Source organism: Alosa pseudoharengus, unplaced genomic scaffold (genome assembly GCF_046254945.1).
Source record: "Alosa pseudoharengus isolate Yale_2024_CS ecotype anadromous, Long Island Sound unplaced genomic scaffold, YU_APseudo_1.1 YU_APseudo_1.1_scf_16, whole genome shotgun sequence".
Lineage (NCBI taxonomy): Eukaryota > Metazoa > Chordata > Actinopteri > Clupeiformes > Clupeidae > Alosa > Alosa pseudoharengus.
The window spans coordinates 33,518,733-33,653,238 of NW_027468630.1; the positions used below are offsets into that span (position 1 = coordinate 33,518,733).

The 134,506-nt window shown below is 44.4% G+C and overlaps 4 protein-coding genes across 7 annotated transcripts; 3 read left to right on the forward strand and 1 right to left on the reverse strand.

Annotated features, from left to right (window-relative positions):
• Nucleotides 1-36,634: 36,634 nt before the first annotated feature.
• Nucleotides 36,635-84,225, forward strand: dmxl2 (Dmx-like 2). Of its 4 annotated transcripts, none has more exons than XM_076287809.1 (44): nt 36,635-37,022; nt 43,141-43,266; nt 43,909-43,980; nt 44,441-44,519; nt 45,211-45,355; nt 46,141-46,207; nt 46,452-46,624; nt 46,964-47,141; nt 47,547-47,721; nt 48,490-48,696; nt 50,177-50,439; nt 50,792-51,524; nt 51,704-51,825; nt 51,932-52,039; nt 52,321-52,426; nt 52,592-52,711; nt 53,429-53,659; nt 54,108-55,814; nt 57,939-58,049; nt 58,257-58,426; nt 59,092-59,189; nt 59,321-59,486; nt 61,574-61,838; nt 63,773-64,905; nt 65,219-65,410; nt 65,706-65,782; nt 66,053-66,183; nt 67,465-67,710; nt 72,164-72,357; nt 72,448-72,581; nt 73,552-73,637; nt 73,792-73,993; nt 74,140-74,257; nt 75,565-75,630; nt 76,111-76,197; nt 76,440-76,561; nt 77,693-77,837; nt 78,846-78,906; nt 79,062-79,189; nt 79,491-79,568; nt 79,761-79,852; nt 80,858-80,910; nt 82,073-82,290; nt 82,507-84,225. In XM_076287809.1, the coding sequence occupies exons 1-44, from the start codon at nt 36,936-36,938 to the stop codon at nt 82,714-82,716; spliced, it is 9,282 nt and encodes a 3,093-aa protein (XP_076143924.1). In that variant the 5' UTR covers nt 36,635-36,935; the 3' UTR covers nt 82,717-84,225. The 4 variants fall into 4 exon arrangements, with proteins under 4 accessions (XP_076143924.1, XP_076143925.1, XP_076143926.1 ...); XM_076287810.1 differs by having other exon boundaries at nt 51,932-52,021; XM_076287811.1 differs by lacking the exon at nt 75,565-75,630.
• A 185-nt stretch (nt 84,226-84,410) lies between these two features.
• Nucleotides 84,411-89,113, reverse strand: gldn (gliomedin). The gene is made up of 10 exons (XM_076287813.1): nt 88,621-89,113; nt 87,971-88,022; nt 87,803-87,820; nt 87,593-87,691; nt 86,485-86,586; nt 86,258-86,386; nt 85,892-85,972; nt 85,681-85,806; nt 85,329-85,479; nt 84,411-85,235 (listed from the first exon to the last, which is right to left on the reverse strand). The coding sequence occupies exons 1-10, from the start codon at nt 89,035-89,037 to the stop codon at nt 84,773-84,775; spliced, it is 1,638 nt and encodes a 545-aa protein (XP_076143928.1). The 5' UTR covers nt 89,038-89,113; the 3' UTR covers nt 84,411-84,772.
• A 4,026-nt stretch (nt 89,114-93,139) lies between these two features.
• Nucleotides 93,140-96,103, forward strand: cyp19a1a (cytochrome P450, family 19, subfamily A, polypeptide 1a). The gene is made up of 9 exons (XM_076287814.1): nt 93,140-93,344; nt 93,602-93,752; nt 93,954-94,108; nt 94,262-94,444; nt 94,601-94,715; nt 94,834-94,945; nt 95,134-95,296; nt 95,433-95,674; nt 95,846-96,103. The coding sequence occupies exons 1-9, from the start codon at nt 93,140-93,142 to the stop codon at nt 96,101-96,103; spliced, it is 1,584 nt and encodes a 527-aa protein (XP_076143929.1).
• A 5,630-nt stretch (nt 96,104-101,733) lies between these two features.
• On the forward strand, nt 101,734-120,990 carry tnfaip8l3 (tumor necrosis factor, alpha-induced protein 8-like 3). Its single transcript, XM_076287815.1, has 2 exons — nt 101,734-102,084; nt 119,645-120,990. The coding sequence occupies exons 1-2, from the start codon at nt 102,039-102,041 to the stop codon at nt 120,205-120,207; spliced, it is 609 nt and encodes a 202-aa protein (XP_076143930.1). The 5' UTR covers nt 101,734-102,038; the 3' UTR covers nt 120,208-120,990.
• The last annotated feature ends 13,516 nt before the right edge of the window (nt 120,991-134,506 follow it).

Consider the following 134,506-nt stretch of genomic DNA (forward strand, 5'->3'; position numbering starts at 1 on the left):
ACACACACACATGACCAGAGAAATAGCGAGAGAGAGAAATAAAGACAGGAAAATAAGTGGTGACAGTTGGAACCATTTGTCACTGTGAGAGAAGTTTCTTTTTTTCCATTGCCAAGTGGAAAAATCACTAACCATCTATGGTTTTAGAGTCTGGTCTCCTGGTGACAGAAACAGCTCCACTCAACACCTAAAAATGGGCCCTTCCCTACAGGAAAAGTTTAAAGATATGTTTTTCTCTTTTCTCTTCAAGAGAGTGCTGTTTTAGCTTGCCAGTTTGTAGTCCAAGGAAAGCAGGACGCACTTAGGCCGCTGCTAAGTAAGACTTTGAAGGATATGAAGTGCATTGACAGGGTTTCAGGAGAATGGACAGCAACAGTATCATGCCCTCCTCAGTAATGAATCACTGCAAGCCTGCATTAGGCCTGGTGCAGCGAACCACTCTGTAAAATTAAAAATCAGATTTACTGGTTCTCCATCTGCAACTCCATATGAACTGCTGTTGCTCTGGAAAATGCAGACCCCACCTCCGTCTCTCTCTCTCTCTCACACACTCTCTCTCTCTCCCTCCCTCCTGCAACCTGAGGCTTTTAAAGATGGCAAAGCGTTTCTCCATTAGCCAAGATTCAATTTCACGAGAGTGCGCTGTTCCTTACTCCGCAGCCAGCATGTGATTCATGGTCTCTCCAGCTCGGGCCACTTCACTTCCCATCCGCTGACTCCTTGAGCACAAACTGTTAGCTGTGTTTATGGCGTACCATCCAGAGTTCATCTTCAAGGAGTTATTTCTTTTGAGAGGTGTTTATTTCTGTGTGAGCTTAATGTTTGTGTTTTCCACTGATGGAGAGAGAGAGGTTAAACTCTGAGCTTCATAACAGTCCAGAGACAGCGAATGGCTGCCGGGCTCTCAGGCAGCACCCAATCTCATTTTTAATTGGCCTTAGACAGAATGCTCCCCTAATGTGGATTCTAGTGCTTGTTTGGGCAAAAAATAAAAATAATAATAATAATAATAATAAAAGAAGGAAGGCGTCACAGGCACATAAGGTGCCAGGGGTTCTTTGGGGGAACTGTGGCAGTGCTGGCTGTTTAAAGTCCTTCACGCAACGGGGTCTAATGTGCTATTAGATTTGTGCACCACAGAGAGAAGCGCTCCATTTCACTGCTCACACTGTGGTGTACTCTTACCATGCTCGGAGCTAAGTACTATTCCACACTGCAAAAAAAGAAAAAACGATTCACACCATATGTTCAATTTCATTTGTGACTCAAAAAAGTGTAACTAGCTGTTCTGACATTTTTTGTGTCATTACAGATATAGGAAAAACACCTTTTTGAAACCCTGCTTGATTTCACTGGCCATTCACACAAATCAGTCTGACTAATGGGGAGACTTATTTGACTATTCTCCCAATCCAGCCCCTGTGGTCATTACATGAAAACTGACCCCTCCCAATTGGAACCAGAAGACTCCCATGTTAGTGCTGTATGTTCCCAGATCTCCCTCAAATGAAGGCTCCTTAAAGCAAATCCTGTTCCCACTGGAGCCAGAGTATTATCTAGCATTACCACTATTATATGCCAATTTGATGTTCATGGACATATTTATAACAGCATTCTCCAGCATGCACCTCTCTCATAGCTCACTCTCATGACCTTTAAATGTCCACATGTTTGTATTTATCTGAAGCTATTTGTTTCAGTCTGAAGTGGAGGAGACCAGAGTTTGACCACCTCTAACTGAAGACCCTTAGAGTGAGCACATAACCAAAAACACAATTCTTCATGTTTCCCATGTCATGGACAGTGATGCAAGCGTGACAGTGTCATGCGATTTGGGAGGACTTTGAAAGTGAAAACATTGCAGCTCATGACTGACTGACATGGTGATGGTCGGATGTCAGAGCAGATTTGATGTTGCTGACATGAAGGAGGGGGAGGAGAGGGGGTGATAGACGATGACGATGTGCACAACCTTGGCTTGACCTCTGGGGATCTTGGCTGGCCCGTGGCCTTGGAGACGGCTCAGGTTCGTCATGCCAAAGCAGCAGTGCCACTGATTGGTCGGAGTGTTGTCTCAGAGTCAAGCCAGATGTCAGTGCTTCTCTCTCCAAGCCCAGAGAGGAAGGGGCATGTGGGAGGGAACAGGAAGGAGGCGGAGGTGGTGGAGGTGGTGGTGGTGGTTGAAGGGAGAGGGAGGAAGGCGAGTTCAGCTCCGTTTGGTCCTCGAGTGCTTTCCTATTCCAAATCAATACGTCTTGTTTTGTACTGCACTCCAAGATTAACAAATCATTTAGAGCATCCGAGGAGCAGAGTTGGGATACAGCGCCTTTTTAGAATTCATGTGCCGGGGGTGCACTATGGGTATAAAGATGAATTGCATATGTACACCTTGAGTCCTTTCCAACCAGATGCATTCTGCACACGTTTCACAGTGTAGGGCGGGGCAGGGTGGGGGAAAGAGAGAGAGAGAGGGAGAGAGAGAGAGAGAGAGATGCAAGGGTATGGATTTCACTGAGCAAGTCAAACAGTAGAAGTGATCAATCGCTGCAGGTATTCACTTTAGGGAAATGCACGTCCTCTCTCAGCATCATCCGAGCAGAGATTGATCACAGCCATTTATCTCAACAGGGCAGGCTTCTCCCAGTGGGCATCATATTCAAGGATTAAAGTTCTCCGTCATAGGACGGATTTCCGTCAATTTGATTTTAGAAATGTCATATTTGAGATCGATGCAGATCCGATGAGAAAAAAAATAGGAGGGGGGGGGGGACTGTCACCTTTGCTTTTCCTTTTTTAAGGCAACTACAAATATTAGGTAAATGTTTAAAGACCTAATAGTGTTCTTGAGAACTTTCTGTGTCTCAATCCGTGACCGCTCAAGAAGATACGTCCTATACGGCCTACGTCAGCCATGAGTTTCGCTTTGTATGTTGTAGCTACACACTTGTCTCGGGCGTTTGCTTAAAAAAAAGAACACGTATGGAGGACTATAACGGTCTAAAAGTTGGATTATAGTGACACAATCGAGACAGCTGATGAGGTTGGCCAATCCGTTTAACTTTTTTGGATATGATATTGTGAGCTCTATGTGCGAATTCGGAGGCTTTGTTCTTTCCGTGCATCAATGTAGACACTTACTATCGCGAACTCTTGTCAGGGGAGGTCATTCATTTTGGGTGTCACCTATGACTTGAACAGATAGCCTGCTATGCCACCCGATGTAGGCTACTATTGTTACAGTTTTGAATCAATGCAACTAACATTATGTGTAAAGCGACGCAATATAAACCGTAGCCTATGCAATTTATTATCCCGTCTGTTATGACATACAACAATGTTTTTCACAATTTGCGACGGAAGGTTTTGACTGAGCGTGTCGAGTAAGGGGGTCAGTCGTGTTTGTGACGCACAGACAGCCTTGTAGCCTATTTTGCTTAGGCCTCACTTTTAACGACAATAGGTTGTGAGTGTATGTTGACAAAAAATAACCATACAATTAAAATAGTCAACTTAAAACTTTGCTATAAAATATTATTAATTTATAGCACAAAACCATAACCAGTGGGCCTACCAGAACCTCGCATATTAGCGTCATGATTTGTGTGCGTCTATTTGGCAAGGCCACTAGCTGTCATGGATGCGTTGTTGCTAAAGGAAGGCAGGTGTCAAAAGTTAAAAAATAAATGCAGATGGGCAGCTGATGAAAACGGGGGAGAACTAACAAGCCATGGTGTAAAGAAATTAAAGTGCCAGGAGTTTGCTTTTGCGCGGTTCGCTGCAAGAAAATTGTTTATGGATGCAATAGGAAAACGTTTTAGCACGCCACCAATCAGAAGACCGCCATAAGGTTAACGTTCGTGCACTTCAGGACATCTTCCCTACCTGGTGCAACTAGCCACCACGACAAAGGTAGGCTACGTTTATCTATGGCTGACCGTTTTTACGTTTAGAAAGTAGGCTATGCATGTTCTTTCATAGCGCAACACGACCTGTCCTTAACCATATCGCAACCTCTTGTCAACCTTATACAATCTGTTGCTGAAGACAAAAGCGCCGTCTCCAGATTGTCGTTACAAATGCGCAGACCTCCTGCATGAGCACACACAGTATTGCTGCTCATTGGAAAACTGAGTTGTCTGTAAAACTCAAAATTACCATGTTTTCATTAAATGCGGATGAGGCAACAAATGGAAATATGAACAATATCTAGAATGTTCTGATTTGTTACTTTGATGAGGAAATGGGAAGTCTTGCAAACTTGATTTTATAGATTTTACTTGGTGTTGAATTGCATATTAACAAGAAAAAAATCTCCCCTTTAAACACTTTTGGCCTGAAGTAATTAAATAAGAGTGTGTTAAAGCCTTTCTACAATATTGCTGCAGTAGAAAAGAACAGCAATGGCTAATCAGCAATGGTCAGGGATGGTACTAAAATATATTTTTGTTCATCAGGAAAACTCAATCTCAATCAATTACACTCTCAATTCGCCTTATTCACATGGCGGCCATTGGCGGCTAAAACGAGGCTACAGGGTACACAAACCATAGGATTGTTATGTTCTATGCATTCACCTGTAGGTGGCATTAATTATATAGTAAGTGTACCCTGTAGCCTCGTTTTGGTTTAAACAATGGCCGCTGTGTGAATAAGGCGAATACTCCCTTTACTTTGCTGTTTGCATCTTTTTGTACATTAAAAACCAATAGGTCGCGACCGCAAAAGGGGTGCTATCTCTATAGGTAGATATGAACAATGTATGACTTATGGCCTGAAAAAAGTTCAGTCAAACGATTTTTTTTCACTTTAATCCCTGCATATTAAACATCCCTTTCTCTCCACGCAGGTTTTATTTGGCCCGTTGCCATGGAGGCTAATGACGCACCACCTGACAAGGGTTCACAGTGATTACTGCTGACTTTTAATCATGATGAAATGATGCGCGGCGTGGTAAGGAGATGTTCGGCCATATTCCACTCCATCAAATTCTCCTCTCTGCATTCCTCTCACACTCTCCTCTAAAACCGTAAGTGAGAAAATCTATTCAACCATGCTTTTGTTATGAGAGAGTCATGGGGTAAAATATATGTGCTTAAGGACGTCTCTCCACTTGTTTGTAGCTCAGTTGGAAAATGTATCATTTCACACGACTTTACACTTGTTTCAAATGCGTTGTGTCACATTAAAGGAGTATAGACAAATTTGGGGATTTTGGCAGGGAACTTGGCCTAATTTCTGCTTGAAGAGTTGGAGATTTAGTGAAAAGCCCACTGGCCGTGGTGTAATTGACCTAGCAGGAGAACAAAGCACAGCGCCCAAGGCCTGTAGTTAAAGGGGCTCAGAGAGAGTTAGTGATTAACAGAGAAGAGCTAGCACATGCATCTGAGCCCATCAAGTTTCAGCCCAAATGTGATTAGCCTTCAGTAATACTAATGCTGAGCGACTTGGTGTCACAAGTAGTTCTTGAGGAGGTGACACTATCTCACTCTTGTCACAAAGGCAATTATGAAGTATTTCTGTGATTTCTTAAAGTATTGCAACTGGGATTTAGTGTAATATTACCAGAGGATAAGCATTTTCTAACCTAAAATATGTAATACATCATGGAATTTGCTTGTGCAGTGCATATTGAAAAATAATTGGCCAATATGGGATTTCTGTCTCCATAGAAGGTTGCTGATGTGATGATACATTCAGACTCTAAATGATCAGTTAAATTATAGATTGTACTACAGTCACACATATTAATACCTACACCTGTATACCTGTATACGATCACACAGATAGTACAGCTTCAGTATTTAAAGATATCCAATGCAGTTTTGGGTATTTTGTTTTTTAAGACTCCCCCAGGAGTAGTGGAGTATTTTTATTTTACCTTCCCGTTGTAAATACTTTTCGCGGTTTGAACCCTTCACCCCTGGACACTGTTATGTGCATTTGTTTTGGAGCCAAAAGACTAGCAACAGGTGAATACGGTCTCCAATGAGTCATATCTACTGATCAGGTAATTCTCAGCAAGATATCACCAGGGTGTCGACAGCACCTTTGGGGCGCTGCCAGCTATGCCAGGCATGCGATTCTTCCTATTACAAGTTTGTGTACCATCAAAATGACTTGGAAGCTGTTATATTAAAGGACCAGTATGTTATATTAAGGTGAAAAACTTACATAAGATGCCTTAAGTGTTCTTTTTTGCTAGAGAATATGCAGTGGTACACACAACAGGTTCCACACAAACTCCTTTTTCTTTCTAGCCAAGGGAGCCAAGCTGAGCTGTTATCTTGTTGTGCTGCTCCTCGCACCACACCACCATCAAAGCCTCTGCCAAGACTGAAGATGCGGGCGAGGCATCAGGCAAAGGTTTGAAAGCGCCTGCTCTGAGCTCCACTTCAGACACAGCCGGGCTTGAGGACGACTTAAAGGCTTTGGAGGCCCACACAGAAGGAGCGTCAGAATTGTTCTCGGTGGCATTTGCTGAACCTCACTGTCACCTGAGGAGATGAAAAACTGTGGATAAATGTCAGCTCCGTCCCATCAGAAAGGGAAAGGGCTACATTCTTTGCTCATTTTAATGCCCCCTCGTCCCACCTACCCCAGGTACACCATTACTGGGGACTCCTTCCTTGGAAGTCTTGAAATCTCTTAGTTAATGTCAACGCCTACAGGTTTTATTCTTCGCCGGGCACACGGAGCGTGGGGTCAGCGTGACTCTGCTGTCGGCTCTCATCCATCATCGTGCGGCTCGCCGCCAGTGCACTAGTGGCGTCACCCCTGCCGCCCCGCCACTATTTGCTTAATTAAGCACGGGGAGAAAATCAGACTCAAGGAGCCGCTGCCGCCACCTCTGCCAGGGCATCTCCACTGGGAAGCCCTCGGTGAGCAGCCCAGGTGCTGGATTGTCACGCCCCGACCAACCCCCATCTCCCAACGTCTCTGTTTGATCTCGGCGCTCGTCTCACAAAAGCCAAATTCCTTTTTTTTTTGTCACTTTTTCTGGTAAGAGTGCGGAGAGTATTATAGAACTCATGCTGCTAAATTCAGCGACTCAAATTTGATCCTGCTGAAATGTGCCGCGGCCGCCTCGCCCATTGTGCGTATTCGTCTCTTTCCACGCAGCTTCGTAACGCACAACACTCCACTCTGTCAGGGACTCTGCCTGCAGTGACCCTGACAGTTTGAACACGATGATGAGCCTGGCGAGTGATTGCTTTAATTGGCCATGGTAATTATTGGCTGCTTCAGGCTGGCCGAGTCGGCTGAGGCCGCGCAGTAATGAACAGGATTATGGGAGAGGAGACGGGCTCAGCAGCTGACTTACCAGCTGATGTTTACCAGCTGATGACGGAGGCGCAAGGTTCCACTGTGTCCCAGCTGGAAGACATCACAGCCCGAGCTGTCACAGCCCCCATGCTGTAAACACCATTTGTTTGGGATGGGAGGTGGAAAGGGTGGAAATGCATACATGTGTCAAACACAATACATGAAAGAGGGAGCTGTCAGCTCATCAGCATCATCCCCACCATCCAGAGACACATCTGGACACGCCCCCCCCCCGCCCCATTTTTCTGGCCTTAGACAGGGTAGCACTAAGAGCAGATTGAACCAGTTTCTGAGTGTGCAGAAAGATGGAGAAAATACTCTGCCTGAGTCTCTCCAGAAGCAGATAAGCCACTCCCACGCCATGTTTGTTTATTTGTCTCTTCTGCCAGTTTAATTTGACTAAATGAGCTACACAGGTAAATTCTGGGAGAGAGAATTTGCAGCCGAATGATTGACGCATGGCTTGTTTTTCTGCTGATATGAAAGGCAAATTGCTCTAATGGGATTTCTTCATACAACCTATCTTTCCCATTGTGTGTGTGTGTATGTGTGTGTGTGTGTGTGTGTGTGTGTGTATGTGTGTGTGTGTTGTGTATAATATTGGCATCCTTGTCTTACAGTTGCAAATGTTCTCATTAATTAGCAGGTATTCAGGTCTGCACCTTATCAACGAGAAGGAAGGTATTTGACTGTGAATTTTCCTTGATTTATGTACCATTTAGACATGCAGGGCTTTAAATATGTGTTGCCAACTATTGTCATTCATATAAGACAATACATATGAAGCAATTTGAACAGTACATTTCATAGCTTTCTTAATTCCTAAGACCATGAATCCTTATTAATTGAGAGAGAGCTTGACAGATTGAGAGAAAAGAGAGAGAGAGAGGGCGAGAGACATCCCACGTAAGCTGACAGAAACTAGGCTGTGTTAAGCTTGACAAATGGACTTGACAAATGACAGGCAATAGAAAAGGTCATCCTGACAGTAGTGATAGAGGGGCATTGTACAGTCAGAAAGTCGCACAAAAGCCATTTTCCGTCATTCAACAAAGCACATAATTGCCACTCTGGATTAGGAAGCTATTGGAGCCATTTGTGTTGCACAATGGTAGCATCCTTGCTGTGTTTGGAAAGGCCTGCCTTATGTGTGACACACATGACTGCTGATGCCCTGACTGAGGGAGGCTGGGACCATGTTTTGCTTGATTAGTGCAGAGGGGATGAAGTCTGAAACCCCCCGAACCCGCCACCCCTCCACCACCACCAGGGTAATAAGATCAATTACCATTTCTGCTGGTGTTTTTCCACCACATCTACCTTCCTCGGCCAAACGCCGTCCTGTCTAGAGTATCGATGGCATGTCACTTTCCCTGTGCCCTTTACCTGCTGTGCAACTGTTTCTCATGGACATGGAAAAGAGGGAACGTGAGAGAGAGAGAGAGAGAGAGAGAGAGAGAGAGAGAGAGAGATGAGGATCAATGGCCTCTCTGGTAGACTGGAGCCACACACACACATGTTGTTGCCGAGGGGACGTTGCAGCACATGGCGTCCCTGGTGGGAGCGTGTGACTCCTGTGCCTGCCCTCTGTCAGTCCCCCGACATCCGAGGCAGGAATCACATATTGATCGGCTGGCCAGGCGAGCTCAATCACACCTGGGGAATGATGGAGCGCCGAGACGAAAACCACACCAGTGCATGCCTCATTTGGCCGTGTGGAAGGTTCTTATAAAGACCTACGGAATACTGGAAACAGAAGAACACTGTGTTTACTGAGTAGTCGTTTTGTGTTACAATTCATGAATAGACATCTTTTGCATAGTCTTGATGCCATTTTCCATTTCAGCTACAGACAATATGTCTGTATCCATGCCCAAACCCAAACTGCACATTTCTTCAGCTACATTATAATGCAAACAACCTGTACAAAAACTGTTTTGACAAATTCAATCACTGCAAGTATGATGTCTTTTGATAGCCGTGCTGCGCTTTGAATATGTTAAGACTATATGCTTTTGAAATGTATTTTGTTCACTTTTCGACTATATTTGCCTCAAATGGCAATATTGAGAACAGCAGGAAATTTTATGAAAACTAAATGGACTTACTAAAGGAACATGACACTGTTGCACCAACAGAGAGAGAGATTTCTGTCTGCGAAGCACTTGACACGTTCATCCCTATATCTGAATGTTCCTGCCTGCCCACAATCAAAGTTTATTCATGACACCCGTGCTCTTGTGTTGTGACAGCAGTGATATGCAACTGGTGTGACCTCATTACAGCCACCTGCTGACTTTCCCGCTCTCAGAGGAGAAAGATCATGCCGCATCTCAACCGCCATTATTTGCGGTGTTCTTTGTGTTCATTTGATATGAAAAGCTGTTAATTATTTGGCGAGTGTCATGCGTAATTGCCACGGGATAATTACAAACATGACCTTTATGGGCATTTGAAAAATCATAGTTGTATAATGTTATGACTTTCTGCTTCCCTTAACACAGAATGGTTTTGCCAGGAGAGCAGGCTGTTAAAAGTCAGCCCGGGCGAGTGCGATCGGGATTAATAGAGCCAACATTAATTAAATTTGCCTGTAAATAAATGGAGCACCTTACCCCCTAGCATCTGCCTGTGGCTGTCTTACAATTCATCTCGGGCGCACTGTGTGTCCCATGCTTAATGCCATATCCCTCAACAGTTACGTCACCTGAGAGACCAGATTTATTTTTGTGACTCCTGCTCACTGTTGCCAGGGGTACTCTCAATAGCTTCAGGTCGATTATCTCCACGTTTCCAACAGTCATTTTGATCATAACCGAGGTGGCCTAGAAAGATGTCCTACATAGATGCCGGATGAACTCAGGAGGAAAAACAAGAATGCCAAACAAGCTCCAATAAATGTCATTAAATGTTGGAGGTGCCTTTACTGATGATGGATATCATTACTGCTAACAAAAGGAAAAAAACAACTTCTGGCTTGTTTGACACCTGCTATTTGGTCGCTACTCAACATCTTTGCTGATGCTGTTCTCGACTGACATCATCTCTCACCCTTGCCCCCCCTGCTCCTCCCTGTACCAATCGCAATGCCAGGAAGCTGTGAGGGGAGGCTGGCAGAATCTCAACGGAGTAGCCAAGGTAATGAGGTGTAAAATCCTTTGTCTCAGCCCTGAACACACTCACCCCTCTTTCTACCGCTGCCAATCATTGTAGCTTTCACAGTGTGTCTATGGATGTGTGGGTGGACGTGTTTGTATTATAGGTCTGTGTATGCTCTATATTTTCTATATCTCATAACTTCCAGGCTACCTTTGCAACTTTGGGGAAATATCTTGTCTGAGTTGCACTTCCTCTGGTCTCCAATAATGCCAAGACACCCTCATGGCAATAAAAGGCTGGGCTTGTTCTCATCCATCACAACAAACGGCTGCCCTCCTCTGGCATGGAAGGTTACGGGGTCATTGTCCAGTTTGATGTAACAAATGGCACGGGAAGGGCCGCGCCTCGTCTCCCCCAAGGCCCTTCCACTGAGTGCTGAGTATGGCCAGGAGGAATGGGCAGAAAAATGGACATGTGAAATACATTAAAACTCTCCCTGTCCTCAAAGGGCCGTCACTTTCCACATTAGCATTGCCCGATCCGGAAACAACAGGGGGCCGAGATAAATCTATATCTAATCACACATTACCAGGGACTGCTGTGAGAGAGTGAGATAGATGGAAAGAGAAAAAGGAAAGGAAAGAGAGAGAGAAAGAAAGAGAGAGGTTTCAATGCACCAAGCATGCCATTAATCTTAGGGCAATATTGAAGTGAGGTTATGCTACCTATGAGAAGCATAAAAGCCACAATGCTGCACTGGAACACAGCAATGCTGGAGTGGAGTTGGCACTGAGCAACAGCCGTTTCTTCTGGTCACAAGCACAATTCACAGTCCCAACACAATATCGGAAACACAAAGTCAACACGCTAAATATATACTCCAAGAGTATTGTTTGGAGCCGATCACAAGCCCTACAACCATCATCATCACACACACACACACACACACACACACACATAAATAACACACACATGTAGGAGGAATGATCAAAGTGCCTCTGCTAAACTAAAACTAACATGTTCACCGTTTTTCTCGGCCCGTGAAAGGTCAACCTCCTTAATCTCCTCTGACACTATCATTATAGAGTGCTCCTGCACGGCCCTCATGAATATGGAGACGCATACCTATGTTCCACACTGTTGACATCGCTTGCATGTAAATGCGGCTGGCCAGAATCTATGGCACTCTCTTCGTACCAACCCCTCCTGAAGATTTGAAATACCATCTTTCATCTTCAGAAAATATGCTAACAAGATAAATCGTATCAACACAGTCCAATGTGAGGACATGGTCCATTCAATTTCACACATGTGTGGACACTATAAATATGCGGAGGCTTTTGTTATGCTGTGTTACAGCACAGGCACGAGGGCAGAAGCAGAAATGAAGACGAAGGGGGGAGCGCAACATGGGCTTACCTCAGCAGGGTCTGCTTCTGCTCGCCTCTGCAATGTCAAGGTCACTGTCTCCTCCAGCAGAAGTACTTCAGATAAGGTGCAGATAGGAACCGCTCTACACTCTGCTGTGCCATTAATCTCTATGAAATTGTTCCAGCATTTGATTATGTTGTGATATTTCCAGATAAAGGGTATATATTAAATGATGAAATATGGCTCTATAAAGTTCAGAGCGAACAGCTTTTCGCCGTGTTAGAGCAGGGCGTGAATGAGCTTTACAAGGTTTCTACACACTCCGAAATTACCTAGTCCCAAATTTAATTTAATTTCCTTATTTCTAGTAGTCTACATAACAAAACATTGCATGTGGCTTGACCTGCCACCTCGCTTCTCGTCACACAGCCAAAACATGCCCTCATAGGGTCATGTATCTCCTTCAGAGTAAATACTGTGTGGTGATGAAGTGTGACCCCCTAAAATGGATCCTAGCCAGGCGCCTGTCCTCCTCATCACCACCATCAAAGTTTGATGGCATCTTCTGATGAGCATTTTGTTAGAGAAAGCTGTTGATGAAATTTTAATACACAGGAGCTCGCCGCTGCCACCTCCTTCCTTTCTCCCCCTTTCTCCGTCACCAGGGTCCGCGAGTCATCGGGAGTTTGATTTCGCATTTTAATGAGATGGGACTCGTTGGAATCCTTCCACTCACGCAGCAAATTAACACGGGCTAAAATTAAAACGGTGCCGCGTCAGACTCATTTTAAGAAGATTCCGGACAATAAATAATTGAGTGTGCTGCTACCCATGACATCTGTTATTTATAAGACAAATGACGGCCTTAATTTGATTCTTCATTTGCCGGTTACACGCAAACGTTAGACACGGACCTTGACACTTTGCCCAACGTGAGAAACATGTTCTTCTGTTTTTTTTTCTGTCGGCTACATTCAGCCCTACAGCTGGTGGAGCACTGAGATGTGAATTGTCTCCTCTGTGATGTTTGACTGGTTTCGTCTCCTGATGTGTTAAAAGGGACTGACCTCATGCAAACATTTAAAGGGTTTCAAATGAATATTTCAGATGACCTTTTTTCCATTTTCTGCAAGGCTAGTTTACATTTGCAAACCCCCAACACTGTTGAGGTCTTCTTTTACGGCCCATCTCCCGTTCCACTAACCTATGCTCAGATGGCCAGAATGCTTTTTCCAGATCATTATTATCATGTGCAAGTCTCAGGCTTCCGGCCTGCCTGATTATGATTAGTCAGTGTTCTGGAGGAGGGGTTTGACTCGGAGTGAGAAGACTGTAAACAAGCAGACTCTCAAAACGAAACTGCTCTTCAGACAACGGTATTTAATCTTTGTGTGATTTTTACGAGAAGCAAAACAGAAAAACCTAACCACTGGCAAAGCAAGGAAGGTGAATGCCACCATTAGTCATAAAACAGACATTGAAGCTCAGCGTTGCAATCGATGATGTGGCTTGATGAAGTCTGAAGTTGCACCGCTACTTTGCGTGCGCATTGCTGGCCTGTTGTCTAAGTGATAGGAACCCTATAGAGCCCAGCCCCAAGCCCAGCCTCTCCTCTCTCCACACAGAGCATCTCCTAACCTATTCCAGCTGCTCCCGTTATTGTTGAAGCCCCGGCTGTGTTTTCCTTTTTTCGACTGTTGATTTAAATGTATTTTTAGGGCTCTGCTGGGTCCAGGATTTTTTTATTGACTACGAAGGAAGGAGGGAGGGAGGGGAAGGGGGTGGGGGCGTCCAGGCCACTTAAGAGTTAAGGGGGAGGGGGATTGTAGCAGCAGGAAGTAGGTGGGAAAAAAGAGTTGGTGGGAGTGGAGGCGAGTCTGGGAAAGAGAAACAAAAGGAGAGAGGGAGCGAGAGCACTGCAAGGAAAGAGCTTGGATTTGGAGCTGCCATTTATCAACTGGCTGATCATTCATAAAAGCCTGAGAGTTTGGGGCATTTCATCACTTCTGGGGCCAGGCAGCCTCGGGCTGCAGAGCTCCAGGCTGCAGCGCGTTCATACATCTTGCTCTGCCCGTACCCCAAAAAAAAAACCCAAAAGCCAAAATGAATGAGATGCAAACCTTTCGTGATATAAACAAAACTGACTGTTTTGATGGAAGCTGTGTCATTTGCGCTGACAGAATATGATTTATAAAGTCATCTATCCTCTGAGAAAACACTCTGCTCCCCTTCTCGCCTGTGCTCTCCCTCTCCCCCATCTCTCTCCCGCTCTCTCTCTCCTGCTCCTCTTCACCCCAAGTCTCCCTCTCATCTCGAGCTTGACTGGCTCTGCCGAGGACCACTTCACAAATTACCACAAATTACACGTCGGCCCCCCCAAAAAGTGTTTCATCTCTGTGTAGATACAGCTAGTCATTTGCAACTGCCTTTGATTTCCAAAAGAGAAACACATGATATGCAGAGTGTACAAGAAAACAAATTCTCTCAAGACCTCTGAAGTCTCTAAACAAGCCACATGGTCCAGTTGTGTTTTGCATGGTATTGTGTTTTAGGGGATCAAATGTCTGATTTGTCTATGATTACTTCTCCAGTCAGCAAAGCACTGAATGTGTCATTTCTTTTCAATAAAACAAGTTATAAGTTAACATTCACAGTCATGACTTGCTCATTGCTTGACCTCCTTGCAGTGAAACAGTAACTCTATACACCAAGCTACCGTAGCACAGCTGAACTGAACTTAATAGCTCTTAACATATAACATTATGTCCACACTGAACCCAGTGAACCTATTAATGTCACTGCAAACTAACCCACCTTCCATTTTTAAATTGGCGTCTCCAGAAAAGAGGCCTTGTTTGGGGAAAACTGTTAACTTCTAATTATGGCTTGCATTTTGCCCTGGGGTGAAACTCTATGGCTTCAACTGTAACATTTATGGGAGGCACAGATATGACCTTGACTTACCCTGCCTCTACCTAATGCAACTGGTCCGCTCGCCGTTTCCGAAACCCTCCCTCTAAAAATAGCCAGCAGTCATTTGTTCACATGTTGCACTTACATATAGCACAACCTCATTTATTCTGGGATGGCTAATGCTGTGTTGTAAATTCTATGCAACTCACTTCACGTTGCTGCCAATTTTTTTTTTCCTCGTCTGCGTACGTACAGATGGTTTGAATTAGAGAGGAAAATAAAATAAAACACATTGGCTGAAGGCCTCCTGCGGTGATGGATTCATGTGAAAACCCACTTAGGTTTCTCCCAGCAGAGGTGCACAGAGCCACAGCATGAAGCCTAGAGTGAGTGTCTTCCTTTCTTTTCCTTTATCCCTCGCTCTTTTCTACACCTTTTTTTCTCTGGTTGATCCCAGAGTCACCACTGAACCTGGAGAGCAGTATTTCATGTTGACATTTTGAAGTCTGGGTTCTACCGAGCATTCATACTGTCACTCACTGTGAAACACTCCACTTTGAGCATAAGGAAGTATTGCCAACATTTCATTGACTTAGAGTCCCCTCAGAGTCTTGCTTTTTTCCCTGTTTTTTTTTCTTTTTCTTTACAATCAAGCATGATTACCTTGAAAGCATAATGCTGAGAACCCTTCATTTGGATGAGAAAATGGTGCTTTTTCAGATACTCAGTGCCTGGGACAGGAGAAAGATGATGCCAAAAATGGAGCATTATGATCATTATTATCTCATTACAGCTCTCAGCTGTAATTGGCTCCTCTGTGCTCTTTGGCCTGTAGGGCTGGGGGAAGCTGGGAGCGGCGAGTATCGGCGGGTCGGGGTGAAGACTGGTGGTCAGCTCAGCCGAGGGCCTGTTGGACTCGCACAGCTGCATGAGGCTGAGTTAGGCAGGCTGATGTTTCACCCTCCTGTAGCTCCAGCAAAGTCCATCTGCTAGCTATCAGGACTAATTAAGTTAAGCATATTCTCCTTCCCCCACACCCCCACGGCCTGATTTCCCACGAACACTCCGAGGCCAGACACCCAAACACCATTCTCACGTTAGTGATGATGATGATGGTGATGATGATTATGAAAATGGCTTTGCTACTGATGATTGTGAGAGCAGCATTAATATGTGTGACCTCCAGTCATTTAGAAAAGAAACCGATGCTCTCGAGTTTTCATTTCATACACACCGACCGACCCAAAGTCCAATGATTCATTACAGTGTTTAAATGTTTAATGCAGTTGGGCTGAAGGCTCTCTCTCAACAGGGACCTCTCATTAGTGGTCAGATGTGAGTTAGAGAAGCAGATGCCAGCTGACTTAAAGGGATTACTCCATTTTTGTGACCCTTTCCTCTTTCCTCTTCAGTACTTCAGTTCACAATGCTGCTGTGCTGTGCTGCCTCCTCTCTCTCTCTCTCTCTCTCTCTCTCTCTCTCTCTCTCTCTCTCTCTCTCTCTCCAGTAACACAGAACAAATGTGATGCTGTATTTTAACTCATCTCCTCTTTTGACTCAATGTTATATGCCAGTTAACACCGGACGAGTGTCACTGAGGTGTGTTAGCCATTGTAACTATGCTCTCAGACAAGCAAATGGAAGGGCAAGGTGCGAAGAGCGCTACTGAGGAGAGAGGAACTGATATATAGAGTGCGGGGTGTCATCTGAGCTGTGCCAATGGGCTGTGTCATTGCAAATCAAATGGGCAATCACATGCTCCAGTGGTCGGGGCTACAAATAGTGACTTCAGCCAAGATTTGTTTGATGAAAATAATTTGATGCCTTCAAAAAAGAGCCATTGTCAGAAACTTTGAGAAATATGATGTGAGCAGCCTAAAGTCTGTACTTTATCGTCTCTCGGCATTGCATTTTTGATGCCTCGCCAGATTGTCAGATGGTGGGTGTGGGAGAGATTGAAGGCACAAATAGTCAAGAATGAGAAAACAGAGAAATTAGTTGTTCCAAGTCACTCTCCATCATGGAGAATTCTCAATTAGTGCTAAGGCTGGTAGTCTTAGAATTCTGGAAAGCACTTTGCACTGCTGAATGCAAAACATGGCCTCCACTGATGTGGATATTTTATATTATAGTGTGTTGGGGTGAGACCGTGGATGGCAGACTGTGGCACACTAGAACAGAGTGTTCTGTTGGTTTGTAGTGTATCTGTTCAAGAATAATGTAGCTCATGTATCCCTTTTATGTCTGAAAATAGTGTATATTGTCCATCATTTAGCTGTGTTATGCTGTTTACTGCTAGTGTTAGTGTTAGATTCTACCATTAGTATGTCAGTGTGAATGATGACCTCCCCTTCTGTTGTTCCATTGAGTTACAAATTCTCCTATGGGTTTTCTGTATGCATATTTCAAAATAAAAGGCTTGAAGCCAAAAAAAGAAACCCATTCCTACAATACTGTACTGTATGTAGTGTTTGATTGGCATACCAAGATGACAGCTATCAACATGGACTAAAGAGAGGAAGAAATCCACAGGCGGTGATGTTAATCAATTTCTTAATGCCTTCTAAATCATCACAATATGGATTTCCATTGAATGAAACACCTGAGCACAATTTGGTGATGGACTCCAAATGGAGCAGTGAGTCACTCAGGGTACTAAGAGGAAGCCCAGTCTGGCACTGCCACAGAAGCCACTGCAGGATGGGTTGAGTCTGTTATGGCCTTGAGCAAAACACTTAACCTCAATTGCTTTTAGAAATTTCCAGCACCAACATGCATCAGATTAAGACTGCACGCAGCCTGCATACACACACAATCATCCAGCCCTCACGTGAGTTACACATGCATGTGGGGAGGTTTCTGTGGGGCAAGGCAACTTAACCCAAACACCTACTTAAACAAAATCACTTAGGAGACTCCACCGGGGAAAGTTAAGTTAAGTTCATGTAGGGATGCAGTTCACAGGTAACAGACATCAGACATAGGGAAGGCACCCACTATTTTTCATGAGCCAGGCACACTGTATAAAATATGCAGTTGCAAGATTTAACTCTCTCAGCACTCTGCCTAGACACTGCATTTATGATGCAAATGTAGCACCCTCCGTTTTTGTTGAACTTGTATATCAACACTTCAGGCAATGACTCTTGGCCTTCATTGCCATGCATTGCAACAGTCTTTATTGGTCCTGAATGAACGATTCTCCCATCAATGTTGCTGGACCATTGACAAGATCAATGATCCTTCTGCTGTTAACCTACGGTTAATATTTCATGACGGGGCTTCAGAGAGGCAGAGGCACAGCTCCTGAGCTGCCTCACCTGCTCGTCATGAGAGAGAATAATTTAAATCCTCCTGGAGAAACGCAGAGGAAGGAGAGTGGTATCCTTCGCATTTCTGTGTGAGTTCTGTACAGTGTGGATGTATTGCCTGCTATGCCAAATACCTTGCATCATGATTCATGTGCACAGAGACATTTAACAAAGTGCAAAGATGTGTTGATGAACAATAGTGTATGTGGGATTCTTGTGACTCTTAGCCACACATTTTAAAATCTATATATTTTTTCATTTCCAGAAAATTCAGCCAATGATGATGAAACTTCTGTAACATATTACATTGGTGCAACATTACATTGATGACATAACCTTGCCATGACCATGCAATAGTAATTGTCATATCCACTTATTAGTCATCATGACAGTTGATAGCCAATGTCATGACAACGCTGTTATTATTATCAGTAACCGACCATTCTTTTGATGCTGTCCTATGTTGAAAGTTGCTATGATAGTTATATATGACTCTCATGTGACACTTTTATATTACCGAAGCAAGCACGCTCAACTCCAAAAATAATCAAGTCCCTCTTTGGGTGCAAGTTAGAAAAATACCTTTATATCATCCACTGTGTGGAGTGGAGTGTTATGAGAATTTATGACAAGATATGTAATGCTCCATAGCATGTTTATGACATTGTAATGTCGTAATTTTAATGATGGAGGTTTCAAGGAAAGTGCTATTATTTTTCCAGCATGCGGCATATAGCATTATCTGTCTTTAGCTCTAGTTTCACTGTCAACTATATTAACATTGTATATCTTCAATGTAATATCCATCACGTTCATTTGATTTCCTGTGATATAGTTTGGGATCTCCTCACTTGTAAGCTTGTCTCATGTCCAGTCATAAATAACTGTTTAAACAGCATGTACATTTGCACGGTTTGTCCTGCCCCGTCCTGCCACTGTGGCTAATCCTCAGTGGAGATGTTTCCTCGCAGTGAATGAATGGTAGTCATGGGCCGACATGGTGCAGTCAGTGATTTAGTGACAAGCTGATGCCCACTCAGGGGTCGGCGCTCACCAGCGCTAGCTGAATTGGTCTCTGTGGGGGAGGATTCGTGCCACTCGTGACGGTGAATGAGCCTGTGTGTCGTCTGTTTTCCCCGCGTCTTCCCACGCCGGGGGGGTATCATGCTCCCGAGTTATGCAGGGACACACAACGACAAGGCAGTCCTTTTCAAAGGCAATATGCCCCAGAAAACTTCAGAGCCCAGCCTAATTGCTGCCAGCACCAAAGAGCAAAGTCATTTGTTTAGTAATATGGTAATTAGAGAGGAGATGGTACACACAATCACTGAATTTAATTCAAACGAGCATTTAATTAAGGAAAACACTCAGAGTGTTGAGAGGCTGTTCTGGAGAGCACACAGTAAAGATGTAAAGATGTTAGCTGTTGCTTACATGTTTTATGAAAGCTGTCGTATTTAACAGTGGGGAGGCATACATAATTCTTTGCAGCACATCAAACTCTGTTCCATGTGTGGGATCCAACTATACTGTATGCCTATAGCAACCACCACACATATAATGTATTCCCTCAATTTGAATTTGTCAGACTTCCACAACATGTTAGTGTTAATACTGTATATCTCAAAGACATGTGAGTTCTCACATAATCTTCATCACAGAGTGGCGTCAGTATGAATGAGTATGCACTCAGACTACCATAAAACAAGCCTGGCTCTTTGGAGTAGCCATCGGGATGCAGGTTTGGTAGAGGATTGGTCGCCCATAGACGCGGATGCAAGGCCGAGTGGGGTGACTGCTCTCTGCCTTCGCTACATATGGTGTCGGAAGGATGGCGTGCGGGGAGGCCATCAGGTGTGCCCACTGTGCCCACCGTATGAGGGACCCTCAGGGTAGGTTGAGCCCTCTTTGAGGAACCCCACAGATGGGTGAAGCACTCATGTGCAGTGGGGTGAGAGAGGGACACCTTTGTGCATGGAAGACATGGAAGTGCTTCCCAAAGCAGAGGGCAGTGTGTTACTTCATATTGTATATCTGTTGTTTTTATTTGACTTGTTGCCTTGTTATTGATTTCTTGGTTTGTAAGGTTTTTGCATTTTTTTGGGGTGAATCAACAACTCCTTCATGCGGTGCCTCACAAGCATAGTTTTGAAACATAAATACAACACCACATATAATGGCTTTTTTTAGTATTTATAGTACTCATGTCTGGTTGTAACAGTATTCATTTGTTTAGGTCTGTTATGGATTAAAAGCATGTCTGTACTGCCACATGGGTGGCAGTCTTGGCATTTATATAAGTTATTATTGCAAGTTTCACAGTATAATAATGTATCATTCAGCCTTGGTATTATCCGGCAGCATGATTCATTAAACATGCTGATAGTGCTTTTAAATACATTCTAAATGTATCGTAATATTGTGCACTTACAGTGCATTATAGACTTTGGATTTATACAACCTACTGTATTGTATGGTAAAAACAGACAACTGGGATTAATACACCCTGCTTGATGTTGACAAAGTATAGCAAAATGTCTGTTTTTGCATGGTTGGCTGTTTCTTGTGTTATTTTTCAAGTCATGAGTGACTGCATTGATTTTCATGGAAACTAATGGTTCTTTGTGCCAAATGTCCTTATTATCAGAAATTTACGAGAATCACATTGAAAATGTCAGTTCTGGAGAAATATGGCCTGTCCCATGGTTTGAAAAATGAACTCATAATGGCTGCAAACTCAATTTTCACCTTCATCTGTCTGTTGTTTTGCAGGAAAAGAAACACATTAATGTTGCTTGAGAATGGAAATACAACCTGTTATTCGGATGAAAGATGCATTTGAAAGCAATCTGTACACAGCCCTCTTGGACGTGTCCCTCAGAGCAATTCAAAATGACGAACTCTTCAAATATATATATATATAAAACTTTTTTATTTAAACTTATTATTTTTTATATAAACTTATTTTATTGACTTTTTATGAATTTCATTTAGGCTTTATTGTGTCAGGCCCTTTTTTGAAAAGATCTGTTTGAGAAGTCCAGATAAGGTGTTTTTGTTTGTGTTCTATTCAATGCAAGCACACATACACACAGAGTGGAACATATTAGGTGTGCACCAAGGAAACAATGACCTGCTGCCCTGCCTCCCACTCACTCCCCTGACAACAATGCATTTATACCAGACAAATATAAGCACAAGCACACTCACACACACACACACACACACACACTATACAAACCAAAGTAACACACACACACACACACACACACACAAACACACACACATGCACAGACACACACACACTTGAACAAACAAGGACACACACACACACACTAATCCACAAATACAACAGACTCAGTAAGTCCCCAATGTGCATACACAAATACAACTGAGTGTATCACATAGAAACACACTTGGCAAGGAGCTCCCTCATTTTGTGTTGTTTGGATTTGATTAGATACGAACTTGCACATTAAAAAAAAGAAGATTAAGCACCAAGGGACCACCAGGAGAGAAGCAAGAGGTGGAAGGAGGAATAAGGGGAGGAAGAGAGTAATCTCATGACAAAGGAGTGAGTGATCTCATTGTTTTTATCCATGTTGATTACAATAGATATGATAATGACATTAATTCATGACATGATGTCATCTGATGAAGTAAGAGTAGCGCTAGTATATTGTGTCTCCACACACACACACACACACACACACTATTTCAATTTTATTACTCCTTTGACTGCAGTGACCACAACACCCTTCATGTCCATGAAATGACCTGTTGTGTTTGGAGTGGCCTTTGGTTGTTGTCGTAATGAAACATGCTCACCCAGAGCAGCCGTGAAGACAGGGGCTCAGGGCCAGTGTCCAGTGGGGGAGTGTGTGGGGGGGGCACAAACCACAGCGCTGCATCTTCCCTCACTGGACAGCCCGTTATTTTGATAGATCTGATAGAGCGCGAGGGTTGTGCCATATAGAACCTCGTCAAATGGCCCGAGCAGGACCCCTTTCACGCAGCGCCAGAGCTGTCTGTGGAGATGCCTGTATGACTTTGACTGTGACACACCCCTCTGGAATGAGCCAGGCTGTGCCTATTCCCTCAAACAGGAAGAGTATGGCCACAGTATGGATTAATCACCAGCGAAAGAGATGTCTGGAAATGGATGACTAACTCTCCCAGGACTGACAAAGACAGAGTACCATTAACTAGAAGCAAAGACTGCATATTTGTTCCTCATGCACTTAAAACAGTAATTTAACTGTGCAATGCACTACCTTCATTTCAGAAAGCCTTGTTTTCACCCTCTTCAATGTATTCATCTCTCTTTCTCAACAGTAGGAAAGCAGCACTGCGTCCGAGACGGAAAAGGAAATTGATTGTGCTAAAAATAAAGAGAGAAACGACAGTATCAAGTACAACGGGATTTATTGTTTGTAAACAGACATCATTGACAATCAATATCTATGACTATGAAAAGCAATCCCTTTGCTATTTCAAGACAGTTTGCCGTGATCTAACATTGATTATGTGTCTGATTGCGAGGTCTGTGATTTCCAACTCTCTCTCTTTTCCATGGGAACCAGTGGGAAGATCATTGGGCTGTAATCACTTTAGCTGCAGAGCTGCACTCAACACTAACAGACTCAAACCGTATTTCCCTTGACTGACTGGGTTGATTTTGAAATTCAACTATCTTTCCTCCGTTTCTCTCCTTCATTAGGAATGCCTGCCATGATATCGACATCCACCCTTTGCCCTGTGAGAATGCAGAGGTTCATGAGGGGCGTGTGTTGGGCTGAGGTTGAAGTGGACTGTCCTCTTTGTCCCCTGCCAGCCAAGGACAGTGCCTGGAGGACGGCCACCTTGGGCAGACACACCAGACTGGGATGGTGGAATGAAGAGCCAGAGCACCATCCCCAGCCTGATGGTGACTTCCGATAGAACCGGAGTTAATGACAGTTTGGCCTGTGGATATGCTGAGTTATCTGAATGCCCCTTCTTCGAGCTGCTGGGGGGTGGGGGGGGGGGGGGCAGTGATCTTATCTCTCTGATCGAGCGGCACCACTGGCCATGACAGCACTGAGCCTGCTGCTGCTGCTGCTGCTGTACTGGACCCCCACAGGCGGACGCCGCGGGCAGGTCCACACACGCCTCGTCCCGGGCCTGCCTCCGCTTGTTGCCCCAATCGTTCATTTTTATAGATCAGGTGCGTCCACGATCCATCTGGGTGGCTGACGGTGGGCTGCCTGATGAAGAGGAGAGCGAACGCGAGTGCGGGAATGGCTTTCGATTTACGGGCGATTAGTGCCGGAGCAGCGGACAACAACAGAATCCAATCTCGGAGAAAAACTGCAGGGTTGCGGCCGAGGGGATAGTGGGGGTGGGGGGCGGTGGCGGTGGGGGCCGGTGTCAGCACATGGCTGGTAAACATGCCACCTCTTCTTCAGCCCTGGCCCAAGCAGGCCTTGCGTGACACAGCCCATTATGTTTCCCCAGTGCACAACACTAACCAGCTGCCTTGCTGCAGCTTTGCAGATGTTTTTTTTTTCCCTAGATCACATGCATATGAGCAGTGAGTGTGGTTTACAGATGGGAGGGCAGTGAAGGCGTGCACTGCCTCGGAGGCCGCTGAAGTCTCTGGTGTGTACCAAAGACCATCCTGCCAACCATGCTACCTGTTTTGCCTCGAAAGTGAACTTCCAGGCCAGTTCTGTTAATCTTTTTTTTTTTTCAAAAAGACAATAAAAAAGGAAAAAAACAGGTTTAGTGCTCGAGTGAGCAGCTGAAACTGTCCAAAGAACCTCAAAATGGCACTCCTCTCTGTTGTGAGGGCAGTTCAGGCTTAAACTGGTCTTTGCCGCTCCCTGTTGGCTATGGGGATATACTACACCCTGGCCGAGGGAGTCCAACCAACACTGGACATTGTTTCAAAATATACAGTAGTTGTCAGGGAACCAAACGTTCTTGCCTGTGTTTATTGCACATTGTAAGTTATCTTTTTTGGCCACACAGGCCCAAGTGATGCATGTGATGTATATTATCCTTTTAAAATATGAAAGAGACACTAAGGAATTTGCACTCTAGACTGCTCTCCCACAAAGGCAATGTCATTTGTCTCGTTCTCTTTGTTCCCTGCCGTGCCTCTATTGTCTTCTTTTTTTTTTTTGGTTAAGATAAGACATCTTGCGGAACTGTCCAGAAGATTTACAAGGCTGAAGTTTGGAGTAAGTATCTCTCACTGGGCCTTTTATGGCATGTGATTAAACCGCTCACTGAGCCACTCTTAGCTAGCACTCCATAACCTACACAGCAGAGGCACAAGACGTATGGACCAGCGAGGCTTTGAAAGACTGCAGCCATCTCTCCCTCGCAGCCATCTTATCAGCGTAGCCTGTGATTCATTTGCCTCGTCGAGCACAAAGAATCCCGGGGACACTCCGAGCGCAGACTCGCCAGTCTCTTGGGCCATTTTTCCTCATATGAGGCGTAAGACGTCCCTCTCCTTTTTGTTGACAAGAGCCGCAGTAGTTAAAGATTAAACATGCTGATTTATGGCTGCCTCCAAGCAGTCTGAGTTCTCCTAAGGATTATTGTTTCACCGGCTTTTGTCAGAGGTGCCCCCGTTCACCTTAAACTTTTGGCCTCCATTACCGAGATACGGCGTAAACTCTCTTAAAGCCCCCTCTCTCGTGCACGTCAGAGGGAATGAAGTGAGAGGTAAAGCAGGAGCATGGACGCTCGGCAGCATATGGCAAGATCATTTCCTCTCGTGCGGAGAGACGGTGGAGCCTGTGGCTAAGTGGCCTGCCTCTCTAAGCAGCCTAATGTGCCTCTCTGTGTGTGTGTGTGCGTGTGTGTTTGAGATGGAGAGAGAAAAAAAAGAGAGAGAGTATGTGTGTGCGCATGTGGGAGCATGCACATGAGAGTGTGTTTGTGTGTGTGTATGTGTCTGTGTGTGAAAGAGAGAGATAGTGTGTGTGTGTGTGTGTCTGTCTGTGTGTGTGTGTGAGAGAGAGAGAGAGTGTGTGTGTGTGTGTCTGTGTGAGAGAGAGAAAGAGAGAGAGAGGGAGAGAGAAAGAAAGAGAGAGACAGTGTGTGTGTGTGTGTACGTGTGTACGTGTGTGCATGTGTCTTTGTACCATGCCAGCATAAAGTCCTCCACAGTCACTAAATAGACACACACACTGCTAGCATGGGAGTGTGAGGCTGGCGAGCCCAGGGGGAGGGTCTGTGACCCGCGGGGTAGAGCTGTGATTCACCAGGAGGGCGCGTGCATGTGTGAGGTCGCCTAGTGCGGCAGGACCGTGGCCCACAGCCCAGCCGGGGTCACACAGGGCTACTGGCAGACGAACCAGGCGGGAGGTCGAGGACAACACTGTGCCTGCGAATCAAAAGAGATTGGTCTGGCAAGAACCATGTCGACCCAAAGCCAACTGTCCCCTCACAGCCCCCTCCAATGTGTGCGCATTAGAGGAGATTTGCCATGCTCTTGCACCTGCTAAAATATCAACACCAGTGATATAGCTTAAGTGGGTTTTACATCTCATAAAACTGTTAAAGCTGTGATCTCATATTGGGTCTTGTTTGTCTGGCTGATTTGAACAGTTCAATCCTGGAGGTATAGTGCCATCTGCTGTTGCCTTTTTGACACTACACAAATGGGAGAGGGTTGGGCTCCCTAATTACTATGGCCAGAATTATAGCTTGCAAATCCAGCAACTGAGTGTACAATTGTCACATTATTGAACATTATGCAAAGGAATATCAGCACTGGAATGAATATGTTAATACTAAGATGAGGGCTAGTACATAGGAAAGTGATATACGGTAAAAGTCTCTATTTTTATGCCTGGCTTTTTGACAAGTCAAAGACCCAGCTCAGGCTATGATGATGGAATATGTGTTTGGTCTTATGTGAGCACTGCACCAAGCGTGGCATGGGGCCTGAGTCACAGCACACAGCGCTGCTGTTTTAAGACTCATGTCATCTCCCGTGGCTCCACCTGGATGCAGACACAAAGCTGGGTTTAATGGCCCATCTGCAGACATCAGCACGCGGATGTCAGCTCTCCATAGTCTGCCCAGCACACGGCAGGGAAGAGAGAGACAAAAGGCAGGCGGTGCCGTAAATCTGAGTGAAAGCTGATTCTTTCTGACACAGTAACCATATTTTTTTAGCAATAAAGTACAGATTAAAAAGGTTGTACAGAATAGATGTGGTTTATGGTAAGCTGTACTACCAGAAACATTACTCACTAAAACAGGAGAAAAATATTGTAGGACTGTTCTATCTCTTTTCTACACTCAACCTTTATTATGTTTATAATATATAGCTGACAAATAATGATGATACAGAACTAAGTCCGATTAGTAAATCGATAACTGGATAAGGATGGAAAAGATGTGATGTGTAAAGCATTTCAAAGTCATATGAATATCCACCTTTTTTGGCACGCTTGCCAGAAAGCAAATGTCCACAGAATGCCAGACCACATTATCAGAGCAGATAAAAGCAGAGTGCTTTTGAATTCCACATCCAAGCTCCCCCGCTCTTCCAAGCTTCCCTGAGACGCCAGGGTCTATGACTTAGCAGTTTTATCAACAGCACAGACGTCCGCGCTGCCATTGCTGCTGCCCTCTCCCCAGTGGCTCTGTCACAGATAACGGTGTGGGGACGGACGGGGGAGGGGGCTGATAAGTCCAGCCTCGGCTCAGCAGCACCCTTCACTCATGTGCCACCGAGCAGCAGCCATCCCTGCACTAGATCAGCTCTCAGTCGGCCTGGTAGTGGTGGAGCAAAAACAGCATAGACCCCGTGGTACATCTAGGTCACTGCTAGTGCTTTAAAGGAGCCAATGTTGCATGCCATCCTGACCCCAGCCACCCCCCCCCCCCCTCCACACACACACACACACACACACACTCACACACACACACATACAGATACCCCGAGGGGCCACACAAAATGTCTTTGCCCACAGGATTAAGTTTAACTCGAACTGTCAGTGCAACCAGTACGATGCCACCAGGCGAGAGTAGAGTAGCCCTAACCCAGTGTTATGGATAATGAGGGATTGGCTAGAGGTGCTTTGTGTTAGATGAGGCCAGTGATAGCATGTTGCATGCACTTGCAGGGCCGTCATCGGTTTCAGAAAAAGAAAGAGAAAGAAAAAGCTCAGGAGTGCAGGAGCAGACGCCTCACAGATAAGATGTTATGATCAAGACTGGGCTGTACACTCTTTAAATTCTGCTCAGCGCTCAGACCTTAGCCCTGCTGTTGTGAGTCAGTCATGGCAGTGAATCAAGGATGAGAGAACTCCAAGTGTCCTTACAAGTAAATGCTCTGACATCAGCGTAAGATCTGCTAATGCAACATTTACAGCACTGGCTCTGGAGCTAATTTGTAGCCCTGAATGATTCAGTTCTTCAACTATTCTAGCTGTGTTTTGACATATTACTCCGTCTAACTTCAGCCCGCTGTGGAGATTTTGTTGTCTGTGTTACCCTGCCAAGTAAATAATGGTTTCAAGGTCATAGAAGGCCTCGGGTCGGGCAAGACCGCTTGGCAGTGCTGATGTTGTGGGGAAAATCCATGTCAAAACCAGAGATGTTCTTTCCAGGCTAATGAGGAAACCAAGTATGTTGTTTTCAGAGCTGACTGATCTCTTGTTGTCAGTCTCCCTCTTCCTCACTGATATCTCATGTTATGCTGTTTGTAAACAAACTGCATAAGGAAGGTTTACTAACTGTGCTTGCGTTGGCAATGTCAGGATCTGTGTGCATTTACAACTACATGTCATCCACAGAGTCATATGTTGAAGGACACATGTGATTCCTCGGGGCAGAACCGGACTTTGAGCTGAGCTGTCCAGTGACATGGATTAATCCACTCTGCCACAGGCCCGAGGGGAACATCCCACGCAGGGGGAGACAGAGGCATTCCCCCTCCCGCCCATATGATCAACGGTGAGAAACCACCCTCTGCACACCCAATGGGCCTTAAGAATGACTGACCACTACATTTCACCATGGCAACCTAGTGACCCGCTGAAGATAGGCTAGGATTAGGCGAAGATCGGTGAAGATTCTGTTGCCACACGGCATCAGGCCAAGCCCTTGATCTCCCCACTTAGGTGCTACCTAAGGAATGCACACACTCTCTCTCTCTCCCTCTCATACCATCTGTTCATATCCATGGAGATTCACTACACAGGAGCTCGATTTAGCCCCACAGACTGGCTAGAAGCTGGGGGATTATCCTGCCAACATGTCTATCTCTCAATGGAGAGGAACCTTTAACTCAAAGACAACAAATACATCCTGATCTGGCCAAACAAAGGGATGAATAATGAATAATAATTCCCACCACTGTTGACATTCAGGCTCTTAACATAATTTAATTGGAAAGTGAAATCGTAAGGTTGAAGAGTTTAAACTCCCCCTTCCTGATGTATGTATGTGTATGTATGTTTGTATGTATATAGTATGTGTATTTATATGCTTCCTCATCCTGCTGGAGGCCTTATCAGGGTGTTGCTGTGACAAGGGCCGTGGAAAAACAGTGAGGTGACAGTGCATTTATCTCTCCCTCTCTGCGTCTCCTTGCAAGTGGAAAAAAGCACAAGCTTAATAGCCTGCAATATTCCTGTTCCTTTTTAAGTCTACGCTCCAGCTGAATATGGAAACAATACAGAAAGAAAGGTTACTCTCATCTGTCAAATTAATTTCACTGGCAGGATGTCCTGTTGCTAATCAAATCGGATCTCTGAAAAAACCCCAACATAATACAGTATGTGCTGGTGGTAAGATGGTCTTATGGTCGTGTGCTGTAAATCCTTGAAATGAAAAACCATCCAAAAAGCAGTTAAGTTGCCACAAAAGCTTGAGATGAATGACTGCTATAAAATAAACATCTCGTAAGCATGAGACAAATAGTTGTGTCCAAGAGGTATGATCGCCGCACATAAAGAGAGAGTTCAAATGGCTGAATCCTTCTTATTCTCTGCCAGACGGAAAGCACTGGACTGATTTACTTGCTGAAGCACAATAAGCAGGACTCACCGTGTCTCAGTGTAAACAGGAGACAGCGAGCATGAGACTTGTGTGAAATGGATGTAATCAATCTTGCAGATGAAGCACAGGCTAACTGGACCAGGACACCGTGAGCACAATCTGGCGTGGGCACACAGGGCTCAAATGAAAACAAAGGTGATGAATGGGGTTTTAATTACAGTAAGTATGACCTGAGAGGCAAATAGCCTGTTGGTGAATGCAGTGTGAACTAAAACACATGAAAAATGAACTCGAAGAACCATGAAAAACACAAATCATACATGTTACGTCCCATTTTTGCCAGAGTGTTTTGGGCTATATTTTACTTGCACATGTATTCCATTGTCTGCTCCTGTTACAACAGTGTCACAGCCCGTACATCTATTGCAAAATCCTGATCCTCATCTTGGAATAAGTAAGACTTTAATCTTGTTAAAGGTGCCCTTCATGTGTATGTATATATTTTAACAAGGGTGTAGGTAGGCCCTCTATTCTATGATGATTTAGCCTTGTGATAATGTTAACCTCATCTGATCTTTAACTGTGTCCATTTTGTTATTCATCTGCTTTTGCAGCTCCTGTGAACTTGCACATTAGCATATCTTGCTACCCTGCACGTCCCAGACACTGACTTAGAATTACAAATGTGCTGTTGAGAGGCCATTCGAATTTCCAAGGAACTGTATTGAGACTAGTGTGACATATAGTATATAACATGAAGTACATACATGATTTTGCTGTTATACTCCACAAACACACAAACAGATGTGCAACACTGGACTAACTTGATTAAGGCATGATGGTATAATTGGTCTCATTTGGTCTCACAAACACACACACACACACACACACACACACACACACACACACACACACACAAACACAAACACAGTACACAGTACACACACACACACAAACACACACACACGACAACAGGCCTATCAAGCACTGGCTCAGATGAGGCCACACACACAGAGGCAACCAACCACACACAAGCACACGGATACATGTAGCACCCCCCCACATTTATTGGCACCCCTGGTAAAGTTGAGTAAAAAGACAAAGGGAAAAAAATGATCTTCTGGCAATTTAGACAAAAAAACAATGTATCGATGAATTACATACTCTTATAATGTTACTGCTACTACACTGCACATATCTGTATGTTGTTCATACATTGTTCATACTGCATATCCATATCTATTCTGCTTTTATAAGGTTACTGCTAATACACTGCAGATACTGTTTATACTGTCCTTACTGTCCTTATTAATCATGTGGATTTGTTATTTTATCATCCTGTTTATGTTGTAGTGTATGTTGTGTGTGATGTCTTACTGGGACCTTGAATTTCCCCTTGGAGATCAATAAAGTATACCTACCTACCTACCTACCTACCTACCTACCTACCTACACTGTACATTGCTTTTTTCTGCTTAGATGCAAAATGCATTTTGTTGTTTATGTACTTGTACTCTGCACAATAATAATAATAATAAAAAATAAAAATAATAATAATATATATATATATATATATAGGCTATTTCTCTTATGAAATGTCCTAAAGTTGGAAAATAGCAAGGGCAGGGGCGTTGAGACCATCATTCTTCTTTACAGAATTTCTCCAGATTGTCTGCGTGCCTAGTTATAAATTCTCCTCTTTAGCTCACCCTGGGTTTTTATGGATTTCAGACCAAGGGACAAGAGATAACTATGACAGAAGCTTGATTTTATGTTCAGTTAGCTATTTTTGTGTTGATCTGGACAGTTGACCTGCTGGATGATCCGATCATGACCCACTTTCAGTGTCTTGGCAGAGACTCCGACTCTGATTTAATATAACCAGGTATTTCATGATATCATGTACAATGCATCCCAGTGAGGTTCCCAAGGCCTTTGGAATGAAAAAAGCCCTGCAACATTACAGCCCCTCCACCATACTTAGCAGTAGGCATGGTGTTCTTTTTGGTAATCATCCTTCTATGTACGCCAAACCCACCATGCGTTGCCAAAAAAAATTCACTCCTGCTCAATTTTCACTCCCATCTGAGCAGAACTCAATTCCAGACAGAGTCACAAAAGCATTGAGCAACCTTAGCCTTTTAAGTCAAGTCAAGTCACTTTTCTATATAGCACAAAAGGAGTTGACACCTGTACATACAAGGGGGCAGCTACAGAGGTCCAGTCACCTTTTGTTTTGAGATGTGAGTAAGGTGCAGAGTAAGGACATAGCATGTCTGTGATGTAAGACATTTACATTTGGAATTCAATGGCAAGAAAGGCTTTTTCCTGTCATGCCTTTTGAATAATCTAACATGGAACGACACCAACGCACATTAACAGAATCTCCGCATGGTTGAACAGGTCGAATATGGTTGAACACGCACATGAACAGAACAGTTTGATATCTGCAGAACATGCAGACTTTCACCTAGGTCTGAAAGCACATAGACGCTTTTATCCAAAATGAAACAGACTATGGCGGGTACAAGAACCAAACTCAGGCCGCTGCTCATAAGACAAACATAAACTAAACATGGGTCGTTGTCCAGGAACATTTCTTACAGTTCCAGTTGATTGGAATTTCTTAATTATTGTTAATTATCATAACTCTAAATAGGGCTTTTTCAAGGGAATACCTATTTGTATAGCCACTCCCTGATTTACAGAGGTCAACACATTTCAAATAATTTTCAATTGTGTAGTCTCTTGTCTTTGCCATTAAAGAATGACTAGGGTATTTGGCATCTGTGTCACTTTATTTTTTCCAGTGAAACAGGACGTCTTTATAGCCTGGGTGAACCCAGACAAACCTGTTGAATTGCTCTGCAGGTCTGTCTGGAAAGGATTCCATTGGCGGCCATTTCCGAATCACTAAAAACCCAGGATCCAATCACAATTGCTTATGCGGCAGTACATTCAACTCAACCAGTGGCTGCAGTGATGGCAACAGGGTTAAAGAGATATTGATGTGTATTTTCTTTGGAATTGAGTAAACAACTGCATTTAAAACCTTTGTTGTCAAGAAAGATGTGCTCGCTGCACTTCTGAAAATATTTGGTAAGAGTTTAATGCACCAATTTAAATTTAATTTCACCACTGGTTACGCTCCTGGAAGTTGTACAATGGGAAGTTCAGAAACGGGCGTTAATGGGATCCTTTTCAGATGGACCTGTATTAGGCTGTATCCAAAGGATCATTTCTCTCTTGGTGCAGACTTGTCTTACTGCAGTGCACACAAATTTGTACACACACAAATGTGACACACAAAAACACACACACACATACACACACACACACTCTCTCCCCCTTTTTTTCTCTCTTCTATGTCAGACTTGTGCTTACAGAAAGTTACAGGAGTAAGGGATGGAGAGAACATGAACTGTGCTTTATTTTCTTTGCATATGTGGCAAAACCAGCGGTCATACCTCCCACTGAATGATGGGAATTTGTTTACATTTGGAGTTAGTTGGATCAAAAATTAAAGGAAGGGTAAGTGATGCTAGAAGATGTTGCGTTTGTTTATGCTTATGTTTATGCTTATGTTTATGTTTCTTCGCTTTTTTCTAAAGCAACTCACATCATATTTGAACCAAAGACCAAACAAAATTCACCAGAGAGGTAGCTCCTACCTTCAGAGGTCACTGAGAAACTCCACACAGTGTTTTGTTCATTTCAGGCCAGCCTCCACTTTGCTTCTTTCCCCTTCGTGGAGCCAGGGCTGTGTAAGAAGACCATTTTTTACAGGGTACTAAGAGAATGGAGATCTAGTGATTTGTGAGGAAATATTTAATATGTTACAAATACTGTTGAAAAAAAGTGTTAGAAATTGCTTTGAATAACTTACCCTACCTATGGCTTGTTTTTATGAGGTGATAAAAGTCTCTCCTAAAGCACATAGAAGCACATAGCCTACATATTTTTAGTGAAATTCAAATTAATTGGTGATGACAGCTCATCCTTGGATACCTTCTGCTGTAAAAAACTGGGCCACAATGATGACATGCTCAGGAGCTTTTGGCCAACATATCACATCTGTCCACTGTCTGTGTCATGAGTGACACCAGCTGCAGGGGATTCCCTTGAGGTTCTCTCTCTCTCTCTCTCTCTCTCTCTCTCTCTCTCTCTCTCTTTCTCTCCCTCTTGTCTTTCAAAACAAGTTAAGACAACACAAACAAATGTCACTAAATACCTTGATCTGAAAAACAAACAAGTAAAATAACAATGACATAAAAAGCGCTATTCTGATATAATGGTGAGAGTTAGCCTCCTTGTTTTTTGCAGAGCAGCTAATGAGGTCTGATTAACATCAAGCTAGCAACAATCCATGAAATGAGAAAATCTATAATGCATTCAATTCTCTTCTTGCTAGATCAGAACACTGCTCTATGCCCATAAACCCCTATCTGTATAGGTCTACAGCTGTAAAATTAGGCTATTCTATGAATAGGCCTTTCCTCTGCAATACAGAGCTGTATGTCTCTTCCTCTAAGTTAAGTATCACATGAAGAATAAGGCATTTGTTTTTTTTAATGACTCACTAGTGACTCATTTAGGGCTAATTCACTGCCAAAACGAAAATAAAAGTGGCATGAAAAATTTCGATCCTGTAGTTTATAAATCAAAAGTCCATGCAAACTCTACAGCTGCTCTTTCGTGACAATAAAGCAAAGATAATCCATTCAAGAGATGACTCAGTTGGTATGATGTCTTAGTCATGAATTGGGGGTAAATGCCAATTAGCTTGGGCTGTAATGCACTTGTGCTGCTTTAATTAAGAACAGCTCCATGCCAATGGGTGCATATGAAAAATATATGCTTTGAAGGAGGAAAGAGCCCTTGAATTCAATGCTCTATATTTCCATCCATATTTCCAAATTCAATGAAATTCATTCAGCTCATTTGCTTTGTTTTTTTAATCAGGGCAGTAGTTTTCAGATTACATTATGTGCTTACATAATTGCAAAAGGGTTCTCGACTGTTGTAAAAAGAAATGTGTAACCTGCGTTGTGTTGAACCTGCGCGATTCAGCCCTGCACACACCCGGACTCAAACCCGCGAAACAGCAGCACCTCTGATCAGGAGTAGCCTGGCTAGCGCCACCACTTCATGGGAACACCCAGGCTAGATCAGGAGTCGAGCGTGCTTACTATTGAACAGTGGTGGATATAGTAGAGATACAGTAAATAGTGGATATAACAATAACATAGGTTAGGCAACACCATTATTTAAAGCCTAGCTCGCATAATAGAAAATACACATGTAAGTACACATGTATTTGGACTTTTCCCAAAAGGAACTGGTATATTTTCCAAAAGGAACTTCAGCTTCAGCTGTCAAAAAATGTAGTGGAGTTAAAAGTAAGATATTTGGCCTAGAAATGTACTGGAGTAGTACTTTAAAAAAAGTAAATAGAAATACTCAAGTAAAGTACATAGCCTATACATGAAAAAGAGATTTAAAGCAACACCAAATAGTTTTTTGTATCTTAATGTTTCCAAAATCGTTTCAGTGGTTCATCAACTTGTAACAGGGTGAACGGCACTTTTGCATTCACTTTGCGGCCCTTTATCGGCTATAACCGCACTATGCAAGTTTGCCAGATCGGGTAGCGGATCTGTAGTTCGATAGAATGAGACATAAGAAACTACAAATTTGACTTGCATCTGATGTCGCAATACATCTTAATTTCATAAATCGTGCAACATATTCTACCTTGTCTGTGGACATCGTTGCAAAGCCGGTGCTGGATAAACAAATTGCGTGCGTGCGACAGAGGGAAAGTTCTTTGGTGTTGCTTTAAGTACAGTAATTGAGAGAAATGTACTCAAGTCCATCACTGCAATTGAGCTAGAAGCCCAGGCTACTAGCTAGCATGCCAGCAGCACTGAGGTGTCGGGAAGTGAGGTTTACCAACGTTCCACAAGCACAGCTAAGCTAGCTGGCATCCCATACACTCACCCCTCTAAAACTCACTCCCGATCCGGGTCACGGCACCAATGTAACAGAGGTCGTAATTCGTAGGCTACGCCGCTCACAGCCCTCGAACCTGCCACCTCAACACACACCGGCATGGGAGTCGAACACTCTAACCACTGAGCTAAAAGCCCAAGCTTCCAACTCAGCAGTTAGAAGAGTTCTTAAGGTTAGAGGTGTGAGGATTTACACGCGCAACTAGCATGCTAGCTCGGGTCGCCTCCGTTACAAATGGCTGATCTTTAATACAATATCTCCATTGCCTATTATCAGCAACCATTCATCCAATGTTGGAAAGGCACATTCTGTTTACTAATCTGATATAATTTTAAAAGGCTAACTGAGAAAACATTGGGGAACCCTTTTGCAATTGTAAGCACATAATGTAATCTAAAAACTGCTGTGTAAAAAACCCCCAATGCAAATGATCTCAGGAAGTGTCTCCAAACGTTTAACTATGAATGTCTTTAAATTTCATTGAATTTCAATTCTACTTCCTTCAATTCAAATTCGAATTGTAATTCTACATCCTTTGACCTCAATCCAAATTAAATTCAAATTCAAGAATTTAGGAGTCATTCTCAATTCAATGCTGAATTTTGCACAAGCCTGTAGCCTACCCTTAGTATGTCATCCAAGTGTTTTAAAGAGACATTTTCTAATGTCACAGTCTTAGTATAGCCTTGCCTTCTAATAGTCATCACCACTGTTTGTTATGATTCAATTCCTTATCCATTTCCTCACATGATTAGGGTCATTAGGTCTACTGTTCACTTAATGTTATGACTTATGTTACTGCCATGAAGTTTGGTGTCCTGCATTTCAGGCAAGAAAGTTAGCATAGCATCAACAAATAGAAATCAGTCTGGAAATAATACCACCCTAGCCTATATGACGTCTGAAACTGTGTGTGTGAGGGTGGTCAATCACCAAATAAGCCTAGGCTTAATAGCCTGATTCATTCACGCCACCCATGTAGTAGCCTAACCTATAAAAACATTCACAATGTCTGGAACATGTAATATATTTTCAGCAGAATGCACCAAAATTATTTGTAAGGGGGAGTGGGAATTCCCTATGCGTCTGGTAAAATATAACTGCTGAGGAATATGGCTGCAACTATCTTCAATAATTCAATAGGCTTGTGCATTGAGAGTAGAAATGAATCGTCGCATAAGTATAAAAGGTTTCTCACATTTCTCACACACAATAAAACAAAACTATTCTAGCCTAAAACCCTCTGCATTTCGATGATCAAGGAAGGCGTGTGTACTCGTCACTGTTCTGCGCGCTCCACAAACATAGATGGGTGTCATGCGCATAGATTTAGAAGCTCTAGATATGATACAATCTAAATTAACATGTCATTTTCAAATTGTTTCCCTTATAGAAAGCTATAACTATTAAAATTTGGAATTCAATTATATTTTAATGGCCAGAACTGTGAAAGTGATATCTGGTATCAATGAGACTCCTGCGCAAGTTACCGTTGCGCTATCTATAATGCGCAGCTCTATGGTCTTGCAGTCGTGCCTAGGAAGTTCATGAACGCGCCTGCTAGCGCCGCTGCAGAGAGATCCTGTCATTCACCAAATGATATAATCCGGGCGTCCGTGTTGACACCGAGTAGGAAGGGATATTTAAAAGCTTTATGTGGCAGACTGCATCCTGTGCAGTTGAACGGGACGACATTTCGTTCGTGCCCATGACTGGAAAAGAAAGGACATAGTTGACTGTTACTGTTACAGGGGATAGCCAGAACAGACCGTCAGGCCGGAGACAGACGGATGGGATTCCCAGTTGCTAGCTAGATGGAGAAACCGAGAGGGTGGAAGAGTGTTCGTGTTGTAAATAATTAAATATCTTTATACTGGTGAAGAAGAAGGTAAAATGCATCTACACCAGGTGCTAACCGGAGCTGTTAATCCCGGGGACAGTTGTTATTCGGTCGGAAGCGTCAATGACATCCCTTTCACGGTAGGAATTTTATGTTGATGTTCACCTGACATGGTTGGCTACTAAGCTAGCGAGCTAGCTATCTGCACAAATAGAGATAGATAGCCATCCTAGCTTGCTTATTCCATAAACGTCAAACGTAGTAACGGTAGATATGATAGCACTGTGATTAGATGTTTATCACAATGCCAATGGATCATCGTGGTATTGCTAACGTTAATTGCTGGTGGTATAATTATGTTAATCGTCATTCATTCATTCGTTCATTCAGGGTGACAGCTGAACGGTAGTGGATGTAATGTTAACGTTAGGATGGCTGGCTAGCCATTTGGCGATAGTGGATGCTCAAGGTTACTGACCATTTTTGGTTAGCTAAATATTTGTTTGCAAATCTATGTAGTGAAGTTGTTAAAATTATACACTGGAAGCAAGATGACCTTAAATGTGACTCAATATCTAGAGAATTGTCTGATCTTACATTCTTAGCACGTCCTTCCACATAGGCTAGCTATGAAGATAGCCAACATGAAGATGCTAATAATCGAACATCCATTCCCGAGACAAAATCTTTCGAATAGCATCGACTGCAAAAAAAGAAACATACAGAGTTTCGTCTGTAGCAAGGGCTCGAATGGGCATTTGGTGTCTGTGCGTTTTGTGGTTCATTTAAGTGGCTGTCATGACAGGCATCAGCTGTGCACAGTGACGTAGAGGTCTGTGTAGTGATGTATGCAGGTACAAATTCTTCTTTCATGTAGTAGGTATGGTAGGTCAATAGCATTGATCTGGCCCTCAGTGTTCTTCGCAAGAGGTGGTGTACAAGCTAAAAATGACCTCTGGCACTCTGGTTTGTTTTCCAGTGTTGGCAAATAGCACAAATAAGTTGACTATCACATCGTCCCTATTCAGCGTATTTTGGTTGCCTGTCACGACTAACGAAATGTCTGTTTGACTTTTCCTCCTATTTGATTACCAAAAGAAGAGCAATCAATTGTGTTTACAGTGATCTTTTTAGGAAGGAAGAAAAAGGAGTTATCTGGAATATTGAACTGAGTGAAACCTCAAACAAAAAAATATTTTTGGCTATAATACATGCAGCTCCAAACAATCAGGCATAGTCAATGCATTTTTTCAGCAAGCCCTGGCTTGTTGGCCAATCAAAACAAAAAGAAGGTGATGACCAGGACAGAATCAAGAAGATGGGTGGATGGTAGAGTGGAAAGGTTTTGTTGTCACGTCGCCATCACATCTCTTAATTAGCTGATCCTTCATAGTGTAGATTTCAAGTCTGTGTTCTAGACTTGGGTGGTTTCCAGTTTATACTCAGCACAATAATCTGGCTAACTCTAACAGGAATCGTGTGTTGTGGAATGCTGCTACAGCATGTGAGGCTGTCTCAGTCTTGGAGTTCATATTAGTAGTGCTTGGGAGCATGCAGTCTGCTCCTACCTTATGTGATGCCATGCTGGGTTATGTTTGCATGATAAGACTCGCCAGGCAACTTTTATAAAAATCATGAACTCAAATCCCAGTGTAGCCCAGGGATGACAGATTGCCATATCTGAACATTTTTGTTGGGCATTGGGTAAAAGACAGATTATCATCGCACAGGAAAACAATGCAATTCTGTTTTTAGGCTTATTCAGAGCATGTTAGAATAGAGACTCACACAGTGATTCTTCCTGTAGGCCTATACATGGGAAATTAATTACTAGGAATGGGTAATGTGCTACACTTGATTTCGTGACAGCATTTCTAAGTCCTGCATTTAAATAGGTTTGTATTTGCCCTCTCAGTGAACCACACCTCCAATGTCTTCCATGTAAGTGATTTCGCTATTCTAATGCTCCTGGTGTTCATGAATGATGATAGAGCACTCAAAGCTCTGAGACCTTCAGATAGATTGACTTTTTCAAGGAAGATTATGTTGGGGAAAGCAGCTTTAGCGCGCTAGGCTGCGTGAGCAAGGGCCACTGGTGCTGAATTTCCAGGCTTGAGCCACAGTCTGGAAAGGGGAACTGAAAGACCCTGTAACCTCAAACAGCTGATGGAGACCACATGACTGTGAGAAAATCAGCACAAATAACTCAGTCCATTATAACAACACACCTCACTGAGGGAAGCTACTCTTGTTTTGCTTATCTACAGACCACAGTTTAGTGTCCTACCCACAGCTGAGCTCATGCAAATTCCAGATGAACTTATCTCACCGCTTTATATAAATATGTGACTTGACTTGTATCCACACAGTCAGGCTGAACCTGCACCCATTCAAAAGTATGGAATGTCAGCAACACAACAGTGTGGTATCTGATTCTGTCTTGACTAGGTGTCTGCACTGAGCAGTCAGGAAGCAGTCTGGCACTAGGACTAGATCTGGGCCAGCAAGCTGTGTTTTGAAAGGTGTGTGTGTGGCACTGTACTGAGCGCATATAGAGCTATCACATGGGGAATGCTGTGCTACTGTCAGAACTGTCAGAGGAATTTTTTTGCTGTGTTACGTCAAAGTCACAAGCTGTCAGAAGAGGAAGAGTGTTTTTTTTCTATCTAACCTTCCTTCCTTCTCTGTCTTTTCCTCTCTCTTGATTTCTCCCTCTCTCAGAGAGAGAGAGAGCGAGAGATAGAGACAGAGAGAGGGAGAGAGAGAATCCCCTGGTAAATGAGCTCTGGTGTTTCAGATGACAGCCTTGTGTATGTTTGAGGGTCTCATTGTTCCGTCGTGACTGGTGGGTGGTGCGTATTGTACATGACGAGGGACTGGACCCCAGCAAGACCTGTCCAAAGCCATTAGACTCACACTGCTCCCCAAGGCCCTCTGTGCTCCGTCTGACTCTCCTCGCCTGCGCCCACTCCCACAGCCAACACACACACACACACACACACACACACACACACACACACATATACACACAAAATCAGGGTGTTGCCCAGCGTGGATACATATCCAACCACAGGGCTCAGTCAACTGCTTTGTCATGTTTTCTGTTTAAGGAGATGATGAAACGGGATGATGTTGGGTCTCAGAGCTGCTCTCTAGTTTCTGCTATAAATCCTCTAGTCGGAGTGTGATCTGATTTGCTAAACATCCACTCTCTCTCTCTCTCTCTCTCTCTCTCTCTCTCTCTCTCTCTCTCTCTCTGTGTGTTGTTTGTGTGTGTGTTGTTTGTGTGTGTGTGTGTGGAAACTGGAAACTGTTTAGGCCTACTTGATGACATTTGTGTGGGATACTAACGTTATACTCGGGAGTGGCTTCCGTTTTCTTTCTCTCTCTCTCTCTCTTTAATGAGATTCTCTGTGAAGTGCCAGCTCACTCATGTTGAAGGGAAATATCTTATCACCACGTTTTGGCACAGCTCAAGTAAGTGGGCCCTCTGAAGAGTCTGATATTCTATTAAAGAAAGAGCATAGAAGATCTCCAGATATGGCCTCATACAATGCCATTTCAATTCACCATTGAAGTCGCTTTGTGGGGAAGCGTGCAGAGACCTTTTCCTAATGGATCTGTTCAGTCACAGTGCGTCGTGCAGATAGTCAACACAGGCAACGCAGTGGAGGTGGCTGCTGGCTGAATGCAGAAAATGTTTGTCTTTCCTCCCATCATCAAAGGCTGCCGTAACAGCCATTAGGGTAATGTTATGGTGCATTCAAGAGTCATTAGACTCTCTATACTCATGTTGCACCGCAGCACATGATAAATCACTCCCCTTGAGTTTGATCAACTGAGTACACACACACACACACGCACACACACAAACACACACACACACACACGCACACGCACGCACACACACACACACGGGTTTAGGTGCAGCACCTTCTGTACAGAGTGATCATGAGCAGAGTGGTGTCCCCCGCACATCAGAATGGATCTCTCCACACATGATGAGTAGCTTGGGGGAGGAGATCAGTTTCTGTTTCAGCCTCTGTTCCTTGAGACAGTTTTCGCTGTAAATGGAACTTGTGCAAATAACATGGAATTGAATTGTTTCAGCCACACACACCTTGGCTTGGTCAGTGCTGTTATTGCGGTGACAGTTGTTGGTCCAGTAGCCTAGAGCCTGGGAGTGTGAGCGCACATAGCCAGCGCACACAGCCCTGGCGTCTGGCTCCGCATGATGCCGGCGCTGCAGACCTGGCACGGGGCTGCCAGCTGAGAGCCGAGCTGTCGTCGGACGTATTACGTTGCGCCCGATCGATGAGCGAGCGGCTTGTTCGTCCGGTGCGCGGCAGAGCGCTGGACACGGGACTGGAACAGCGGGCGGCCCCGGTCGACAGGCAGGCACAGCCAACAGACATGCGGGACAGGCAGTGCAGCTGAACGCCGCCCATGCTAACTGCAGAAGCGGCCCGGGATGGCCACTGCGTGCCAGGCAACACTCTGGCACGTTGGAGACCTGCGTTACTGCCGCAGCTGTGAAGTACGTGTGGACGGCAGGATGTGCCACTGTTCAGGGAGCCAGGAGGAGAGACCAAATGGCTCACAGCAGTGTGCCTGTAGGAAGCAGTGTAAGGCAGTGAGTGCAGTAGTGTTTCAGCCCTCTAGGATGGATGGATGGATGTGTGTGTTTGTGTTCATCCGAAAGATAGAAAATTAGTGAGTTTGTTGTTTGGGATAAAAGTGTCTGCAAAATGAATAATTGTGAAAGAGTAAGTGTGTATTCAGCTCCACTCCACCCCTCCTCCCGTGATGGCAGGCATTTCCAGGGAGGTATTTTAAGCATGGCTAGCCTGTGCGTGACGGTGACCGCCTTTTAATTTCCTCCATAATGCTCGCCGCCACCGCCACATCTCCACCAGCTCCATCACTGTCTCGCCCTGCCTGCAGCCTGGTGGACTCTCCGTAGTGCAGACACCATCTGCATCAAACACATGCACAGTAATACTCACACACACACACACGAAGTGTATACATACAGCAAATGATTACGTGGAGCCTGATGACCCAGGCGGAGTAACTGATGTGCTGAGTGAGCGTCTCGGCGCATGTGTGTATGTGTGTGCGTGTGTGTTTGTGGGCTGCACTCCCCTCAGTTTTCTGTTCCCATAAATAAATGATGATGAGGATGGGAACGGTCACGATGTCCTGCAGCGCTGGAAAGAGAGGGAGGAAGAGAAGGGGAGAGAGAGAGAGAGAGAAAGAGAATGAGAATGAGAATGAGAGAGTGGGAGAGTGAGAGAGAGGTGGGTTGGGGAGCCTGGGGGGAGGGAACAACCGTAGGGGAGGGCGAGGGAACAACAGGTGCTGCACTGGGCCACGTCAGGAGTGATTAGCTGCTCTGGCCACACCAGCACCAGCACCAGCACCAGCACCAGCACCAGCACCAGCACCAGCACCAGCACCAGCACCAGCACCAGAGCAGCCTCCCCCACCTCCCCTCCCCTCTGCGCTGGAGGGCTTCCACTGCAGAGTCATGGTGCAGAGCCAGGTTCCCTCCACCACCCACGCCTCCACCCGTACCTCTCCAACCCACAGCCTTGTGTGTGTGTGTGTGTGTGTGTGTGTGTGAGGTGAACGCACAAACGAGTACAAAGCTACCAGCTGCCAGCCACCACCCCGGGGAAAAGGACACCCGTCCCACAGCCAGAGCCCCAGTCCTAGTCTGGACCGGCCCGTTTGTAGCGCCACAGGCCCACACGCACACTGCCTGGTGGGGAGAGGGGGCAGTGCAGGGTCAGAGAGATAGAGTGCAGGGTCAGAGAGACAGAGTGCAGGGTCAGAGAGACAGAGTGTGCTCAAATTTGTTTCAGGTTGATGGAATGTAGGTGCTGTGGAAGCAATTCTGTTAGTGCTGTTGTGATGTAATGGCAAGAAAAACCTGGTGCTGATCAAAGAAAAATCAAAGTGATGCAGAGACTGAGTCTGAGTCTGATTGTCTTACCGTCTCGCTAGCTGAACTGGCCATTTTCGCTGCAGGTGGGAATTCCTGTATTCGAGGGTCATGAAATGAATGTTGTTGTTATAATCTGAATAGCCCTAAAATGAATGTTGTTATAATCTGAATAGCCCTAAAATGAATGTTGTTGTTATAATCTGAATAGCCCTAAAATGAATGTTGTTGTTATAATCTGAATAGCCCTAAAATGAATCTCGTTGTTATAATCTGAAAAGCCCTAAAATGAATCTTGTTTGCTTTTGCAGGCCTATGGATCCGGCTGTGACATCGTCATCTTGGCCAGTGACTTCGAGTGTGTCCAGATCATTCCTGGCGCTCAGAATGGAAACATCCAGGTGGGCTGCGTGGAGTGCTCCCATCAGCTGGGCAGGGTAAGTCACCATATGGCCACTCCTCCCTTCTCATGCCCACAAACTCCTGCTGTGATGCGTTTACTTGCTACTGCTGTGTAGAGTTGTGCAGTGTATGGGAGATGATGACCTACAGACTGTAGTGCAGTACATGGATAAAATGTCTGATTTTAGAGAGAGAGAGAGAGAGAGAGAGAGAAAGAGAAACCTTTGTAGCTTGTTGGACATGTGTAAACAATCACTAAATTCAATATGTGTTGCCTGGACAAAATGAAAAACCCATGTTAGATATGCTATTCCTTGTGTAGCTAACACTCATAATGAATTTATTTGCATGCTATTGCGTGTAACATTGTGGGAAATGGGGCGTCATTTCTGTGCTATTTAAAGCCATGATGATGCAGCTCTTTCTTCCTCTGGGAGAGCGCTTGCACCTGATCCTCTCCTCTTCATGAGCCCACCCTCTCGCCCCCTCTCTCTCTGCTCTCTCTACTTCTGAACAAGCTACTTTAAAAACACACAAGCTGAGGCAGAGACTGTGCTGGGTTACCTGCCATTTCTCTCCTTCATTCCAAATGCTTCATGTACCATGTTACTCCAGCACTGTAATGCCTTGTGAAGTCATCTGGTGGGTGGTACTTAAAACGCTTATTTTTTATTTAGATTGCAGCATCCTATGGAAACACTGTGTGCATTTTTGAGCCAATAATCACAAACCCAAACAAGCGCCATAAGGTACGTATAGCCTCAACGGCGAGTTCATTATGAAATTCTGCTATTAATTATTCAGGCTCCCCTACTATGTGGCTGTTGTGAGGCAGCCCAAGCATTGTGTTTCTGAGGTACAGCATTTCTGCAAAAATAGCCCCATTCATTGAGAAAAGCTAAACACTGAGGGCTTATCATGTTAAGCATTGTGGAGTACTCCAATTGCATATATCTTGCTTGTTTTCTGGCTATAGGAAGTGCCACCAAGAAAGCCTTTGTTGTTGCTGCATTCATAATACAGACTTGGCTTGCAATTACAGTTTCCTCCTTTTGAGGTTTTGCACAAAGACTTGTCGGCGGTCTTTGGCAAACTACAGCAGTTATTTAAATGCCTTCCCAGAATCTGCTGTCAGTAGCGTAATTAAAAGTGTTACTGCCAGCTTGAGAATTAACTTGATGCTGAATATTAAATGTGTGCCCTCCACAGCAACTCAATTACCAATGGCAGAAAACCGGACAATTCTTCCTCAATGCTATGACCTACAATTTGGCATGGGATCCACAAGGTAAAAGCATCTTCATTTGGATGGTTTTGTATTGACTGTTTTGTAGTCATCCCCCACTCACTGATTAAAAAAAAAACAAACAAGAAAGCTATGTGTAGGTGAAAAGAAACACGATCCTCAGATATTTCACTGCAATCGATGTTCTTCATCCTCCACAGCCTCTTTTCTGTGGATGAGTGTAGGCAGACTCTGAGACATGGGGATTTTGAATCATGCTATTAATCATGTTTGTCATGGACTCCTAATCACCCTTAGGTAGCTGGAGCCCAGTGTTTGGGCTGGAGGCGGTGGCTTTCTTGTTATTTTGGGCCTATAGCATGACAATAACCTTTGAATACTCACAGGGCTACAAGGGAGAGAATCCAAGGAAGAGCAAAGCAAATGAGCTATGACAATTTCATGCCTCGAAAACAGTGCTCATGAGTTATCCTGTAGTCCCTACTCTCTATCAGTGCTCATGAGTTATCTGTTAGTCCCTACTCTCCATTAGTAGTTCTGCAGGTAAAGCGCAGCTGTAACTTGTCATGGGCTCCATAGTTCATTGCCAGCAGCAGTTTTCCTCACATCTCCACTGATGTTCAAGCCCATGGGGCCCTACATAATGTAGCACGTGATCCACGCCAGCTGGGGCAGATATTTTCAAGGCCTGTGTTGTGTGATGATGTGTGATGATGCCCCCCCCCCCCCCCAGGGAACCGGATCCTGGCGGCCACGGAGAGGCTGCAGCTGTGGGCACCTCCGTCCTGCGACACTCTGGTGGAGGAGGAGGACAGCCAGCTCGCCGACGACAAGCCCCACCCCGTCCTCAACGACTGGAAGTGTGTGTGGCAGTGCAAGTGAGTGGCGCTGGCGGGCATACGGGCAGGCGGGCGTGGCGACGCGGAGGCGAGCGGAGGAGCCGGCACGACATGTTCGACTCTGACAGGGAGAGAAGGGATTTGGGACTGTAGGACTTCCATCTGAGAACATGTTGCCTTTGTAGATCAGACATTTAGGATTTCATATTTTTAATCCAGCATATGATTAGGCCTCTCCTTGTCACTGCCAGCTTCAGTGCTGAAATAGTATGTCTGAATCGCTCAAACCAGACACATCTCATATCGGCCTCTGTGAAGGCATCCATCCACCGTGTAGGGAAGCACAGTGAGAGGAGCACTGCCCTTGATAGAGGGGAAAGGGAAGCACATTAGAAAGACTACTAACTGCTGAAGGCTCATTTTACTCGTGCTGCTGCAATGGAGAAGTGAAACCATTGAGAATTTACCCAACGTACAAGGGGTGTTGTAATTGACAAAACCACAGACACATTCAGTTTCCCTCGGGTTACTGAAAACAGTGTGTCACTGATGGTTTTGATACCTCCACAATCACGCTGAGAGCACCAAACCACTTCCTCTGAGACGGTTGTGAGGCCCCGCTGATCACAGCCTGCAGCTGGAAAACCTTTTGTCCCTTTTGTGTCCAGTGACCATGTAGTTTCAGGAACTGCAAAAAAAAAATCTAATTTGAAACACGGAAACAATATTTATTTTCACCTTTAAATATTGGACTTTCCACAGAGGGAAGTTTGTAAACCAGTGGTCAGCCTGTAGTGTCTTATGTTTTGTGTTCTATTCTTTAGGACTGCAGCGGCGGTGCATATAACCAAGTGGTCTCCTGATGGGGAGTACTTTGCCACTGCTGGGAAGGTACATCTACTGCATGATGAACTATCTGCATTTTACTGGCACTGTTAGCACTGAAATATGACCTCCTTATATTTTGTGTTGTGCACAAAACTTTTGAACACATATTATTTGTAATTTGCACTAAGTTGGGCCTGTTTCCCTACACAAGCATATTGTTTTTCTTACGATTTATGTTTTTGTCATAAAATGCCTGCAGAAACTTTTGCCCCTTTAACTTGGCCTCTTTGTTTTCGGTCTGTGCCAGGATGACTGTCTCCTCAAGGTGTGGTATCCGACCACGGGCTGGAAGTCTGCAGTGGTCATCCCTGAGGTGCCTGACAAGAGGGCATCTTTGGTCCACTTCTCCTTCGTTTATCTGGCCCACCCTCGCACCGTCACTGGCTTCTCCTGGAGGAAGACCAGCAAGTACATGCCCAAGTGAGTGGGTCCACAGCAGACAGCTTTAGTGGGGTAGACCGATATGGTGCGGGATGGCATGCACATGCCAAGAGATTGATTCCTAATGGACGCACGTGCTGGACTGGAGATTGGAAAGCTAAATGCGTGGCGCAGCAGTGCTGTACTGGAGACTGGAAAAAGCATTTTCTCAATGACCGCATGTCAGTATTGATTCCTCAGTGCCTGCATTCAGGGGACAGAGAGAGCGGTTATGACAGAATTGTCTGATTCAAAATCCCCTTCACTGAGGGAGATGGAGTTGTTGATTCCTTTTTTGGTGTGTGTGTGTGTGTGTGTGTGTCTGTGTGCGTGCTCAAGGGGCTCGGTGTGTAACGTGCTGCTGACCTCCTGTGCGGATGGGATCTGCCGCCTGTGGTCAGAGACGCTGCTGCCGGAGGACAGCCTGCTGGGAGGGCAGATCTCGGAGAACAGCACCAGCTCCAGCAGCAGCCTGCCCCACTTGGGCCAGAAGGACAAGATCCAGCACGCTCTGGAGGTGAGCGTCACACACACACACACACACACACACACACACACACACACACACACCTTCTTCTGTTTTTCATTCTTTCACTGTTTCTGTCTCTCTTTGTCTGGCATGCTCTGTCCTGCATGCTGTTAGCCGCATGCTGTAAGTTCTGGTATTCACTTGCTCTTTAGCGAAGTAGCTTCTGCTCATCCTTGTTCTGTGCGCTTACTGAAACTCAAAGCCGCAGTGTGCTCAAAGCATTGTGGGTGATGTGTTCATGGCCTGCCGCTTGCTTCTATCTAATAGAAATATTGACTCTTGATCTATATGCCTATCACTTCCCTGTCTTGGCCTTTCCTGCTTGCGTGTGTTTGTATTTGTTTGGACGCCTGATGGAGTGCTCTGGTCATCTCTGGTTGCTCTGTCCTGCAGTCCATCCACCACCTGAAGCACCTGCGGCGTGGGCGCAGGAGATCCTCGGCCCTGGTGGCCCACACCGAGCTGCTGCCCAGCCAGATGGGCTCTCACGAGGTGCACCGGCACATCTCACACCATGCCAACGCCCTCTGCCACTTCCACATCTCCGCCAGCATCAACCCCAACACGGGTAATAGCGCCCACTGGCTACCTTCTTCTGAATGTAGTGAAATGGTTTTATTTTTTTATTGCTTCCCTCTGCTTCTTCTATTGAGCTTTTGTTTGTTTATGTTTTAGTTCAGAATGATCTGTGAAGAACTTTAAACCATTCGCTTGATAAAATAACATTTTAGTATTATTACTACAAGACAGGGACTCTGAGAAAATGTTTTCTCTGCAGCAAATTACTATGGCCTAGTGGATATTTTTCTGAAATCACAGGTTTAATGTACCTTGGAAAAAGAAATGGCAAAATAACTTCACTCCTTTTAAAGTTGTCTGTAGTGGTATATTCTGTCTGATACTTTCTTGTGCTTTTGTTCTAAAGGAACTCTCCAGCATTAGCAACTGCCCCAATGGCGCCCATAGATCTGTAAATAGCTGAATTATTGATCTCTTAACTGCAGCACCATTTACATTGATTAAAACTAAATGATTCAGCATTGTCTCATTGAATAGGCTCTACTCATTAGCAAATTCCTTTCACACCCTCTTTTGGTTGGTGAGCCACATGCTATTTTAAGTCAGTCATTAACTTGAAAGTGAATTAAACTGATATAATACACATACATGTATGCTAGTCTCTCATTTTACATGTCAACCCTCAGCATAATATCTAGGCCCATATAGTGTTAAAGATGGGCATCAGGTATGGCAGCAGCATAATATCTAGGCCCATGTAGTGTTAAAGATGGCAGTAGCTGTGAACTTCAATGACTCACGCTCTTTGGTTCCTCAGACATTCCGATTGCGCTGGCCGGTTCCCTGTTCTCCACGGACGAGCCCAACGGCGGCTTCGTGGTCCACTGGCTGAACAACAAGGACCTGAGCTTCACCACCTCCATGGACCTGTTCATGCAGCAGCTGCGGAAGCTGTCGGAGCAGCAACTGGAGCAGGCCGGCGAGGAGATCGACCCCGAGGGCTCGCCCATGAAGTTCGACTTTGGTATGTGAAACACAAGCCGTATACATGAACTGAATTGATCTGAGATAATGGTTATTTTATTACATAGGCCAGACAGGGATGAAAGCCTGGAGCACAAAAACTATAATGCAGGGTTCCTATGCAGTATGGAAAGCCTGGAAAAGTATGGAATTTGACTTATAATTAAGTAAAATTCCATATAATAATATAAATAATTTCCAGGTCTGTGAACCTGGATAAGTATGGAAAAAACGAACAAAAAATGTGAGTGGACCTTCCAACACAAAGCTTCCTCAACAAAAATTATCCAACAATGGGTGTGAGTTTTCCAAGGGCTAACTTAATAAGCTATCGATCTAAAATGGCAAAATGTGTACATCTCTAGGTCTTATGGCACCCATGTCTTGTCACAGGCTTCTGCAACATAGTATTGTATTATATTATATTATATTATATTATATTATATTATATTATATTATATTATATTAAAATAACTTTAAATTAATTCATTTAAATAATAAACATTGATTTTGCACTTTCCCCATTTCTGAAATTAGGGCTCTCAGTCAATGAGCAACGAGTGTCATGCATTAACCAAAGCTACTGTATTGTGTGGCATGTGAGAGCGTTCAACTGATCAACTAATATTTGTGCTTAGGAAGATTTTTGTCATAATCAGAATCAAATAGATTTTGATACTGAATAAACAAATAGCTTTAGGTATTTTATAGCTTTAAGATCATTTTAGGGCCCCTACTTTTTTTTTTTGTATCTTTTGAGGTCAAATTCCCGATATTGCGGTAACGACATTTCATTTCCTCCGGTTGGTGAAAACAAAACCTTGTGGTTGTATTTATTTATTGAACACTATGCTGGATAGAAGGCAAAAGTGTTACAGTCTGAAGTTGACGACAGCTGGATTGAGCGAGTGCCCGTACAAAGTGCCAGCTGGCTCGTAGAAAAATGGACTAAATGAATGAATATTAAGTGTAATTTTTTAAATTAATTTCAGTTGTCCATACCTTTGTTTTTTTACCGTTCTTTCAAACCAGAAGGGGCCGCAATGTTGAAAATATGTTCAGAAAAATCTACCTAAAAGTTTTGAAATTTGAGTATGGAAAAACTATGGAATTTGGAAATGGAAAATGTGTAGGAACCCTGATAATGCCTGAAGAGACATTTTAGAGATGTGGCAGTTATTATTGATGCTTCAGAGAATCTGTATATGCAGAATAAATACTTTAACAGAGAAATTCTCAAAGGCTGAGGTTTTCTAACATTGCAGAAGTGGTGGTCATGTTGTGGAACTCTGACTTCCTGCCATGTTGTGTTGTGTTGGTGTGTGGTGAGCGTTCTGGCACATAATGGCTGCCATGCATCACCCAGGTGGGTGCTACACATTGGTGGTGGCTAGTGAGTCTCCCCCATTCAATGTGAAGCGCTTTGAGTGTTGAGAAAAGCACTATAGAAATGTCATTTGTTGTTGTTGCTGTTGTTTCAGAGGTGGACGAGATGTCTGATAAGGCCTTGTCCGAGCACGAGGAGGGCGAGCAGGAGGGCAGCACCAAGGCCTCGTCGCCCGGCTCTAGCAGCAGCGTGCCACTGCCTACCATGCTGCTGGACAGAAAGATGGAGACCCTCACCCTGGAGTGGAACAAGAGCCCCGACATGCTCTTCACCATCCACCCCGTGGACGGCTCCTTCCTGGTGTGGCACATCAAGTACCTGGACGAGTTCATCCCTGGCATCTTCAGACAAGTCCAGGTTGGGCCGATGTGACTGTTTTAGTGTTTGTCTGTCATGCATATTAAGATACCATGGTCAAGACACTAACTGGTAAAGCATGGTGATCTTCCAGCACCAAGAAAATGTATTGTGGAAAATAGGTTGGGTGAAGACATCAAGATCATGACTTTTGACTCCCAAGAAGGACATGTAGATTGAAAATTGATGATAATTTGTATGTACTGTAAGTCTCATTAGAAAAAGCATCTACTAAATTGGAAAATGTAAATATTTTGAGCAGTACAAAGTAGCTAGATGAATGGAGGAAAAGCACTAAGTGAGTGCTAAGCTGTTGTTGTCCACTGGTGTAACGTGTCTGTTTGTCCCCCAGGTGACGTTCTCCTCCCGCATTCCTGTGGCTTTCCCGACGGGCGACGCCAACTCCCTGAGCAAGAACATCATGATGTACGCGTGCACGCCCAGCGAGGTGGACAGCGCTGCCGAGCTGGAGCAGAAGCGTGCCGGCCGCCGTGCACCCCCCCGCAGTGCCTCGGCCTCGGTGAGCCTGGGCGCCTCGGCCCTGGCCGCTCCGCCGAGCCACTCGCTGGCCGTGGTGGGCCCCGCCGTCATGATGGTCTCCAAGCACGTGGACGGCTCGCTCAACCAGTGGGCCGTCTCCTTCGCCGAGAAGTCTGCCTTCGCCAGCGTGCTGACCGTCTCGCACAAGTTCCGCTACTGCGGCCACCGCTTCCACCTCAACGGCCTGGCGTGCCACACGGTGCTGCCGCTGCTGCTGACCTCCTCGCACCACAACGCGCTGCTCACGCCGCCGCCGCCCGCCGAGGGCAGCTGGACGGACAACGAGGGCGACGAGGAGGGGGGCGGCCGCGCCGGACGGGGCTCTCTGAAGGGCTTCCCGCGGAAGCAGCTGCGCAACGCGGCCACGCGCACCTTTCACGACCCCAACGCCATCTACAGCGAGCTGATCCTGTGGCGCGTGGACCACATCGGGCCGCTCTCCTGCACGGGCGGCGTGTCCGAGCTGGCGCGCATCAACTCGCTGCACACCTCCGCCTTCTCCAACGTGGCCTGGCTGCCCACGCTGGTGCCCAGCTCCGTGCTCGGTGAGACGCCTCGCCACCCCGCACCACCCCACCCCACATCTGACCACCCTTTTCAGACCCTTCTCCCTTTGCTCCATTCTCCACTGTTGATATTCAGTAATAAATTGACATTTTTAACTGGTGGGCTGATTTCCCTCAGCCACCTTTTCTGTAACGTGCCTTTGAAATGCTTCTTGCAGGCACCTACTGTAACTCGGCCAGTGCCTGCTTCGTGGCCTCCGATGGCAAGAATCTGCGGCTGTACCAGGCGGTGGTGGATGCGCGGAAGCTTCTGGATGAGCTGTCAGACCCCGAGACCTCTGTAAGTCCCGCTGACACGCTTGACAGTTTTTAATTTCCTCACGCTGGTATTGACGCGAGGGGAGAAAAAAAATAAAGAAATGATTACTTTCTCCCTCTCTCGGTAGAAACTTGTTGGGGAGACATTTAACATTGTCAGTCAGCAGTCCACTGCCCGCCCAGGCTGCATCATCGAGCTGGACGTCATAACCAACCAGGTCAGGAACGCAAGCCAGGTGATCTCAGGCTGCTGCATGACTCCAAAACGCATGAATTATTTATTCCTTCATTATTTATGTGCTAGGCCTCCGTTCTCCGCGTGAGCTGCTGTGTACTGTAGCGTTGGTCAGAATGAAGTCCGTGTGTGGTGTACTAGTGCTGTGAGAGTGCCATGTGTGAGGATGTGCTCCAGTAAGCTGTCAGCGGGAGTGTTGGTGGTGGTGAGGTGCGAGCGGAGAGGTGGGGGTCAGTGAGGGCTGGACTCATGTTCTGTCTCTCGTCTGTTCCTCGTCTCCAGTGCGGCTCCAACACACAGCTGCTCCACGTGTTCCAGGAAGACTTCATTTTGGGATACAAGCCTCATGATGATGCCCCTGACTTCAGCACCTTCCCATCCTCCGAAGGTAGCGCAAGATTGATTTCTGCTCATAAAATTTTAATTAGACAGACATTGGACTTAATTGTTTTTTTTTTTGTTTGTTTTTTTTGAAGCAGGATTTTATTAGCAGTCTCATATGGCTCTGTAATTGGAAAGTGTTGAGAAACATGATTGCTTTGTTCTGATCCAGAATATCACGCGCCCCCGTTCTCCGAGAAGTTCTTCCTGGTGGTGATCGAGAAGGACGAGCAGCACAACTCCTTTGTCCAAATGTGGCACCTGCACCTGAAGTCTGTCCAGGCATGCGTGGGTCAGTATCACCAGCCCACTCCACCTCATCTACAGCCAGCACATGGTGTCCATTTGTCAAAAAACATTCATGCAGCACAGAGCAGCGTTAAACAAGTGCACCATTTCATTTATCTTTTTCCTAATTTATCTAATATCACCTTTTAATTTGATGGCAAGTGGAGAAGGAGTTTTAAACTAATTATCATTAGTTCTTTAATTAGATAAAGAGGGTGAAAAGCCAGACAGTGAGTAATCTCCGGTGTGTGTCTGCATGTCTGTATGTGTTCATTAGCGCGACTCTTCAGCCATGAGCTAGGTGTTAATGAGTGCAGACAGATGTTGGAGTATGGAAGTGGCGCTACCTTTGAAACCTGAAAGCCTCCACCTCAGAATAGACCAGAGTTGTGATCTAGTAGCTACTATCTCAGTGGAATAAAAGCACCAGGCTTGTTCTTGGTGTTGGACTGTGTCTGTTGCGTTCTAATGTAAATGACGTCTTTGGGGCTGTCCTGAATCATTCTGCTGTCTAATGTCACCTCACTCCTTCTGACCCGGATGAGTTAACAAATTCTAGGCATCTCCATCTGTTTTGTTGTTCTTTGAACTCATTAATATTCTGTGTGCGTGTGCGTGTGCGTGTGCGCGTGCGTGCGTGCGTGCGCGCGTGTGTGTGTGTGTGTGTGTGTGTGTGTGTGTGTGTGTGTGTGTGCACGCGCACGTGTGTGTTGTTCTTCAGACGAGCCTGTGGTGCCGGATGTGTTCCAGAACCAGCTGATGGTGCCGCAGACGGCGGGCAATGCCGAGTCGTCCCCGGAGACGTCCCCTGGCCAGAGCCCTCTGCCCCGCTCCTCGTCCTCGGCCAACCTGCAGTCGGCCAGCAAGCTCATCCTCAGCTCCCGCCTGGTCTACAGCCAGCGCCTGGAGCTGCCCGCTGGGGTGGAGGTCATCCGGGCCACCCCCTCCGCCGGTACGCTCCTCTCCTCCTGGGGGGGCGTGTAGTGTAGTGGGCCGTAGTGGACGACCGTTGAGAGAGGGGCTGTAGCCGCGGGGGTCTCAAACGCACAGCAGTAGCCAAAAAAGCTGGAGGGTCACAGCTCACCCACAGTCATGGGGTTAGAGTGTCCAGTTTCATCAGATGAAAAGGAGTCTCCTGGGCGAGGGTCAGAGTGACCACTGGTGAACTCCCACTCTGGGAACTCTTTTTTGAAAGGGCTTTGTTCTTGTAATTCTGTCTGGTGCTGATCTCTAGCTATGTTTTCTTTCCTTTAGATCAAAGGTCTTTGAGAGAATTATTTAAGTCCTCTTGAATGTTGTATTATTTCCTGGGCCATGTTTTATTTAAAAAGAAAGGGGATCGCTTGTTACCTGACAGAAATGGAAACCTGTCTCTGTCCTTTGTCCTCCTCTCCCTGCAGGCCACCTCAGCTCCTCGTCCATCTACCCGGTGTGTCTGGCGCCGTACCTGATCGTCACCACCTGCTCGGACGGCCGAGTGCGCTTCTGGCGCTGTGCCGTGGACATGGACCTGGGTCTGGACCCGGCCACCCCGGCCGGTAGCGTCAGCGAGGCCGAAGGCGCCTGCTCCTACCGCTGGGAGCCCTGGAGCCTCCTGAACGAGGAGGAGGACAACAACAGCGCGGTGGGCGTGCCGGGCCGGCCGGTGGCGGTCAGCTGCTCCTACACGGGCCGCCTGGCTGTGTCCTTCAAGCAGCCGTCGGCCATGCCGGGCTCGCGCGACTTCTCCATGCACGTGTCCATCTACGAGTGCGAGTCGACGGGCGGGTCTGAGTGGGTGCTGGAGCAGACCCTGCACCTGGAGGACGTGGCGCGGCCGGCCGAGGCGCTGGACCCTCGAGTGAGCGTGGACAGCAACCTGTTCGTCTACAGCAAGTCCGACCTGTTCCTGCACAAGGACAGCCCCAACATCAAGCACTTTGTCCACCTGGACTGGCTGTCCAAGGAGGACGGCTCGCACATTCTGACGGTCGGCGTGGGGTCCAGCATCCTCATGTACGGCCGCATCTCGGGCATGGTCAACGAGCAGACCAGCGGCAAGGATGGCATGGCAGTCATCGCTTTGCCCCTAGGGGGCAGCATCAAGCAGGGCGTGCGCTCGCGCTGGGTGCTGCTGCGCTCGGTGGACCTGGTGTCGTCGGTGGACGGCACGCCCTCGCTGCCCGTCTCGCTGTCGTGGGTGCGCGACGGCATCCTGGTGGTGGGCATGGACTGCGAGATGCACGTGTACGCCCAGTGGAGGCAGGACAAGAAGCCCGGCGAGTCGGAGAGCGGCAGCCTCTGCTCCGCGGAAGACATCGCTGCCGGCGTCGCTCGCCCGGCCCCTGCGCCCACCGAGGGCCGCGCGCGCTCCAAGAGCGTGTTTGAGGGCAGCGCCGGCATGGACGACATCTTCCGCGCGCCGGCCGTTCTCCAGGACGGGGGCCTGTTCGAGGCGGCGCACTCGCTCTCCCCGACGCTGCCCCAGTACCACCCGACTCAGCTGCTGGAGCTCATGGACCTGGGCAAGGTGCGGCGCGCCAAGGCCATCCTCTCGCACCTGGTCAAGTGCATCGCCGGGGAGGTGGCGGTGGTGCGGGACGTGGAGGCCGGCGAGGGGGGCGGCCGGCGGCACCTGTCGCGCACCATCAGCGTGAGCGGCAGCACGGCCAAGGACACCATCGTGGCGGGGCGCGAGGGCGCGCGCGACTACACCGAGATCAACTCCATCCCGCCGCTGCCGCTCTACGCGCTGCTCTCCGCCGACCTGGACACCTCCTACAAGGCCGGCGAGGAGGCCGGCAAGGGCGGCAAAGGTGCCCAGGAGGCTGAGGCGCAGAAGTCCGGCGAGGACCAGTACGCCGACCTCTTCCAGGTGCCCGGCGTCTCCACAGACGACTTTGTCAGCTTCGCCACGGAGAAGCCAGAGAAGAAGTCGCGCTTCATCAACCTGTCCCAGTACGGACCCACCTACTTCGGGCCCGAGCACGCCCAGGTGCTCTCCAGCCAGCTGATGCACTCCAGCCTGCCGGGCCTCACCCGCCTCGAGCAGATGTTCCTGGTGGCACTGGCCGACACCGTGGCCACCACCAGCGCTGAGGTGGGCACTGCGGACACCCAGTACACAGGTGAGTGCGTACGGCAGGTGAAGGTGTGTTGCGTGGCCGTGTTCCGTGAGCAAGCACACATGTTGTGCATGTTGTACAGGTAAACACGGCAACTTAGATGGCTGTGAGAAATACTGTGAAGAAGCTAAGGGGTATTTATTATTTTTCAATGTCTTGTTTTATGGACTATTTTACCTCTTTATTTCATTTGAAAGGATGGGCTGTACTTTGTAAATGTAAATTTCTGTTAAGCAGGATGACTGTGCAAAAGACAGTCTATCATAGCGGCTTGCTGGCTAATTGAAATAATGCACCCATATCATTCCCAAGGAGATTAAGATATTTGTCAACACAGCAGTATCAGAACAGCAGTGTGATTGAATCGTCTGCCTTTATGTGTTTGTTTGAGTAGTATGTCACCTACGTTGTCCATCTGATTTATTTAGTCTTTTACTTCAAAATCGAGATCAAACTTAAAACACAATGTTCCAGGCCCTTAAGTAAGCACTGATGGAGTTCAGGGTCATCCAATATATTTGATTATATGTGGGAGTGTGCAGTTACTGTACTGTATACATAGACTTATCCTAAATAAACTCATCATTTAACTTCATGCATAAACATTAGAGATATATTATACATGAATCTTTTGAAATGTATTGAGTATTGCACAGTCGCTGAATTGTGATAGTATTTATACGTTATCTTATCGTTATTGTGGGCGAAGTATCACAACAGTATTGATTTGTGAGTGACTTTTTCGAGACAGCGGTGGCACATTGTGCAGTTCTCACTTCTGCAGTGTTCTCTTGAGGCAGATGCACTGACTCCTTGTTAAGGTTTTGATTGAACCTGATGGCCTCATATTTCTCCTGTCGCTGTCTGACTTCCTAGTGATCATATTGATACATTAGGGGTGTCGCCCGACAGCATATTTTCACAACAGGAATAGAAACTAACCAGCCGTTAATAGAAATGTACTGTGCCAGCTTGTGTGCAGATCCATCTAATGTTACTCGCCTCATCTGGTCACTAAACGCCATGTTCCTGCTGGAGCTAATTGATCTAGAGAACGTGATAAATGTCTCAGGAAATGTCATTGCTGGCCTCTGTGTCGGTGATTGAGTTAACAATATACACAATACACAATATGTAGCAGAAAAGACTGCTTTAGCAGAGGTTTTTAAGAGCTAATTTAGCTTATTAACCTCTGTCTATTGTTTAGCCTATAGTAACAATTTATAGTAATGATAGTAAGTCAGTGGAGGCCATAAGGATTTAACGGGGCTAACCTTGTGCTAAAAAGGCTAGCTTTAGGATTTACCTGAATTTGGGAAGTAGGGATGGCATGACTACTCTAGCTTTTGGCTGGATGTTTGGCTGGGAGCTAGCGTTATGGTTGTGTTAGCCTTGTTTAATTTGCTGTGAGAGCTAGCCTACGTGCTGGGTGCTTGCCTCTGCAGGCGTCCAGTGTGGGCACTATTGTGTGTGAGAGAGAGAGAGAGAGAGAGGGTTTATGTGTAATGGGGGCACTCGTCTGGGCAGTGTGGTGTTTTAGGGGGGTGAAGGCCACGGCAGCCTGCTGGGCCTGTGTTGCGTGACGGCAGAGGAAAAATCCCCGGGGCTTCGCTCCTCACCCTGCGTCAGCCATGGCCGCCGCACACACTGGCAGAGTAGAAACAGACACAGAGCAGAACAAAACAGAACAGACTAGAGCAGAACGCTCAGTTCCGCTGGCACTTTGCCTGGGAACATGATGCAGTGATGATATTAAGCCTCACGGCTAGTGCATGCAGTACCGGGGATTCTCCTTTTAGACTGCAGTACAGACAGTGAGGAATACAACAATAAAGGCCAGTCATTGCTTGCTTTGTGATGTTATATTTCACTGTGTGTGTGTGTGTGTGTGTGTGTGTGTGGATGAAATCTACTGTAAAATGTGAACACAAATAAAGGTATTAAAATGTGTGTGTGTGTGTGTGTGTGTGTGTGTGTATGTCTGTGTGCGTGTGTGTGTATGTGTGTCTGTGTCTGTGTGTGTTTGTATGCGTGTTTGTGTTTGTGTGTGTGTGTGTGTGTCTGTGTCTGTCTGTGTTTGTATGTGTGTGTGTGTGTGTGTGTGTGTGTGTGTGTGTTCTGCACCAGGTGGTGAGGCGCTGGATGAGTGTGGTCTGCGGTACCTGTTGGCCATGAGGCTGCATACCTGCCTGTTGACCTCCCTGCCTCCACTCTATCGGATGCAGCTGCAGCACCAAGGTAGAGTACAGGCCAGCCGTGCTCACTAACACACATGCTGCACGCTTCAGTGGTGTCCGGTCCAGACTTCCATCTCTGTTTATCGTGCATCATTTGCACTTCTGCTCTCACAATAGATCTCATAAACAGCATTGATATGGTTCTGGTGGTTTTGAAGCTGGTGAGTTGGCAGTGAAACGTTTGCACGCTTGCTGTGTGCCTCTGCAGGCGTGTCCACCTGTCACTTCGCCTGGGCGTTCCACTCGGAGGCAGAGGAGGAGATGCTCAACATGATCCCGGCCATGCAGAAGGGCGACCCGCAGTGGTCCGAGCTCAGGGCCGTGGGAGTGGGCTGGTGGATCCGCAACATCAACACACTGCGCCGGATGGTGGAGAAGGTGCGACTGGACCGCCACTGACCCCTCACAGCTGTCCCCTTAATCATACCTCTCGCCCAAGCATTTGATCAGTGCCATTAGCATTTTTGTATTTACTTCACAAAATGTATATGTTTTATACATTTATACATAGATGCTGTGTATAATACACAGAAATAGGATATTCATTGTGTCTTAGCCAGCATAACTGACAAAACTGCAGTGGAGCATTAGAGGGGTGAGGCCTTTGAACATTGAAGATTGCTGGAATATGCTGTAAAGATTTCCAAACTGCAGTGCAGTGCAGGTCCTCAGATGTCTTGTCTAGAGAGAGCACAGTTATGTGCTATTCTCCACTGCGCATAATGAGTCTCACAGCAGGAAACCTCTCCCATCTCACAGCCTCTCCTCTGCACAAGGTTCACATCCATCCTTTAGTGCAGATAGGCAAGCCAAATGGCTTTTCCATTACAGTTATGAGTTATCGACGAATGTCGATTGCTTTCTTTGTCGGAATATGTGGGTGCATAGCCATATAAAGGTACCTTTATATGGCTCTATATCAAGGTACCTTTATATGGCTCTATATCAAGGTACCTTTATATGGCTCTGGGTGGGTGTTATTCACTCCTCTCTACCAGTACTTATTCCTCTGTCCATGTCATTTTGCTATTGTTCTAATAAAGGTGGGGAAAGCTGCATTCCAGAGGAACAATGATCCACTCGACGCTGCGCTATTCTATCTTGCCATGAAGAAGAAAGCCGTTCTGTGGGGGCTTTTCAGGTAAAGCCAGTGGCTATCCACTCTCGAAAATCGGATGCAGTTCAATCAGAATGTCAGCATGGGGGGGGGGGGTTAGGACGACGGACGACGGACGAGTCTCACACGCTCGTGTGTTTGCTTATGCACATCAGGTCTCAGCACGACGAGAAGATGACCCAGTTCTTCAGTCACAACTTCAGCGAGGACCGCTGGCGCAAGGCGGCCCTGAAAAACGCCTTCTCGCTGCTGGGCAAGCAGCGCTTCGAACAGTCGGCCGCCTTCTTCCTCCTCGCCGGCTCGCTTAAAGACGCCATCGAGGTGGGCCCCCCTCCACACCGCCTCCTCAGCCGTGCTCCACATACCAAATATCACTGTTTACCCCATGAGGAAAGGACACACAAATCTATTTCCACCCTTCAACAATAGAAGCCAGCGTAGGATACCTAATTCAGTCCCCTCGTGTTTTGATTATTGAATCTCCCTTAAGCACACTATCTGCATAGTAATGCTGGTGCTGAATATGTGGTGGGAAATGAGTGATGGGGCTCAGCTGTGATGTAATTGTATGGATTAGATCAGCGGTTCCCAAACTTTTCCTACCGCGTACCACTGCCTACATTCCGACTCGGCTCGCGTACCCCCACCATCCGACACATAAAACCGTAACACATTCTATAACCCCCCCCCCCCGTTGACAATATTTGTCCGTTTTCCGGTTTTAGGTGCGTGCATTTGGAAATGAAAACTAGCCTGCATAGTAGCCTAACTACATCCACATACAATATCTTATAATAGGCCTACAACAACGCCTGACAAGGATGTATTCGTTTGGACAACATTAGGCTATACAGCCTAGAAAGGCTTAGGCTACCTTTAGTTTGTTAAATGTATAGCCTAGCTTAATGTTACCTTGTTCTTGCCCATCTGAAATAACTCCTAGCTTCCCTCCTTTCTGTTTTTGTTGTTTTCAAAAACCTGTTATATCCGCGAAACTTTCCCCCCACGAACCATCTAACGCATTCAAAAGTAACGCATTCTATTAGCTATTCCAGGCGTCATGTTTAATAAGCTCCCCTTTTTTTTATGAACACATACAGAGTTTATAAATTATATCCTTTAATTTCATGTTTCCATATCATTATGACCTGATTCGAAATTATGTATTTATTCATGAATTAATTACAAAAGATTTACAATTTAAATTTTACACCTGTCCGCCATAGCCCTTTTCACCTCGCGTACCCCCTAGAAGCAGCTCGCGTACCACAGTTTGGGAATCCCTGGATTAGATTAAAGCCTCCTGTCATGGAGGAATACAGGCTGAAACAGGCTGCAGTGTAGTGCAGGGTTTAAAGGGTCGTCATGCTGAAGTTGGACAGTCCAGTCACTCAGGGGAAATGACCCCCCAGACATGCAGATACACACACACATGCACACACGCAAACAAACACACACACACACACACACACGCTATTCCACCTCCAAATGCCCACAAATAGCAAAGACGCTACAGAGAGTGGCAAGAAACATAACAAGGTGTTCCGCAACTAGACCTTGCGGCTCAGACACCCAGAAGCCTTGAGAAACACACGCAGCAGAGAGAGAGACAGGGAAACATCAGAAATATGATAATTCTGTAAACGTGACATTTAAAATTAGATCTGCTCACTCAAGTGACGTATGTAGCTTATCTTAGCTGAATGTTCAGCAGCTTCCAGTCAAAACACTAAGATAGCGTGCTCTGTGCATGGGCTGTGAAGTCAGGAGGCTGCACTGCTGATTACAAAGCTTGTGCAGCTGTCTGCTGCCAGATCCAATTCAGCTTAATTGTTCCAAATTTATTTCATCCAATCTCATTGATTAAGCATTTTTTAATTAGTTTGTTTATGTGACATCAAGGCTCTTGTCCAAGGGCATTTTGTGTTTTGGAGAGGCATTTAGAAGCAAAGTGACTAATTTAATTTCTTTCAAGAGAGAGTCAGATGGCTTTTGTAGACAGTCTTGCTTCTTGCTCTGGTGATTTTGTTCCCTCTGTTACCATCCTGACATTTATCCCACTAATCCACCCTCCACATTCCCTCTGGCTGGAGGGAGCAGCACTCTCCTCCAGTGGTAGGAGCGTCCAGGTTGAGAGAGGGCATTTCCTGGACTTGTGTTTGGGTGTAAACCCTCTCCATTTGCTAATTAGTACAGCTGCTGAAGCAGAACTGATTTGTAAAAATCTCACTCAGAGCACGGGTTTTCAACAGCCCAAACGCATGGCTGGACCCGCCTCAGTCTCCAAAAGCTACAATTTTACATGCTTGCTCACATGATGACACTCATCTCTCTCTCTCTCTCTCTCTCTCTCTCTCTCTCTCTCGCGCTCGCTCTTTGTGTGTGTGTGTGTGTGTGTATGTCTAAAGGTGTGCTTGGAGAAGATGGAGGACATCCAGCTGGCCATGATCGTGGCGCGGCTCTATGAGGCCGACTACGAGAGCTCGTCCACGTGCCAGGGCATCCTGTACGAGAAGGTGCTGGGCTGCAAGCGCGATGGCTCAGGCTTCTCCTGCAGCAAGCTCCACCCAGACCCCTTCCTGCGCAGCATCGCCTTCTGGATCATGAAGGACTACACCCGTGCCCTGGACACCCTCCTGGAACAGATCCCCAAGGAAGATGACGAGAACCCCGGTGAGGACAAATGGACAGGATAGCACAGGCTAATTCTGCGCTAGCCGACCCACCCAGAGTCTGTTTAGTTAATGGGAGGCATTAGCGTTACCTATGAAGCTATTTCTGGGCCCTCCCATTCTCACATGTTGATGAGTGACTAGCGCAGTGGTGCGCTCGGTGGAGGCGAGCCTCTTAACAGGGTGCAGTGAAGCGCGCCACGGGTGGCTCAGGAGTCCAGGGTCACTGAGCAGAGCACAACCACAAAGGAAACCACCGGGCCAATGAGGTCTCATTAAACCACTGAGCACGAGCAGCAAAACCTTTCCAACAACAAACGTGTGTGGTGACACTAGTTAATTAACAAATTATTGTACAGGACAAAGTACAAAGGATTTAATAGCTTTGTTGTACCAATATTAGTCTTATTGAGAGCCAGAACAGTCAGTTTATACCAGGGGTCTCAAACTCCCGACCCGCGGGCCAAATCCGGCCCGCGTCCGGCCCAATTCCGCCCGCGACATATATCAAAATAATAATGCAATCCGGCCCTTGAGGGTATTTTTAATTGCGACAAACAACGATACTGATTAAAATAGACGATAGATCCAAGTATGTGACAAATCTCATTTGTAGTCTACTCTCCTCCACTATTTGCTAGACATGCAGAGCTTGATTCAAACCCAAAATCGCTGCAGAAAGTTTTCAGGAAATACTTGTAGCCTATTACACGCGAGAAACACAAAGACGTGCATTTGTAATGACGCGATGCAGGCCATAGTTTTGCACAAATTGAAGCAGAAATAGGCCTACACCAAATGTTGAAAAACGTTCACGTGTGATGAAGTCTTGGGTAGGCTATATTATTCACCTATTCTGATTCTGAAGGAGAATATCCTTTTGGAGATTATGATCGACCGTCTATTGACAGTGATAGTCACGGTGCGTCTGTGAATGAAGGTGTGTCTTTGCGTGTATACGACGATGTCCACTAAGCATACCATGCTTATTTCGACCCTCTGCCAAACATAGCTCGGAGGTTGCAATGGTAATCATGATGATAGTGTCCATAATGGACGTGGTACAGACAGCAGGGCTAGTAGAAATAGGGCTCTGAAGAACTACAGTCACCCTCGATAGGAACTGATTTGACCAGGTTTATTGTAGGCCTTGTGGTTATAGGCCAGTAGTTTACTATTGATAGGCCTACATCTTACTGTAGGTGTTTTCCTGTTAATTTGTTATGTGGGTAATATGACAAAAAAGAAAGTAAACCTGCTCAAATATGTTCATCCAGCATTTACTGAAAGGTGCATAATTTGAGGTGCTTGCCATCCAGTGGCAACTTAGATGGGTAAATGTACCCCCTTCATAAACTTTTGTTTATACTCAAAGATTTTTACATTTACAGCAAGACTTTATCTCTGACCACTTTCAAACCATGGCCTTTTGAAATGTTTAAATAAAAATACAATGGTGTTGCTTTCTTAACCCTGACGCCTATTGCCAGGTTTAAAAAAGTTATAAGAGGAAAGTATTTTTATTTGGTGTGAAACACTCACATAGGCCTACCTGTTTTTATGCTTTTTTGTTTGTTTTTATAATTTGTATTAATATTTATTTTATTTATAAGCTACAAGGTTGCTAGCACAGGTGTCTAAAATAGATAAAATACTTGCACTTTCTGTTTGTAGTTTTGTGTTTGAAAATACAGTATTTGAAAAAAAACATTGCATTTTAGGAAATAGGGCTCCGTTCTTTTTTGTATTATTCTTTAACACTTATGTGGCCCTCCAATCAGATGACATTGGCGGAAGTGGCCCCCAGCTCATTTGAGTTTGAGACCCCTGGTTTATACCATGTACAGTATATTATGTTCTAGTTTAACTTTTCTGAATGTACCTTAGTGGTTGGGTCCTGCGGCCTGTTTCAGTGCTGTTTTTTGCTTTGTCCAGAGGTCATGGTGAAGTCGTGCAACCCAGTGGTCTTCAGCTTCTACAACTACCTGCGCACGCACCCGCTCATCATCCGCCGGCACTTTGCCACGCCCGAGGGCACGCTGGCGACGGTGGGCCTGACGGCGGAGAAGAGCAGCGCCGACGAGATCAACCTGATCGAGCGCAAGCTCTTCTTCACCACCGCCAACGCCCACTTCAAGGTGGGCTGCCCCGTGCTGGCGCTGGAGGTGCTCTCCAAGATCCCCAAGGTCACCAGGAAGGGCGGCGGCAGCAGCAGCAGCGGCGGCGGCTCCATGAGCAAGGGCTCTTCCATGGCCAACGTCAGCGCGGTGGAGAACGGCGGCCGCGCCGGGGACCTGGACTGGGGCACGGCGGCTCCGGCCTGGGGCTCGGGGACCTCCACGGCCGCCACAGACTCGACCGCCTTGCTGGACTGGGGTCAGCCGATGGTCAAGGCGGACGACGACGATCTGAAGCTGGACTGGGGCGGCGACAAGGGCGAGGACGGCGAAGACGAGGAGGAGGATGATGATGATGATGATGGAGGCCTGACGATGAAGAAGCCTGAGGCGGCGGCCGCGGAGGAGAAGAAGCCGAGCAGGCCCTCGGGCAAGGTGGGCAGCCTGCAGCGCGAGGACTCGGCGGGAGAGGGCGAGGTGGACGTCATCGCCGAGCAGCTCAAGTTCCGCGCATGCCTCAAGATCCTCATGACGGAGCTGCGCACGCTGGCCACCGGCTACGAAGTGGACGGCGGCAAGCTGCGCTTCCAGCTCTACAACTGGCTGGAGAAGGAGATCGAGGCCATGCACCACATCTGCAACTACAAGGCCGAGGGCCAGGAAGGGGTCAGCAGCGCCAGCAGCACCACGGCCGTGGAGAAGTGGGCCGAGGGCGGCGCCGAGGGCTCGCTGGACATGGGCGAGGACGCCGGACCCTACGAGCGCCACCAGGTGGAGCGCAGGAGGCTGCAGGCCAAGCAGCAGCACGCCGAGCGGCGCAAGGCCTGGCTTAGGAAGAACCAGGCGCTGCTGCGCATCTTCCTCAGCTACTGCAGCCTGCACGGGGCCAAGGGCGGAGGGGTCACCTCCGTCAGGATGGAGCTGCTCTTCCTGCTGCAGGAGTCCCAGCAGGTCAGGAAGGCCCACCTACATGACCATATAACTCCCTCAGACCATCTTCCACGTAGCCTGCACTGTTATAGCTAAACTGCACATGAACGCTATTGGCAGCACTGTAAAAAACAAACCTTTTTTTAAGTCACCAGATTGTTATCCATAATTTCAATGATTCAAAAAGACATGTTGCTCTTCATTTCATGTCTGTTAGCAGGTGGAATCCCGTACACAATTCTATACATTCTGTACATTGTGGCAGTATATCCGTGATGAACATCCATGATGTTGCAATTAAATATGTGTGTGTTCTCACATTTGACTCGCGCAGGAGACCACGGTGAAGCAGCTGCAGTCTCCTCTCCCGCTGCCCACCACACTGCCCCTGCTGTCGGCCAGCATCGCCCCCACCAAGACGGTCATCTCCAACCCCGTGCTGCACCTCAACAACCACATCCACGACATCCTCTACACCATCGTCCAGATGGAGGCTCCGCCACACCCCGACACCATTGATGACCGGGTAAGGCCACGCTCTGAGGCTTCTCCTCTCCCCCTCTCCCTCTTTGACCTCTAAAGGTCGTAATGGCTAATGTTCTAAACTACTCCAATAACTCCAATCTAAAAGCTTCACTTTTACCTTACTGTACCTCTTTTCCAACTCCAGCCATTGCTGGATGGCATTGCTTGTTAGACTGTGTGAGTTTGTGTGTGTCTGTATGTGTGTCTGCATCTGTGTGTGTGTGTGTGTGTGTGTGAGGGCGAGGTTAGTCTGTCAGCAGATGAGTAATGGCGCTGATTGTGTGTGTGTGTCTCAGGTGAATATGCTGCATACACTGGCTGCCTCTCTCTCTGCGTGCATCTATCAGGCCCTGTGTGACAGCCACAGCTACAGGTACTCACCTAGCCGCTTGCCAGCCCACTTGCTGACTCGGGTCTTTATAGAATGCCTGGAATATGTCATGAAATCTGCCATGTTAATTCCATAACAGCATGTCATTAGCAAGGTTTTAGCGAGCTGTGTTAGCAGCATGATGCTAAATGCTACTTCATTTGATCTAACAAGATAAACTGTTCAGTCATGTTCTGTCAGATTTGACTGAAAACACATTTATCAGCACTGAAACCTTCCCACTCAAGTTGTCCTGTGGTGTGGTTTCCATAGCAGCCAGACAGAGGCCAATCAGTTCACAGGGATGGTGTACCAGGGCCTGCTGCTTAGCGAGCGCCGACGTCTTCGCACTGAGAGCATCGAGGAACACGCCACGCCCACCTCTGCCCCTGCACAGTGGCCAGGTAAGCCCCAGGGGATTTGTGTGGAAGGCAATACGGTTTGAACTGTTTGTCATAAATGTTAAATGTGAGGACATGACGGCTCCTTTTTGTATTGTTTTTTTTTTCCCTTCTGTTTTTAAAACCTAAACTATGAGATAATGCTGTTGAGGCTGAAGCTGAACAAAAGCTTTGTGCCAGGAATTTATTTTCAAAAACCCAGAACCACTTTCCCTTCTATTAGCACTCAAAAGCAGGCTAATAATCTCATCCCTCGCTCCTGTTTTATTACCACAATAATCGGACCTCATGAAAGGCCACTATCAGCCTCTACCACTATGTAGCTTCACCCACAGTTACATGTGTGTGTGTTTGTGTGTGTGTGTGTGTGTGTGTGTGTGTGTGTGTGTGTGTGTGTGTGTGTGTGTGTGTGTGTGTGTGTGTGTGTGTGTGTGTGTGTGTGTGCGTGTGTGTGAGCCTGTCTGAGTGCGAGTGTCTGTCAGCACGGCCGCTAATGAAAGGAGTGCAAACACGCGTGTGTAATTAGAGCTCTTGTTTTGCGCTGTTTGCCCACCATGCCGCGAGGCCCAAAGCCTGGCACAGGCAGATGGCGCTCGGTAATGGGCACTTGGCTGCCTTCGCTAGGCGAATACGAGGAGAGTTTGTGTCACGCAAAGGTGGGCAGGGCCTTCTGCACACACCCACGCAGGACGAGCAGTAGGATTCCGCTGGGTTGGAGCGAGGGGTCAGGAGCAGATGGACAGGGGTGGGAGTCACAGAGGAACACTCCGTACACGCCTAGCAGAACACGCCACCAGCAGGAAGTAGCATAGCTGGCACTAGCGCAGTATGAGACATAATGATATACTGTGTGCAAGACAATAGATATATATAGACAAGAAATATAGACAGATTGCTAAATGTAGTTTAGCAAAAAATACTTTCCCCCCCTGTGCCGTCCACTGCTTTTGACATCAGAAATGATGTTAACTAGAGTGCTGAAAAGGAGAGGGTCTTGATACTAACCCATCATTCACTCCTGAGTTTGATTGCAAGGCACCACCAGAAGTAATTGTACAAAAGAATATGATTATAGCCAAATCTGTTCAGGCACAGAGGGCAAGTACATTTGTCCTTTCGGAATATGTTCAAATAACGGCCCTGAAGATTTTATTGTAATAGTCGTATAATTCATAGGACACAGGATTGTTTAGGGCTCATGAACAACTTATATTCTTGTGTGTGTGTGTGTGTGTGTGTGTGTGTGTGTGTGTGTGTGTGTGTGTGTGTGTGTGTGTCCAACAGGCGTGTCGTCCCTCATCAGCCTGGTGGTGTCTGCCCAGGGCGAGGAGCAGCCGCGTCTGAATGTGATGCTGTGTGAGGCGGTGGTGGCCGTCTACCTCAGCCTGCTCATCCATGGCCTGGGCACCCACTCGAGCAACGAGCTCTTCCGGCTGGCCGCACACCCCCTCAACAACCGCATGTGGGCCGCCATCTTCGGTGGCGGGGCCAAGGTCATCATCAAGCCCAAGAGGACCTCTGAGAGCCCAGGTAGGGAAGCTCCCATATTTACACACTCCCACAAGACATCCACATGTACTACTACTACTTACTACACACACAGTTCCACACACACACACACACACACACACACACACACACACACACACACACCGCATTCTTACAGTATGCTTCGTCAGCTGATCTGACATGACTGGTCAACAGATGGCCATGGACAGGAGTGTGCTGCTCTTGAGATCCTCTTGGTGTGTTAGCGTACATGGAGCGTCATGTCCGTGTGTCCGGGTGGTTGACCTGAGCTTGTACGAGACACACTGTGTGCTCTGTAGCTCTGGAGGGAGCCTGAGTGAAGGTCACCCAGTGCCAGTGGCTCAGAGTGCCCTCTGCCCCCCCCCCCCCCCCCACCCCCCCATGCAGCTGTCTTTGAGGAAGTCCCCTCAGAGGGCAGTGCCCCAGGTCCGGCCCCGGCCCCGCCGGCCGGCTGTGAGTACGAGACACAGATGTTCCGCTCTCCTCTCCCCCCTCCAGTTCAGTTCAGCTCAGTTCAGGTCCTGATGAAGCGCAGGGGAGACAGCAGGACCACAGGAGCTGTGCCGCAGGACCTGGAGGGGGGACAGGGAGACTGGACACTGGGTTTGCAGTGTGGTTTGCTGTGGTGCTGGGGTCTGTAGAAGGAAAATCATGTATTCCAAATTGGGTGCAGGTGCAGGACATGAGAAAAGGTGAACCAAGTGAGATGCATTTACATGATGATGTAATTGATGCATCCAGAATTTCACTGAATTGGACCTTAGGGGGCAAAGAGGTTTAAAAGCACAAAACTAAAGGCATTGCTCAGCAGAAAGCAAGTGTGCACACATTCACTAGTGGGGTTTTCAGTGCATTTGCACTCCCGGGGTGCACGTCTTCACTCTCATACAACAGGATTTCTTTTTCGAGGAAAATGCTGTGCATTGTAGTTCATTGTCCTCCGTGTGTGTGTGTGTGTGTGTGTGTGTGTGTGTGTGTGTGTGTGTGTGTGTGTGTGTGTGTGTGTGTGTGTGTGTGTGTGTGTGTGTGTGTGTGTGTGTGTGTGTGTGTGTGTGTGTGTGTGTGTGTGTGTGTGTGTGTGTGTGTGTGTGTGTGTGTGTGTGTGTGTGTGTGTGTGTGTGTGTGTGTGTGTGTGTGTGTGTGTGTGTGTGCGTGCGTGCCTGCATGCCCTATCTCTATGTGCGAGTGCTGTGTGTACTCATTGTTTACTCATTTGTCAATCATGCAGCTGGTAAGGTTAATGTGGAGTTCGAGGTCAAAGGGGAGCTACTGCGCTCGGACAGTAAATCAGGTATCTCACTCTCCCTCTGTCTCTCTCTCTCTCTCTGTCTCTCTCTCTCTCTCTCTCTCTCTCTCTGTCTCTCTCTCTCTCTCTCTCTCTCTCTCTCTCTCTCTCACTCTCATTCCCCTGTCATATCTTATCTCCAGCCCCCCCTGTGTTTGTGCTAGATGTGACTGTAGCCAAAAGAGATCCGAGTAGATAGATACACACTCTCTCCCCTACGAGTAGTTGAAATGAGATACGCCATCCATTGCACGTGACACTGTTTCAGTGCGGCTCTCCGCAAAGGAGCCATTGATCACTTCCATGGGCCCCTGGCCGCTGGACTGGCCATTAGGCTGCGCCTCTGTTCTCTTACCTGCCTGGGCAGACGAATGGAGTAGTCAGCGGAGTAATCATCGCTTGTCATGTGTAATGGAAGGCTGTAATTAGCCTGTGCTGTGTTCATTCAGGGACAAGGTCAGCTTAATCTGTCAATGCAGGGGATAGTGTCCCCGGCCCAGTGTGTGAAGGAGGAATATTGTGTATCTAATGACCATCGGTCAGTCTTCAGCCTCTCCTCATGGAGGTTTACAGGTTGGCGTTGATGTATCAGGCTTCCACTGTCAAAGGCCTAGTCTGCACTTCTTTTATCTTCAGTGAATCAGCTGTGCTCTCTAAAACACCAGTTAATAGATTAGAAAAAGCTTTTGTCCCACATGCATATTCTGCGCAGCCATTGTTTGGAAAATGGCTGGCTTTCAGTTGGCATTTAGCAGTAGCATTTTCTTGTTTGAAAACTCCAGCAGATTCAAAGGGGTGCCGGTGGCCTTTTTTGAGCCATTTTCTTGGCTTGGCTTTTTTAAGATTCTGTGCAGATGCTTAAATGTCAGAGTCCCTCATAGCCAACCTCATGTCATTAATAAACTGGCCAGCAGTAGTGCATAGAGTCCAGACACCACTGGTCAAGTGAGGCGAGGGAAACTGGAACAGAAAACAAAACGCACTAATCAGTCATTCCTGATTAGACCAGTAGATTCAGCCTATCCGTCAGTGAAGTCCCTCTCTACACAGCTGTGTCTGGGCATCTCTGGTCATATCTGTGTCCAAACCCCCCCTCACCTCCTCACTTCCCCACCTCCTCTGCTCCCTGGGCTAGTAGCGCTGGTGGCCTGGATATCTCCTGAGGTGTCCAGACAGTGGCTTTTCACCCTGTTCCCCCAGCCAGCCACCTGACGGAGGAACGCCTCTGACTGTTATGGCCCAGGCTCTGTGACAGAACTGCCCTCTCTCCCCCACCCTGTCTAATCTCACTGAGTAGTCTCTCCTGTCACCAAGCGCACGTAGATGAGGCCTTCCTGTCTGCACACGTAGACACCATAAAACAACCTCCATATCGAGAGAGAGGGGCTCTGCATCCAGCCACAGAGGATCAGTAGTATCTGACAAAAGTGCTGCCACTTTTCTACATTTCTACATGTTAGTACAGTGCATGCCCTGTACATATCATTACAAAAGTTTAGCAAAACACTTGATCATGATCTCATTGCTATGATGAGCGGAACAAATCCATCAGAAATTGTTAATATTGACCTTTTGAAACTGCTTCATGCTTCAAATAGAGATTCTGCTAATCAAAACATTCAGACTTACATAATTAGCTATATGACTAATAATTACTAATAATTAGATACACTAATTAATTATGTTGGCACACAGTCTGATACTATTCACGAGTTGTAGAAGCTTTTGTGAATCACCACCTAATAATAATCTCCTGCTGTAGTTGTTTTTGTTGTAGTTGTGTAAACTGTGGTGCTTTATCCCCCTATATTATCTTTTAAGCTGTGTTTGTTTGTCTTGTTTTTGATATGTTGGCTGTGATTTTATTTCTGAGTCTAGCAGCCCCAATAGTCCCTGAGATAGTTGTCCAGGAGAACAGTGAAGGTTTGTGGCCAGAGTGTGTGTGTGTGTCTGCGTGTGGTGTGGTTTGTGGCCAGAGTGTGTGCGTGTGTCTGCGTGTGGTGTGGTTTGTGGCCAGAGTGTGTGTGTGTGTCTGCGTGTGGTGTGGTTTGTGGCCAGAGTGTGTGTGTGTGTCTGCGTGTGGTGTGGTTTGTGGCCAGAGTGTGTGTGTGTGTCTGCGTGTGGTGTGGTTTGCCTCATTCTCCGTGTTCCTCTGTTGTCTTGTGTTCTTCTCTACTACCAAGGTAGGCCGTTCAGAAGTACTGACCAGTCTTATGGTCGTCTTCAGAACTCCACTGGTCTGTAACGAGCTCCCTCCTGATGCTCTCTTTCTCCTCAGTTCCCACCTACTAAAAGAGTCTCCATTAAACGGGACAACACTCTTAAACCAGTGAGCCATTTAACAGCCCTAATCAATACATTGGTGATGAATAGATGCAGTAGTCCAGAGCGATCCCAGCCTGTAGCCCACCTTAATGAAATAACGGAGAAGAAGAAAGCACTTTGACTAAGAGAGGAGTACTTCCTCATTAGCATTCCTTTGCTCTGTTTTGGTTGGGGGTGTGGGAGCAGCTGTCTGCTGATATGTGCAGAGACTGATTAGCCTGTCCAGACACTCGCCTCTGCAGTGACATACGGTCAGCTGCTTTTAGCAGGAAATGGCTCGGAGGAGGGATCCAAACTGAAGTGGATGGATGACGGAGGCCTCTTTTCTATCAAACCCAAATGGCTTTGTTTCTGAAATAAAACTGCTGCTCTCTCCACTCTGCGTCATCCCTTTTGTTTTTCTCAAAACTCTCCCTCGCTGCACGACTGACCTCTTTTCTCAGCGCTGTTCAGAAAGTTCTGTTATTGAATTTTCTTTGTCTGGAGGCCTGTGCGCCAGTAGATGCTGTGGGGAATGGTGTGTGTGTGTGTTTGTGTGTGTGTGTGTGTGCTGTGGGGAATGGTGTGTGTGTGTGTGCGCTGTGGGGAATGGTGTGTGTGTGCTGTGGGGAATGGTGTGTGTGTGTGTGTGTGTGTGTGTGTGTGTGTGTGTGTGCTGTGGGGAATGGTGTGTGTGTGCTGTGGGGAATGGTGTGAGTGCGTGTGTGTGTGTGTGTGTGTGTGTGTGTCTAGAAAGCCAAAAGCACCAGGGATGAGGAAGTAAAGCAGGATTGGCTGGTCCCAGTGAGCCATGGTAGCGCTCTGTCTGACATGACCCCTGTCTTGCCTCTCCTCCTGGGGCAGCTCTACCCCCTCCCACCCCACCGGCCGAGGACGTGGACCGGCACCGCCGCCGCTTCAACATGCGCATGCTGGTGCCCGGGCGGCCAGTGAAGGAGACGCCGGCCACCCCGCCGCCCGTCCCTGTGGAGCGGCCCACCTACAAGGAGAAGTTCATCCCTCCTGAGCTCAGCATGTGGGACTACTTTGTGGCCAAGGTAAGTCCACTGGCCCCTAGGGCTCAATGCTACACTGGACTCTGTGTCATGGTCTCAGGTCAGAGCTCACGCTGACCCTCCTTCCTGCAGCCCTTCCTACCTCCCTCAGACAGTGGTGCCCTGTATGACTCGGACGAGAGCGGAGCGAGTGATGACGATGATGATGATGACGCCTTCCTCTCTGACACGCAGATGACCGAGCACTCTGATCCAAACTCATACAGGTGTGTTGTCTCAGCAAGTCTTTTCAGTCTGGAATAATCTCAGAGGCAGACAGAGTACACAGGTTCATTACTTAAGTAAAAGTACAGATACCCTTTGCTAAATTTTACTAAAGTACAAGTGAAAGTACAACAGTCAGATGTCTACTTAAGTAAAAGTACTGAATTACTTATTTTTAAAAGTACTTGAGTATCAAGAGTACAAGAGTAGCCTACATTTTCTAAATATTGCATTACTACTGCCACAGTGCTTACATTTATGTACAGAAATGTCCTACATGGAGTTATGAAAAATGTTAATACCTTGGAGAATGTAAAAGGAATTGAAAGTAAAATCAAGTCATTTTCATCTTTTTGCCATGTTGCCAGGGATGGGCAGTATTTCTAATACATGTATTTAAAATACAAAATACTATTTTGTAATTGAAACACTTGAAGCGAACACTATTATTAACTTGTTCAGAAAATTGAAATAGTCTGGCGGGGTGGGGCCACGGGTTGGCACATTCCCGGGATGGACCTGCTGCGTGTTCATCCATTGTTTCGTCCATGGTTTCGACTCTTATCTAAATCTGACATTGGAGTTGACTTTGGCGGAAAGATGAAGGTGATTGCTGATAGGCTGTCCCAATCAGTGGCACCTGCACAATCCAACCACGTTTGAGAGGGAAACAACAAATTGAGGGTTTCCGAGATTTTTCTTTTTTCCTTTTTTTAGAAGAAGTAACGGGTACTCACGGTTATGGATAGAAATGTAGCGGAGTAAAGAGTACAATATTTGCCTCTCAAATGTACTTGAGTAAAGTCATGAGTACTCTCCAAAAATGATACTCGAGTAAATTACAGATCCCTCAAAATTGTACTCAAGTACTGTAGTCAAGTAAATGTACTCTGTTACTGTCTGGCTCTGAATGATCTGCTGCGTTACATGGTCCACACAGAAAGCTAACACTGTGTTTTGTCTCTGTTGTAGCTGGGCACTCATCCGCATGGTGATGGTCAAACTGGCCCTACACAATGTCAAGACCTTCCTCCCCCTAACTGGGTTGGACTTCACCGGTAAACCATTTACAGTACTCACTGACCAATACTGTTTCATGCATATTAGATATGCTTATAATTCTTTATATTTAACACAGCCAATCAAAGCTTTTATAATCTACAGTACTTGTATACACAGCATGTGTTGATTTCCCCCCTGTGGAAATGTCAGACTTGCCGGTGGTGTCCCCCCTTTGCAATGCTGTGATGAAGACCCTTGAGAACTGGGAGCAGCTCCTGCTGGACAAGATGAACAGATTTGACGGCCCTCCTCCCAACTACATCAACACCTACCCCACTGACATGAGCGCCGGCGGGGGCCCGGCCATCCTGCGCCACAAAGCCATGCTGGAGCCGGACAACACCCCCTTCAAGTCAGTCCACTACAGCAGACCATTCATACGACCAAGGCCTAATAAGACTAATTGTAGTGAAATCACTTTTCATCCAGTGTGTTACCGTGGAGTGATCCTTCACCATGTGATGTTATTGACCGCTGTGTTTGCGCTGTGTTGAGCAGGGCGAAGCATCACCTGTCCTTCCCTGTCCGCCGTCTCTGGCACTACCTGGTCAAACAGGAAGCTCTGCAGGAGACTCTGATTCGCTACATCTTCACCAAGAAGAGAAAACAGAGCGAGGTAAAGTCCCGACCAGTGGACGTCTGTTTGGTGTTTCCACAACCTCCTCTTTTCACTCGCAAATAGCCCTCCCGCTGACATCACAGTATCAGTGACAGATCCAGGTGTGGGCAGCCATTTTAGGTTTGTGTTCAAAAAAAAGAAAGGGGGCTATTTTGAGTGGTTGGATTGAGATGATACATGCTCTTCTAGTTTTCTGGGTTTTTTCCCTTTCATTCTCACCCCTGTGTCTTTGCATCAGGAGAATGAGTCAGTGTAAATTCTCTCTATACTTGAGCCAAGTCTGTCATGATTAGATGCTAACTGGAAATGGCATTTCATGTATTAAGGCTACAGAGCAAAAAGTTATTTTATATGATATTATTATTATTATTATTATTATTATTATTATTATATACAATTGTGTCTGTAGCAGAACAGTACTTGTTGATGATATTTTAACATTGCTGTAGCATATTGGTGAGACACATTTTTGACTAACATTTGAACTCCAGTTGAACAGATCAAATTGACCCCATCTTCATTCATTGCAGTCATAGCACAGTGTGTGTTTGTCTTTGTTTGCTGTGTTATCAGTTATCAATCACAGGCACAAAGACAGAATGACCCTGGGGCTTTGTGTCAATGCCTACATCTGTAGGTCCTTAATGACATGGAAAGAGTTTTATGTTAGTTTTGACTGGAAAGGTCTGGACCGATATTACATAATTGAGTTGTCCTACACAACTACACAAAGTTGACATTTCCCGACTTCAGGTCGTCTTGATGTTCATCCAAATCAAGAAGTTAAAAAATATTGCTTTGTATACAAGTCTAAAAACTAAATGAGGTTGATGTAAAATGCTCTGTTTTTTATGTACTATAAAGGGTAAATATACATAATTATTAATGCAATCTTGTCTTGAAGTGTATAAATGAATATCAGTAGTGGAAGTATTGACCTACTGTAATATCCACTCACTAAAATGTAGCATATACAGTATAATACATAAAATGGCAAATCATAAACTCACAATAACAACTTATTGTTTTACCTAATGGCAAAACAATATCCCTTTAATAGCATGACATTCATTCAAAACCAAGGATTTGGAGTCCTGCTAGCCCATCCCAATGTTACTTGAGCGGACTGTCTCCTCAGGGGCACAGGAAGCTCCACTCTGAGGACGGCATGCTTGCAGCAGCCCTTTTCATTTGACTTTTCATTTCTCCCCCCATTCTCATGTTTTTTGTTGTTTGTGCACCTGGTTTGTGTTGTGACCTGTGTGTTTATGTGTGGCGTGGTGTGCTGTGGGTGTGCTGTGTAGACTTTAGACGGCCATGGGGACCAGCTCAATCAAAGCTGCGTAGCGGGAGCTCGCAGCGGCAGCAAGGTAGTATGCCTCCCGCCGCGCCGCGCCAAGCCAAGCCATGTCTGCAACGCCACCTCCAGCTCTGGGCTTTGGGCTCCTCTCCTTCTAACCAGACACTCCCCCTTTTTTCAGTTTGACTTTCGAACCTCTTCCGCCCCTCACCAATCCCTAACCAATCTGCCACCAACGCTTCTCTCCCTAATCACTAACCAGCTAGTGTGTTTACAAAATAGTAATAATAATAATAATAATAATTCAAATGACAAAATCATTTTAAAATGACATGCATTTCACTCCTTGTGCTCCGACTGTAAAGATCTTGCGCTGGCCTAAAAGTACAAAGCAAAGTGAAAGTTGTGTCCATCTTCTGCAAGGACAGTGCAGTCCACCTCTGTGTTGCATGCTCACTGAGTTGTTTATGTGTTTGTGTGTGCGAGAGGCTATTGCACTGCTGTCGGTAGCAGAGGGATGACCGCTAACAGGCCGGTGCTCTTCTTACAGGTGGAGGCGGACCTTGGCTACCCGGGTGGAAAGGCAAAAATCGTCCATAAGGAGTCGGATATCATCATGGCTTTTGCCATAAACAAGGTGGAGGCTTCTGTGACTACTCATATTTTCTGTATATATGTTGGGTTTTTCACCAAGACTGAGATACTAGGGTAATGCTAGAAACTGCAGAAATGCAGAAAGGCATGCACAAAGTAATCTTTAAACAGTTTATTCCATTAGAATATTTTGAATATTCTTAACCAGTGATTATGCCCTAGTGGGGGCCCAATAAATGCAGAGGTCTCTAATGTTGTGTTTGTGTGTGTGTGTCCTGTGCACAGGCCAATATGAATGAGATAGTGCTGGCCTCTACGCATGATGTACAGGAAGTGGACGTGTCCACTCTGCTGGCTGCGCAGCCCTTCACCTGGATCGGGGAAGACTTTGACAAAGAGTCGCGCAGGTCAGTGCCCCCAAGCCCAGCTTGTCCACTCAACCCTGTACACTGATCCTTATTGTTTACATGCCAGTTGACACATTCCACTCCTTGTTGCCACGGCTGCCTAGCATGCCAAGTAGAGTTAGCACATCCATGAGAGGAGTGAGGAAGAGGTGTTAGATTCTAGTTAGATGGCTAGAATGGCTGTCAGAAACGGCGCTAAATCCAGTGCTAAATTAATGTGCAGCGTTTTTTTGGATATAGGCGTGGTGACATATTCTCCTCTGATAGGGAACTTCTGCTGGGGATCTGGATGCATCATCCTCCAAATAGCCTACAGTTTGTTTCCAGAATAATTTTAGTATTATAAGTAAAAAGGTATGTAGAGGATAAAAGTTCTATTTAATTGACAAAGGAGCCTACCGAGAAAACCTAGGTTTCCATCTGAACTTTTATTTCCCTAGAGGAAAAGAGCACTCCTATTCCCTCAAGTCACACTGCAGCAAGTGCCAGAATGTCTGCTGAAGCGTTTAACATTTCAGCAAAGCTGAACTATACATTTTTAATTTCATTATCTAGCTCCAAAGATGCAAAAGCGTTCCATTGAATGAGTTTAGATTATTAAATTGAATATGCAATATGTTAAACATGTTTTGGCATTTGACGCTGTAGGCCTACATTCTCCAGAATGGGCTGTATTGATCATTGCAAAAAATAGCTAAAAATGAGATTGTCATGGAATTTAAGTAAGCAAAACATCAGGCTCAAAGTCATATACCCTAGTGATTAACAATATATAGTAAGAGTCATTTGAACAGTCAGATGAAGTGATGCAGCTAGGACATTTTAAAACTTGTCTGGAAACTTACAATAATGTATCAGTATTTTTTTTTTTTTAACAGTAGAAGGAGGACTACAATCTAAATTGCATGTCCAGAACATGCAGTGATATTGCTATCATCTATATACATTACTATACTACATTGTAATCTCATCTGACACATTGAGTTTAAAGGGATGCTTGACAGTGTTATTATGTCACTAATTAACTTCGGCCTTTCTCTGCCTATGTAGTGCCATTGAGCACACCTTAACTACTGCCTTTGAAACATGTCTAATTCTGCCCTGTGATTCCGTCCCTGTGTCCTTCTCCAGCTCTGATGACGTGGACTACCGGTCCTCCCACACCAACATCGCTCAGGCCAGCAGTGCGGCGGCACCCTTCGCCCCGCCGCAGATCTCGGCCTCCGCCTCCATGCCATGGCTGGGCAGTGGGCAGACCAGCATGGGCGCCAGCGTGGTACGTGACTCATCACATACTGACCACATGCTAACGCTTGGCTCTGAACTGGAGGCCTGGCCAGGACGACTCAGCGGAATCTGCCTGCAGCAGAATGAGTGATTAAGGATGCTGGGCTTGTGTGTTTGCAAACTCAATGCATTTCACTCTGTTGCATGAGTGCATGTCTGTCTCTCTGTCTGTCTGTCTGTCTGTCTTTTTGGAGACTCAGTGTCTCCCAGGATGCAGTTGTGTTAAGGCACCAGTAGATGGACACACAACACTCCTCAAACCCCTGTGTTGTCATGTGTGCCAGTTTCTCTATAGCAAAGTGCTTGTTTATTGGATGAGAGTATGAAAGCACTAGGTATAGACCATGTTGTTTCTTTTGGAGTGAGGTTTGTCAGAAAGCTTTAAATGGATTTAAATAGACTTGTCAGCAGAGTTTATAATGACAGGGTTCTTGTGGGAGAGAGATGGAACAGGATTAAGAAGTGACGTGAAACAGCCTTTGACCATGTCCACCTAAAGCCATATGGGCCTGTGTACATGTATCCTGTCCTACGTCGACCTCTGTACCCTGTCCTGGGTCGACCTCGACCTGGGAATAGATCCATGGGTATATTTGATTTAGTCTCTTATCACAATAACACCAGCAATCAATCTCCGTCTAAACACTCATTGATGAGTCTAAGTTCACTGAGATTACCAGGGTCTGTGTTTGTATTGAGCAGAGGAGAAATAATAAACATGAGATAAGGCCAGCCATCGGCAGCCCAAGGTAGAGAACTGCGTCACCCAGCCAGTTCCCAGGTCCTCCACAGTCTGAGGTCCCACCAACAAGGATTAATGGCTGGTCTAGGCCTGAAGTGTTGTTATTGTCTGGGTGATCCTCAAAAGTCATTTTAAAGAAATCTCAGCTGAAATGTAAAACTGTTCTCCTTCAGTTCTTATAATACAACCCAATAACTATGACAATATTGAAGTGCTTTTGTGTGACTGTCACCTAATATGAACTGTTTTCCACAGATAATGAAGAGGAACCTGAATAATGTGAAGAGAATGACATCCCATCCCATATATCAGTATTGTAAGTTTTGTTTAACTATTTTTTTTCCTAACAAACATTAACCTCAGGTACACTTAACCATCTCACTTGTGTGATCAACATTAAACTTTTTTTTTTTTTTTTACTTAAACAAAAGCCTTTCCAAAAAATAATACGTGTGTGTGTGTGTGTGTCAGACATGACTGGAGCTCAGGATGGGAGTGTGCGCATGTTTGAGTGGAACCGGCCGCAGCAGCTTATCTGCTTCCGACAGGCAGGCAACGCCAGAGTCACCCGACTCTACTTCAACTCCCAGGGCAATAAGGTACAGCACCATTGCAATCTACAAGGACATATTTCAATGTCTTTTAAGTGTATGGTGTCTGTCTGATTTGGACGTTAAGTAAAACAAAGCAGAAGGGGTTTGGCATTTGAAATGCATGGTGCCCACATGAAGCAGTTTACTGAGATGATGCTTTCAGCACCTGTTTTTATCCCAGCCGAAACGTCAAGGTATTTTTAAAGCATGGTCACAATCGTGTCTCTCTCTCTCTCTCTCTCTCTCTCTCTCTCTCTCTCTCTCTCTCTCTCTCTCTCTCTCTCTCTCTCTCTATGTGTGTGTGTAGTGTGGCGTTGCTGATGGGGAGGGCTTCCTGAGCCTCTGGCAGGTCAACCAAACCTCATCAAACCCCAAACCTTACTTGGTGAGTCACGAAGGAGGAAGACAGGATATTGCTAATTTAAAATCACTGGTGCAAGTCAAAGCACTTTCCTTTCTATAGTGCCTGCGTACATCAGCTTCAGTTGGCATGGTGAATTAATTTCCCTGTTCTCTTTTGTTCTCTCTCTCTCTCTCTCTCTCTCTTTCTCTCTCTTTCTCTCATTTCTGCCCCCAGAGCTGGCAGTGTCATACTAAGACCTGTGGTGACTTTGCCTTTATCACTTCTTCCAGTCTCATTGCCACAGCTGGCCAATCCAATGACAGCAGGTCAGTGTCAGGCAATAAGGAAATTATTTCACTTACACAAAGAGGCTTCTGAATGTCAGCTCCATAGAAAAAATATCCACTGATCAGTCCAAGATCCCAATATGTGAACCAACTGCCTTGTATTGTGTAGGACCCCATTATGCTACCATAAAGGCTCTGACCTATTAAGGGGTGGACTCCTCAAGAATGTTTGTTTATATGTGTCTATATGTGTGTTAATGTATGTGCTATATGTAAGGGATAATGTATAGAACGCCGGTCATTACTGGGAAAAGTCCCGACAGGGCGAACCGGACCCCGACGCGCAGCGGAGGGGTCTTGTTCCGCCCTGAAGGGACTTATTCATTCAAACTTGAAAGCAGACGGTTGATCAGCTGTGTTCTAAAGAATGTTTGATTCAAGTTCAGCGTGTGTTGTTGCGAACTATTTGTTTCTCAGCAAATGCCACGATGAACGGTAACAAATAGGCTAGGTTATGTAGGCTAAAGTGATATCGTGGGGAGTTTATTATTTCGTGTTGGCAAGTAGCCGTATAATAAGCGGGATCATGTATAGAACGCCGGTCATTACTGGGAAAATAAGTCCCTTCAGGGCGGAACAAGACCCCTCCGCTGCGCGTCGGGGTCCGGTTCGCCCTGTTGGGACTTATTTTCCCAGTAATGACCGGCGTTCTATACATTATCCCTTACATAACGTGAATATGTACCCATTTTTCCTTCTTCCTACAGAACCTAGAACAAACATTAAATTAGTTAATGTATTAACAGTTGCTGTCTAATATATTCAACCCCTTGACAGGCACCCTTGTAAAAATTTTCTTTACTTCACCTGGCAGTGGTTTTAATGTTGTGGCTGGTTATACTGCATATATTAGCATACTCTTCTTACATACAGTATGTGCACAAATATAATAGAGTGTCAGCAAATCTAGAGATTATCTGAGAACTCGTCAGAAGGGAATAGTTATTTCTGTCATACTGAAATGTATGTTTATTTATTTTGCAGAAATGTATGCTTATGGGACACCCTGATTTCGCCCAGTAATACTATGGTGCACGGTAAGCTTGTACAACTGCAGCACATCTCAGTTAATTTATTGCATTTGATTGAATGACTCAAAGACAAGACTGTTGTAGAGAATGTCCTGGGTAGGTCTTTTCTTGAATGTCTTTGGTCTTTAACTATCTCTCCTGGTCATCCTTGAGACCAGGGATTAGAAACGAAAACCGGAAACGAACACTATTTTTGGATGAACGTAACCGAAAACTTGTTTCAGAGTAAATCGTTATTTTCAATTTTAGATAACCGGTTAATAATGGTATTTATCATTCCGATTAACCTTTGTTTGAATATGATTCAAAAGTCTATAAGCTTGGAAAGTCACCTGCCCAGTGTTCTCCAAAGCCCTTATATGATTTAGTCAGATTTGCCTAAATCATATCAGATTCCCATCCCCTGTATAATAGGCTAGAACTACTAGTTGATACAAATAAGTTTCATATCCAACACTAACTGCCTTTTCCAAGTATGTAGCCTAAAAATAACATAGGCTACCAGAGACACTAGGATGACATCTATAGGTCTGTCATGCAGTTGGTAGCACCACTCACAGCTTAGGCTATTACAGGGCTTAAAGCAAGGACATTTTCTGTGCCTTAAGTTAGGCTATTAGACATTTTTTAATTTCTAATATTGTATAGGCCTACTTTCAAATCTCTCCCCATGCCTGAATTCAACAATTAGCTTTAACAATTAGCTTTGATATCTAATGCGCTTTGATTTAAGCTTTAAGACTGTTGGGGAAAAAAAGGCTATAGCATTGTGCCACCGGCCATAAATCAATTTGTAAAGGCAATGTCATTTTTAAAGGAACATTATTAACCATTCTTCTATAATGTTCTAACCGGTTATAATTTGAAGGAGAGGCCTTGGAACACTGGAACAGGAATGAAAAAATAGTTTTTGCTCAGAACGAACCAAAATGAAAATCATTCTGTTTTCAGTCCCTGCTTGAGACTGTGCTGGATCTGGATTGCAGATTTTTTTTTTTTAGGCTGTCAGGTTTTACTATAAACTGCTCATTTTAATGTTAATGTAATGTTTAGTGGTGTAATTGTAAATGACTTTGGACAAAAGCATTTGCTAAATACCATAAACATGAACATAAATATATGCAGTTGGTAGAATCCACTAAGTACGGATTTCTAAATGTTTTGCCAGCCTTCCCTTGCCATGACAACGGGGCCACTGTGCTGCAGTATGCCCCCAAGCAGCAGCTCATCATCTCCGGGGGGCGCAAGGGCTTTGTGTGCATCTTTGACATCCGGCAGAGGCAGCTGCTGCACACCTTCCAGGCCCATGACTCAGCCATCAAGGCCCTGGCATTGGACTCCACCGAGGACTTCTTTGTCACCGGCTCTGCTGAGGGGAACATGAAGGTGACCAGAGCTGGACACATCTAGCATAGTATACCTGTATATGTTTTTGACCTTTTTCCTTAAGATGTGAAGTTATGTGTATCTTTAGGATTATGGGGAATTGGTTTGCTTCTTTTTTGTTCATTTCATCACAATTTGTAAAGCTTAAAGACCTGTAATTTGTTTGTCTGTCTGAATGTGTGCTTTTTTACAAACATGAATGTGTGTGTGTTTCAGGTGTGGAAGTTGACAGGTCATGGCTTAATGCACTCCTTTAGCACTGAGCACGCCAAGCAATCCATCTTCCGCAACATTGGCGCCGGAGTGATGCAAATCGAGACCTGCCCAGGAAACCGCATCTTTACCTGCGGCGCTGACGGCACTCTGAAAATGAGAGTTCTCCCCGACCGCTACAACATACCGGCTAGTATATTCGATATCCTGTAAATTGTAACTGTGGTGTAGTAACCAAGAGAGGGATTACACAAAGTGATGGAGCTTTTCTGGCAGCAAACTGTACGTTTCCTTAGCCATGGATCGTAACAAAGTGAGTTGCGCTGCAAAATATATTTTCCAAAGGCTGAAACACATAAGCAAAGGTCACATGTACTTGATTTTAAAAAAGAGAAAAAATAATAGATTTACTGTAATTTTAAGAAGCTGACATTGTTCCCTGAAAATCTCTGATAGAGTGTGTCTATAGGAAAGCTATGCATGTACTGTACTCGTAAAAGCGGTGCATACACAGGTTTATTGATAGTGCTCTGTAAAAGTGCTCAAAGCAAACATTTTTGTGTGTATCTGTCGTCATTTTGTGCCCACGGCTGAAAACTCTTAGCATCTTACCAGCACTGTGGTTTCTATATTACGTCAGTGGTTTCCAGTGTGACTCGAGTTGTCGGATCTGCGTTTTATTTCCTCCTTGTCCTTTCGTTCCCATTGGCTGCTCACATTGCACAGTTGTATGGCACATAGCCCTCGTGGGCCCGGGCTGGTCACTCCGGCCGGGCTCACAGTGAAAAAGAAACCTGTTAGCTCATCTCTGCGCCACTGCAGCTGTAGTCACCGATGGCCCGCTCGTAGTGGTGGCTTCACTGCAAACATTCCATTCGAGTGATGAAGTGAGGTTCACGTGACTGTGATTGAAATGGTTCATCTATACGTCTTGTTTTTTCCAGGCTGCACTGAAGTACTCGATTTGACCAGAAACACTTTTTTTCAGTTTGTTCCGTTTTGCACAAAATATTTGATGTTCACTTGTTTGTTTTTGTATGATTTGCCCATTCATTCCTTTACAGACTGCTGTATTTATATTTATACTTATTGCCTTTACATTAGCAATGTAAGGTCTTATGTTTAGCTATCTGGGACACAGCACAGTACAGCTTAAGTTGCTGTTTTATTTATTGTTTTTGTCTTTTGTTTGTTAGGTTTTTTTAATGTTTCAATCATAAATGAATATTTGCACTCAAATCCGGAGACACTATAAATTTCAAGTTAATTTAAAAAATGACAATGCTATTCTAGAGGAAACTGTTATATACAAATGAATGTCTGGCTTCATTTGGCCAAGTAGTAAAAAAAGTTTAAAATAGTTTTAATAAATATATAAATATATATAAATGAACTACTACCATAGCTTGTACAAACACAAATGCTTTTAGTTTATTTTTGGTTGTCATACCAGTTGGACTAGTTGTACTTTGGTTAAATGTATGTGGTATTTATTAAAACATATTTGTGTTTCTGTCAGACCTACTCTGCGCCATGTCTATTGTATGTACTCAAGTGTTCAACCAATGGTCCTTTTACTTGCTATCTGTTGTGTATTTCTTGAAAGCGGAATATTCTCTGTGTGTGAAGGAACACTAGAACAAGGCGCTCTTGAAAATGGGACGAACAGGTAGTTTTATCATTACCTTTGTAAGTTGAATAAATTCTTTTTATTTCAAGAGATATGCTCTTTTAGCCTCACTTCACTTTTTAGGTTATTCATTTAAGAACATTATCTCAGCAGACCTGTGTTTTTCTCTGTGCCAACACTGTTCATTTCATTGCTGTCACATTAAACATATGATCAGAGAAAAATAACCAAAGTGTTAAAGAATAGTGTTATCCCCATAAGGGTCTAAAGTATTCTAAACAGAAAACAGTGTGTCTGTTGTTTGTCCAATTCCCATAATTTAATGGTATACGTGAACACTGGCAGGATTCACAATCCACTGGGGGTGGAGATAGGGCTGCATTTCAGGAATAAAACACACCAGTGTAATAAGCACATCATGAAACTGCACAATATAACAATATAAAAGCACTACATGAAAACAGTGCACATCATACAGAGCACACTAACCTCTTCAGCCTAGCACAAAAAATGATCGGGACAAATCGTGTTTAAATGTATTACGAAAGATTACTCCGCGCTATAGTGCACATCAGACAGTGGTACATCATATTCATTCATCACAAGAACTGAGTATTCATTTAGCCCATTTTAACCTCATCAATCAGAGAGAAAATGCACTTTGTATGATTTCACATAGGTGCTGTCCCAAACAAACAGAAGTTTCTCTCGAGGCATGTATGAGAGCATGGCCAAAATGCCAGCAGGCGCTCTGAAATCAAAACTGACATTCACAGGCTTACCCTTCAGGAGATCAAAGGCATAGGCTACCCTGCTGTCTTTGGTGTCAGTGACATAGAGAACCCCACATGCAATGAAGGCATTCCCAGCCTTGGTGCGAGGGTAGCTGGTGTTGACGATCTCCGAGACTGAGAACGTTTTCTCGTCCAGCTGGGCCACCATGATGGTGTCGTCGAGACTGGAGGCGAAGATGAGCCATAGGCCGTTCTCATCCACCGCCAATTTGAAGTACGTCTTGGAGTTGAACAGCAGGTAAGCCAGATTATGGTACAGTGCATTTTCAATGGACAGGGTGTGTAACCTTTTGGTCTGAAGCTCATATCTGGAGGAAATGAAAGATAGTAAATGAATCAGAAAACAGAAAGAGTGTGCTAGATGACATGGGGAGGGGGGGGGGGTATGTTACAAAACTTACTTGGCAATTTTGAAAGTGCCAGCAATGTTGTAATATATTGAGCCACCGTGTACAATGTGACCACAGCCTTGAAAGAATTTCCCAACATCGATGGTATCACTGCTGCCGTTCTGGAATGCTGCAATGTTCTTGTATACCCGCATAGTTCGACCTAAACAGAAGACAGATGAGTGACCACACTGCATATCTGAGGAGGAGGAAAAACAATGCAGTCCCATGAGACTGGACTCTATAAACACAATGGGATAAGTGTTATTCTCATTACTGCTGTGTCAACACTGCAATCTGCGTGTTTGATGTAGTGGGGTGGTGGACTGGCTATCACAGTGTACATCTAGTTCTCAATCACTACCAGAGAAGTGGTCTGCCACCCAGATCCGCTCATCGTCAGACACAGCTGCATCTTTCATCCAGGTTCCAAATGTGCTCCACATCTTGGCTATGCTCTCGGGTTTGCCAAGTGCTCTTATAACGCAATCTGTTGCACAGACATAAAATCCTGTCAGCAGCCGCCTTTTCGTCCTATTATGAAATGTTTGTCATGTTCATGAAATGATTGATACCTTTTTTCTTCTTCCCAATTGACCCCTTTTCTTTTGCTCCCTCTTTGCCAGTCGAGTCATTTGGAATAGCATGGAGTAATCCTGGTGAGTGGGGATGAATGAGCCATAATAAGGAAATCATGGATTATACATTAGCAGGGATAAGCAGGCAAACTCTTTATAGGGAGAAGACAGGACAGGGCAGGGAAAGTTCCAAACACCTGGGAAAGAGGTTAGAACTAGTGTTGGTGCTAAATGCAAAAAAACTGTTGAACACTTGATGGTGCACTTTGGTATCAGATATCTCTGAAGTAAGTGGAGATCCTCTGTCAAGTGCACGATGTGAGTGGTCAAAAACCTTGAGCTCCAAGGCACAACGGCACTTACCGATAGATTTCTGAGCTGCATGATGGTGAGCTCGATGGGTCCTGTTTCTGGCCGGTCCTTGAGGGCCAGGAGGACCTGGAGGTCCAGCCGGACCAGGGGGCCCCGCAGGGCCAGGTGGACCTGGTGGACCTACCGAATAACAGACCGGGTCATGCTCCATCCATACTACAGTAATACTAATAGGACATGTGGTCAGCTGTAAGTGGTGAGGAGGGACAAGTCCTGACCTTCTAAGAGGACGTCATTGGAGGCCTCGACTGGTTCTCCAGGTGGTCCAGGGTTTCCTTTGTCTCCCTTCTCTCCTGGCTCACCCTTCTCCCCAGGAGGACCTGGGGGATGATCAGAGGACATGCAACCATTACTGCTTACAAAGACACTCATTTAGCAGTTTAAATGAGCTCCTAAGAATGTGTGCACATGGTGTTCTTAAACAAACAAAATTAGAGCTTTGAGTAAATGTAGCCTAGCCAAAGCTGACACCAACATACTGTATATCTATTCTGTATGCTAGATATAAGCAGCCCAAGGGTTACCATAGAGAAGTTATTGATTTGTATTTTTGATAAAATGATTAGAGTTGGTTAAGAATATGTTTGTATATAATTGAGAAGAACATTTCAAAACTCTCATTTTTGTTAAAGTGGTTTTCATTTTAACTATACAAGTGACTAGATGTGACATCATGTAGATTGGAATTCTTGTGACATCCAGCTTATTAAACTGTGGTTAAATTGTGTGCATAGCTAAAATAATAATGGCCTTATCAGTACAGAACATCACTTACAAAAGCAACTGACAGGAATTTCCAGTGGTTTCTAAGAACCAGTCCAGTAAAGCATGAATAACGTCTTTCATGACTAAGACAGAAAAAATCTCAGACCATGTGGGTAGGCTGTTAAGTGCAGCCGGAGAGCGAGCGGAAGTGGTGGAGACCGCAGTTATGAATGCCACCCTGCACTGATGAGGCCATTCTTCACGGCCTGCCTTTCTTCACACCACACTGGTCTGACTGCACGAGCCCGCTTAAAGCCCAGGCCGCCGTCTGATCAGATCAGATCAGAGCATCGGGGCCGATGCTGGCCAACTGTCAGGGAGCTCCACAGACTGGCTGACTGAAGGAGGCCAGTGCAGTGCGTGTGCTCTTATTTCACTGTGGCACTGGGGCCCTGTCCTTTAGCCTGCCCATCACTTCTGCTTCACCTGTCTACGGGGCTAATGCACAGACAGACAGACAGCGAGAGAGAGAGAGAGAGAGTGAAGGAGAGAGAGTGAGAGAGAGAGAGGGTGAAGGCGATAGAGAGTGAGAGAGAGAGAAATGTCTGATGGATGCCTGACCTCTTTTCCCTCGTCTCCCCTCCACCCCGGGCTCTCCTTTAGGCCCCGGTAATCCATCTGTCCCATTGTGCCCAGGCATCCCGTCAGTGCCAGGCAGACCTGTAATGCACAGCATGACTGTAGGACAGCAGCTAATGGACACATTTGGTACAGTTATTTAGGACATGTCTTCTGGTTGTTTCTTTTCTTTTGTGTGAGTGGATGTCTTACCTGCTGGTCCTGGAGGCCCTTAAACATGAACATGTAAAATTATGTTAGAATCCATTTCTAAATATATACATGTACAATCAACTCTGTGCCAACAGAGAATTATGTCTCTGTCTGGGATAATATTTATATCATTTGCATTGCATATGCATTACAGTAATTTACAATTACCAGTGAGGCAGACTCCTTTTGTGCTGTTACAGATGTCTAAAAGGACTTTCACCTACAACAGAAAATACAAATCATAAAGATGAAAGAGATGTTAAGATTGTGTAGAGAAGTTAAGAATAATATAATGCATGACATTTCATATCATTTTTATTTTTAAACTGTTCTTATATATGATTAAACATCATCCTTAGCACCCTTTTTATTGTACTGTTTTATTACGTAACTTATTTACACACATGACTGAACAGGTTCACGCCACAGTTGACACTACACTCTTTAGGAACAAGTACAGGAAACTGAGCAAAACATTAAATTCTGCAAGTGGCAAATTGTGTGCCATCTAGTCAAGCAAATCTGTTATGAATGAGCATAATGGTCAGTGTGACCATCCTAGCTACATTATATAACATGTGGCCATTGAGTGTTATCCTAAGTACAAAGACAATATTAATGTGTAACAGCCTAAAATAATAATAATAATAACAACAATAATAATAGTAATAATAATAATAACAATAATAATAATAATTATTATTATTATTAAATTATGATATCTACAAATAATAATATTTTTGTTGTTGTTATTATAAAATTACATATAATCCTCCGGAATAGCAAATAGATGTAAATAGATATTTAGTCTGTCTTACTGGCACCATGGAGTAGGTCATCATCATCATCATGTCCCCTTGCTGCTCCGCTCTGTGTATGCCCTGTCCATGGTGGACACCTTGAGTGGCGTGGAGCAGCTCCTCCTGCGCGTGGTGCAGCTCCTGGCTCCTCTTGTTGCGTGAGCTCTGGGACGGCTCCCCTTGGTCCTCGGGGCCCCTGACCTGGGACAGGAACTCCACCACGGAGCTCTCCGAGATCTCCTGCAGTCGGCCCTCCAGAAGGACGAGCCGGGCAGACAGCTGGGTCTGCTGGACCAGGAGGATGAACAGCCCCCCTGAGTTGACCAGGGTCAGCACACAGGTGCCGTACAACAGAAACTGTACCATCCACGGCAGCTTGTGGCTGCTGAGCTTCATGATTCCTCTTCTACTCGTGTCCGGGAGTTCCGTTAGCATCAGTGCCGCTGTCAGCGTAAATGTCCAAAAGTTTGTGTTTGCATCCACACTCCTTTGTCTGGGCGATACAGAACCTACTCTGGGCAGTTTGGCAGTGACCAGAAAGGATAAATGCTGTCCTTGTTCTGTCCAAAGGCACACAGAGTTGGTATTACAGTCTGGAGCCTCTCGAGAAGAACCCCCTTCTTGTGCAGTCACCTGATTTATATGCAGTTGTGCCCATTCTTTGGTGTGTAACTGTGGCCCGTCTATGACATAATTCATATGAACAGAGCATTTGCTGATGTGGAAGGGTTAGGGGGGGTGGAGACCAAGGGCAAATGTTGAATGTTGTTGTTCACACAATTTTTTATCTGTGTCTGTCACTTGAATTTATGTCAAAAAGCAATATGTTGCTCCTCTTTTGAAATTCCAAAATCATTTCCTGTTGATGGATAATCCGAGAATGCTCGGATGAATTAACGATTAATGATAATTATAATAACATACAATTGTAGAAATGTAAGAGATTAGACATTGGAGGCAACATCTACTTTTGTCAAATGAAATGAAATGCTGGACAAGATAAGACTGCATATGCTTAATAATGAACAGAAAAAACACTGAATACAAAAAGAAGGATGCTGTGAATGTATGCTTCACAGAGATTACTTAAGAATCCATACATTTCAATGAATCAACATAACATTCAAAATTATAAATCCTCCGTATATTAAATGCACCATTGTTTCACCAGTCTATGCATTTGGCCCTGCCAAGACTGCTCCCCATGCACCCGGCAGCTATAGGTCACTGCCAACCATCAGCACACATCCATGCCGCCGTGTCTGAGGAGCTTGTGGCAAAGTGACAGCACTGGGAGTGGGACCATCTCTGGCTCTTAGGTGGTTCAAACGTGTCCCCTGGGGATGTCCATGCTAAAGTGTCCCACTGCCCTTTCACCCAAAGCCACCTCAGTACTGCTGGGCTTTTAGACGGCACCGTGGTGAGGCGGCCAGTCGGAGCTCTCAGCCAAACGCGGTGCAGTCGTTCTGCATTATGATTGTCCAGCCATGTGCAGCCCCTACGCCCATTAGTGCTGGAAAAAAGGCTCTCTACAATATGGATACCACAGCAGGCTGCCCTGCCAATTACCTGCAGATCTAGCTAACATGGATTTGAATATATTTGTATAATACAAATACATCAATCTCTGTATTAGTGTCTTTTACCATCAATACATCAGTTATGAAATGTATTATTTGGTGGGAAAAAAAATACAAAAAGATATATTGAGACAGGATGGGCTTGCTGTCTGCCAGCAAATGTCAAAAACTGATGAGGCAATGCAAGATGGGAACAGACAGAAGGAAGAAAAATAAAATATCTGGTCTTTCAACTCAACTTGCTCAGGGTTACATTACTAATTACAAACTGTCACCATGGGCTGGAAGGTTGGAAGATGTCAAGAGAAAATCTATCAAGTTTCAAGGTGGAATGAAGATTGTGGAAATGACTTACTACTGCACGCCTTACACATTGAGGACATGTGAATACAGGCAATTATCCCCCTGGTGTCGTGAGAAAGCAGAGGGAAGTGGTTTGGCAGTATGTTTGGTGAGGAACACTACACTCTTTCTCCTTCCCTGCTGGCACATGTGGTGAGAGGGAACCTTGTAGCCACCTACTCTGGCTGCAGATGGCTGAGCAGCTGGCTGTGTTTTTATTCGGCCAGTCACTTGACCGCCAGCTAAAACATCTTAGGACACTGCGGCAGCGGCGGCTGGGTCAGTGGGCATCAGGGAAAGTGACGCATCAGAGACTGGACACTCGTCACCTTCTAGTCCAAACTGCAGAGGAGGACTGAGTGGGCAACACGTGTCCAAAGGCTGACGTTTTCCTAGAAAATTTACCCATTCTCATTCACTGAACTCTGCCATGGTGACACACATGCTGTTCATTATCCATACATGATGCAGTTATTTGAATGCTATTCTGTTTTTGATTTGGTCTTTTCAGTTTTTGACAGATTTTATGTAAGCATCAGTACTGTTTACATAAGATTTTGGATAAATAATAATATTATTCATAATAATAATATTATTAATAATAATAAAAGAAAGTATGGCACAAAAACTCCTGCTCATAAGAGCATTGACTATAACACTTCTATAGGAGTATAATTCTGCTATTCAGCATGTCACCATCACAGTAACTGATGATCCACAGTTCAACTTTTCAACTTTCACTATTTAAATTCATAAAGAATAGAGAGAGACACAGAGAGCTCATTCATGTACCTTTTCAAATAGCAGTCATCCATGTTCCAGCAACTTAATAGCTCCTTGTCTGAAATGTTAGAAGGAGTAGACCGGGTGTTATCTTTCATGACTCTATTTTGTGTATTTCTAAAAAATTACTTTCTTTGGACCTGATAAAGGTGAATGTGTTCTTAACACACCAAACTGGCATGTACGAAGAAGCAAAGAAAGAAAACCTCATAAGATGTTGAGGGCAAAGTAGCAACATGATTCGCCCAATTATTTCAGAAACATTTATAGATAGAGACAAGGTTATGTTAACATGAATTAATGATTCAATAATGATTTCATTTGGCATTCAGAGTGGGAGGTCTGAGAGAAAGTCCTAGAATTCCTCCATAGCTCAATCATGCTGTATGCCCTGAAAATGACAACTCATTTCAGTCCACAGGACTTGTACTTATACAGACAGCATTATCTGAGCTGCTGGACAACGCATGTATAAAGATCTCCATGGGATTCCGGCAGATTCCATCATGGAGAGTGTGGGCGTCAAGTGAATTCACAGAGTCCTTTTATCCACATTTTATGGCACAAAGGGCCCTCTGACAACACAGACGTCCTTTGACATAAATAATATGAACAAAGTCTGTTATCGTGTGTACAAAGAGAAAGATGACTGCTTTTATTTTAAGAGGGGAAAGATTATGGAATTGTTATAGAATTGTCTGTTCACACTGCGGATCTAAAACAATTGCATAAATGATAGTATCTTGATGGCAAATATCCACAAATTTAATTTGCAGATTGCTATATGAAAAAGATTTTCTGTCAATGTCCAAGGGTTAATTAGGGTGCCTTACTAGATTTACTCTATTTTATTTCTAATTATTACTAAATTATTAACATTCTTATATAGTTACGCAGATATCATGATATATTCAAGATAGTAACTGGGAGTAGTAAGATAAATCTTTGTTGGTAAAAACAGGCAGGGGGGCCTTGCCACTCATTCTCTCCATCATAAACCTATCTTGAGAGTTGCACATTGCCAAAGAATTTTAGATTTGGAAATGTTCAAACCTGCCACCAGCTGGTGAACATGGAAATAATATGAAGTTCCAAGAGCTATGGTGACATCACATGAAATACACACACAATAAGGAGAACCCTGTTTTGTTTGTACATCTTTTACATCCCTACCAACACTCGTTAATAACAGACAGAGAAGATTTCTTTTGCTTTTTAAACAATTTAAAAAAATATTCAGAAGGAAGAACTGGTTCTATTGGTGGCACACTGATTACATGCTTCCCTCTACTGATTTAAATTGCGATGCCAGACAACATTACAACAGATCAGGCAGGAAATGGCTGAAAAAGGAATAAAATACATAATGTAGTAGAATTTCACAACACATTTATGAAACTTGCAGTTTACACTGCACAATGATGAAAACAAAATCATAGCATTAGGACATGTTCAAAATTGTATAAAGTAAGTGCTTGAGAAGAAAAATATTTTTAAGTGTGTATTTTACTACTCTAATTATGTAAATATTATGTCCTTTTCAGATGCTAAATCATATGGTTACGAACCAAGAAGAGTTGCTTTGAAAACTCAGTTGCAACATTCTCAAGGACATGAGAAGTTGGAGGAGAATCAGAGGCAAGGCTACCCTGGGTTTGTTTGATATGTTCCTTTTTTGTTATGACTTTTGCATTATCCTGACCTACCTCCTCTCTGTGTCTTTCGTATAAAAGGCGACCCATTCCAAAACTGAACCACTGAGAGGACATCAGAGTCTAGAAGCTGTTCACTGTTGCAGGGACCTGTTGGTGATAATATTCTATACAGTTTAAATGGCAGCGGATCTGTTACAGCCGTGCATGCACACCATTGATCAGCTGCACATGGACCAGACGATGACGGAGCTGTGGTTCAGCGGGCCACTGAACACGACACACAGCCTGCCAGAGAGCGTGTCTGGGACTACGGCCACACTGCTGCTCATGCTCGGCCTGCTGGTAGCATTGCTCAACTTGAATGAGAAGTCCTCTCTGCCAGGTCAGTACCACAGACCCCAACAACCATTTCTCTTTCTCTTTCTGTGTGTGTGTGCTTGCCTGAAGCGTTGACATAACGTTCTTGTCTATGATTACAAATGAGATCTTGGGATACATTACGTAATGGTGCATAACTATTTACAATTCTATGAAGAACTTCAAACAGGCTATGATATGTTTCTTGGATTATGCCCATAGATATTTCATGGTCAATATGAGAAGGTTTGGGTACTCAGTTTTGACATTTCTACCCTGCAGGACCCTCCTTTTATCTGGGATTAGGACCTCTGATGTCTTATTCACGCTTCATTTGGACGGGGATTGGAACAGCAAGCAACTATTACAATAAACAATATGGAGACATTGTCAGAGTGTGGATCAATGGAGAAGAAACCCTAATCTTGAGCAGGTAAGAGGAGCTGAGCTACACTCATATTGGACATGTTTAAAACATGTAGATGAATGTGTTTGTGAAACATGTACATGAAAGTGTTTTTCACAGAGTGTCCTAGAAGTGTTTCCTATATACAGTAAATGCAGCTGTTGTGAAGCCTTTAATCTGTGGCAGGTAATTATTGCATATATTAATAGTGGCCTACTTGTGTGATAGGTCCTCTGCTGTGTATCATGTCCTGAAGCAGTCCAAGTACACAGCCAGGTTTGGCAGTAAGCAGGGCCTGCAGTGTATAGGAATGCATGACAGAGGGATTATCTTCAACTCAAATGTTACTCTCTGGAAGAAAGTGCGAGCCTTCTATGCAAAAGGTAACAATTCTTTAAAAATTCTGCTGAATTTGTTCAGTCTAAAATACTGTTGGAATACCTACTATAATACTAATACATGAGTCATGGATACACGTACAAGGTGATTGTCCTTTCATTCTCCATGGCGTGTGGTGACTGTGTTGGTACGTTTAGCCCTGACAGGTCCGGGGCTGCAGAAGACTCTGGAGATCTGCGCGTCCTCGACCCTGAAGCAGCTGGAGCAGCTGCAGGACGTGCGCAGCACGGAGGGCCACGTGGACGTGGACGTGCTCACCCTGCTGCGCTGCGTGGTGGTGGACATCTCCAACAGACTCTTCCTGGGAGTCCCATTCAATGGTCAGTCAGGCCCCTGTGTGTGTGCCCCTGTGTGTGCATTGTTCTGTCAACGATACTGATATTTAATTTTTGGTAAACATGAAACATTTTTTGTTTTGAAGTTGGATAAACAGGAACAAAATGGTTTCATAAATGCCTTTTATTCTTTTTTTCCAGAAAAGGAGCTGCTTTCCAAAATCCATAAGTATTTTGAGACCTGGCAGACAGTCCTGATTAAGCCAGACATTTACTTTAAGTTGGAGTGGCTTCATAACAAACACAAGAGAGCAGCGTAAGTAGTCACCTCTATTTGACTGCACTTCAAATCTGATGCTACTGCCAGAAACCTCTCGTATCAAATATCTGAAATACTATTAATCAACTTTTTATTTTCTTGATTTTAACTTCAGTAAGGAACTTCAAGACACAATTGAGAGCCTTATTGAGGAGAAACGGACAATGCTACGCTCTGCAGAGAAGCTGGACAACATTGACTTCACTACAGACTTGATATTTGCCCAGGTTAGAAACTTACATGTATGGTGACAGCATTTAGCAGCATTTAATGATTTTGCACACTGCATTGCAGACATAAAGCTTTGGTGATGCATGACTGTTAGAATCTAATAGCCTGCATCCCTAATGCATTAGAAGTGTGATGAAGTCGCTCATCCTTACCTCTGCTCTTCCCTTGTGTGTGTGTCATACAGAACCATGGGGAGCTGAGTGCAGACAATGTGTGCCAGTGTGTGTTGGAGATGGTGATCGCTGCTCCGGACACCCTCTCCATCAGCCTCTTCTTCATGCTGCTGCTCCTCAAGCAGCACCCTGAGGTGGAAAAGAAGATTCTGGACGAGCTGGACACTATGATAGGTACGTTAGGTAAAACACTGTTTCATAAGTTACTGTTAAAAATCATTCCTCAATAATGGTCACAGCCTTGCAGTATTCAGTTGCCCCTATAATATATTATTAAATCTCATTCAATATGTTAATGTTCATGGTGCAGGTGACAAGCCTCTCCGCCATGCTGACCTCCCCAAGCTGACAGTACTGGAGAGCTTTATCAACGAGTCGTTGAGGTTCCACCCAGTGGTCGACTTCACCATGCGCAGGGCACTGGCTGATGATATTATCGACGGCTACAAGGTGACCAAAGGAACCAACATCATCCTGAACGTAGGCCGCATGCACAAGACAGAGTTCTTCCTGAAACCAAATGAATTTAGTTTGGACAACTTCGACAAAAATGTAAGTGCAAGGAAATATTTCTCAAAAATGGTTCATTTTTCTTCAAAGCCAGTCTTGCTGCCTTATGATATAGATTTGCAGAAAGTTCTGTAACAGATTAAAACAGAAAATACTCTTTATAGTTCTACCTTAAGAAAAACAGCTCCTCTCATTGTTTGCTCTCTTGGCCAGGTGCCCAATCGATTCTTTCAGCCTTTCGGCTCAGGGCCGCGCTCCTGTGTGGGGAAACACATCGCCATGGTGATGATGAAGTCTATCTTGGTGACGCTGCTTTCCCGCTATTCCGTGTGTCCGCGGCACGATTGCACTGTCGAAAACATTCCTCAGACCAACAACCTCTCCCAGCAGCCAGTGGAAGAAGACGAAGCCTCTATGATGGTGCGCTTCATTCCACGGAAGCGCTTAAGGAGCAACCCAGGAAAAGCCTAATGTCTCAATACTGTAGAAACTTGATGTTGTGATGTTTGCTGTATTTATCTGCTATTTGTTACCACCTTTATGATTTTGCAATGATTTCATGAATTTGATGTATATTGTCTATTTTGCTGTATTTTCTGCATGGCTTAGGCTATGCATTTCATGTGTGTTTTGTGTTATGACTGTATGTTAAAGAATATAATTAAATATACATTATTTGATGAAATATGAAATAATTGTGTGTGTTTTTTGTGTAACTTTTGCAATTACTTGAATGCTGGTATCTTTTTTGACAGTAGAGGGCACTATGGGTCTTGTTTTCAAAGCAGTGAGTATGTCATGCACTGAATGCTCTTAAGCTAATCCACTGATAGGACAGAAATCACACATAGACTCCAAAAGTAAATATTTCAAGTTAAAATAGACAAATTGTTTAACTGTGACATGTCTGTTCAATGTCAGTCTGGCTGAGAAGATGCAGCCCAAAAAATAACCAAAATAAAATGGAGTGTCTGGTTTGTCTGGCACAAACAGTTGGGATAAACCGACCATACACCATGGACTGACAGTGGGAGCCCACTGAGTCACCAGTGGTCTGCTGAGAGCAGACGGCCCTGGGGTCTGAGCTGCTGAGCCCGTTAATGGCCTTTCAGTGGCAGATGGAGTCCATTCAGAAGACGGTCACTAGACTCTCATTATCGCCTCTTCAGAGTCAGAAGAGGTCCTGTTCCCACAGATGTTTGCTTACATGTACAAACCACTGTTCCTCATGAAACTATATTGCACCCACATGACCACACCATCCCTCCACCAAATAGAATACTGTATGCAAACTTTCCTCTCTGCTCTGCTGTCGGCAGTTAATCACGATAAGACAACCTACATTTTTCAAATTGAAACAGGACATTAGTAAAGCAGAAACAAAATAAAGGAAATATTTTATATTCAAGAAGGTTGGAGGTCTGATCTTCCATCTATCTGTATTTATTTTTAATGGGCATTTAAAAATAGTCGTTATGACGTATATTAATTTATGGAAGGGCTGTGAAAGGTCCTTGTGGTGTACTCTGATTTCCTCCAGGGTCTGTGCTGTCAGATTGATACCACAGCTGACATCACAACCTTAATTGAAGGGAATGAGCTGAACTCACACATGGGTACCTTCCTCTCACTGATCCCAAACAAGGAGCCGTCCAGGAAAGTCACACAGGCCCATTTTTACTAGGCTTCTTAATAATATTAATAATAATAATAATAATAATAATAATACATTTTTCATTCCTAAAAACTTAAAACTATGAAACTTCATAATTACAACAGTTCACCATGTATCTATTCCACATATCTAAACACTGTTGTGATATTGGTTATACTAATGATAAAACTATCATATCAAAGAATTATATTTCATACATTAGGGGCTGCAAATTATTGCAGGCATCCTAGAAAACCTGCCAGGTATGTTTACAGGTCCCTTTGCTGAAATAAATGTAACATTTTACGTAGATGAGCGCTGCCATTTCAATTAGACCTTGATGACTCACGCAGACATGGAGTGGGGCCAAGTGAACAGCTAAACAATGCATTGCAATTGCATATGGCTTTGTGCCTCTGCTTTCAATTCTGGAAATTTCCATATCAATGCTTGTCGTCAGTATAGAGAACAACAGACCCAGACTATAATTGACAGGTAAAGTGAAATTGGTCTGTTCAGGAGAGATTCGTCTGGGATTCAAAACAGTTGTCCAATGAACAGGTGTCAGGTGGCAGATGATGTGAAAAAGATAAAGCGTTCAAAACAACAACTAAAAACAGCTTTCTGCACACAGACACTGAAGACTGAAGAAATAGTGCTTACTCTCACGCTCAGCAGAAATTATGCAAATTTCATCAAGGTGCACTGCTGAATAGGTACATTTGTATGTGAGGGTAGGAAATCATACATCGCAGACCATTATTTAAGTCAGGAAGTCATGGGAAAATACTGGATATTCAAGACAACCATTATCAAGATGACCTCAAAGGCAACTGGATTCTAAATAAATGCTGTCGAGACTTCTTGTTGTCACAAGGCTATTTACAAACAACAGAGTCAGTTCCCCAAGGGCCCCTAGATTTAGCCTGTTGTATTCTTATGTTAACAGTCCTTCCTCTGATAACTGAACAGTTGTTACATTAGACAGGCGTTTCATTCTATGGTCAGCAAGCAAATAATATAAACTGTTGAATCACTAAATAAACACATATGCAAGTCTTTTCTGAAGACAACCTCTAGCCACACTTTGATTACGTTTTGAAAGGCCAAAACTACAGAACATCAAAGGCTGATGAAAATAAATTGGTTTTAGTTGATATGACTTCTTTCATGAAGGCCTTTCAACTCATGCCAACTCCGTTGCTTCTGATTTTATATCAAATGAATATTTGCCAAATTCAGTGGTCATTCCTTCACTGTGGTCAATACAATTTCCCACAACAAAAGTTTTGTGACTCACAGTCCAGGGTTGACTCAAGAATAAAGATAAAGCCAAATCCTATAATCAAGCACACAAATGAGAGTATGAGGACAGAGATGGGAGTGATTTCTCCTGAGTGGAGGAGAGCTTGGAGAACTTGGGCCACAGGGGTAAATGTTGCACAGAAGAGTGAAGCCCAATCGTGTTTTACAAAAGTGAGAGGGAAATTATAATTATGTTCTGCTTCATCAGAAAAAGGATAATTAAGCAGACAAACATGAGCCACAGATGATTAGAGAGGCTTTATTTCCGCAGTTCTATCCAAAAGGCTATGACAACGTAGCCCACAATGCAGACAGTATTTTACATTTATTATTCAATTCGCTTGAATGAACTCAACCTCGGCTGTGTAAAATATCACAATGGACAGTCACAAACAAAGTCCGCAAAGATAAAAAAAAAACAATTTAATTACTGCCTTTTACAGATGTTTGAAGTTCTCATACTTTGGAAGCTTCAAAGCCTTGCCTTGAGCATCTATTCGCTGCCAGTGACAGTGCGGTAACAAATTCAAGCATGTTTGAAGTGCTCTTATTCCTGAAGGGATATTTCATTTAAATTTCATGATCCAGATGTTGTTTGAGACAACAACAAGAGCAACAGGTGTAAAAGTTCTAAATGTTAATGTTTACTGAATTGAAATGTCTGAAAAAGACACACCCTGAGGCCAATTTATCTTAATGTGACATGTTTTGTACCATTAGTTCCCACGGACTCTGGCAGTGTGCACAGCTCACACTGTTGAGCCCACAGGTGCACCTCTTCCCTCTGTGCTGTGTCACAATTACAGGAAGTCAGGAGGCTTGGCTCTTCTAAATACGTAAACAAATCAGCCTTGACCTCTAACAATGCTATATGTTTATTTATTCCTTTAAAAGCCCTGGCTTTTGTTAACTAGGAAAATGTTGATTTTGATTATTGATTATTGATTATTATGATTTTAGCAAGATATGTGTGTGCGTGGGGGGGGGGGGGGGGCTTAATATCCAAAAGATTAATGAAAATGTGCAACATTTGCCTCATTTTATGGACTGTGAAAAATAGTCAATTGCATCAGGTCAATTGCAGTTTTATTTTGAGGACACAGGCACTACCATGATCTTTGATGTCTCTTTCAGCACACTCGGGGGGGCTTCTTCACAAGCAAACACCATCGCAAACAGGAAACAAGAGCCCATTTGAGCCCTTTCATTCATGGGGGCCTTCTGAGAAACTGAAAGAGTGGAGGTCTGCCAAAGCCCAGATCTGATCGAGAGCAAACCCCCTCCACACCACCCAACCCTGGCTTTTCTAGGGAGGCACTGCCTTCGACCACTGAATCACAAAAGATATCTGTAACACATCACATCTAGAAAAAAAAAAAAAAAAGCCTTCCACTCTAGAGTTAGTCACAGAGTCCTTGGCAGCAAACAAGAGGATGAATAATATCTCCTTCCACATCACGGAAGTGCCTCTTCAATGGAAATAAAAAAACAAGTCTGCAGACAAAGTGTCTGTGTGTATGAGTGTCACTAAATGGCCCTGCTGTGTTAGACTGGGTCTCAATGTGGCAGTAAGGGAGACAATTCCGACAGCAAATAACTCCCATTAAAGTGTGGTTTTGGATAGCTCTCCCTCAGAGCTTGCAGTATCCAAAGCAGATGTGAAACATTTCTGGCAGCAGTGTCCATTTAGATAAAACTCGCTGCCCAAATGCATTTTAGGAAAGGAAAGCATACACATTCTATTTGAATATATGCATGACTCCAATTAAACCACTTTACAAGCAGTTTGCCTGAATTTGTTTCTTAAGCTAGTTATGAGAGCTACTTACACAACTGGCCGAGGGAATTCTTTCCCAAGACGGTAGGTTCTCTCTGAGAATCACAAGAGTCTTTTTTAACAACTCACAGCTAAAACAAATTTTATCTAAACAGAGAAAAAAATGCACAAGCAAACCATAAATAACATTTGCGCACGCAAATATAAATAACTACGATCAGACCTGCTTGTGAACTATCTGCTGTGGTTACTGGAAACCACACATACTGTATCAGATCGCCAACATTAACGCAGAGTACCCATGAATTAGGCCTCTTTAGGAGTGGTGAGAATAAACATTTATAAATGTTTATTGAAAGGCTGTAGTGTTTAGTAGTGGCCATAAGAGTCTTGCAAAAAAGTCCCCAAGACCTTACTATATAACTCCACATGGATGAGAAGGTATAGCTGAAAGTGGGCCCTCTATAAACCAGACCAGTTTAGGGGACCCGGGGCAGAGGGAAGAAACAAACAGTGACTGAGGCTTTGACTGTATGTTAACCTTAAAGCAGGATGGCACAGAGTGTTTAAACCCCCCAGTGTTATTGTAATGGGTCATGCTACCACAGGAAGCCATCTGCTTTGTTGCTGACAAACCTGTGGGCTATCAATGCAATAAAAAAATGAAAACATGAATAAAAGAATGTAGTGGCATGACTAGTGAAACCTATGCTGACACTGGATGGGAAGAGGCTGGTCTGGTTAAAGACTGGACATAATATGTGACTTATCTTTCCTGTAAAATGCATAAAATAAATGTTTAAATAACAACTTAGCAATTAATATTAAAATACAAAAGTATTGTAAACCTACCAGTGACCCCCTTTATATTTACAACACGTTTGGAGAGTAAGTATAAAAAGCACAAAAAGGACAGAACAGATATATATTTCTTTGGTAATGAAATTACACATGTACACATTCCTGAGGGCAGACTTCAACTGTGAGCCATCCAAAGATCAGAGCTGATAAGTGGCGGCTGCCTGCTCATGAAAGCCAGGGAGGCCAGTCATACGCCAGCCACGGAGGAATGAGTTTTATGACTGAGCTCAGAGGCCAAAGGCTGTGAGTAGGAAAGTGCTGCTCTTAAGAATACCTACTGCTACGGAGGCATGGTGGTGTTTCCTTTCCCCCTGTTTTCCAGCACAGTATATAGTCTCTGAGCCAGAGAGGAAGAAAGAGATGTAGTCGGAGAAAGAGAGAGAGAGAGAAAGAGAGAGGAACAGTTAGGGAGGCACAGAGAGAGGGAGTGAGAGCAGAAGGGAAGAAAGGAGGGTGGGTGGGTGGGTGGGAGGGAGGGAGGGAGGGAGCACAGAGCACTTGTTTGAGGGAGAGAGAGTGAGTCAGAGAGTAGCAAGGGACAGACTCAGAGACGAGAGAGAGCTAGAGAGAGGAAAAGCAGGAGAGAGAAATAACGAAGAGGAGAGAAAAGAATAGAAGACTGAAAGAGAAAGCAAGCAAGCGAGTAAGCAAGTGAGAGAGAGAGATCAGCAAATAGGAGGCAGCCTCTTCTGGCAGTTGCATTCTGACCACGGACAGCTGGCTCGTCTCCGCTAGAGAAGAGGGAGTTCTCAGTGCCCCGGCAGAGAGGCGCTTTGCTCCAGGAAAAAAGACAAGTCCTTCAGGGGAAGATGGATTCGGACTCTGGAGAGCTGAGTGAGGGGGAGCTTTCTCCAGGTGAGTGGGCTCTTAAAACCACAACTCTGCTCACGCAAACAGACAGCACTCTGCTTACACACACTCAGTGAGAGCCCTGCTGTCTCTGTGAGACCGAGTCTGGGGCTGTGGACGCCGGCTCCGTTGATACCGTTAGAGAGGCAAGCTGAGACACGTGCTATTAGTTTACTCATTAACACACCTAACTGACTGAGTTGTTTAATTCCCTATTTGCACGGGACGTTCTTGTGGGATTAATCAATATCCAAAAATGGCTCTCCATCAAAAGTGTTGTTTTTACTACAGTTCTTCTCTTTAGTTAGTTGCTGGTTTGAGATGAGAGGTCTTTTACTTGATTCTTTTGGTGGGTGGAAGACTGAGTAGATTTAATGTTATGGTGGGGAAAAAGAGTGAGGGTTACATGCTTGTGCGGTGTACTTTCCTGCGTTCCTTTGAGGCTATTCTTACACAGCAATGATTTAAGTGTCAGCAGAGAATTCTCCATGGGTAATCAAGTGGTCTAAGAAGTGAAACTGTCAAAGGCAATTTTCCCAGACACATGAAAGAGGGGGTTAAAAAGCTCATATATTAAGATTTGGCAATGCATCTCAAAATAAATAATTTAGAATACATCCAAAATGTATTTTGTTTAAAGCTTGTACTAATTTGACATATTACCATAACATGACAATATTACCAAGGCGGTTAAATAGTGGCAGATAAATGTTTTGTTTACATTTTTAACTAGTTGATTTGACATCACATTATTCAGCAATTTGGCATCTGACAAAGCTTCCTCTCATTTGTACTGATCACCTATAGCTCCATTCTCCATAATATCAAGCAGTTGAACCTGCGAAGGATCTGAGCTGACAGGCTGCTGTAAACCTCTGTCAGCCACTTGCTTTGTGCTTCAAATACTGCCCATGTGTGGCACTGTCTGTAGTCTTTCAATACATCACAATAGGCAACTAAAAGCCAATTTGCTCTGTGATTGTAACACTATCAATATTCATTTCACTAGGGGGTTTAGAGAGGCTTGTCATGGAAAAGGTTGGTGCCCAGGAACAAAAAGCATTTAAATGCTCTGCACATGCTCTGGGGCTGGATCCCAGCCACTCACTCCATGCTGGAGCGGGGGGAGCAGCATAATACCAGGTCTGTGAATGGGCCCAGCGCTTGAGTCAGAGTAGGGGCGGTACATGGCGGCTAACAGTACAACGCTGTGGGCATCTGTGACATCACCGCCCCCCGCCGAGGGCCATCACTCTTTCTTTCTGCACAGCTTACGTTCACTCCAGAGCTTTCTGCCCTGAGCTATAGATCCCACAGACATCTGCAACTCAGGGCCATGTTCTGTTTAAAATGAGGGTGTCCTTTATAGCACTTTGTGGGACAAAACAATTTGCCATGAACACATTTTTTCATACAGCTCCTGCTGGTTTTGCTTATCAAGCACACACACACACACACACACACACACACACACACACACACAGCTGATATTTTGCAAAGGCATTTCCGAAAGCCTTTTACAGTACAGAAAGCATGTACATTTCTATGATTAGGCTATGCCTGCCTTGGAGACAAAACTGTTGGTCACACTAGGAGTAAATGACAAAGCCAGAACTCCTCATCAGATTCATGTCCAAATGGTCCCATCTCTCGGCAGCCTCTGTGTTTATGGGTTGTGAGTTGCTGGGCAGAGAGAAAGGTGAGGTCCGAGTGCTGAAAGACCCACTCGACAGAAGCAAAAGCCAACTCTGGATCCAAACTTCTCGCTCTCACTGAAGTCCTCTTTATGTGGGTTGGTGGGAGGGGAATCAGAGACTTCATGCAGCATTAGAGTAAATCTGACCTCACAATGAGCACGTCGGGACAGTACATGATGCGCTTCATGTGTACTCCACAAAGATCCTATTCTCCATGTCCTGACCTGGCGGCCACCTCACTGACATTTGAACAACAATATTTGAAAACTAACTTTGTGCAGCTTTTTGAAGTTCTCCGAAACAAATTGTGTGGTGCCATGTGACACCTACTGACTTGAACTGGTAGAATTGTCTTTTTTTGGGAGATGCAGAAGCCCAGATTAGCATCAGCAGGAAAAGAGCAAAATCTGCAGATGCTGTGTGGAAAGATTTTCCCCCCATTGTCCATTTATTTCAGTCTTCACAGAAGGCTAGATGCAGGCACTCGCCATGTATACTGGGCAGTGTGCAATCACTATCAAAGCAATTAGAGATTGCCACAGGACTGTGTGCTACTGGCTACTGTGTCTTTATACACAGACAGAGATAAGTAAGAAATGAATGGACAGGGAAGAATGCCGGAGTGTGTGCTCCTCTGCAATACCCTTTGAACTGATTTATGTGACCGTTCTGTCAGGGAAGCATTGCTTTCCACTCAGGACAATGCTGTCTGTGAAAAGCTGTGTCCCACATTGCATGGGCTCTATGACATTGCCCCTTTTCCTTTTTCTAGTGAAATTACAGAAGCTCTGAAGTCACTCTCAGAGTTCTCTATCCTGTGAAAAAAACATCACCTACATGGGCCCCCTGGATGTCCAAGGGGAAAAGACACATTCCACCGGGCCAGCTTAAACAAACTGACATCTTCACTCGACCATGATGAGGCCGGGGCACTTCCCCTACAGGAGGGCACGCCGACCTATCAAAACAGTCCAACGTCACTGTGTAGGCCCCCCTCTCTTCTCTCCCAGGGTCCGCCTGGGACAGAAGCAGCCAAGGCGCACTGGCACCCAATAAAAACTACACGTATTATTTAAAGTGCTCGATCAGGACGGGCAGACGAGGCGCCATGTTGGCAGCTTGGGCAGTGCCAGATGCTTGAGCGATGAGGGGTTGACACAGGATCCCTGCCCCGCTCGCCACTGCCCAGTCTTTAATCTGCTCCGCAGATGGAGTCGCCGCTTTGCACCCAGGCCACGCGTTGCATGCGCTGCCAGAAGCTAGCGCTGGAAAATCTGTCAAACTCACCGAAAAAGAAAAATAGAAAAAAAAATGAGAGGAGGGGGGGGGTGGGGGTGCTCTAACTGGAAAAGGCGAAGGCAAGGGAAAGTGATTCGCACCCCCACCCAACCCCCGTCCCCAAAACACACAGCTCTACTCCTGAGAGGTAGCGAAAGCAGCATGGCGGCTATAAACGCCAGCTCATCTCTCTGTGGGACGTAAACAGATGCCCCTGCGCTTCTCGCAACGTTCATCAAAAACCATGTCTGTTTGTGGGCCGGTGCGCCTCTTGGTGACGCGCAGCCAAACTAAAAAAAAAAAGCCACAAAAGGCAAAGCCTTGCAGCTTTCAGAGACACAACGGCCGCCCGAAACATGGAAATATTTTCCCTGGGCCAGACCTTTTTTACGAGACCTCTGACAGGCAACAGAGCCCAGTGTTCATACCAGAGGCCATTAGCGACCCTGGGTTTTGCTGAGGCAGTCTCTCCGCTGGCGTTGGGAGGTGGAACCACAGTCATTTCCCCCCGACTCAGGCTCATTAGACTGTGGGAAAGAGGCCCAACCCGAGGCGGGGAGCAGCTTTCGTAGGAGATGAGGAGGGCTTTTCCATTTAAGAGCCTCGGGTGAAAGTGGAACTCTTCGATTAAATGCTTCTCTCCCCACACTGCAGAGACAACTTGCAAATGGCCTCGTTCAAGCTGCATGCAGAACACCTGAGAGAGACAGAGGGAGGGAGAGGGGCTGAGTTTTGTGGCGCGTTTGGGCGATGTTTGCTTTTGTGCTCCCCAGAGTGCCTCTTCTGTCTCACTGTCAGAGTCACTCAAACACACACACACACACACACACTCACACACACACAACTGTGTGCACACTCAGACACACAGGCACAGTAGAGACAGACAAACACACAGAAAATGTGCACTCAATTCCGACAGCTGTACAGACTCAAGGGAAAGAGAAATATAACTGCACTGGCCATGACTACGAGCCAGCTGAAGGACAGACACACATACTGTACACGCATACAGGCACACATACACACACACACATGCAGACATATTCACGGGTATCAAACTTGACACACAAAGTGAATGTATCCAAATTTAGAGCAGTCAAGTAACGGTCCTTGTTTTTTTAGGCAGAGTGAGGGCAAACGTCAGCTGGGTTAATTTAATTATCTTTAGGTTTTCTTCAATCATGAACCTCTTAACCATGCTATCTTTACCCATGCCATATATTTGAAGTGTTTAACCAAATGTAAAGACAGAAATATGGAACTTGCAAAGAACTTCAGATCTTTCAGGCAGATAAATGGAGTGCAGCAGTTCTGAGCCTCATGACCACAGCTGCCTCTGTTGCTGTGTGGTGGAGAGGAACTGAGGTGCAGTCCAATATTCTGACCCACACTCAGACACTCGCACTGAGGAACACACACACACGCCAACGCAAACACACCCACACGCCCGTCATCAAACCACGCCCTGATGAAATACACAGCGAATAAACCTCAGACACCAACCATTTCAGACAAGGCCCTGTTTTGAAAGACGGCCTTAATTAATATGCTGTAGGTTTATGGAGACGCATTGGTTTTTCAGATTTTGAAAGCGTCCATTTTGAATCACTGCCTGCCGGGAGCGAGCCAACTGACAAATGGACGCCAGAATTATGGGGCGAAACTGGCAGCCCCTCGCTGAAAGCTTTCTTGGAGATGAAGCCGCCCCATGCAGAGGCTTGGCCAGGGTCTATCTGGTCCAGTGCCTCTGAGGCCCAGTGCCTGCCCCCACCCCTCTTACCGACTGTCCCCCACTCCCGCCCCCTAGTTCTTACGTGGCAGCCTCCGCCAGACCCCTGTGCTCTTCCTGACTGGATGAATGGTGATGCCTGGAGGGTCCTCGCCAAATGTTATCTCGCCTGCAATCAAATAATAACTTGCAGAGATGTTCCGTTGCATCACTGTGGGGGTCATTGTTATGACATATTTATTTTGGTTCTGGACGAAGCCTCTCTCGCACTGGCTTCCTAATGAGTTGTAGGTATCACTGGCAGATAGAGAACAGATCTTGACCTTTGCAGGCATGAATCATTTCCTTTGTCAACAGTGTCTTGAGTTCCAGTGTGCACTCACACAAAAACATTGCCGTCAAGCACATGCACAAGGCACACTTCACATAAGCGTCTCTTTAAGAGCTCTCCTGTGTCGAGAGAAGCAACACGAAGAACCTCTTAGTCACCCAGACGCGCGCGCGCGAGAGGAGTTTGGGGTATGAAATGTTCACCTCTATACAAACAGACATTATTGCTTTAAGAAGTGAGAGAAGCCAAGTAACTGGGAAAAAACATTTTTGTCTGTTAATATGATGTTACAAATACATTTCAAAGTCCTTTAGTGGTGTTTAGCGAGTAGGTCCTATATCACATATTGTGTTCATCATTAATTTTACTGTTCAGAAAAAATACCCATTGTTCTACTTGTTTATGTAAACACATTCCTGTGATTAAATGTAAAAACAAGCTTTAATCCCACTTCCTTGGCCTGGGACAAGAATAATAAAAAACACATTTGTCTCCGCACAGTCCCTGCTGTGACATATTTTTACTTCAAAGTCCAAAACAAGACTGTTAGAAGGCAACCTGAAAAGAGTCGTAAAAGGCCGCCCGTATTGAGACCACAGAGAGGAAGGGAAGCCCTCTCTGAGGTCAGATAGTTCAATTAAGTGCAATGAGAGGCCTGGTTGGATTTCAGGAAGCAGAGCACGTCCCTGTGTAAGCCACTGGTAGCATCAGTGGACTGTTTTTCATAAGCATGCACATGGGGGACAGGAGAAAGCCAAGCTGCGTTTGTAAGGGACTGACAGGAATACTGAGCGTGTGGAGGAGGAAATATGGCTGTGTCTTGCGTATGCTGTGGGTGTAAACCAAGTGATGCCTAGAAGAGCTGCTAATAGCCAGTGAGAAGAGTGAAATGGCCTCCTCTATTAAATGCATTATAATATTCTCTACCGTTTCAGTCCTTGCTACCGCTATTTGGCCCTTTCACCTTTTTCCATCTCTTTTTATCACCTCTCCATTCTTCCTCATTCCTTTTTTTCTTTCAGTGAGTCACTTTCCCTCTTTCCTCGTCTGTGTTTATAGGGAAACGGCGACATCTCAGATGGAAAAAATGAGGCACGCAGCGCAGCGTTGCCATGCCAAGCCCCAGGCAGGAAAGACTTCCAGCTTTACCGCCCGCCATCTTTATTAAGAAGGATCACACTGTCTGTCATTAAAGTTTACAGTTACGACCAGCCCCCAGCGATTATTACAGTAGCACCATCATTACTTTCACTGTCTCGCAGCCAAGACCAACACTGCAAGAGAGAGAGAGAGAGACACACACATGGCAACAGGCACAGTTTTAAAGTATATAATCACTTCGACCGCAGCCACCAAAATCATCTTAGTTAATGGCATTTTAGGATGGTTAAAGGCGCAAAGTAAAGGACTAAGCACTGTCTGGGCTTCAGGAGAGAGGTGCGTGTTTCCACAATACAAAAACAAAAAAGAAGAAATACAAGTAAAAAAGCGTCATTTCGTCGCTCATCCACACGGCGTGTCCCGGAGGGAGAGCAGCTGCAGATGTACAGAGTCTGTCACGTCTCCCCTCGCCCGCAGGAGCAGCCTGGCACACAGATATGCTAATGGTTACCCTCCACATGAAGCCCACTGCTCCAGTGCCTGACTGGAATCAGGACTATGAAACCCTATGAGTGGTTGGAATGTTTTCCGTGCTGTTTAAACTGCCATAATTCAGAATTACAGTGAGAATGTCTCCTTGGCTTTTGCTGGTGATGTCTGGCACACGTTGTGGTTATAAACCCCCATACAATTCTATTTGGAAAAAAACCCAAAACTTTGCAGAAACCGATCGACACAGTTACAGTATGCCTTGCTGTCAGGTATGGCTTCCCAAATATGCCTACAAGAGTGTAGCATAGTGTACTTATGTCATCTGACTTAGAGCTCCTCTAATATCTTTAGCAGATGGATTGTGATGGCTTGCTGTTTTTAAACGCTGGGATGAAAGGCTTGGAGTCTGGGTCTCTGGTGATCCCTGAGGGCTTGGATGGTGATGTGAAACCTTGAGAAAAGCTTTCCCTGAGATCAGACCGCGTTCTCTTTTGCAACCCCGCAGCTTGATTTTCCACTGTACATGTGTGTGTGTGTGTGTGTGTGTGTGTGTGCTCTGATATTGATTCGCTGTGTAGCAGGGGAGCACACTAAGGTGAAGGCAGCGCTGTGGTACTCACAGACTCTGGGCCTGGTGTCTCGCTCGGCAGGTCAGACGGTGGGAAGACTCCAGGGCTGAGGTCTCAGCATGTCTGGGAGCTTTTTTATCCTTTTCTTTGCTCCCCACTCTACGCCACAGACTGACAAAGCACCTCCACAGCAATAACAGACTACGCTCTGGAAGCCCCGATCCATAATTCTACATTACAATCTCCACAAGGCTCAGGAAGGATCTAAAAAAAAGGACAGTCATTGAATGAAATGGGTTAGGTGTATGTATGTTGTGCGCATATGACTTTCAGAAAATAGCTTACTTTATCTCAGTGGTGAATGTAGAGGATGTGGTCACGTCACCTAAAATCCATAAATAAAATGGGGCTAGGCAAATTGGTTTAGCTTAAATATAAGTAAGGAACACTTAAATCACACACAAGTCTTGATGTTGTGTGATTTTAAAACCCTGTGACATATGCAAAGGGGAGAAGAGCTGAATCAGGCACTGCAGAGCATTCAGTGGGTATTTCAAATGAATCAAAATAATACAGTATTTTAGCTGCTGATACTCAGGCTCTTGGCAGGAAATCCAAAGAGAGTGGAGCGGGGGTTACTCTGTGCCAAACCAAATGGAAACAACAAGAGAATGCAGTACATAACAGGGAACTGTATTTGCTTATGTGTGTGCGTAAATTCACAACTTTGTAGTCATATCAAATGGTGTGATGTCAAAGCCACAAAGTGACAACCTCACAACTCACGAGTGCCCTGCTTGTTGAGAGATGTGTGATGTGGCTGCGATTGCTTTAATTAATTCTGTGAAACCGGTGTGAGGATAGAGCTCAACACCTCACTAAGGGGTTCACAGCGTTCGTCTGCTCTCTGGTCTGGGTGTGGACACCCCCTGGTGAGTGTCTGTCCTTCACCGCGCTGGGGGAGGAGTGATGATGACAACAACACTGCCCTGTGGACAGAAGGCCGTCATCGGCCGTGTCACTGGAACAGATCGATGCCACGCTCACTCTGTCCCTCACTCGGCCTCCTGTGTGGGCATGGTTTGGGCAGCGCTGATGGATTGAGGGCACTGGGTGATAGAGAAGCCATCTGACACCAGTGGGGCACGCGCATACACACAAACACACACACAGACGCACACACAAACACAGACATAGACACACACACACACACAGACTCACACACACACACAACTAACTACTCTGACCATGCCCTCAACAGTGTAGAGGTACAGAAGCTCTAGGTCTTCATACCCCAAAAACATGGTGAATGCTTCATGTAAGTTCATATGGGGTGTATTCTCCCCTAAGCTATCACTTACACTGTGTTCACGTATTAAAAAAAGAAAACTGCCTCGTGTGTGACAAGTGATTCTTCCTCCCCCTCTTGTCAAGACAATGGCGTCACATTCAGAGAGACGACAGTCATTGGAATGACTTTCAGACTTTAGACTTTATCCCTACAGTAGTTAATAACATAACAACATCATAAGGAATGTCGTGATAATGGCAAAGAGGTTTAAAGTTTAACTCTTAACGATGACAAATGGCTTTGAGGCCCATTTGTATTGGACATGGTTCATCAAAGCCCATTCAATGGAGCATGATCCAGTGTCCCCTCAGGTCGTGGTGCGGTGTCATGTGATTTCAAGGTGGCGGACCTTACAGCAGGTCATTCACCACTAAGGCCTGGGAGCTCATGGGCTGCAGAATAGTGATAGTTGTTGAAAGCTGACATGAAGTGACAATGGCTGTCTTTGTGGCTCTGCCTGCGTGCTTGTCTCTGCAACTCAATGGGGATGTGAAAGGTGATCCTGCGAATGCGAATGTGACGTTGAGTTTGGTACATTTGCTGAAACCTGCCATTGTGCATCATACAGAAAGCACTCAGATTTGCTGGAGTAGAATTAGTTGGAGAGATGTCTGTCTGAGTAACTATGGCCAGCAAGAAGAAAATCTCTTACAAAACTGTTTATGAAACATCCCAACATAAAGTGCAGTCAGGAAGATGTGTTTGACGTGTGTGATGTAGAACAAAAATAAAGCCGGAGATACAATTGTGCTGTGCCTTTCTAAAGCTAAAGCGTTCCAGTCCAGGTGACGTCAGTTGGCATTTTACTCAAAATAAGTTTGAGGTTCCATTTTTTCCAGTGAGTTCACCTTCACATGGTCACACTCCAACAATGGGGAGCTAAATCGAAATACTGCAACCAGCAGCTCAGTCCATTTTAGACAAAAACTATGACACATTCTTATCATGGAGATGCCCAATCTGAGAAAGAAGATTACAGCAGATAAGCACAGGAGGAGCAGTGCAGGTGTAGGAGGGGTATGGGTCAGACCGAGGACAAGATGGAAACCAAGAACTTATAAAAAATGCATAGCCTACTTGAGTAGCCTCAGATCAGTCAGCATGTTTTGTTGTGCTACTGGTAAATGAGAGCGTCCTTTATTTACAGTCATAATGTTTGGAGGCTGGGAAATTGACAAGCTGCTAGTGGTGCATGACAAAGTAAATAAGGGGTTGGGCAAGACACACACACACACACACACACACACACACACACACACACACACACATACACACACACGGGATGAGAGAGTTGTGCCAGACTGTCTGTCCAGTCCACAGCTGTCTTTGATGACACAGGGACCATTTTTGGGAAACAGCTTGTTTGGCTCCATATCTGTTTTGTGTTGACCTGCTTGAGAGCAGTGGTGACGCTTTTCAGTGGTCAGGAAACATCTCGTGTTTTCTTTTTTTACTTGTGATGGAAAAAACAGAGCCCTACAAACTCTGCTGTTATTGACCATTTTGAACATAAGGAAACAAATCTAGAGTTTACAAATGGTGGTAAATCCTGTTGGTGCCAGTCACAGCTATTTAAAACAGACAAGGCAATACTGTCTCAGGTGATATCTGCGACGCCATACTGAGGTATCAGCCAAGTTATGAACTGAGACCAAGCTAACAGAGACCTGTCTTGTAATGTTGATGGGAAAGAAGGACCAACTTCAACACCAAATAGCTACCTGCGCATTGCTCATAAAGTGGGGGAAATCACATTTTAATGAAAGCAATGTCACACGGCTCCAGCTATGAGATGTAGACTTATCAGCTGTAATGACTGTATCATGGGTTGAGTGATGGGGGGGGGGGGGCAGAATGTAAAACAGATGAGCCTCTTTCTCACAGCACTGGTAAATGGAAGCAGCCATGGCCTTAATGTCTGTTTACAGAAGTAAAACGTTTCAATTAAGTGCTTCCCCCACCCCTGCGCAAGCTGCTCCCCAGTTCTCATAGCAGACAGCTGCTGGGCGGAGAGCGCTCTGCAACTACAAGACCCTTTTAGAATTCACATCTAAAATCAATGGACAAACCTCCGAGCCAGGTTTCAATAGTTTTAGGGATGTAGTTTGAAGGTGGAAGTTCTACAGCTATTCTAACACTATATTTATTTCTATATAAACAATTTACACTCACATTTATTTATGATGTTGATCTTTCATTTTCTTTTAAATGAATTGGACCACTTAATGTTAGGGATTTCTGATGGTTTCCAACTGTGTTCAACTTAGGTCCCAACTGACTCAGGGACTCTCAATCAAAATGTCTTTTATTGAAGTGCTGTCTCGGGGGTAATCAGGGGAACATTTCCCTCCGGATGCACACTAATGGGAAACCTGGTGTCTGTGCCGATGTTGTTCTGATGGATAAATCCACTGGCTTCTGGGACTGATCCAAAGTAAGCTTCCAGTCTATTTTTTGGATCCTTACCTAAATACCTTGGGTTTGGCCTAGTTCCTCATTGTCCTTACAGTCCATACATATATATATATTGCTGCAGAAAGCTAACTCAGCATTTTGGATACTGGTTGGATATAACTTTTCTATGAATGTTTGTGACTCAAAGATATGCTGCTAGATGAAGCTTTCACTTTTAAAACATATTTTTAGGGGGCTGTCTGAATGAAGAGTGGGCCTCCATCAAAAGGCATCATGGTGGAATGAAACATGACAATTGCTGAAGCAATTTATTGTGAAGCCAGGTTCCCGAGCAAGCCTCCAGGACAAACTCATTCCGATGCAAAGGTGGCCAAGTACATCCCATAATATCTCCCAAACTGTCACACACAGTAGTGAAGCTGGACATGTCAAGGGACTGTGAGTGTCAATTATCCAGCGCCTGTCAGTGGCCTGCCACATGTGATTGTTTGATTGTGCCGTGACGAGCCAGCGTGTGAGCTGTGTCGGACTTGGTCATGGGCGCCTAGTGAGTCGGGCGTGTCCACTCATATGTGAGAGCGGCAGACAGGAGGGACGGCAGGGGTCATTTACACCAGATGACACTGCTCACTGCTGCTTGGCTACAGGCAATCTGGACGTCTAGAAAAAGTCGCCAAAAAACATTTGTGATGGTTCTCACTCTTCTTGAGTCTGACGCGTGGCCATTGTCCTCCGGACATCTAGATTTTGATCCTGTCAGGTGTGTAGCATCATTGCAAATGTTGGAGCAGGTCAACATCAAACCTACATTACTGGCAGAGGTTTTTATATCAGTCTAGGAGATCATGTATCTGAAAAACATGACTTGCCTTTTGGTGTGGCCCAGGGGAGCTGCCTTGGTCCCCTGCTATTTTCCCTATATATGCTTCCATTGGGAAACGTCATAAGTCAGCATAATGTAAACTTCCATAGCTACGCAGATGATACCCAATTGTATATTTCTGTGGAGCCAACTAACCCAGATGGCCTTTGCTCCCTCACTGCATGCCTAACCTCCATTAATCAGTGGATGAGCAAAAATTTTCTGAAACTAAATGATGACAAAACAGAGGTACTTTTGGTGGGACCAAAACTAAAGCGAGATATTGTTCTTAGTAATATGGGGAACTTGGCACACCAGGTCAAACCAAAAGTAACAAGCCTCAGTGTCATCTTAGATGCAGAGTTAAGTTTTAAGCCCCATATCAGTAAAGTTACTCAAACAGCCTATTTCCACTTGAGAAACATTGCCAAAGTGCGGCCCTTTTTAACTCAACAAGATGCAGAAAAACTAATTCACGCCTTTATCACTAGCAGGTTAGACTACTGCAATGCACTTTTCACTGGTCTTCCCAAAAAACATCTAAAGAAATTGGCACTCATACAGAACTCTGCGGCTAGACTTTTAACTAAGACTAAGAAGAGAGAACACATCACCCCTGTGTTGGCTGAACTGCACTGGCTCCCTATTTCCTATAGAATTGATTTTAAGGTTTTGTTAATTACTTACAAAGCTCTAAATGGCATAGCACCTTCATATATCTCTGAGCTTTTAATATCTTATCAACCACAAAGGAAACTTCGATCATCCAATTCTAATCTTTTAATCGTACCCAAAGTGCTCCACAAGCAAAGTGGAGAAGCTGCTTTTATCCATTATGCCCCCAAACTATGGAACACCCTGCCTCTGTACATCAAGCAGGCGAGTTCAGTAAGTATTTTTAAAAAAGATCTGAAAACATACCTGTACAGGAAAGCTTTTAGTTAACTCGTCTTATCCTGTAGACTACTTTTTCAGATTATTCTACATCTGCTGCTATTGGAGGGCGCAGCCAGCCAGAAGCAGATGGGCTCCCCCTATTAAGTCAGGTTCTGCTCAAGGTTTCTTCCTGGAATATGGGAGTTTTTCCTTGCCACAGTTGCCATATGGCGTGCTTGTGGGGGGTAAGAGGGTTAAAGCTGCCAGTCTTATGACATGTCATTTTCTGTATTTTTGATATGTTGCTGAGTGGATCATAAACGGCCCCAGCAATGAAGAAATGTGATTGATAATGACTGACTGACTATTATTTTGTTACATGCTTCAAATGTAAAGCACTTTGAGCTGCATTCTGTGTATGAAAGGTGCTATACAAATAAAGCTTATTATTATTATTATTATTATAACATCTTTGATCAACTTATCTGATAAAATAAATATTGAACTGTTAAACTGAATTCGGAATTCTTCAAAAAAAACGGGGACAATGTAAGCCTAGTGTAAAATCAAGTGATGCCAGGCAGGTGACTTCAAGGTCATCTAAGAACAAACACAAACATAAAAAAACATAAACGCACTGACCAACCATGTTTACCGTATACATGGACACACATCACACATACACACACAAGCAGGCATACACACCAAGAGGACTATTTACATAACACAAGCATTCAGAATTTAATGCAAAACAAGAAAAAAAAAATTGCTTGTCCCTTTCAATGGATCACTGTTGTGCCTGAAGTGCAACACATACATACAGAGACAGGGACGGAGTTTCATCAGCGCCAAGCAAGCGGAGGAATCTTGGGCTGTGTGGAGTGTGAGGGAGGGAGAGACGGAGGGAGCCGGCCCAAAATAGCCACTCTCAGGCCAGGGGCTGGCTGGCCTGCAGCTCAAGCGGGGCTTCAAAGTGCGCTCCAGTCCCGAGGCAGCGCCGTGTCTGTTTCTCATTTCTCCAGCGCTCTGAAGAGGCACAGGCTCACTCGTGCGTTTGCTCAGACGTATGGGACTTAGATGGGCTTTAATGATCATGTCCACCACAGATCATTGGGTTCGCCTGTGAAATTCAACATTTTTGCGACAGTGCATTGTGAAGATTCTGTTGTGGATCAGGCATATTGTAGCGATGTAGATTTGAAAGGAAAATGTGGACATGTCCTCAGATATCCTCAGATTTCGAAAGAAAAAATACTCAATCCACTGGCTACCCTTATATCTGCCTCATCAGTGTACTAACTAGAGAAGGCAAATCATTCATTCCTGTATAATTTTGGTTCCTCAGCAACTAAATATTGTGCACTTCCACTTCCAGCTGAATAATGCCTCCTGGGGATTAGTGCTAGTTCCACTTCACCTTGCTCCCCACGTGCTCCATGTCTAGAGGGCAGAGTGAACAATAACACAAATGCTAAATGGCAGCGTAGCAGCAGTCAAGGCTGGGGCCTCAGTGGAGGAAAGGGTGGTGGTATTACTCTGGTCTGGCACTGAACTTAATAAGTCTTTTGCAACTACACAGACTCAAGCACACACACACACACACACACACACACACAGACTGTTAATGACCACGCTGAGGCCCATCCATGTGGTGGGCGTGACGTCCAGCCTCACGCTGTGAGTGTGAGGCCGGTTCCCCGTCTCTGGTATTGACCTTTACCCCGGCACACAGCTGTGCTCATCTCACGTCTGAACCAGGAGCCATCACATCCCATACGTCCTCCCCCTGGGCCTCCCCCCTACCACGCTGGACATTGCCATAGTGCATGAAGGTTCTTTTTGCACAGTCCAAGGACCAGCCATCAGATAGATTTATAGCAAAGGACAGAGCGTGGCTCTCTGCCTGCACCTCGTCCACAGATACAGGCTGAGAGCCCTGCCTTCCCACCAGCTCACAGGGACAAAGGAACTGATTCACATCCCAAAAAAGGCAGGAAGTGCTGATTCATGAGCATAAGCAGACATTGTTCAATTTCAGAACACATTCAAATTAGATGCAAAACTCAGTGAATATCAATGGTGTTGACATCTGAGAGTCACATTATTGGTACATCACTGGGAGGGCTACTTTGGATGAAGCAGCGAATTATGATTAGGGGGGCTATCTAGACATGGAACCTCAAGCGGAACTCCCTAAGCCCTGTGAAGCTCCTGTAATTCTCCCTCTATTGGCTTTTGCTTCTATTTAAGTTTATTAATCATCATGCAGGTCTTCATAGAATTTAATGAGCCTGGCACAATTCCCTGTATCTACACACATTACATCAGACAGTGCTGGCTGCCAAATCATGCAGTTAAACTTGAGAGGTTGAGCTGCCAGCTGAATAATTCTGACATCCTTGTGAAAATCTAAAGGCAGCTGTGCGAGATCTACTGCCTGGTTCTGTTAACCACGGGCAAAGAAAAACATTTGAAGACCCTTATCTACACATGCAATACAACAGCTGTAAGTATGCGAACATTTGCATGTAAAACTGATCCCTGCCTCACAGCCCGCAGAGAGTGCTTTGAGCAGAGAGACGAGTGTATTGGATGGCAGTCCTGAAGGAAGTGAGGGATGAATGACAGAAAAGAGAGATGTTGCCTCTGCAGAGAATAGACACCACGCAAGCCCAGATGGAAATTCAATGCTTCGGAGGTCAAAGATGTTCATTCATGCTGAAGAACTCTGGGTGGTTTCCGTGATTCTTTTCTGGAGAACGGTGAAGTGCTTGCTGCACACACACACTCATAGATACACACAGTGAAAGACATGCTCTCTCTCTCTCTCTCTCTCTCTCTCTCTCTCACACACACAAACACACACGCAAAGCCCTGAGCACAAGATCCTCCGGCTTCCAGCAATGCAAATTAAAGGTCAGGTAAGAAAAAGGCCACAGAAAAGCTCACAACAGAAACATGCAAATGCTACCCAGCTAGGAGAAACACTGGCACTATGTCCCTTTGGTACAAGAGTCGATGTGATGTGAAAAGTTTGAAAGCAACCTTCCACTGGTAGGCTGGCACTGCTATCCTCAATCTTCACTGTGTTTAACATGGTTTGGAATCGCTTCACAGAGGTTCGTTTGGGTTATGTGTGCCGCTAATGTGTTTAGATTAAATTTACACTGAACGTAGCAAGATCACTCTTGTCCTGTAATTATACTGTGAATATGGCATGGAACATTTGGTTAGCAATGTCAATAAAGTATAAGGGTGGGCAAAATCTCGGTGGTTGCTTTGGTTGGAAAATAATCCAATCAACTCATCTTAGATATATAGATCTGTGGCTAACCTCTTCAGCTATTGTTGGTTCTGATTCACTCAATTTTCGTCTTGTCATCACCTCAACCACTCCAAAAAGCTCACAGATTCATTGGGTAGAAACGCTATTGGGTTTAACTGATTCTTAGATTAGGGTCTTCTGACTGTCCTATGGTGATCCTGAGATTTATGCTATCACCACCAGGAAATCAACTGAAGAATCTGCAGCTGTCTATGCTCACTATCCCACTTAATTTAATGATGTATATATGAATAGTAACACAGCTATTCTAGTCATACTAACGGAATGCTACCTGGAACAAAAACAATCATCTTTCTCTCTCTCTCTCATTATGGCATACTCAGAAACTGAAACACTAAGGCTCGGTGAAGAAATTCAAGACAAGAGATTTTGTAGTATTTGAGAGCATCTGTCATTCAAATATTTTTGTAAAGACCAAGTCAGGGAAGCAGTGGCGTAAATGAGGAATGTAATACCAGAAAAAAAAAAGGTTAAGCTGGATTCAATTGTTCATAAGTAACGACAAGTGATCGTGGCTCCGAATAGAGCCTCTATTGGAACCAACAATTACTCAAAAATGGTGTTCACCCTCCTGGATTTCCTGTCTGCATCACTATTATTCCACTCAAACTCAGTGTTGACAGTTTTGCTGTGCAAGTTTAGACAAATATGGCTTTCCGGCCCACCGAGGACAGCTAAAGACAAAAGTAAACAAAGGCTTTGAGCGCATTTGGTAAAAAAATAAACCAGCACAGCATAGGTTTATAGGATTGTGCTGCCCTGATGTTGGCTTGGGTGTCGGAGACTGGGATTTGCAGATAATGGCTGATGTGTGTGTGGTTTTGACTAGAGCACAGCGCCATTGGTCTAAAATGACAGCTGTGGCTTTTGAGAACATTTCTGCTGAGAAGGAGAAATGGCTTGATGTTTTTCTGAGGAGGGTAGAATAAAAGTGCTCCATTGCCACCAGCTTTAGTCATAATTGGTGATATCTGCCGTGTAATTTGCTGCTGGGCGGTATCTAAATAAAACCCCATTTCCAGTGCTTGCCCACGCCTCCTCCAGTTCACATGAAGACAAAGACCGGTGCCACCTCACATTAAACCACCTCCTCCGTCTGTTCCCTCACGCTGACGCTTCAATTCTTCCTTGCAATACTTTTAAAAGGTGGCTACTAAAGAGTCCTCTGCGTCATTTTGTGTAGCAGGCCCATGGAAGTGAGCTCGAAAACAATCCAGAGTCACACTGTGAAAACATGGCAGCCAGTGGGGAAGTTAGACATTCAAAGCTCACCAGACTGGACTGATATACAGGAATTCCAGCCAACATTCCTCTCTCTGTGTTTACGTTCTCCATCCAATAACCCATCCTATTCAGCTTTCCTTGTGTCAGCATAAGAGTTTATGAACACTTGGGAGGACTCATAAACATGTTCCAAATCATTTTGGGCTGAACTGGCAATCTCACCTCCCCAACTGCACAGGATCACTATGTGCCAAGCGGAAAAAACTAACCCCTTCTCCTTATATTTGTGTTACAGGGCAGGAGACCTTCAACTCGAAGAGTCTAGCACTACAAGCCCAAAAGAAGATCTTGAGCAAGATGGCCACCATGGCTGTGGCCAACCTCCTAACAGACGACACCAGCAGCGAGATACTAGACGAGCTCTACAGGGCCAGCCGTGAGTACACCAAGAGCAAAAAGGAGGCGCACAAGATCGTCAAAGATGTCATCAAAATCGCCCTGAAAATCGGCATCCTCTACCGCAACCAGCAGTTCAGTGCAGAAGAGCTGGAGACAGTGGAGCGCTTCAAGAAGAAAATGAACCAGACAGCCATGACTGCAGTCAGCTTCTACGAGGTGGACTACACCTTCGACCGGAACATTCTCTCAGAGTTACTCCTGGAGTGCCGAGATCTACTGCACGAAGTGGTGGAGCAGCACTTGACGACTAGGTCACACGGGCGCATCGACCATGTCTTCAACCACTTTGCTGACCTGGAATTCCTCGCTGAACTCTACGGGTCCTCAGACGAGTACAGACTCTATCTGCGGAAGATCTGTGATGGCATAAACAAACTCCTTGACGAGGGTGTGCTTTAACCACACTCAACATCCTCCTCATTCTCTGTTTGCTCTGCCTGTTTTTCAATCAAATTGTTTTTGTTTATACAAGGAGTAAGAGCAATGTCTGTTTCCACTTCTATGTTTATTTCTTGTGCAACTTCCACTTTCCTTATGCTTGTTACCGATGAAGCCTTATTGTACGTTTCTATGTAGATCAGGGTCCAATGTGTAGGCCTATTTCACAGCTACGAGGATGCATTTACCATTCCAGGACTTAAAACACAACCACTAAATTATAGCTCATACCAATGATGAAGCAATGCATGCAGTTATGAAGGTCTACTATAGCATGTTGCAAATTCAAGATAGCGTGTTTGCATTGGTAGTTATAAAAAGGGTTTGACAGACTCATCACTGACGAATATTACACAGCCAAAATAAACTCCTGTTGCCGGACTCTTCAAGATGAAACCTGAAAACTCACACCTTCTATATATCGTGCAGCACTGTACATAAATGAATGCCGCTGTTGTATCGGTATAATTTGAGGATTTGTTGGGTGGGCTTCGTAATCCTTCTTTTCCTGAAACTCCACTCCAGATCATGTTCAGACGCTGTATGTTGGCTTTGAAACTTCAGCTTCCATAGTTTTATCCAGAGTTTGCCAAAACAAAAAAAATAAAAAATAAATAAGTGCTGTCTATGAAGACTAGCTTTCTATTCACTATCAAGCGTGTGTATGTGTGTGACCATTTTAGCAACTTCCTTATTGCAGGAGTGTAACACCTTTCCTTCGATTAAAGATTTGTTTTAAATCTGTTTATTGTTTCCAAAACTTTTGTTATCAAATCATCGGTCGTGGTGTCGGCTAGCCCGTTCCTTATGAATGACTCACCTGAGACCTGAGCTTACAGAAGAGAAGTCGGTACCTGCTGTGTGGAGTGTGACCTAACAGCCTACCTGCAGCTGCCATGGGAGCTACTAAATTTAGCCACAGGGATTATAAAAGCAGAAGGTCAGACGACCAACTAATGAAGTGAGGCTCTGGATCCAGAGACCATTATTTATGAGAGGCTGAACTGGCTCTGATCACTGCCATTACACTACAAATCACCGCATGTCACCACCGTATTTCTCACTTACAAACTAAATGTACGTCCAAACATTTATACTCCACCCCTGAAGAAAATGCACAAATATCACAGTTAGCAAGATCATATTCTTAATAGTCTTAATTGTACAATTTATTAAGCTGCACCTGAATGAAATGGATAAGTGATAGTGATAAGACTAAATTAAGGAATCTGAAATTGGTGTGATGCACTGAAGACATGTATAAATGTACTGACAACATTATTAGATTCCACAAAGGATCATTGCTCTACATTAAACGGTGACAGCTAATTTTACACCATCACTCTCCCAGAGTCATCAGACCCAACATCTTTCTAATTCTGCCTCATTCATTTAAAGCCTCTCATTGATGACCAAAGGAAGCTTAATTAATGGATCTTGATCCATTTAGATGCACTGATCCATTAAGATCACACTTCAGACTGTTGGACACAACAGTTTGTGCAGGCTAATTTATCGAGCGTGAGTGCGTAAGAGAGTGCTGTTTTCAGAACATTGTCAAACAACAGAAGTTTAATATTAAGCAGGTTAGCCACCCACAGATAGCTACAATGACATAAATGATTAAACTTTGAAAATGGACCTGCTTGATATGTACCATTCAGTGAGGTGTACAAAGCACTATGTTGATGAGAATTTATCCCATACACACATGCATAATAATATCAGCATTACACAAAGACTGGAATAGTATCAACGATTTACAAGTTCACAAAACATGGCCTTCAGTTACAGCATGCAAAAAACGAATAAAGCAGCATACATGCGAAAAACTATCACAGGCAGGAATGTCCTAGAGATAATGAGCATGTGATTAAATTAAGATAATTTGGCCTGTGATTAAATTACCAAAAGACGTTTCAGAAGCACTCCACTTTCACTCCCTTAACAAAATCCTACTTCAAAAGCAATGGACCGTGAAGGTCAGTTGGAAGATTCAGCTTATTAGAGGTTCCGACTACTATTTGTTACAGAGAACATACTCTTACACTTCAACAGAGTAGAAATCTGCAAGATACTAAACTACCACCCAGATAATTTCACAAATGTCCTTAATCTCAAAACATGTTTGTAATCGTGTTAATAGCCAGAAAGCCAGCAGAAATGTCACAATAGCAGCATGTCTGATTGCATTAGAGTGGACAGAGAGTGTCACCAAGAATGGGCAAGATGAAGAAAGTGCCTGAGGGTCTGAATGGCAGGTGGTCTAGCTGTAAAAATATCTTGTGATATCAGGAGACTCATGCTTAAAATATGACCTCATCAAATATGTCCTGTTTCTCTTCTTCTTTTTTTGGACTAAAGGAGCATTGACTACATGACCACAGTGAAATTCATACTATAGACTAGAGTGCCCTCAAGTGGTCAAAATACACTATCAGTTTTAAGAGAAAAGACATGGTGGTTGTTTCACCATCAGGTTAATCACTTGACATTTTCCGCATACATGTTTGTGTACTTCAAAATATGTAAATATGTTGGATAACTATATGTTGTTATTAATAACTTCGTAGGCATCTTGACAATTGGAAAATAAATGCAAAAATGCATCTGTTGGCACAAAACAAAAATCTTTCAGTCATTTTCATCCTCAAACTGACATTTCAATTTAAAACTACACTACCTCAACACATATTAACACTATTTTACTGTGGGCAGAAAACTGGACCACTAGTACATTCTGCAATATGTTACAATTGTGATGGCTGTGAAATGGGAATGGATGGTAATTTAAATATGGTCCAAATTTCCGCCCACACATAAGTTACATCTTAGAATTGTAAACAGATAGAATTGTCAGTTGCCATGGATTTTTTTAATCCTTCAACAGATAATGAAATACATAATGATAAAATCAATACATAATGATATTTATCTACCCTATATCTTTTTTCACTGAAGTAGCTATTTCAATCGCTACCCAATGATATGTATCCTATAGGTTAGCTAAAATGAAATGCAAAAGCGCAACTGGAGAGTTTGGAAAAGAAACATGGGACAAAGTACAGCCATGCCGTGCCCTTTATATATACATATATATTTTAGCAAATATTTTAGCATCATAACATGCCACATTATGCTTAACAATGACAACATCTTTGGCATACAACAGAGGAATAATACCAATTGTGCAATAGGAGGAATGCCTTCATACAGAAAAAAACACAACAAATCAGTTAGGTAAAAATTTGTTTGTTTGGATAAATATTGATTGACAGATTTGAGGAACTGGTCTTCATAAAACACCCTCTTACACTGTAGCCTACAAGTTTGTGAGATTATTTTTCACCTGCTCCAGCAGAGAGCACCTTTGCCTCTAGAACACCATCTGCTGTCCTGTACACAAAATGAAACCAAAGTAAATGAGAAATAAAACAGCTAATAATTATGCAGATGAACTGCATTATTATGAAATAAAATTAATACTATTGAATGAATATTGAAAATGTATTTATGTTTATGAATTTATTTATTCAGAAAAAAATGTTTTGTCATCGAGTCACTTGTCCAATCCAATAAATGTTGTGAAATTCAATGTACGCAATAAATAAACAGACAAACACATAAATAATGGAAGGGATGATTTGTTTTTAATAACAGGATTTTCCCCCTTCTTCACTCTCTCTCAAAACTTAATCACACTATTAGATTAAATAATATAGAGGTGATAATTAGTATCCTGGGGCCATATTAACTGAGATAGATTCTTATACTTAGATTAAGATGTTCAATGCACACTCTTAAAACGAATGTGTCCAAATGTGTCCCTATCTGGACACAGAGATGTGTTAAAAAACGCTGTGTTGTTTTGTTTTTAACCAAGTCGTCTTGTTTTCAACACATTCGTTTTAAGAGTGCAGTATGTATATATTTCCCATGCAGAGTATTGCGGGTGTTAAAGAATTTTGATGGCATTAGGGAAATCTAGAGTGGATAGTTCATTGTAAAATACTTCAATTTCAACTTCAGTTGGAAATTAGTGTCCAGGCTGCATTAGATTTTTTAAGTCGAGGTGATGTTGCAATGATTCAAATCAAGCTAACTTTCTTCATAATACAAACTTATATTAAATCTAATGAATACTTCAATACTTAGATAATTTGAATTTAATTGACTACTTCAATACTAAAATTTGAAAAGACAGGTTCAGGTTGATTTATAGTTAAATAAACTTGATATCATGTTTAAATCAACGCTGTTCTGCTCAGCTACCTCATGTGTACTTCAACCTTACAGTTACAATAGTATTATTAATATGATCATTGCACTGAACATTATTAATACATGATCATTGCACTGAACTGCCTTGCACTATATTTATATATTATATTTAATCTTAAACCTCAGTCTACTGATATTGCACTATCCCCAACCTTGCAACTGTATATTGCATCTTGCTTGTGTCTGTTGAGGGGTCCCCGACCATGGCACAGGGACAACAAGGAAGCGATCATCCTCAGCTGCAACCACCCCCCCACCCCCACCCCCACGGCACTGTTGGACTTATTTGCACCATCACCGTGAAACTCACTTTCATAGAGCACCATACAATACACACTGAATTACAGGCTCAGTCCCTGCCCTGTCATGCTTGATCATCCTTAAGCACACTATGTTGATATTTGATTTAGTTTATATAGTATATTTAGTATTTTAGTTTCACATCTATCAAATGTTTGGTGTTTTAAGCCCCCAACGTCATCTTCCAGGCAGCACTGCATCTTCCATGCAGCAAGGGTTAGGGTAAGGTACCTTGAAGTCGACGGTTGCAGCGCTGCCTTGAAGTCGACTGTGGGGACTTAAAATACCATCGAGCCATCTATCATTGTTCCAGTGCTGAAGAAAAGCAAAGTAACATCTTTAAATGGCATCCAGTTGCACTCACTCCCATCATGAGCAAATGCTTTGAAAGGCATGTAGAAAACTTGATATGCAGTATCATGATACCTACCCTCATCAGTTTGCGTACAGGAAACGGGTCTACGGACCATGCCATCAGCACAGCTCTGCACACTGCCCTCACCACCTGGAGAAGACAAATTATGTCAGAATGCTGTTTGTTGCCTACAGTTCAGCATTTAATACTATAGCCCCCTCCAGATTCAACACCAAACCCAACCCCCGCCTAACACTAGTGCCTTCCATGCAGCAGAAGTCTGTGTCAACCTCAGCCTGTGTAGCTGGACCCTGGACTTCCTGTCAGGATGATGTCAGGTGGTGCGAATGAGCTCCATCACCTCCTCCCTTTTGACTACAGGAGACCCCAGGGCTGTGTCTGGAGTCCCCTCATTTACTCTCCATACACTCAGGACTGTGTGGCCATGGACAGCTCCAACATGACCATTAACTTATCACAATGTTACCAAGGAAACACTCTAAATGTCACCAAGAGAGCTGCTTGTCTACTACATAGGGGGAAAGGAGTAAGGCTGGAGCCCATCACAATCAATGGCTCAACTGTTCCTTTGTATTACCATCACAGGGATGTGAACACTGACCATGTGTTGAAAAAAGCAAACAAACATTTCTTCCATCTTCTTTTCAGACGGCTGGAAAAGTTTGGCATGAGGACCAAGATCCTATCACGGGCTTCCTACACAAGCACAACAGAGAGCATCCTGACTGGTGGCATGGTCTGCATGGTTTGGAAACTGCAGGCAACTGCCAACAACCGAGTCGTGTGGACAACCCAGGGCATCAGCGGATTATATGAGGCTCCCCTCCATTCTGGACTTGTATACCAGACGATGCGTCAGTAAAGCCTACAGAAGAAAGATCCCAGCCACCCTAGCCACATGTTTCAGCTGCTGCTCTCTGACAAGCTGTATCGCAGTCTCAAGGCCCAGACTGGCAGGCTCAGTAAAAGCTTTTTCCACCAGTAGACCAGACTGATGAACAATGGACAATGAGGGCCTGTCACGTGTCTAACTGTGAACACACACACGTGCACAAACTGACACAGACACACACAACACATATGCCCCCATCCCCAGCACACACACACGTGTTGCCTCTGCGTATGTGAAATACGTTTCACTGCACACACATCCGAAAGTCCGTCGGTGTAGCCAGAGCCGTGCACACTGCACCGATTGGAGATGCTCATTGACTGGTCAGACGTTATCAGACATCCGATCTGAACACTGGCTTGTTCTGCAGTACCTATTAGTTTTATTTTTTCAGTGCATGATAGAGTATACTTTTTTAGGACGCAACCAAATGGACCTGAAATAACAGGGTCTACATTGTACTTATTCTTTAAAGTATTTGTCCAGCCTTACCAATCACATTGATCAGAGATTCCTAACGTTACTTCCTACTTCGCCTAACCTTTACAAACTGGCAATAAACAGCATCAACAGTCAGGAAACAATGTGTCTGGGTCTAACTTTGCTGTAAATACATTTCTGCATTTTTCCAACTGCATTTTTTGATGTTTGCAAGTGTTGCTGCTTCTGTTTTATCACAATAAGTTTCCCCTGTCGTCTGTGATTGGTCTGACATTTTTCTTGTCTGAGGGAGACAGTTATGAACTATGGTGTCCCAGACTAGATCTCCCTGAAAGAAGATCTAGGTGGGCGAGGCCAGGCTACAAGGCCGTAGCTATGGAGCCAACATTTGGGGGGACCAAATGTGCATGGCGGCTGAAATCAGTTCATGTACAAATTCATAAACATGGGATGATTTATTTGTTTTCTTTTCTTTAAACCACTTTTTATATAGAAATATAGATTATGAACAGACACATCAGTACAGTTACATGAGTTTTTCTTTTTCTTACACACAAAACACCCCCCTCCCAGTCCACCCCGAATGGACCAAATAAGAAAGTATTAACAATACAGACAATTCTAAAGGAAATACTACATTTGAATTGAAACATGAATAAACAAATATGATTTCTGTGACGGACAGCACGCCTTCAAAACTCTATCATGACACACCATGGATCTTGGGTAGCAGAGGGGGGCAGTCATTCCTCTGGAGTCAGCCAGGATGGCCACTTCCTACACCGGTACTAAAGGTTACTAAAGTATGACAATAGAGATTCCCACACTGAGAGGAATTTGTTAGAACCTCTTACTGTGAATTTAATCTTTTCCAGATGTAAAAACAGAATTACATCTTTAAGCCAATGTGCTGCAATGGGTGGGGCGCTTCCAATGGAGTAAAATTTGCCTATGCGCCAGTAAAGATACAGATTCTATGATAGAAGGGGGTCACTTGCGCTTCAGCCTGGTCGTCCCCTTAGAATTATAAGGTTCTATCTGACATTTTTGTCAAAATTGAGTTATTTACATATTCTTATTCTGTGACACCTTAAGAAAGTGAGGTGAGGTGTTTCTTGTAGTTGTATGCATTTTTGGACATTATATCTGAAGAGGTTTGTTCCACTTATCAGTATAGGTCTATGGAATTCTAAGACTTTGAAGCTCAATATCTCAGAACTACTCAGAACGTAGATAGAACCCTATAATTCTAAGGGGACGTGGTTGGTGCTCACGGAACAGGACGCAGAATTGGTGGGTGTGGTACATCAATTAACCAGTCCTGTGTAAGCACTCAGATGTAGACAGAAAGGGAAAAAAGGAAACAAAAAAGGAAAATACAAATATATATATACAGGCTTGGAATTTTACCATTTTAGGGGCAAGGCCACTTGGCCTTCAGTTGGGCATATTTGGTGGGGGGCACAAAGGCCACATGTCAGGGCACCAAGGCCAAAGTTAACTATACAGTAGTATGCTATAAAAATGATCAAAGTTGTATTCACTGCAGTAGACCTGCATCATTGTATGAAACATTACAAAAACATAAAACATGACATATTACATATAACTGTAAATCATTTGATCATCTAATATTTTCAGATATCTAATATTTTTGATTTTCAAAGGGGCGTCACGGCCAACGCAAGGGGCTACGACGGCCATGGCCGTCATGGCCGCCGTGAAATACCTACCCTGTATACGAAAAACTGATATTTCCCCTCCGTTTTTAAAAATAATTCCGTTGAACACCGATATGCTACAAACATGTTTAAACAGCTGAGGAAGGCTGTTGCAAATCCCTCAAACAGGTGGTCAATCAGAGATTTCAAATGAATGAGGGAACACCAAGCTGTTTTCCATTGATGAAAGTGAAACCATGAGTTTTTCCACATCTCAACTTTGGCCAAAGTATTCAGACATTTTCAGAAATGATCATTTTCAGTGATAAAACCTCATTGAAATAATATGCATTTTTCCATATGGGGTCTAGAAGCCATCAGTCTCCTTCTAGCCACAGCATTTTTGTTGCAAACAAAATCAACGGCTCAGATGACGTGATAGACGAGGCGCTGTTGGTCACCTGTCCATCATCATAAAGCCCGATTTTATTGGTCCAAACAGCTCTGGTTCGAGCAGTTGCTCCACAACGGAGCAATGCCAGACCGAACTTCCCAACCTCAATGTTGTGGGCGCGGCTAAGTTTGGCTGGCACCCAGGCTATACAATTGTGAGCTATGGCTCTTGAAAGTAACAAAATAAATCAGTTTGTTGAAGGTCATCTTTGAATCCTTTTTCTATGCCACCCTGCAAAGACCTGGTCTAATTTGGCTGGTAAAAATTGTTACACAGCAGGCTCTGAATCAAAAGTGTTCCCCACATGTTAGTATGCCATCTAAACTGAGTCCATATTCTGAAAGTGGAGATGACTGTCTGGGTTAGATGTAAACTGCAAAATCTTGACAGGAAGGCTGAGACCAGAGCATGTGAAGTCGACATGCATGACCTGCACTCAAACTCGCACCAGTCTGTATCTGGAGATTGCACCCAATATTTTGTGGATGTTCGCTGCCCAGTAATAGCTCTTAAAATTAGGGAGGGCCAACCCACCTACTGCTCTTGGTCGCTGGAGTAAGTCTTTACCTATCCTAGGAGTCTTAGCTTTCCATATGAATCTTGAAATGAATTTATCTATCTGATGGAAAAATGATTTTCAGAAGAAAATAGGGAGACATTGAAACAAAAATATAAACCTTGGTAATATATTAATTTTGACACCGTTCAAATTTAAGATACCCCACCTTTGTAGGTTGGATTTAAGTTGAACAATAAGTGGGGCAACGTTCCTATCAAAAATATCTTTGAAGGCAGGAGTTATGTTAATGCACAAATAAAATTAAAACCTGCTTTGATATATGAAATGATAGAGCATGATTCTTTTACAGGTAAACATTCGCTTTTTGATAAATTAAGTTTGTAGCCAGAAATCTGTCCAAAAGTGTGGAAGTATTTCATTGATACAACCCCATCTTGCAGCATAATATTAGTTAAAACATCCTGATTTAATGCAAATTCAGTCAGATTTCTACCCTGCACAAAAGTCAATCACATAAATACAGCAATCAGCATAGGCTAGACATAAAATAAACCTATTGTGCATTTTTTCCCAGTGAAAACGTCATTATGAACGTCATCTCACATGGGAATAACTGGTGGGAAACTGGGGGAAGTTTGCGAACAGAGTTTCCCAGTTGTGGCCAACAACCTTGTCGTGATGCTTGTCGTCACTTTTGTCCTCATTCAAATGGGAGTACGTTATTCTGCATAAGCTCTAGGCTAACAGGAAGGGTCTGATTTAGCTTGACAACTTTATATATAATCATAATCTGAGTTTTGGGATGATATGTTGTGTCATTTTTTATAATTATTTTATTTGTTTTACCATTTTCTGGGATTCTGAATGGACAAAGCAATAGTCGGTCAATGTTCCAATGTCTTGTTGTTGAGTGGTGTGGTGTACCTTGGGAAGTTTAGTGGTTTCGGTATTGCTAGCTTAGCACGCTAGTAAACCATAGGCAGAGAATGGGATTCCCTCTAGCATGCTAGCTAGCGTCATATGCTAAGCTAAACAAATCATATTGCTTATTATGAAACAAAATGTTTAGATTTATGTTTCTATACGAAGCAGTTTGTGTATGAATTACACAGAATTCCCAGTTATTTCCCGTAAATTCCCATTAATTCTCATAATTTCATTGAAATTCCATGTAGGTTTCCAGCTTACATCTTTCCAGCTTTCCAGAAATTAGGCCCATAATGAATTGCATCTGTGGGTACCCAATCTGTGCCGCCTGCCCAATCCGTTCTGCGCATATGTGTAAGTGCTCCGCCAGAAAGCATCGAATTCTCTGCCCGATCTGTACCATGGATGTGTTAAATCACTTGACAGTCAATTGGAACCATAGATATTAGACAAGGAGTAACAAGGTTGCAACATTTGTAAGGTTTGTGTGTTGTTCATGTACACAAGTAAGCTAAACAGAACAAGAGCAAGTAGCCTATTTTCTCAGGCTGTTTTCTTACCAACACTGCACTGTAATAAAATATGTGAATGTTCACCTTGTAACGATAGCCTAGAGAACTACTTATCAACTCTGTAGGCCCTCTCCCATTGCAGTTAAAACTTGTGCACAATTTCACATTAAATAATGTCAACATTAAATAATGTCAATTAATACAAGAGCAAAGCAAAAAGAAAGACAACCAGAGAATGACTCGGCGACAAGGCGTGGCTAAGCAAATGAAGTGAAACAGATCGGGTAGTGTTGTAAATCATCGTAAAACAGGATTATCATCTGCGCATGCATGAGCGTCTTGCACATACACAGAACAGATCGGGCAGGCAGCACAGATAGGGTATCGAGAGCGAAAAGGTGACTTTGAAATTGTGGCATTAAAGGCGGTGCAATAAAAATTTGGGTGTACCTAAATTTTGTGCTGGTGCACCTAAATAAAAAAGTTAGGTGCACCAGTGCAACCAGTGCAACCAATGCAAAAAGTTAGTCGGAGCCCTGCTATACAATATTGGGAAGATCAGACCTTATCGATTGTTATGGTAATGAGATTTGGCAGACACTTTTGTCCAAAGCGACATACAAATAAAAACAATACAATAGTTAAAATTAATAGTGAACAGTTTTAAAATGTTGGTAAGACTACATTAACTCATTGAGTGCCAAAATGCGTTGAGCGCCAAAAACGTAATATTAAGTTTTTAGCTTTTTTTTTTTAATTACGAAACTAGACACTCTAGCACACCTTATATGTGATTTTGGGAACTCTGTGATGAATGGAAATGAAATATATGACGATCGTGAAACTCATGAAAACGCACAATCTGGACATTTTATCATAACTCGCGTTGCTGCTTTGGGTCGAATCAGTGACGCATGCACGTCAGGTCAAAACCAGGCAATTTTCGTGGGTCTATCACTAGGTGGCAGTCTCGCCAGGTCTCGTTGATCACTTCCCGGAAGGTTTACACAATTAAGTAACAGGCAACACTTCATATTTCATGAAAGACGTTATATCTCCATTTCTAAAAAAAAACAGCGATTTTGATGAAAACTAGCCACTGTTTAGCTTGGGATTTCTCAGGAACAGAGGCGTGTAGAAATACACGGTTTGCACCCACCGAGAGCTTAAAGTCCCACCTTTTAATCGAGCTATTGTATGTGTTCATAGCTATAACACAGAATATGCTGTGGCTGTACAAAAATCATCAACAATGGTCTAGATTGCTGGCACTCTAGGACAAAGCTCCCGAAAACATCTTGGCATTCAATGAGTTAGCAATAGCAATAATAAACAATACTGTCAATTCAATCAATAGCCTAATGAAAGTAAACAATACTATATATAATATACAAACCATAACTCATAAGAAACGCTTAATTAACTGAGTGCATGCTGAACAGACATATGCCTTTAGACCCCTCTTGAACAACCCAAAATAATTACAGGAACGGAGACCATGGACAACTCATTCCACTAACAATGAACCACTGAGGAAAAGAGTCTTGAATTTGACCTAGCGTTTATGGTTGGTCGACACAACAGACGCTCATCAGAAGACCGCAGTGGACGGTTGGGGATGTACAGCTTGATTATAGAATTGAGATAGCAGGGAGCAGATCCCGTAAGTGTCCTGTAGGCCAAAGTGAGAGATTTAAATTTAATTCTGGCCACTACAGGGAGCCAATGGAGAGTAACTAGGAGAGGAGTTACATGTGTCCTCTTTGGCTGATTGGAGACCAGGCGTGCTGCAGCATTATGAATTAGTTGTAACAATCTTACAAGCATTAAGGCCAGCTAATAGTGATAACCATGGCCTGTACAAGAAGTTGTGTGGAATTGTGTCAGATAAGGTCTGATTTTCCTAATGTTGTAAAGGACAAACTGACATGATTTTGCAATTGAGGCTAAATGCTCAGAGAAGTTAAGTTGGTCATCAATTACAACACCCAAGTTACATGCCGATAAAGCTCCGTTTTTGAGAGATTAAGCTGAAGGTGCCGATCTTTCATCCAGACTAAAATATCTTTAAGGCATGCAGAAATCTGACTGGAAAAAGTAGAGTCCTCGGGTGGGAAAGACAGTTAAAGTGACAGTCAAATCCTTGGGAGCTAATGGTCTCACTCAAGGAAGTGGTGTAAATAGAGAAAAGTATCTGACCCTATATGCCACACAACCTCTTGTGCAGGTCATGGTTCTTCCCTGGACTATGATGCATTGTTAGCTGGCCTACCTGCTTGTGTAGTGAAACCATAACAGATGATTCAATAGGCACATAACTCCTCTTAATTGGCTTCCAGAACTAAATTTAAATCCCTCAATATGACACGTACTGGATCTGCACCTTGCTATCTTAATTCCATGATCCAGATCCACATCCCCTCTAGCCGGCATTGGTCCTCTGATGAGCATCTGCTATGTCGGCCTTCCATCAACACTAAGAGGTCACAGTCAAGACTTTTGTTCTGTGAATCCTCGTTGGTGCAATGATTTACCTACTGGTCTTCATCCTAGAGATAGTTTTGGGATCTTCAAAAGGTCTAAAGACTCATCTGTTTACTTACAGTAAACTGTACTGTACTGTAAACATACTGTAACTATCATTCTTACAGAGATGTGGCATGTATGTTTATGGTTATTGTTATTATTGTGTTCAATTTTATTTAGCATACCAGTATTACAAATATATGTAGGCTATATTATTTTACTTTAAACTGTTCATTTTATTGTGAATGTTATGTTTACTGAGGTCATTTTAGCTTTGGACAAATATCTGCTAAGAACACTAAGAAAATATAAACATCTCTCAGTCAAGTCTTTTCCATATTGTTGTTAAGTCTGAGAACCAAACATGTGTCTAACATACATGGAAAACTGGTTGCAAACAAAAACACAATAATGTGGACATTGCTTTCATTATGGTCAGGCACAAAGGGTCAGTTTCCTGTATATGGAACTATAAATAACAATATAATGCAATATGAATATTAAATCATCAATCATCATCATCTTCAACCATTTTTTTTTTCAGGGAGAAATTGATATTTATATTTATAAAAATATATTATAAGATAAAGATAAAAAATAAGTTAAGGCTATGATATATATTGAGAAATATATATTATAAGATAAATATAAAAAATAAGACTATAAGATAAAAAATATTTTTTGGTCAAGGTCTAGTCTTAATACATGTATGTGATAACGGCCCTGCATTTTAGTTAGTTTAGTTAGTACTCCATTTAGTGCTCCACTTTGTAACACTGTGGAGGGAAAATAGGTTTTCCTATTGATGGGTTTCATCAGGTCCCTTTTCACAGGTGTATTAATCAAGCACCATGCAGTCTGCATTGATAATCAAGGTGCTTGATTTTATACACCTGTGGAAAGGGACCTGATGAAACCCATGAATTCTGCATGTAAACTTGGAGCAATTTTTTTAATTCAGAGCTGTAGTTGACACTTGCTGAATTGCATATACCTGACTGTTATACATTCTGGATTGAATGGGCTACTTGGCAAACAATTCTTATTCATAAATTCTAGATCATTTGAATTTGAGTGAAATAACTGAAACCTTAAAATTGCTAATTATTTGTTTGACATCAAAGCATTGCTTTATTGTTAGCTCACTCAATTTAACAACTAAGGATATGTAAAACTGGTTTGTCTGTCAATTTAGTTTTTTGAGAAGGGGGGGGCAGTGTTGGTCACTGCACTGAGTAATGCTGATCTATAGTGAAGCCAACTGGGCTTCCTGATTGGGAAGACACCACCATTAGATATCAGGATGCTGAAGGGAAATGAAAAATAGGCTTTAAAAGTCTAGCTATTGTTCACAAAACGTATAACAGCTC

Bases quoted from the DNA above. Each gene is read 5' to 3' on its own strand.
- dmxl2 (XM_076287809.1), top strand. From the start codon at position 36,936: ATGCATCTACACCAGGTGCTAACCGGAGCTGTTAATCCCGGGGACAGT. The intron at 43,981-44,440 runs GTACGTATAGCC...TGCCCTCCACAG, and splicing joins ACCCAAACAAGCGCCATAAG to CAACTCAATTACCAATGGCA. The intron at 66,184-67,464 runs GTAAGCCCCAGG...TGTGTCCAACAG, and splicing joins TGCCCCTGCACAGTGGCCAG to GCGTGTCGTCCCTCATCAGC.
- cyp19a1a (XM_076287814.1), top strand. From the start codon at position 93,140: ATGGCAGCGGATCTGTTACAGCCGTGCATGCACACCATTGATCAGCTG. The intron at 94,445-94,600 runs GTCAGTCAGGCC...CTTTTTTTCCAG, and splicing joins CCTGGGAGTCCCATTCAATG to AAAAGGAGCTGCTTTCCAAA. The intron at 94,716-94,833 runs GTAAGTAGTCAC...TTTTAACTTCAG, and splicing joins AACAAACACAAGAGAGCAGC to TAAGGAACTTCAAGACACAA.
- gldn (XM_076287813.1), bottom strand. From the start codon at position 89,037: ATGCTAACGGAACTCCCGGACACGAGTAGAAGAGGAATCATGAAGCTC. The intron at 88,023-88,620 runs GTAAGACAGACT...TTTCTGTTGTAG, and splicing joins TGACCTACTCCATGGTGCCA to GTGAAAGTCCTTTTAGACAT. The intron at 85,480-85,680 runs GTAGTGATTGAG...TCTTCTGTTTAG, and splicing joins GGTGGCAGACCACTTCTCTG to GTCGAACTATGCGGGTATAC.
- tnfaip8l3 (XM_076287815.1), top strand. From the start codon at position 102,039: ATGGATTCGGACTCTGGAGAGCTGAGTGAGGGGGAGCTTTCTCCAG. The intron at 102,085-119,644 runs GTGAGTGGGCTC...TTTGTGTTACAG, and splicing joins TGAGGGGGAGCTTTCTCCAG to GGCAGGAGACCTTCAACTCG.